The following is a 110000-nucleotide window of genomic DNA, read 5'->3' on the forward strand; positions in this document are numbered from 1 at the left end:
TTCACTACGTATCTATCGTTGGTTCATCTTTTCTGGCATTATATCCTGACACTTAGATGCATTGCAGTGAGACGCATTAACAGGTATAAAGGGAGAGAGATATTTGCTTTACTTGTGCTCGAAGTGAAGAGGAAAATAATGAATAAATATAGATGGATAATTCAAACGCGGCTCTCTCTCTCTCTCTCTCTCTCTCTCTCTCTCTTTATTACTGGACATGAGAGGACCTGAAGGGAGCCTCTTACATTTTTCCAGGAAACTATTTTTCTTTTCCTCTTTATTTAACCAGCAAATGAAAAAAGTTCAATGTAATTTTCCCATTAACCTGCAGAGATACTACCGCAATAATTAATAAATGATGGACGACATATTTAGGAAAGACAAAAATATTAATCTAAAAAAAAGAAAACGCCAAATATTTTCGATTTTTCATTGATGATTATTAAAAAATGGCAAAGTTTTAAGTGTCTAAACTCCAAAAACAGCAGCTCTTCATTTTTCCCATTCTTTGTTCTTCCTCCAGTCTCTTTCGTCCACCCTCCTCCTTCCTCTCTTCTCCCTCCTTCTCCATCCTTCCTTCTCCTCCATCCCTCGCTCCTCCAATCTCCTCCTTTATGAACCTTCCTTCGTCCTCCATTATTTTCCTTTCTCCAGTCTCCTCCTCCTCCTTCACAGTCTCATTCCTCCACTCTCGTCATTCCTCTGCTCCTTCACATCCTCCTTCACTCCCCTCAGTCCTCCACTCTCTCCTTCCTCCTCATCTTTCACATCTTCCTCCACATCCCCCTTCTCCTCTTTCCTCCTTCCTGTTAAATCTTGAGACTTTGCTATTCGATAAAAGTGAGTTGGAACCGACCTTAATATTAACCCTTCATTTAACATTATTACCGACCACGATGCTTCCATTCCCTGTTGCCCCTTCAGTGCGAGAGGTTTCTTTTGAAATCAGAAAAAATTATCTAATGTAGCAGGAAGAATATAAAGAAAATTAATGGGATCACATTAGAGGTTTTAGCCTTTTTCAGTACATGGGATTTCTTAGCAGCCTTAATGAAGAGATTGGTGGATGCAATAATAAAATAATAACAATAATAATAATAATAATAATAATAATAATAATGATAAAAATAATAATAGTAATATAAAACAATAATAATAATAATAATAATAATAATGATAAAAATAATAATAGTAATATAACAACAATAATAATAATAATTATAATAATAATAATAATAATAATTATAATAATAATAATAATAATAAAAATAATAATAATATCATCATCATCACCATCGTCACCATCATCATCATCATCATCACAATAGGCAACAGAGTATTGCCTGGGATACTGAATCAAAACCATTCTCACTTACCGTCACATGGATGCATCGATGGTTCATTCTCTATCATTCCTAGTCTCGATATAATCCAACACTTCAGGCAAATCATAATGCACTTGTCTGTACTTCTGTATAACTGTTCAACCAAATCATTTACTATCACTGCCGATTAATAGTTTCCCACACTATTATCCAATTCTTGAAGTCGTCAGTATGTGCCCGAATGAATCCCCACTAACAGAAGAACGAAACATTGCCTTGAAAACTTCCCGTCTGTAAACTAATGCCTCGATCTAATTACTAAAGTCAACTGCTCGTGTTTGCTAAAGCGACATCACTAATCAACTACTGTATGAAGAGAATGTTCCCGTGAATGTTAAATTGATTCTTTATTAATATCCAAACACCGAGATTTCATTTTCTGTCCATCACTACAACAATGCTGAGCGTTTTGTCTATATGGTCAAGATTTTTCTTTCTTTTTTTCTAGTTTCGGCTGAACTCTGTACCGAGCATCTCCACTAAAAAAGTCCACACAGGGAAACTTTCTGCTTCGATACAACGGAGTTACATATTGAGTCCTTACACAAGCAAAGACTACACACAGAATGAATGAGTAAAAGCTGGTTTATTGCTCAGGTTCGAAGCATGGGTCTGAGACACTGTGAGGAGAGAGAATTCGAATGCTGATCTTGCACACTTGGAATAACCGAATCATTTTCTGTTTTGTTGTACCTTAGCAACGTATCACGCTCTTCCACTGGCACATACGACACAAAGAATGACTGCATGAAGACTAGTTAATTGATCAGTTTCGAGGCGTGGTTTCTAAGCATGGTGAGGGAAAATGGCTCGAAACCTGATCTTGTGTACACGAAGACTGAATCCCCATCCCTGCTGGAGCGGGGCATTCTGAATCGAGTTTTCTCAAAGGTATCCACGCAATGACATAATAGTAGTGATGGCAGTAATAGTAGTACCGGTAGTAACAGTAGCAGTAGTAGTAGTAGTTGTAGTAGTAGTGGTAGTAGTTGCAGCAGCAACAGAAGTAATAGCAGTAGTCGCTGTTGTTTTAGTATTTTTTTAATTTTAACTAATCCTTCCTTGCCTTGTGACTTGAGGGAGTAGTGAAGGACAGAAAAAACACTCTTCAGGGATCATTCAAGTGTTTTATTGGCCGCATACAAACCTTAGGACATTATCTACACATACCAAAGAAATCACAGTAAACTACGGATTACATCATTTTCACGCACGCGCGCGCGCACACACACACACACACACACACACACACACACACACACACACACACACACACACACACACACACACACACACACACACACACACAAATAATCTCTCTCTCTCTCTCTCTCTCTCTCTCTCTCTCTCTCTCACTGATGCAGACCATATTTACACGACACAGTGGGCGAAAAAACAACCCACGAGGGAAACAAATTAAAAAAAATTCCATATAGACACTACATTGATGGATCTACAGAAATCTGGCTTCGAGACGACTAAATAATAAAGATAGATCAACACGTCTAGCTTATTTTCATGTATTTCTCCTCTGTGTATACATTAATAAATCTACTTTGACATAGTGTGAGGGGGATGGTTGGTCGTAGGCTATTTTTTCTGCTCATTTTCTGCCCTTATCCTGTAGCCTTGGATTTCACACCAAACTAAGCTTATTTGCTGGTAGTCTGGGGTTTGGCCATGTCGAGGGGATGGAGACTGAGAGACTGACTAGAAAAGTGTATGTGTGATGTGGATAGGAAGAGGATGAGGGGGAGACCCAGGATGAGATGGAGGGATGGAGTGGAGGGGTACAGGGGAGAGGAGGGTGTGAGTATGATTTCCTTTCAGTGAGGGATGGGGTACAAAAGTGGGCAGAAACTATTTCCCACGACTGTATACTGACCTTCCCCCTTGAACTGTATACACACATCTTTACATCGAAGGAGAGGAGCTTTGTTGTCTTTTTCGGTGTATGTTTTTGGTCCTTCTGTAAACATATACTGTACAGGAAAAAATCTGCGAGACATTGTAGAAGACATATGGAGTATAATATGATCCCTTAAAACTGTATTATATATTTATTTATATATATATGTATTATTTATATGTATATGCTTTATTTACAACACCTCCAACACACTTACCATGCTAAACCAACATGCAAAACATGCACTTCCCCTCAGTACTGTACACGTAAGGGATGCCATATACGAGTGACATCAAACCTTTCCTTCGACATTACTAGTGTTCATTTTTCTACTAGTGTTCATTTTTCTTCACACTGAGGCTGGGGTCGTACTTAATCTGCCCTAAAACTTTATTATAAGTTAAAATGAAAATTATATATAGAACACCCGGCTTTACTGGTCCATCTCTTTACCACTCTGAATATATTTTGTGAAGACGTGGGCCCTATACTTCATTTACGCCCCTGAACACACAGCTTTTTTCTTTTTGCTTTCCCCAGACCAATTTTTATTTTTACTCCTAGGAGACTTTTCGAACTCGAGGGGTTAGCTATAGACTATATTAGCCCCATCGCCGTAATTAATCCTTTTTAAGTTTAATAAAACCGTCTATACACAGGAAGAATATAACAAAAATTTCATTGGGCTGATGGACTGAGGATGTGTAAATAGTGAACAAATTGACGCTATATTTGCTATTGCTGTTCAACATTCTCTCTCTCTCTCTCTCTCTCTCTCTCTCTCTCTCTCTCACACACACACACACACACACACACACACACACACACACACAAAGCGCCTGCAACTACCGATGAAGCAAAATTCTGTGTGTGAAAATTTTTACCCGTGTACTGCGTCTCTCTCTTCCTAATTAACGACCATGGAAGCTGCGGGTCAGGGAAGAATGAGGTCGTTTTTTGCCCCTTCCTTCTCATGACCCACTTTTCATTCTACTCAGATTACCGACGGAGGATTTTCTTTGAGAGAGGAAGAGGATTTTTTGAGTGAAGGGTTTTGCCACGTGGAGAGAGTGAGGAGTGAGAGACTGACTAGGAGAGTGCATGTGAGAGAGGGGTAGGGGAAGATATAGGGTGAGATGGAGTATGGGGTGATGAGAATAGAGAATGAGAGACTGACTGGGAGTGCATGTGAGTGAGGCTGAGTGGGACAGGGGGAGTGGGAGATCAAGGATGGGATGAAGGATGGGGTGGAGAAAATGGAGAATAAGAGACTGACTAGGAGTGTGAGTGAGATGGAGGGAGAAAATGGGAGGGGGAGATCGAGGGTGTGGAGGAAAGATGGGATGGAGAGGTATAGAGGGGATGAGAGAGAATGTGATGGAAGGATGGGGTGGAGAGGTACATGCTAGGTGAGTGTGAGTTGGAGAAAGAGCAGCCTGATGGCCAAGAGCAGAATGACACTAAGGCGATATATTTATGGCCACACCTTCCAGGATTTAGGAGTTTGACTATAGATAAATTGATAGATAAACAGATAAATGGATACATAGATAAGTAGGTGGGTAGGTAGGTAAGCAGGTACATAGGTTGATAAGTAGGTAGGTAGGTAGGGAGGAAGAACTTTTAATAGCGAAGGAATTACTGAAGGCTCTATCTAACCCCTCCCTTTTGACACGATCCTCCTAAACTCAACTATAGTTTCTTGAGATACCAATATTAATTTAGAGTAAGTCATCGCACTGAAAGGGTTCAGTACTTTAAATACCAAAGAAGTGTTGTAGATATCTAGATAAATTTTTTTGGAGAGTGAAATAGGAAACTGGGAGCTCGATCTGGCCACTTCAGTCCTACGAAATAATATATACCATTTTATTTTTGCTTCCATGAAACGAGATGTGTATGTCTATCTTCTGTCTGTCTGTCTATCTATCTATCTATCTATCTATCTATGTATCTATAGCATCTGTTTACTTATTTATCTATCACTCCATCCATTCATCCATATATCTACCCATCTCTATCAACATTTCTTTCAACCTAACTAACTATCTATCTATCTATGTATCTATCTGTCTATCCCTCTATCTATCTATCTGTCCATCCATCCATCCATCCAACTATCTACCTGTTTATCTATCTTCATGTTCACGCCATAAGATTTTACCTATTAAGGGACAACTCTGCACAAAGAGAGATTTAAAAAAAATAAAGACTATGAATAAAAAACTGAAGTGAGCAGAATTAACTTTACCTTCCCTTGATGAGGCTCCAACTCACTGCACGACCTTTATTTTTAACAGACAATAAAGCAAAACGGTCAGACGAAAAACTGTAAAAAATAAAGATTGCCTGCAGTGAGAAACAGACCCGTAAAAGAGATTGATGAGCCACGTAGCGAAAAAAACTGAGAGGAAAAAAAGAAAAAAGGTGAGTGAGCCGTAAATTAGACTGATGCGCTGTGGTGTTACTGGTTAGGCTTCAGTTTTACCATTTCTTTCTATATTTTGTCTGCCACACACACACACACACACACACACACACACTCTCTCTCTCTCTCTCTCTCTCTCTCTCTCTCTCTCTCTCACACACACACACACATCCCGTAGCAATCTTGGTTTTATGGTGCTGAGTGGGTGGAAATTATAGGCTGTATTGACAAGTTACATCATTTTAAAACATTTCGAACTTGGGGAATCAAATAAAGTTTTCACCAACCCCTCCATCACCAGAACCCCCCCCCTTTAAAAATGAATAAAAATCGTCTGGTAGGAGAACGAATAAGATGAAAAATATATCCTTCATTAACTCCTTCACTACGAGGCCTCCTATAAAATTAATAAAAATCATCTGGAAAAAACAATTAACAAAAAAAATCCATAAAAAATACCCTTCGTTAATCCTTTTACCACTAAATATCTCACCTAAAAATCAATAAAAACCGTCTGGGAAAAGCAAGTAATTAACGAAAATGTCCATAAATAATAGCCTTCATTAATCCCTTTACTACTAATTATCTCCCATAAAAATAAAAGCCCTCTGGAAAAAACAATTAATTAACGGGAAAAAAAAATAATCTTCATTTATCCCTTTACTACTATCTCTCCTAAACAATCATACACCACGTTTGGAAAAAGCAATTAAATGATGAAAAATAGAGTCTTCATTCACCCCTTCACTGCTAAATATCCTCCCCCAAAATGAATTAAAATCGTCCAAAAAGGGCAAATGAATAATGAAAAAAATATCCTTCATTCAGTCCTTCATCTCAAGAGTTCACACCAGACATTGAATTAAAATAGCTTGATAGTAACTAGTGTATAATAAAAAATATATCCTTCATTAGCCCCTTCACTGCTAATTATCTCCCCTAAAAACGAATTAAAATTGCCTGGAAGCAAAAAAGAATTAAAAAACAAAAACAAAAAAAATGAAATTGACGTCCTCAGGCTGAAGAGTCTGAACATCAACAAATCCTTCTGACTGAGGTACGCACTCCCAGGCTCGTATTCTCGTAGGTTGTGGAAGCTCCCTAACGCCCTTTCCTAACCGATTCATTTTATTTATTACACCACACTATCCTCTTCTGTTATATACAGCCTTCCAATATCGCCATACTCTGCATAACTATCGTAGAAAAGGATACAAACCAGCTGTCCAAAAATAAATCGCTAGGGAAAAGATATTTGGGAGTCTTCTTAACGACGAGAATACGGGTCATAACAAAGATAATTTTAAATGCACAGGATTTGTACAGACTGACTTTTTTCAATTATCCAGCACACGAAATTAATACGTTACCCAGTCGATAATATTTCATCTCACTTTGTTTTTTAGAAAGTCTTTTACCAATTATTTATCACCAGAAATGAATGGTCTGCCCCAGTGGATAGCATTTTATCTCTCTCTTTCTCTCTTTTAGTTTTCCTTTTGTACATGATTATCTGTTGCTTAATCTCCGGTGTGTTTAAAGAGGTGACAACATCCACGGCACACTGTGGGACACTCAACACACGAGAACACTGTGGAATGCAGATATATATAAACATTTCTCCTATGTAAACATTTTCTCCCTCATCCACGTGACAGAGTAAAAATGTACTCAGTTATATTTCCTCCTATAGAAACATTTTCTTTTTCCACGAGACAAGGGTAAAAACGTACTCAGTTTTCTCCTATATACAGTAAACATTTTTATCTTTTTCGCACGTAACACCAAAGTCAAAACGTACTCAGGTCTTTCTTTAAACATTATGAAACATTTTCTCCTTTTTCCACGTGACACCAGAGGAAAAACGTACTAGGTTCTATCTTTAAACAATGAATTCTCTTCTGCTCTGTTTATAAGTGTACTGTCCACGTGAAGCCGGAGATGAAACAGGTAAATTTCCTTAAAAAGCTTTCCCTCTGACGTGGAAATGATTGAAGATTATGTACACAAGCGAATCCGTTAATCAAGTTTTCCATTCCTTCTTGAGATTGAAATAAGCGGTGTAATTTGATTTCCCCAGAGGACAATGGATTAGGCTCAGGTGCTTTCAGTCTTACGTGAAAAAATTATTATGTGTACCAGAAGATTATCCGTTGTTTCTGTTGCGTTTTTGTTGCACATAAAGTTTTTCATTTCTGCGTGCGACTGGAGACACGAGGTAAACTCTTTTATATAGAGAGATGGATAGAAAGACAGAGAAACAGATAGATAAATAGACATGGATAGACAGACAGACAGATAGATAGATAGACAGAGGGATAGACAGACAGACAGACAGATAGATAGGCATTTCCAAAGTGAATTAGGAAAACAACAGTGGATATTCTTCTTGTATAAACTTTTCTTTTTCCTCGTCAGATCAGAAACACAACATTATTATATTTCTCTTTAGGACATTGTATTCCCTGCCCGTTTTTTCTCATTCTTATTTACTGATACGTTTCTTTACTGAGCAGACTACATTGACAAATACACCCATATATATACAGGCTTCTCCTTGGTACACTGATCGTCCGCTGTTACAAATATTACATTTACTAGTAAATATACATACCCTCTTCGTCGTTTCCTTGCACAGCGTTATAAGAGCCATGGAGGCAGTAGTTATATAGCCTCCTAAACTTAAGATGTTTATAAGACTGCTTGTTTTTACTTTTGTCTTTGCTTATACAGCCACCAAAAACTTTATAATCAAATCAGAGTGAATATTAACGTGAAAAAAATGCAAAAAACAAAATAATAATGATACAGTTAAGTTTATGGAGGTCTTCTATTATTATTATTATCGTTATTTTGGATTCTTTATAAAAATGCGACCCCGGCTGGCTAGTTTAAAGAAATCAGATACAATAAAATTTATAACCCATTATGTTAGGTGATTTAATTTTTATTCTTGCGACTACCAGACGATTTTATTCAGTTCATGGCTTTTTTTTCTCGAATAGGAGAGATTAAGTAAAGCTTTCATCAATCCCTTAAGAATAAAGAAACCAAATCCCAAATAGTTTTCTTATCTAACCGCTCTGAGGTAGCAAGAATTAGCACATAATACGTCACTGAACTGAAGGGATTAAACCAGAGATCATGAAAGCTTAAGTAGCTCCCCAATTTCTGGCAAGTCCCCAATTTCCAATCCCAATTTCAGATATCTCCCAAATTTCAAATCAAACTCCAGTTTTAGTTGCTTCCAATCTGTCGTCCCTAATTTTAGAATAATCTCCATTTGCAAAACCCAGTTTCAGCCATGTTCCCAATTAGTCCTATTTCCAGTTTCAGACATGCTCACAATTTCAGTCGTCCCTAATTTCAGACGTCTCCAATTTCAAACCCTATTTAAGTCATGTTACCAATTTCAGGCAAGCTAGCGAATTTCTGTGATAGCCATATACTGTATAGTCCCCCTCATGAAGGTAAACAATTGTGCTGAACGCGTTACGTAAGGTGATATGCAGGCTAAATTTATCCTCCACTGCCTGTAATTGTTCCACACAAGGCCATAGGAATTTAGGGGGTTCCATACAGCTTCATCCTGTGTATGTGTGTGTGTGTGTGTGTGTGTGTGTGTGTGTGTGTGTGTGTGTGTGTGTGTGTGTGTGTGTGTGTGTGTGTGTGTGTGTGTGTGTGTTACCTCTTCACTCTGATGATGAACTTTCTATTTGATGCTTGCCATCTCCAGGCGGCTTCCTTAGCTTAGGGGAGGCTTCCATTTGCGTAGGAGTTAGTCAGGGGTAAATGTACCTTCCCCACTACCGAAAATCTCAAGCTGAATAAAACTGAGAACAGAAAAAGAAATGCGTCACTTGATCCAACGGATTCACTCATAGGTATTTTTCACTATATTCTCGCTAGTGTCAGTTGATTAAATTAGGCTTTAGGGGGATTTCTTGTAGTCAAGGGCTATTGGAGGCTCTGTCTAACCTCTCCAGTTCCGAAAATCTACTCCATGGTAAATAAAATCGTCTGGAGATAGCAAGAATAAAATAAAAAACGGAAAAAAAGAGACAAAAAAGTCGCCATTCCCATTTCAGAAACCACCTGTTGCCCATTTTCTTCGTTGTTTCACGGGGGTCTCCTCGGTTTTCACACTTCACTGTTAAAAGGACCACTGGTACTGTACCTTCCTTATCCTCCTGTCTTCTTTGACCTAGTTTGTTTACAGGGCTTTCTCCTTCTTATTCACTTCTTAATGTCATTCTTATTTCTCTTCTGCCTTTAATTTCTTCATCTGTTTTTCCTACCACTGCTCTGACTTCCATTTTTTTTTTCAACTGTTTTCTTTCCTACCACTCCTCTGATCTTCATTTTTTTCATTTTTTTCCCTACAACTCCCCTGACTCTTTCTGTTTCTTCTTGTTTTTCTGTCACTTCTCTGCCTTTCATTTTTTTCTGTCTGCTTTCCGATCACTCCTCGTCATTGTTTAACTTTTTTTCTGCAATTCCTCTGACTTTCATTTTTTTATCTGCTTTTTTGTCTACAACTTCGCTGACTCATTATTTCCATCTGCCTTTTTTTTCTGACTCTCATCTGACTATCGTTTCCTCATTTCACTTCACACCACCATTTCTATTATTTTTAAGCTTATAAGTATTGCTCATATCGTTTGCTTCCTCTTTTTTACTCACCTTAGTCTGCTTATCTTCGCTCCAAAAGACAGCAAAGAAAATTCAGCAATAACCGTTCACTTGGGAATTTTCCCATATGATTTTTTCCCCTCTTTTTCTTATTTCGTTTCACCAACGGCATCGCTCCACCAAAGAGTCAGCAAATGATGGTTGGTGAGTCTGGGAACTTGGCATTGTCTTTACCAATGCTAGGAAAAGTTTGGAAGAACACTCTGAAACCGAGTTAGCTTATCTATATAGCACTCTCACATCTAAGTCACAATTGAGCAGAAGAATGTTTTAGTTCATAGATAAAAACCTCTGTCACTAAGATTTATATAGATGCTGACACATCAAACAGTGAAACTTTTGTCTTTCCTTCATATCTCATATTAGTATGTCTCAGTTAATTCTGAATCGGAAAATACTAAATGGATTCCCAGCGCCCTTTAATTGAAACTTGTCACTTCATTTCACTACGTCATTGTTTTTGGTACTTCTTCCCCATTTATGTATGCTGGTTTCCATTCATTTTGTAATTTACTGTATATAAATTTCAGGCATTTTTCATAACAATTCCACGGGTCAAACTGCGAGAAATTAACACGATATTCTACCAACTTTACCCACGACACACTCAGCAGCCGACCAGCTGTTTGAAGCACAGACTGGTACCTACCTCACACAGCTGAAATCAAGGTAACCGTGTCGTGAGGCCTTTAAGTATGTGGCGTGAAGATCGGCTTGGGTGTTACCTAGTAGAGGGCCCCTGAAGTGAATCAAGCAGCTGGATAATCTACCACGTGGGGCCCTTAAGTACGTTGTCAGGCTTGAATGAAACATGTAGGGCCCTTAACTGCATCGTGTGAAGACCTTGGACCTGAACAGCGTGGTGATGTGGCCCTTAGTGAGTGCGTGGTGAGGTGGTGACGTGGTCGGACCCAGGAGATCATCTAAGGTGGAGCAACGTGGTGAGCGAGGACAGCAGGAGAACCAGGGCCAGGGAGCACAAGTCCTTGGTCCCTGAGCCGTGTTGCATGGCGGCCGGGTGTTCGCCTGAGGGAGGGGCAGAAGGGGGGAAAAGGGGGTCAGAAAACTGTTAGCAAATAAAAGCTCAAGGATGGTGAAAAATAAGAGCGCAAAATAATTTATACGTGAGAGAATACAATGTTAGTCGCTGATCCGTTTTACAAAGACGTTTTTGCGTAGGAGAGGGTAGGAGGAGGATGGAGGTCAGTGAATCGGAGATATATATAAAAAAAGATAAATAGTGGTGAAAAAAAATAGTGTAGATGATTTACCTGGAAAAAAGCAAAGATCCTTACACTCCCGATCCATTTTGTATAGTCGTTTTCCGCCGGGCAAGAGACAGAATGGGGAATACAGATCGGTGCATGTGCAGTAAATAAAAGATAAAAGTTGGTCAAAAAATAAAAGAGAAAGTGATTTATAAGAAATGGGGCACAAATCCTTCTCTTCCAGTCGTGCTACATAGTCAGTATTAAAGGACGGTCGAGGGATGGGAAGAACAGAGGTTAATACAATGCTGGTTAATAAGAAAATCAAGGATGGTGAAAAATAATAGCCTTGATGAATTTTAAGTGAGGGAACAAAAAATCGTGTTACACAGTCGCCGGATGTTTGCCAGGAAGAGGGGAAGAGTGAGGATGTGTGTGATGTGGAGGGTGACATGGGAAGGGGATGATGGGTGAGGGTGAAATGGGAAGAGGAGTGAGTGTGAGAAGGGGAGGGAATGGGTGAGGTGAAATAGGGAGGGAAACGGTAAGGGTGAAATGGAGAGGGAATGGTTGAGGGTGAAATGGGGAAAGAGTAAGGTGTGGGGGGGGGAAAGAATGAGGGGTCAGAGGAGAGGGGAAAGAAAGAAGGTGAGAGAGAGAGAGAGAGAGAGAGAGAGAGAGGGTGAGAGATAGTAGGAAAGCAAGAAGGTAAGAAACGGAGGGAAAGAGTGTAAGAGGGAGAAAGGGGCGGAAAAAGTGTGAGAGGAAGAAGAAGAGATAGATGGTGAGAGAAGAAGAGAAGGAAAGACGGTGACAGGGAGAGAGAAGGAAAGAGTAGGAGGAAAAGACAAGGAGGAGAGGATTAGAGAGGGGGAAGGAAGCGTGAGAATAAGAGGCGAAGGAAAGAAAAGAAAGCGACAGTGAGTGAGGGGGAAGGAAAGAGGGTGAGGGGAAGAGACAAGGGGAGAGGAAGGGAGAGAAGGGCGAGGGTGAGGGAAAGGGAGAGAGAGGGAGGACAGGGGTCAATACACTCCTGAAAAACAAGAGAGAAAATAAGCAGGTGATTTATAAGTGAACGTGTAAGCAGTGTGTGATTAGGCCTTTAAGCTGTTACAACTAAGTTTTACGCTAGGCCCTTCGTTTTATGAGAATGGATGAATAGCTCAGTTTTAGGGCTTAATTTGCTGACAGGTCGCTGGTCCTGGAAAATTCTAAATAGCAGAAACTAAAGCCTATGTCGAGCAGAGAGAAAGAGTTACGTTATTTGAAGCCCTAATCGTTTACACTGCTTGATATTTTTGATGTCATACTTTTGCCTTCGAATCAGTGGATGAAAGAAAATTGCAAGAGAGAAGTATTTACGGTATTTGAGGCTCGTATGCACTGCTGGGTATTTTTTATGCTTCGCTTTTTACATTAGAATTAGTGGACAGACGAAAAGAGCAAAGAATTTAACTACATGCCCGGCGAAAGAGGTACATACTTTAGGTGAAATTGGTTTGCGATAATTCTGATGGGTTTTGAGAGAGAGAGAGAGAGAGAGAGAGAGAGAGAGAGAGAGAGGCAACTTGTCTGGATAATGCGTAATATAGTTTAGATGAAGCTAATTTGCCATATATATATATGCATTTTTATTTTTTTTCTGACAATAACTTGAAATTTGAGAATGATTATGTGTCTGGCTAAAACGTTATATGATATAGGTAAAACAAAAATCCCTCCCTTTTTTTTAATACTGTGAAAATAAAGCGAGGGTAACACATCTGGCTGAAGAATTGCATGGCTTGGGTTATAAAAATTTGACAGAACATGATACGTCGAAAATTAAAGTAGAGATGACACTTATTAAAACAAATGGTGTAAAGAGCAGCAAATGACATGGGAATTACTTCTGCAACTGTCATTTAGGAGGAGTTATCCCTCTAATTCCAGGGACTTTACTATTACAGCATTATAATAATAATAATAATAATAATTATTATTATTATTATTATTATTATTATCATCACCCCTGCTTCCACTGTTGCTGCTGTTGTTGCTACTGCTTCTGCTACTACTACTACTACTACTACTGTTACTACTACTACTACTATTACTACTACCACTACTACTATTATTAGTATTAAAATCCTGGATAACATTACTGAGAGGCTTTTTGAACTCGAGGCACTAAATAAATCCTTCAGTCACCCCTACATCACAGGAATGAAAACGAGAGCGATAATAGCAAAAATGAAACAGAAAATGCGTCGCCGTTCTGCTGGGGTCGAAAGAGATCATTTGAGAGAGGGAAAGGGGGAAGGGCAGCTTGAAAAGAACGTCCCTGGCTTAATGAACGGCAGGGCAAGAGTGAACGGGTAGTGAGGGTTCATTTGTAATGGAGGTGGGGTGAGGAGGCGGCGGCATGGGTATGTAAGGGAGAGAGTGAGGGAAGGGTGAGAGGGAGAGAGGGAGGGGACTGTGTGAGGGAGAGAGGGAGGGGAGGGTGAGAGGGAGGCGAAGTGGATGAGTGTGTGAGGGAGAGAGGGAGGAGGTGGTGGGAGAGGAAAGGACTAGATGAGGGTGGCAAAGAGAGAACATGAAAAGTGAGGAGTGTAAAAAAAGATGACAGCAAGGGAAGGAGCGAGAGTACAAGGGGGAGGAAAGAGGAATGGTGAGAGGGAGTAGAAATGAGTGCTATTAACTTCTAATAACTGATAATAGTCATGTGATATTACGATAAACACCTTCAATCATTTCTATAGGACGATAAGAGAGACATATCGAAGTAAATGGATAAGTGAAAGCTCCATTTAACCCAGCTTCAAAAAATCCAACTTAAGCTGAAAAAAAAAAAGCTGGATATGAAAAAAAAAAAAAAAAAAAAAAAAAGACTGTCCTATGGTTAAAGGGGTTAAAACTCATGTACCCGATCCCTTCCAAATTAATATGTACTATTTTTTTTTTTTTTTTTTTTTTGGGGGGGGAGTGGGTCTGACTTTGGTGAGGGTGAAATGGAGTGGAAGTGGAGAGGGAAGAGAGGAACGAGTGGATCCAGACTTCATTTTGCTATCATTGGAGAGAGAGAGAGAGAGAGAGAGAGAGAGAGAGAGAGAGAGAGTGAAGTGAAGTGAAAGTGGAGAGAGATGAGAGGAACGAGTGGCTGCAGGCTTCATTTTGCTATCAGTGGAGAGAGAGAGAGAGAGAGAGAGAGACAGACAGACAGACAGACAGACAGAGACAGAGACAGAGACAGAGAGGTGGAGAGAAACTGGGGTTGACAAGCAAGGACAGGAGAGAGGATGGAAAAATGTGTGGAGAGGAGAGAGGATGAAGAAGTATGGAGAGAAGAAAGGAAAGAGGTGTGAATAGAAGAGAGAGATCGAAGTGTAGAGAGAGAGAGAGAGAGAGAGAGAGAGGTGAAAATGAGGACAGAACGATCATTAACAACAGTAACAGAGACCAATGAAGATAACAGTGTGAGGGAGCAATGAGGACCACAGTAACAGAGACCAATGAGGATAACAGTAACAGAGACCAATGAAGATAACAGTAACAGACACCAATGAGGATAACAGTAACAGAGACCAATGAAGATAACAGTAACAGAGACCAATGAAGATAACAGTAACAGAGAGCAATGAGGACAACAGGACCCACCGTTGAGGACGTGCACGAAGACGCTTCCGGTGGCCACGTCGCCGAGGGAGCAGGTGTAGTTGCCGGAGTCGCTGGGGGCGGCGTTGGCGATGAAGAGGGTCGACACGATCACGGAACTGCTCATATCCGTCTTGACACTGTTGGGAGAGGGAGAGAAGAATGAGAAAATAAAAGAGGATGGAACAATGATACGCTGTTGAGAAGGAAAGAATGAAAAAGTAAAGAAAGAAGGAATGAGAAAGTAAAGGAGGAAAGAACAAGTATACTCTGCTGAGGAGGAAAGGAGAAAATAAATAAAGGAGGAAAGAAGGAGAAATTAAAGGAGAAAGGAACAAGGATACGCTGCTGAGGAGGAAGGAAGGAGAAAATAAGGGAGGAAGGAAGAAGGAGCTAAGAAAATGAAGGTAAAAGCTAGGGAAAAATAGGAAGGAGGGGTAAAGAAAGTTGTCTAATTCTTACTAACATCTTGGTCACTGAAGAGGCGTTGGGAATTAACATATTTGGCTCGATTACTGAACTGCGCACGTCCGTCTATGTGGTGGAGAAGGAAGCTGGGAAATAATGTATATGTTTATTTCTGGATATTACATTCAGCTGGCGTGTAAGGCCGTGGTTAGCTCGTAAAAGTAATTTATTTTATCGACTACACAGGGCCATCAAAGCAGGTAATCATTACTGGCTTATTATTTTAGGAGGAGAGGGTCTGGGACTTTCACCTCCCTTTCGAATTAGGTCTTTTAGTTAATTCAAATAGACTTATGTCTATTAATTCCACCGGGGTCGTTAAGTCAGATAATCATTAAGGGACCAGACTGTGAGAAGTGAAAGTTGAACGACCTCATTTCGAGCTAGGTCATATTCTCTTATTCCTTTTGCTCGAAGATACTGCACACATATATCCAACTTGTCTGAGTATTGATGATTTACAAAACAAAAACTGCTTGCATTTCCCCCTTACGTTCAGATTATCTTGAATTACAGAGCAGAATCATTTCTACTCCAATTGGGACTGAAATAGTTGACACATAGATCTAAAAATGAAAAAGAACGCCCCACTTTTTGGTTTAACAATTATGGAAAATTGGCTGGGCTCTGAAATGGCTTCAATGGGATCCAAAGGTCACTGATTGCTCTCTTCATATTTCCAGCAATTATATGAATTTGTATTTTGATTCGCAAGTGAATAACAATTATCATTATTATTATTGTTATGCTTATTATTATTATTATTATTATTATTATTATTATTATTATTTTCACAGGTTCTTCATATTTAAGATAATGAGCTGGATCGTTATTTATGTCCGCAACAACACATCAATCACAATTTTCCACTTCTACAGCTTTTCTTTATTTATGGCAATGAAATTTATGTGGTAGGTGGGGGCGCTCACCATCCACTCACTCAGTGTAGTGCTGCTGTCGGGTGTCTGCCCTTTCCTCTCCTCCATCCTTCTTTCCTTCTGTCCTCTTCTGTCTTTCTTTCCTTCATTCGTTCCTTGTCCTTCTGCCTACGGGTGACATTACAATCCCTCTTCTGTCTTTCTTTCTTTCATTCTTTCCTCTTCCTTCTGCCTGTGGGTGACTCTACACTGAGTGACAAGCCAAATAGTTTCCTGTACCTCAGGAAACCATTTACTACGCTGGGTGGTAACCATATAACCAAACTTTGGCGCCAGGTGGTTTAGTGGGTAATTATTGTGCTCCAATCGGACTGAGCCAGTGAAGGTTTATATCCAAGGGATGGTTGGGGTTGATTGCTCATGCAATGATACTCTGGGATGAGTGAGGCTGGTCACTCTCATCTTAAATGTCGGGGCCAACTGCCTAGCCCCGGGCCCCTACGCTCCTCATGGGGCAATGAAGGATTGGATGATGGATGGATGGATGGATGGATGAAATTGATCAGTTTTTCGTTTATGTTCGTTATCATTCAGCAAATATAGCTCCTGACTGAAGTGTTTCTATAATTATGGCAATAAATTGATTCAGCAATTTTTCCCCAACTATATATAAAACAAATATATTCCGTGATTACTGTGACTTGCATTTATAGCAATAAAATTCTCTCTCTCTCTCTCTCTCTCTCTCTCTCTCTCTCTCTCTCGCGTAACTATAGGCCTATTTCCCATGCCCACAGTCTCTCTATATACAGGATATCACAATGAAATCCATTTATGTTTACTTTTACAGCTGTCCAACAATAATATTTCCGTGTTTATAGTGTGTTTACATTTATGGCAATGGAATGAATCAATTTTCAATGCCCGTAACCCTACAGTAATCACATTTCACGTGTTTACAGCGCGACTATAACCCATTGTCCCGCTGTCGCAATGGTTTATGCAGCTCAGGCGTTTGCCCCATTACACATAAACGCATGACGCCATTTGCTGCTAACAGGGTCATTTTTGCACTGACTGATCCCAAAAAATCCCTTTCACGTCGAGGGATTGCAGCTGTGGACGTAAATGCTGCTATTTCTGACTTCTGGTTCTAGGAAATGTGAGAAATATTCGCTGAGGCAATTCATCTCTTTTTATGATGATGTACTTCCTTTTTTTTTTTTTTTTTTTTTCAATTTTAGTACAAAATTGTGTGTACATAGTTATGATGCAAGAAATATGACTGGCAAAATTACTACTACTATTACTACTACTACTACTTCTACTACTACTACTACCACCGTTGTTGTTGTTGTTGATGCTGCTGCTTGTGCTGGTGCTGTTGCTGTTATTACCACCACCACCACCTACTACTACTACTATACTACTACTACTAACCCACCTGATGCCCCCACGTGAGGTATCGTAGTTGAGCATGTGGTCCCCGTGTCGCCAGAGGATGAAGGTCTGGGCCTGGGGCATCTGGCTGATCGTGCACTTCAGTTCAATGGTGCTGCCTGTCTTGTAGAACTTCTCGTGCACTGAGGCGCCACGCTCGTCTATGATCTCCACAACGGGAGCTGAAGGAGGAGAAGAAATAAAAACATATATATAATTCCGCGGTTTAAAAAAAAAAAAAAAATTGTCACAGAAACCCACCATATCAAATAAAAGTTATAAGGTTAGTGAAATGAGACCCCACGCCTGTCTAAGATTTCCTCCACGGGGGCTAAAAGAGGAGAGGTAATAAGAACATGTATATAATTCCTCTATTGGTAGTAAAGATATGAAAAAAAAAAATAATGGAAAAACAGACTAGGCACACAGAGATCCACACCATATCTATCAAAATTCTTAACTACGAGAATCTCTGTGCAATAATAGGCTTATCTAAGATCACCACGGGGGTTGGAGAAGGGAAATGGAGGGGTAACTCTTCAAATACACTTAGGCTCGAATTCTTGTTGCTTAAGGAGGCTCCCTAACATCTCTTCCTTTGCGATTTATTTTTGGATACAGCTGGTTATTATGTTGTACGTTATCCATGAAGAGTATGATGCTATGAGGAAGGTTTGAATAACACAGAGGAAAATAACAAGACGTAATAAGCAAAATAAATCGCTAAGGAAAAGGTGCTATCGACCTTTCTTAACCTTTTTAGGGATGGGGCAGGACAGAATCAAGAAACAAGGAAAAATAAAGTACAGGTGGGGAGAAATAGGCCAAACAATGACTTATACATCACTCAAGTCCATATAGCACATAAACGTATACAAAATCCATCTTTCGCTAGAGTAAATACAATATCTGAGCCACACTCCATACATCAACACGTCAGACAGTGAGGCGAATTCGCGATGGTGTAAAAGACGCCATAACACCTCTATCTCGCTGGCTTATTTCGCCTATTAAGCCCTATTATTCTTCTGGATGTTGTTGCTGTCTTTTTTATATCAACGTCGTGTGTATCAGTAATAGACAAGAGGAAAATGGGATGTAATGTGGAAAATAAATAAAGACAAGAATAACAACAGAGCCTTCCTAATACCTCTACAAGAGTCTCCCTAAAGCTCAATAGAGTCGTCTGAAGGCAATAAATAAGTAAATAAATAAATAAATAAAATCATTAAAACTTCTTTGTCTGGCGAAGCTTTAGCAACTCATGATCAGGGCTTCCAAGGAGGAAACAAGGGTGATGATGATAAAGATGATGGTGATGGTGATGATGGTGATGATGATGATGATGATGATGATGATGATGATGATGATGATGATGATGATGGTGATGATGATGATGATGATGATGATAATGATAATGATGATGAACATGAGTAGTTAATCCCCCTCAAACTCCAAGGTATACAAAGCTTAATCCCAGTCAATCCCAGGGTCTCATGTAAAAATACTCTCTCAAGTGAAAAGATTTAAGAGAAATGACCGTCTTGTGCTGGAGAGGTTAAAATGAGGACACGAAAATCCAAGGGGTGATGTCATGGTTTTAAGCGGTAATGCATATAGAGAGGGAGCAGGAGACAGGAAGAGGAAATGCAGGAAGATGTAAGAGGGTGGAGTGGGAGAGGAAGTGAGAGGGAGAGAGGAAGGAAAGTGAGTGAATGAGGGAAGGTAAAGTGTGTGGGAGTAAAAGCGAGGGAGAGAGAGGGGGGAGGGAGATTGCGCTGGAGAGAGAATGAGTGGGAAAGGGAGTGAGAGAGGAAATGTGAGTGTGAGCAAAAAAGTCAGAGTGAGAGAGAGGGGGGGGGAAGTGAAAACGAGGGAGGTGAGGTAGTGAAAACAAGGGAGAGTGACAGAAAAAGGGAGTTCGAGAAACAGCGAGTGAGACCAAACGGAAGTGAAAGAACGAGAGAGAGAGAGAGAGAGAGAGAGAGAGAGAGAGAGAGAGAGCAAATCCAACCTGACAGATAGACAGAGGGAGCGAGGCAGACAAGAGGTCTAATGAAGTTTCCCCAAAATATAAATCGTTTGCGGGGACGAGAGAGAGAGAGAGAATGAGAGAGAGAGAGAGAGAGAGACTGTGCTCGTATTTATTGTATGTGAGCTTAGAAGACGAGAGACTTGGAGAGCTCAGGATACGTGAGTTTAGGAGAGCTTAGTACAATTTAGGATATGTGAGATTAGGAGAGTTTCCGAGACGAGAGCTTAAAAGAGCTTTCGAGACATGTGTTTAGGGGATGTGAGTTTAGGAAATGTGAGCTTAGGAGACGTAAGCTGAGGAGACGAGTGCCTGAGAGAAGAGTTTAGGAGACAAGAGCTCGGGAGACGTAGGCTTAGGAAATGTGAGCTTAGGGGGACGAGAACTTAAGAGATGCGAGCTTAGAAGACGAGAGCTTAGGAAAAGAGAGCTCAGACGTGAACTTAGGAGACTTTAGAATGCGAGAACAGGCGAGCTTGGGAGACGTGAGCTTACAAGAGGGCCTAGGAAAGCACAGGAGACTAGAGGTTAGGAGAGCTGATAAAGAGACGCAGATAAGACTAATGAGAAAATAATAACAAAGAAGAGGGCGAATTAAATAGGAATATGGTGAGGAAGGGGAGACTGAAAATGATGATAGTGGCAGCAGATAACTAAGCTGATAAAGGCACAGAGATAAGACCAGTGTAGAGCTGGGGCTGAAAATGATGCGGAAAGATATTATCGGACGCAATGAGAGAGAGAGAGAGAGAGAGAGAGAGAGAGAGAGGGCGGGGGAAAGACAAAAGACATGAAGCGCAAGTTGGATATGAAAACAATGTGATGGAAGGTAAAGAGAAAAAGAAAATGGAAAAGGAAAGGTGGAGGCGAAGGGGGAACTTGGGTAAATCAGAAATTGGAGAGGAGGAGGGAAGGGACATAACAAGGAAGAAAGGGAGGATGAGAAAGGGTACGTTAAGGGGAGGGGAACCATGGTCAGAGGGAACTATAGTAGGTTAAAAGAGAATAGAGAGAAAGGAAGAAGTCTGGGGAAAAGGGGAGAAAGGAAGGGAGGAAAAGGGGGAGAAGGGATGGAAGAAAGATCAGGGAATGCAGGATGGAGAAAAGGAAGGAAGGGAGGAAGGGAGAAAGAGAAAGAAAGAAGTAAAGGGCGTAAAGGAGGAAAAGCAGGAAGAGAAAAGTAGGGTTGAAAATGGAAGATGATGGGATGGCAAAAAGTGAGAACAAGGAGGGAAGGAAGGAAAAGAGAAGGAAGGAAGGAAAAGAGAAGGAAGGAAGGAAGGTGTTGAAGGGAAGGAAGAAAGGGAGAACAAGGAGGGAAGGAAGGAAAGAAGGGGTAGAAGGTAGGGAGAGAAGAGAAGAACAAGGAGGGAAGAAAGTAAGAAGTTGGGAAGGAGGAAAGGGAAGGAAAAGGAGAGCAGGTAAAAATATGGAAAGCTCAGGCTGATGCTGGGGGGACAATGCAAAGTCATAAGGGACGTCCCTACTTTCCACGTATATTTTCCATATTTCCAAGAGTGATTGATGGCTTAAAATCATGTCATACAAAACCACAGATCCTAATTCATCTAACTTTAACACCTTTACTCTTATGAATGACGAATTTTATAGCTCCGTGAATCAGATTATGCATTGTTCGTTTCATTTGTGTTGCCATTTGACGCAGACTTTCCATTCCATGTCTCTAATTATGAAGGATTAATGGGATGGGAAGGATACAAAAACATGGAGAGGAAGAGGAAATTTACTAAAGACTAGAGATTTACAAAGGGAGAAGTGAAAATATAATGAAGATAAGGAAAGCAAATTAGTGGTAATGTTTATAAACTGCAAAGGAAGGGTACAGACAGAGAAACAATAAAAGTAAAAGGAAGAATTATGTGTTTACTGCAAGGAAGCTGTTCTATCTCGATAATGAAAATTATTTCAGCATTACCATAATTAAAACACACACACACACACACACACACACACACAAAGTTTCAGTATTAGCAAACAATTCTTCCACATGGCCAATATTAACGTCACTGGATATCCAATTACACTAATGAAACAAATAAGGGAATGAAACTGCAAATACAAATCGGACAGAAAGACAGATGAAAGAGGAATGAAGAATATATTGAGAGACAGTATGAGAGAAACGAAGAAGGTGGGAGTGATTAATAAATTTATGGAAAAGAGAAAAAGAACAAAACCATGACAAGTAGAAAAGTCAAACAGATATTAAAAAAGAAAAGAATAATAAGAAAGAGGTGCTGAAGAAAATTTAGCGAAAACAGGATGGAAATGTAAGAGAAAAAATAATGGTTGAACATTGACAGAAAATAAAAGAAATAATAGAATAGGAATTTGAGAGACACTGAATGGAAGGCGAATGTAAGAGAGAAAGGAGGAATAAAAGAAAAGCATCAGGAAAAGAGTACTGAAAGAAAAATATGGATAGAAAAGAGCAGAATGTGAAGGAATGCAAAGTCACAGTGAGGATGAAAAAATGCAGTAGGAGTGACAAGGCAGAAAACAAAATTAAAAGAAAAGAAAGAGAGAGGAATGAGCGCTGAGTGAGTGAGAGAGGGAGGGAGGAGGAGGGTAAGGGAAGAGAGGGAGGGAGGAAGCCGGGGGGGTGTAAAAGAAGGAGGGACGGAAAGGGGGAAGAAAGAGGGAGGGAGGGGTGAGAGAGGAAAGGAGGGAGTCGGGAGGAAGGAGAGGAAAAGAGAGCACTGGGGCAGAGAGAGAGAGGTCGATGCAAGGCCAGTAGTTCTAGGTAGGGGAGGGGGGATGGAAGAGGGGATGGAGGGGAGGGGAGGAAAGAGAGAGAGAGAGAGAGAGAGAGAGAGGGATTGGAGGTCACACAGGAGATTGGGGACGGAGATGAGAGGAAAGGGACATAGAGGAAAGTGAGGAGGAGAGGGTAAGGAGGGTAGAAGAAAGGGAGAGATGGAATGGGAAAGGGTGAAAGATGTAAGAGGAGAATGAGGAAGGTGGAGTGAATACAGATGAATTAAGGAAAAGTGGGAAGGTTGTAATGGGTCGGGAGGAAGAGGAATGAGAGAAGGGAAAATGGGAAAATGAACGACGAGAGGAAGAGGGTAGTGGGTAATTAAGGGAAAAGAAGGAAAAAGATTGAAAGGAAACGAGGGTTAGAAGACGAAGGTGGAGAGGGATAGCAGGAAAGGTAGAAGAATGAAAGAAAACAAAGGTGGAAGGTGAATGAGAGAGAAGAATAAGGAAAAGAATATAAATTGGAGGGGAATGGTAGGAAAAAGGGTAGAGAAGAGGAGGAAAACGATGGAAGAAAGTGGAGGGAAGTCTGGGGCGAAAGGGAGAGGAAGAGAGGAAGGTGGGAGAAGAAAGTAAACAAGCAGAAAGCGGTGAAAGGGGGAGGGAGGGGAAACAAGCAATATAAGAGACGAGACTGGGGCAAAGATGAAGAATAGGGGGAAGAGAAAGCAGGAAGAGGTTAAGAATGAGGGGGGGGGGAATGGAAGAAAGATGAAGAAGACGGGAAGTGGAAGGGGAGAAGAGGTTGGAATGAGAGAGAGATGGGAGGAAAATGAAGAAGAGCAAAGGAGGAGAGGCTGAAAGTGCAAGGAGAACAGGAGAAAGTTGAAGAAGAGTGGTAAGAAAATAGAGAGGGATGGGAAGGAGAGAAGGAGGGGAGGGGGTGAGGAGAGGGAGAGTGGGGGGGGGGTCTGATCGAGACAGCTGGGTAGTGAACCAGGCCACTCAGGGTCGCCGCCGCCCTCCACCCCCATCATTCCACCCTTCCTCCCCCTCCGCCCCCCCTCCATCTCAATCATTCCAGTTCAGCCCTGGTCCCGTCTCTCATCTGCGGCTCTTCATCTCTTTAAATCCCTTTGGTAATCCCTCTTGTATGGCTGGAGGGGGGGAGGTGAAGGAGGGATTTTTGATGCCTTATATAATTCTGTAGGATTGTGTGATTCTTTGGTGTTGTATGATTCTGAGGTTGTATGATTTTGAGGTTGTCTGATTCTGAGGTTGTATGATTCTGTGTGGGTTGTATGATTCTGTGTGAGGTTGTTTGATTCTATGGGGTTGAATGATTCTGTGGGGCTGTATGATTCTGTGTGGGTTGTATGATTCTATGGAGTGTGTGATTCTGGAAGGCTTCATGGAAATTGGGCCTGCATGATTCTCGAAGCTGTATAATTTGAGGTGTTTATTACTCTTTGGATGTATGATTCTAAGTGACTGTATGATTCTAAGAGGTTGTATGATTCTAGGCAGGGGATTCTTTCGGCTCTGTGGGGGTTCATTTGTAGCAGTTGCATGATTCTGTGGAGGTTAACTGATCCTTTTTACACGAGAATGTCTTATTTTTTATATTAATCCTCTATTCAGGCGATTATTTTCTTACAAGATTACTAGGCTCAAGATATAGTGTTTACCTGGTAGTCTTCTGTTCCCTGTTCATTTCTGTAACCCTTCTTTAATTTGCTTTAAGGAAAGTAACAGGAGTATGAGAAAAAGGAGAATGGTAGAGACAGGGCTGAGTTATCTCTATGTTTTATGGAGTCTTTAACACTTTCAGGCTCCCATGACCCACTCTCAGCTGAATAAAATCGTCTGGCGTTATCTGCAACAAAACACAACAGCTAAATACCATATAGGGTGGTTTAAGCTTCATCACCACGTCTCCTCACATCTAAATCCTCCTCCTCACGGTATATCCACCTAAATCTTCCTCCTTGATTCCCCTCCTGCTCTTTACTGCTTCCTCCCTTAATCTTGTTTCCTCAGTGTCTCTCCTTCGCCCTCGCTCTTTGTCGTCCTTCACCTGGAGAGCCAAATTGCCCGAGGTAGGGAGGGACTGACATATGCGTGTGCGGGAAGAAGGTAGGGTGCGTCAGAAACTAGATATGTACAGTAGCTTAAGGACATTTACACAGTAGCTGTTCTCTCTCTCTCTCTCTCTCTCTCTCTCTCTCTCTCTCTTTTTAAGATGCCAGCTGACTCTAGTTTGACCCACATTCTCTTCTTTCACAGTCACCTTTACCTGTGATGCTGACGAGTACATGAATCCAGAACACGAGGGTTATAAGAACGATTACCATTTAATTTTTTTGGTGACCTTTATACCTTCCTACTAAGACACAGGAGGCTGAGGATTGTTTTCGTTGAGATGCAAAGAAATTAAGTGCTGAATCGACCCTCCCTCAACACATTATTAACACTGAATTTGTGGTACTTCTTGGAGAACCCTTGGCACACACACACACACACACACACACACACACACACACACACACACACACACACACACACACACACACACACACACATGCTTATTTTGTTTATTTATTTATTTAGGACCTCTCTCGGCTGGGAAGGACCTCTCAGTGAAGTGGTGAACACAATCAATCACTGAAGGGCTTCGTCATGAAAATTCAAAGCACTTGAACCTGGTGATGCAATTTACAGGTTTAAGTTTGTTACCACTAGAAGATCTGTTTTAATACTCTCTGAAGGACCTCTAGCAGTTAAGGGATCAATACAAATCCCCCCCTCTCCCCTAAGCTGAATAAAATCGTCTGGTAGTTGCAAGAAAGGAAATAATAATAGGGCCCTCAGTCTGAAAAAGTGAAATAGATAGCAGAGTAAAAATCTCACAAACCACTCAGCTATTTACATTTTCCTATTTCTATTTTCTCTTGCCTTTTTTCTCTACTTCTGCTATTCACTGACGTAAAAAGTTCGGGAATAATATTACTACGAAGCCCTTGGGATTGTGGCTCAAGAGATCAATCTTAATCCGCTTATAGATTTAATCCTCCACAATATTCAGTTCAGCGCCTCATTAATGGTAATACGTTTGCTTAATGCGCTAGTTACATTCAAATATTTCATCCACAGAATTATTTTGGCAATCCTGGCAGAACTGGGGACAAGATTTCGCCTTATTTTTAACCTCTCTTATTTATTTATTTTTTTTTCTGGTTAATAGACCTAAGCTGGGAGATATGTTTTTTTTTCTGCCATTAGATGGTGTTGCTTGATATGATGCACTTGGCTTGTTGGTGATGCAAACGCCCTGAAATCTGTAGTAGATGCCGTGGAATGGGATAAAGTTTGTCTTTGTACAGTTCCAATCAGTATTTCTTTGACACTTTCAAAAAACTGTGAAAACTCTATGAAATCTTACTAAACCAACCACGAGTCTTCAAGATGGATGGAAGGGTTTTATATTTGGCTCAAATTGATCTGAACCTCCTATCTGCTAGCGGATTACTGACGACACCTGTACCTTAAATTTTAGTATGAAAAATAGGATTTAAAAGAATCATTTCACGCTGCATTATCTCCTTCGAGTCAAGAGGCTATAAAAGTCTTTTGTAGTTAAAAGCCAGCGGCATGGTTCGTCCGGCGGCTTTTTTCTTTCTCTTTTTTTCTTTCCTTTCTTCCCTTCCTGTCTTTTTTCTTTCCTCTCTTCCCCCCCCCTTTTTTTTCTTTCGTCTCTTTTTTCTCTTTCTTTTTTCTTTCCTCTTTTTTCTTTAAAATTTCTCTCATTTCTTTTCTTTTCCTTTTTCCTTCTTTTTTCCTTTCCATTTTTTTTTTGGGGGGGGGTATCTATCTTTTTACCCGAATATCCCTTCAACGTTTCAGCTCAATCCTTGTCCAAGCGTAGTCAGACTGGAGGGACAGTTTGACTAGTGACCAAGGAAACCCATTCGAACCACTTACCAAGGGCTCATTGAATTTCGCTCAGCTACGACTTAATGTTCAAGTTTGGTTCAAGTTTTGTGCTATATAAGGAAAATGAATATAATACGACTTACTACACCGTCATATATTTGTTAGTCTAGCTACAACTTCCCATCTCAAGAGGAATCAATGAATGAGGCTGTTTGTGATATAATTTCTGAATATACTGGAGTCAAGAGCTCGAGTAAATGAAACTGTTGTCAACTTTAACCACACAGCGACGATATATATATTTTTTTCTTTCTTTCAAGTAGATGATTTAATGTAATTTACGGGGGCCTCCAACTGTGAAGGGATTAATGAAGGATATATCTCTCCCCCAGAGTCCAAAAAATCTCGCCTAAACAGAATGAAATCGTTTAGAGATAATAAAAAAACAAGAAATACGTAGTCACAGAGAGCAGACTAAAATATGTTGGTGGTGTAATTGGGTAGGCATAAGAGTGTGATTTTCTCTTAATACTTAGCTCTTAAAAATAGAAGAAAACACCTCAGTTGCTCACCTTCAGCTTTGGATATTGTACGTAATTAATTACCACAAAGCAATATGCCATCCGCAAACAGACCTTGCTGATTTAGAGTTTCCCCATTCGCTTTAATTCCTAAAAGTTTAGCTGCATAGGTGTGTTTATATATCAGAGGCACTGTTTATGTTAGTGTTACGTAGAGGAAGGATGCTTTTATTAGCGTGCTCGTGCATATTCGTCTTCATGTATGTTGTCTTGTATGTGAATGCTGATATATGCTCGGTTTATGTGGATGTAATGGAATGTACATCCAATTGTATAATATATGTGATATGTGCTTTAGGTGTAGCCGGGAGAGGTGTTGTTAGTGATGTGTGATAATAGACGCTTATGGTGAAATACTGTGTGACGGTTATGTGTGTGTGATGAGAGGTTGTGTGATGAGAAGTGGTGTGTTGCGAGTGGTGTGTGCCGAAAAGTGGTGTCTGGTGATGGCTGTTTGGTGCAAGGCAATGTGCGTTATGCTGCCCATTTACTGTTGGGTTGTGGTGGTGAAAGGAGGTGGTATGTTGTGGCAGCAAATGTATGGTGAAGTGGTGTGTGGTGGTGTGTGGTAGGAGATGATGTGAAATGGTGTGTGGTGGGAGCTGGTAAATGTTGTGGGAGGCAAGCAGGTGAAAGGATGTGGTGTGTGGTTAGATGGTGTCTGGTGATGTGGTGTGTGATGAGGTGGTGTGTAGTGAGGTGGAGTGTGGTGAGGCGGTAAATGATGATATGGTGTGTGGTAAGCCTGTGTGTGGTGCTTATATTCATGCCAGTAGGTGCTTAAAAGGCTTTGCTGGTGTTTATGTCCCTTCAGGATAGGACGTGGCGGGGTGTGTGGGAGTGCTTGTCACAAGAGAGACAACAGCATATATCACCTAAGGCAAGCACTTTACACAGAAACGTGTGTGTGTGTGTGTGTGTGTGTGTGTGTGTGTGTGTGTGTGTGTGTGTGTGACCACAGAATGCCAACCTTCAAGCCTCTTGTCTTTGTTTCTAGTGTGTGTGTGGAAGGGGGGGCTATTTGTGTGTATGAATATGTGTTTATATATATATGTGTGTGTATGTATGTATGGATGGATGTGTGCAAGCTGTGTATGTGTCTATGTATACGAGTATGTGTAGGTACTGTACCATCTGCCAGCCCACCTCCACCAATTAACCCTCATCTCCACCAATTAAACCCCGTCCTCACCCCTCCACCACGCGTCCCTCAGTACATCCTCTCCAGCACTACACCGCTCATGTCCACATCTGCTCAGTCTTGCTCACACTTTGACCTTTTCTGTCCCTCACCCTGTGCAATCGTCACTTGTTCCATTGCTTCTTTGGCCTTCCCTTCGCTTTCCTTCTCTTCTCTTTTCTTCTCCTTTCCCCCCTCCTTCTCTCTCTCTCTCTCTCTCTCTCTCTCTCTCTCTCTCTCTCATGCACTCTTCCCCTCCGTCCTTTTCACCCCGTTAGCACCATTTCTCACTCCTTCCATTATGCCTGGCAGTTTACCTCTCGACTCTTCCATTCTTCACTACCACAAACTCCTCCTCAACTTCTCCTTTCCTCCAAGCTGCATTCTCAAGGCTTCCCCCCTCCCCCCCTCCTCTTTCCTCACCCTTATTCTCAGCTCCCTTCCCCTCCTCCCTCCCCCTTAACTTCATATCTTTCGCAATGTGGATGGATGAGCAAGTGGTGGCGGTGAATTGGAAGGAAGTGCAAAATGACGGAAGAGGAGGAGGAGGCATAAGAGAGAGAGAGAGAGAGAGACGAGAGGGGGAGATGAATGACTAAAATCTCTTCCTTACAATCTTGAGGGAAAAGAATCTGAAAATATGAAAGCCTTTGGGAATAAAACACATGAGAACAACAGAACCCCTAGGCAGCACCATCCCTCTTTAATAATTTCCTGATCCCGCCCTTGACCTATGATCTTTTTAGCTCAGATTTTAATAACTTGTTCCTCTAATGACACAGAATCATTCATCCATGTTTGATGCAATTTTAGATAAAAGTTTTTCCATAACGCTGGTAACAGACAAACAGACAGGCAGATTGACAGGCAGACGAAAGGAGCTATAAATATAAACTTAATGACGGAGGTAATTATGCTTCCTTTGCTCCTAAATGAAGGTATTTTTATAATTTATTTTTAATACATCTTTTCTTTGTTTTTTAATCTTACCCACCTCAGTCATTAGTTGGAGGGAATGTTGTAGTGATGGTGATGGTGATGATGATGATGATAAGAGAGAGAGAGAGAGAGAGAGAGAGAGAGAGAGAGAGAGAGAGAGATGGGGAAGGGGATCTGGTGAATGGAGAACTACTACGTATAAAAAAACAAGAGCCAACAACAAAGGCAACGATGATGATTGGAGAGAGCCAACATACAGACAGACATGTATGAGAAACGAGAAAGTGTGAGCAAGACAGAGACAAGAGGCAAAAGCAGAGACGAATAAAAACAGAGAAGGAAAAAGAAACAAGAGACAGAGACGAATTAAAAGCAGGGGAGAGAGAAGGAAGAAAGAGACAGAAAGGCGTGGAAAAAAAAAAAGGAGAAAGAAGCAAGTGAGACAGAGAGGAAAAAAAGAAAAAGAAACAAAAAGACAAGAAAAAAGGGAGAAAAAGAAAACAGCGAGAGGGAGGCGAAGAAAATGGGGTGGCTCGTGAGGGAAAACTTAGCCAAACTTCTCGTGTACACGACGCTCGGAATTCTGATGATGCAAGCGGCCTCGTAAAATTTCATGGTCTCGGCTTTCACGATCAGGCCGAGTTAATCAATAAGGCGAGTTTTATAGCAGAAACAAGTGATGAGGAAGAACGTAAACGATAATGGAGTTTGTTTTCTTGATTATATTAATTTATTATTTTGCGTGATGTGATGATTTTTTAAAGTAGGGATGAGACGATATCTTTAAAAATATGACTAAATTTTTCCTTGCTCTTAACAGCTCTTCTCATTTACCTTAGGAGACATATTTAGAATTTAAGAGTTAGATATAGCCTTCATTAATCCCTTAAATATTACTATATCTCCTAGACTGAGTAAAAATATCTATAGGGATTAAAAGCAAACGAATTTCAAGGCATCACTGTACTAAAAGAGCTAATCGATGAGGTCGGCTTTTACGGACGAAGCAGGTGATGAGGAAAAAGGAAAACTGTTACAAGACTTTTTTTTCCCATTTTTTTAACCTCCTGCGGTACGATAATCTTTTTTCATTTATTTTGGGTACCTCCACCAGATTTTTTTTTGGGGGGGTGGGGGAAATATTTAAAATTTGAGAGACTTCACATATCCCTAATAACCTCTTCATCATTATTGGTCTTTCACATTAACTTAGCCCTGATTTTCGTCTTTGTGCAGCTCATTTCTCATAGCTTAATTACAGAAAATGATATTAGTACTGTTCTACACCCTGTTCATAACTCTTCTTCGTGATTAGCAGCATAATCTAGTGCCTGTCTATTACTTCAACTCAGCATTCACGATGGAGAGATGACACTTTTAGGCAAAGTTAGAGTAAAAAGACATAGTGGTCCTTCCTAAGCTTAATAAACTTGCCTAGAGATAGTCTTACAAAATCAGGGGAACTATACGGAAAAAGGTAATTACCAAGGATATAAATGTAGGTTTCATGAATTCAGTTTATTTATTTACTTCTTATTTTATTTTATTTTTTATTTTTTGCTTGATGTGATGATTTGTTTGTAATGATGCAGTGATCATCCTTGAAGCAGAGGACCAGACTATCAGTGAAATAAACGTACAGTTCCAGACATTACTATCGTTCCACGCTTACTACCCTAGATTGGTATTTGTATGTCCACCTGGACCGGTGCCCTTCTCTACAATCCCTAGATTGGCATTTGTATGTCCACCTGGACCGGTGCCATATTTATCCCAGAATTCCATGGACAGTGTTGGTGGTCCGTCTGGTCACTCTGGTGTCACTTCTGGCTGTGAGTGAGGTCACGCGCGCCCACTGCCTCAGAGGTTACTACCATGATCCCAGGTGGACCAAGTGATACCATCCATGTTATATAATCTCTCTGAGCTAACTATAGCTAACTATGAGTATAACTAATGTTATACTTGCTATGATCTCAGTCATAATTATCTATTTTTTCATATTTGTATCCGTGCAGCTCATTAAAATTACTGTTTGTATTTTATTTTATTATTTTCCTCAGCCGGTCCAATTGGACCGGTGATATCTTTCATGTATCAACATTCCAGTGATACCAATCTAGGGCCGAACAATCACGAGAAACATCAATAATATTCTGAAAATTCTGTTGGGTTTCGAAGACTTCATCACTAAGTTTCGAGAACATCGCTCACTTTCCCATTATTTACAGCTTCGGCGTGGATCTAATTTTGTCCTCAACTGTGGCTTTTTTTTTTTAAATCGTGCTTTTGTTAACTTGAATGTACTATTTGGATATCTTCACTACCAGACGATACTTTATAAATTATGAGAGATATTATGTCGTGAAAGGGGTAGAAAGAATCTCTATTACCTGTTTCACTTTGATTTTACCTTATATTATTATTATTATTATTATTATTATTATTATTATTACTATTACACGGACAGATGGTTTCATTGAGGAGAGACATCTTGTAGGTAAAAGTCAGTATGGTCGCTTATATGTAGTCCATCTTTCATCCAATCCTTTATTTTCCCATTAGGAGCATAGGGACCCGGGGTTAGGCTACTGAGTTCAGGCATTTACGACGAGAGTGACCGGTCGAACATTCCTGAGCGGCGTTATGTGAGCAAAGAACCTACCAGTACTCTATGCGGTTAGGGCACCTTAGCCCACTAGACCACATTTGTTGGCCATATGGTTACCACCCAACGTAGAATAGTGTCAGGGATTACGGGAAATCATCTGCCATGTACTGTATAGTCACCCGAAAGTAGCACTACATCGAGTGGGTGGATGGATGGCACCCTAGGATATACAGTAGTGCCTGTGTTTAAAACCAGCTACGCTATAGGACCCCACAGTTGTTTAAGTGTCACACGTTTAGCTGCCGTCCGCCGCACCAAAAACATCAACAAACAAACATCCCCCCCCCCACTAAACAGTCGCTGAAACTTTTTTGCAATTAATTTCAGCAGCGCAGCCATAAACCTTTTGTCAGGGCAGTTTTGTTGGTGGCAGGGCGTCGCGTGGCAAGTGGCAGCCTTTGTGGGGTGGGGGGGTTTGTGTTGTGGGGATGGGGGCCTCGTTAGGGCAAGAGAGGGTGCTGCATTGTGTCTGGGGCGGATAGAACACTTTTCCTTTCCTTGCCATACGTAGCTCCGTTCATTACCAGGGTTTTACTTAGCATTTGCCGCTGCCCCATTGTTGTGTCGTGGGGTGTCAGTCTGTGGGCTCGCGGATGGAAGGGCATTTCCCCCCACTATAATGAGCTGCAACAATAAGAATGGAAAGAAGGGGGACTTTTGCTTGTTAGCCTGTTACTCTGGGTCTTAAATGTGATTCCGTGGGATTTAACTGGCCTCGTTTTGCAGGTACAGTATCATTACAATGGGTTTTAGTTCCTCACACGGGTAATTTATAGGAAAATCTGTTTGCTTTTTCAATCCGCTTACTGCTACTGCTACTTACGTTCACTTACACTCAGCTCAGAAGACACTTTATAAAATGGAGAGAATAGACAGCATCATTATCTCCCTTTTCAGTTATTTATTATTACAATTTACAAACAGTTTTACTCTGCTTTGGAGAGACTTCACAAAATGGAGAGGTCAAATATAGCCTTCATCATCCCCGCTTACTTCTTTCGCCTTAACTTGGCCCAGGTTCATATTTTGCCGCTTAGTTCACGTAGCTCTGTGGTGAAAAAAAAAAAAAAAAAAGAAAAAAAAAAAAGACAATATTACGGCTGTACGTCCTTTCCACCGCACATTTTCGTGATTAGGACCATATTTTAATCTGCTGTTACACCTCAGCACTCAAGAGGGAGAGATGGTAGTTTTAGGCCAAGTTAGGGTCTCCTAAACTGAAAGAAAAAAAAATCGCCCAACAGCAGCAAGAATACAATGAAAATGTCGTCACCGAATCCAAAGAGTACTTCGAGTGTTTACATTTTCAAACTGGCGCTGACGGGGAGCCTTCATGTGGTGGGGCTGTGCATCCTGGGTGGAGCAGTTGAAGTGCCCGCCTGGACGCCAAACCTTCTCATATTTCCCCAGACCTCGCTGTGGGAAAGACCCTGATCTGACCCTGGTGAGGTTCTGTCTACCACAAAGGGCTCCGGATCCCTACACGGTGTATGTACTTAACTGTACCTGTAGGACTGCCCCACAGAAGCAGTTGTTGGTCTGTGGTTGACGGGACTGCTCTGCCAGACAGACAGGAGTTAAGCGACAACGACAACAACAACAACAACAACAACAACAATAACATTCTGAAACTACATTTATGCCTCTCTTCACATGTTGCATTAGCACTTCGTAATAATACAAGAGCAGATCCATTACCAAACAGTGAATCACTCCATAACGCTGCCCCGTAAATTACCATCGCCATAACTTACGAGTCAAGAGCCTAATAATCCTTTGCTATTAACCTGCGTGTCAGCCGTGTTTGAAAGCTGACATTGCCGTGAAAGCGAGCAGTTATGTAGGGCGAATTGCCTATAATCTATGGTACTTTTTAGCTGAGTGAGAGGACAGGTGCTTTTCTCTTTTTCACGCTTTCTTCTGCAGCAGAGGCAACATTATTATCCATCCTTTTGTCCATCTATCTGTCGATCTATCTATCTACTTATCTATTTATCTATATGTCTATATATTTATCTGTCTGTCTATCATTCAATCCTATTAGTCCTATCAGGAACGTAGGCTACCGAGTTCTGATTTTTAAAGCAACAGTGACCCCTAAGATTTAATCCTTAAGAGTCTCCTCCGGTTGAAGCACCCTAGGCTATTAGATCATCAAGCGCTACCCAACAGTTTTCTGGGTTGGAGGATACCATGTGGCTTGCCTCTCAGTGTCGGTAATGTTCAGGTGGTGGTCTGCCAATGAGAAGTAGCAGAAGAATACACAAGTATTGTCTGTCGACTACATGAGGATCAATATGTCGATTATGCTAACCAGTACACCACCGGTTTGATCTCTGGTTTTTCAAACTGTGTGCTGGACCGTCGTCTGTTTTATTAGCCTATAATTCTTCTTCTTCTTCTTCATTATTATTATTATTATTATTATTATTATTATTATTATCCTTAAGAACTCCACATTCTGTGGAGTTCCTATTGATATTGATGTTATTTCTATTTTTTTTTTTTTTTTTGGGGGGGAGAGCAAGAAGACTGGCATTCCAGGAGTGATGTACTTTGGTTGCAGGCTTCTTTTAGCACAAAAATTTCTTTCCCAGCACTAGCGGCGCACTAGCGCCCTCTATGTTATTTTTCTTTTTCTTTTTGCTCTCCTGCGCAGCAAAACCTACAGAATCGATTGCTTTGCAAATGTTCCAGTATGCAGTCGTCAACATATACTAGTGCACCTGGGTATTAATAATGAGATCCAACAAATACCTTTTGAGATATTGAGGAAAACTAAAATGGCCGCCTCATTCCTGAAAGTTCTAAATCGAAAAATATTTGGCTGATTTTGACCAAACTAGGTGGAAATGTAGTGGGTAATGAGTGAACATTATTTGCATAGTATGAATGACCTTGACCTTGATCTCAAGGTCAAAGGTCAAAATCCATTAAAATTTCTGAGTCATGTTAAAAGTCCCTTAATATTTGGTCTACAATGGTAACAACAGTATTTTTATCTGGAATGCGGACTTCTTTGAATATTGCTTGAGCAAATTCAGAATTTTAGTTATTATTATTGTTATTAGTAGTAGTGCTAGTAGCAGTAGCAATAGTAGTAGTGGTAGTAGTATCATCAGCATCACACCATGAACTCAATCTCGCGGTCCCCCACTTTCGGCCTAAATGTTCTAACCACCACACCCCCCAATAACCAGGAGCCATTAGCATCTGGTAGGGTGAGCACATTAAAGCGGAGCACCACGGCCATAACACCACCACCACCACCACTCACCCACTTCTCACTGTGGCCTGGGTGGGTGTGGATGCAGGGAAGCTCTTCTACTGACCTAATACATCATCGTAAGACCTTTTTTTTTATTATTATCACTGTTTTTGTCTTTATTATTATTATTATTATTATTATCATCATCATCATCATCATCATTAGTGGTAGGTGGTGGCGACCATCAACCACTCACTTATTGTTGTGCTGCCTACTTCTTCCTTAGCCTTTATCATTCTTTTTCTGTGCCTGCTCTCCTCTCTTCCTATTTCTCCCATCTTTCTCGTCACTTCTTATTGCTTTTCATTCCTTTATAGGTGGTTTTATATTGAGTGACAAACCAAATGGTTTCCAGTAAGCCAAGAAACCATTTACCACGCTGGGTGGTAACCATGTAACCAAACCATACGTGCCCCCTACGTGTCAACAAGTGGGTTGGTGAAGGGTTAGTGCCCCTCCCCGTAAAACAGATAACTCAAAGTCAAATGGCTACCCCTTACGGGATTATGGCATCTGGCAATAGATAGATCATCATCATCACTGTCATTTCTATCATCTTCATCACCATCATCACTATTACTATTATTGTTATTATCGCTATTATCATCAACACTACTACTAATACTAATACAACTATCATCGACGATGACATTGATGTTGGTAATTATCTAGCTAATGATGATGACGATGATGATCATGACTTCACCACGACGATGATGATGATGACGATGACGATGATGATGATGTTAACGATGACGACAGCAGTGGTATGATGTCCAATCCCAGAATTTAAAAAAAAAAAAAAAGTAAAGTAAAGAAAACTCTCGCTTGATCGAATTTAACCCTTTCCTGCTAAACAGAGGGGGCGACGTAAGAGGGGCGGCGGTGGTGGCAGCTAACGTAAAGCCTTTTAGCCAAATGAATTCTGGCTCTCACCCCGGCTATCGAAAAACGCTCAACTCAGTTAGTGGGGTAATTGTTTGACCTGTCTTTCAGTCCTCTTCCTCTCTCCTCGCCGTTCCATCTCCTTTCCCTTCTCGTGTTTGGACTTTCCTCTCCTCCTCTTGGTTCGACTTTCTTCTCCCCTCCTCTCTCCTCCTCTTCCTTCTTCTCTTGCTTAGATTTTCTCTCCTGTCTTCTCCTCTCCTCAACACCTCTTCCGTCTTCTTCTTCTTCGACTTCTCTCTTTTCCTCTCCTTTCCTTCTCTCATTTAATGAACTTTCTTCTCCTCTCGTCTCCTCTTCTTTACCTTTTTCTTCCTTGGACTTTCTCACCTCTCCTCCCCTCCTCTTTCTTTCTCTCTCCTTGCTTGGACATTCTCTCTCTCTCTCTCTCTCTCTCTCTCTCTCTCTCTCTCTCTCTCTCTCTCTTGTTGCTTTCTTTTACTATAATACATAATTTTACGCTTCTTACTTCATATTTTCTCACTTTCCCGTAGCATTCCTTCAGTCTATTGCATAATTCCATATTCCTCATTGTATCGTTTACTTCCTCTTTTTCCATCCTTACTTCCTCATACTTTACCACATAAATATTCTTGCTTCCCTTCCTTCTCTCCCCTTTCACTGTCTTTCCCTCCACCTTTCCTTCTCCCTCCATTCCCCAATCCTTCTCCCTCCATCCTCTCACTCTCTCCCTCCATTCCCCTCACTTTCTCCCTCCATTTCCCCTTCCTTATCCTCCATTACCTCACCTTCTCCCTCCACTCCCCTCTCATTCTCCTTCCATTCCCCTTCCCTTCTTCGTCCATTCCCTTGTTCTTCTCCTTCCATTCCCCCCCCTCTCCCTCCATTCCCCTCACCTTCTCCCTCCATTCCCCTCTCCTTCTCCCTGCTCTCCCTCCTTGTTCTCAGTATTTCTTCATCATTAACACCGATTTATTGAACATCGTGCTTTCCCAGAATCCTTGGCATCATGTATAAATTTCTCTTCATTCGGGAGTAAAAATGGCTGCTGGAGAATTTTTTTGTTTTTATTCATTGTTTTAATTTTGGATACGGTGCTTAGGATCTCTGTATCTGTCTGTTTGTTTGTTTGTGTATCTCTGTCTATTATCTGTCTATCTGTCTATCTTTTTTTATTTATTCATCCATTACTTTCTCTCTCTCTTTCTCTCTCTCTCTCTCTCTCTCTCTCTCTCTCTCTCTCTCTCTCTCTCTCTCTCTCTCTCTCTCTCTTTCTATCTATGTATCTGTCTATTTTCTGTCTATCTATCTGTTTGTCTATCTGTTCATCTATCTATCGACCTATTATTTCTTGCTGCTATCAGACGATTTCCTTGAGTTTAGGGAAGGCCTCTAGTACTGAAGGGCCGTAATAAATCCCCATCTTGCCCTCCATTCGAAGAGTCTACCATACACTGAGGAAAAGCGTCTGGAAGGCAGGAAGAAAACACCAAGAAAACAAAAGACAACGCCACTGGAAAGCAAAGGGATCTCGTCCGCTAGACCACCAGGCTCCCTCCTATTTTCCCACATTTTCAGTAATTTTCCAAGGCCCGGTTTCTTCCAGTAATTTTGTGGTATTTTTTCTTGTAGTGATTTTCGTCTCGTATTTTTCTAGTAATTTTCTACTAGTAATTTTCTTCTAGTATTTTCTTCTAGTAATTCCCTCGAAGTAATTTCTTCAAGTAATTTTCCTCTAGTAATTTTCTTCTGGTAATTTCTTCTAATAATTTCTTCTAATAATTTTCTTCTAGAAGTTTTCCAAGATCCTTTTTCTTCTAATAATTTTCTTCTAGTAATTTTCCAAAGACTTTTTCTAGTAATTTTCGAAGGTCCTATTTCCTCTAGTAATTTTCCAAGGTCCTGTTTCTTCCAGTAATTTTTTTTCTAGTAATTTTCCAAGGTCCTTTTCTTCTAGTAATGTTCCTTAGTAATTTTCCAAGATCCTTTTTCTTCAAGTAATTTTATTCTAATAATTTTCCAAGGTCCTTTTTTTTCTTCTACTAATTGTCTTCTAGTAATTTTCCGAGGTCCTTTTTCTTCTAGTAATTTTCTTCTATTAATTTTCCAAGGTCCCTTTCTTCTATTAATTTTCCAAGGCCCTTTTTCTTGCCCGGGTCATTTATAATAATCAGACTCCCATCCCTTTTTAACGCAGGAAGGGGCAGGCCGTTGTATGAGTCGGGGGGAAAAAAAAAAAAAAAAAAAAAAAAAAAAAAAAAAGAGGACGGAACATCTGGCTGAATACTAAGTACCGCATTCTCCTCCTTAAGGAAGCTCCCTGACACCATTTCCTTAGCGATTTATTTTGCCCATTACACCATACCCCTTTTTCTGTGTCACATAAATCCTCCCAACGTCGACAAACTCTGCATACATAACACACAAAAGGATCTTAACCACCCATATCCGAAAATAAACCGCTAAGGAAGAGGTGTTAGGGAGCTTCATTACCAGTCGAGAATGTGGGCTTAAGAGGCGGCTTAAGTTGAGAGATGGTACTGTACTTAACCCCTTCAGCCCCAAGACGTCATTTTGATTCCAACTCTTGCTAATTTTTGACAAGTATTTTCAGTTTCGTACAGGTTTCTTTTTTCCTTTTTTTTTTTTTTTTAGTGGCACGGGTTAGAAACTTCAAAAAAAAAAAAAACTTCAAAGCTACACGTGTGTCTTAAACTCAAGAAAATCGTCTGGTGGCAGCGAGGGAAGAAAATAAAAAAAAATAATTCATCGGTCTGAGAGAAGGTAAACAAGAAAGACTGTCAGAGAAGATATTTTGCTCTACGAATACCCATAATAAAGGAATAAAAAAACAAATAGATAGATAGATAGATAGACAGATAGACAGATTGATAGATATATAAACGAGTGGAGGGTTGGCATGAATATAAAGAAAATATCACGGTACAGAAGAACTTAAAAAATAATTCCATGGAAACTTTAATGACCTAATACTAACAATGATATGGACGTCTCCTTAATGAGGGAGCTCAGGGAATGGAAAGGGTGAAGAGGGGACGCACACACACACACACACACACACACACACACACACACACACACACACACACACACAGAAAGAGAGAGAGAGAGAGACTAGAGAACTCCAAACACCAGAGTTATTGATTCCCCAGTCGGTGTGGCTCTGTAAGGAGGGAAGGAGGGAGCGTGAGGGAGAGAGGGAAGGAAAGGGAGGGAAGGAGGGAGGGAAAGAGTGAAGGAATGTGAGGGAGGGAGAGGAAAGGAGAAAGAGAGGGAGGAAGAGAGAGATAGAGGGAAGGAAAATGAGGGAGAGAGAGAGAGAGAGAGAGAGAGAGAGAGAGAGAGAAACCGGTGGAAGTAGCAGGAGGGAAATAAAAGAAAATGGAAGAAAGGAAATAGAAGCCAAAGACTACATGTTGGTGGAGGAGAGAAAAGAGAGGAAATGGAGGGAGGGGCGTGGAGAGGGAGAATTAAGAGAAAAGAAGAGGGAAAAATAAGAGAGGAAAATAGTATAGGAAAAAAAGGGAAGGTGACTGGAGGAGGAGATAATGGGGGAGGGGAAGGAAGAGGAAAAAAAAAAAAAAAAGAAAGGCGATGGAGGAGAAGAAAAAAAAAAAGAAAAGAAAGGCGATATGAAGGTGCACCGAGAGAGAGAGAGAGAGAGAGAGAGAGAGAGAGAGAGAGAGAGAGAGAGAGAGAGAGAGACCGATGGAAGTAGAAGACGAGAAAGAAAATCCAAAACGGAAAAGAAATACGATTTAAAGACGAAGTGTTTGTGAAAAAGAGAAAAAGGAGGAAATGGAGGTAGAGAAGTGGAGAGGGACAGAGAAAATACGAAGAAAAAAAGGAAGGGGAAAAAACTGCATGAATTTGGTGAAAAGAGAGAGAAAAAAGAAAGACGGACGGAGGAAGAAGGAAATACAACTACTTGAAAAGAAGATAAGGAGAGAGAGAGAGAGAGAGAGAGAGAGAGAGAGAGAGAGAGAGAGAGAGAAATGCATAAAAAGACTATGCTCGGGGGAGGAGAGGTCGAGATGGATGAGGGGAGAGGGAAAGAGAGAAGAAAAAAAAAAAAAAGAGATTTAATGAGGATGAAGAGGGAGGGAGGAAAGAGGGGAGAGAGGAGAGAGAGGGAAAGTGCAAGAGGGAAAAGGAGAGAGAGAAAGAGAGAGAGAAAAAAGGAAAATGCAAAAGAGAAAGGGATTACATGAGAATGGATTGAAAGAGAGAGAGAGAGAGAGAGAAGGGGGAGAGGGGGAGCAGACTGGCTGGAATCCAAGTGAGAGGGGCGTCTGGGAAAATACACCTTACGTTGTGAGGAACTAAGAAGGAAAATAGACCTTACATTATGAGGAAAAAAGCGGGCTAAATGCGCATTAAGGTATGAGAGAGAAAATTTCCTTAACAGCGAAGAAATTTAGAAAATAATCCTTACATAATAAGAAAAATAAGGACGAAAATGAACCTGACATTTAAGGGAGATTGGGGCGAAAATGTGCCCTACTTTATGAGGAAACAAGAATTTAAATCTAACCTTACGTAATAGGGAAGCAAGCTCGTTACAGTCCTAACATTATGAGAAAATAAGGAGGAACATTCCCATCAAATTTTAGGAAGAAATAGGAAAAACAGTCCAAATACCATCATAAAATGTGGAAGAAAATACTCGTAATCTTTTCACTTTGATATTCTCTACTTTAATTCATTCTATCTGTAGGCAATTTAACACAGGGAGTCCTTTCAAACAGAAGTGGTTCGATAAAGCCTTCATGAACCCCATATGTACCTGCTGACTCTCACCCAAGCTGAAAAATATAGTGTGGGTGTAGGAAAAACTAAGAATATCTATATCGTGTTGAAGGGATTGGCAGTATAAGGAAATAGTGGGGAAAACAGTGCTAACATCATGAGGAAGTAAGAGCTGGGTTGTAAGGGTGACCTACTAGAAGATTATAATATGCCTAGGGAAGACCTCTCCTATACTCTTTTCAGTCTAACTTGGTCTAAAATTGTTCTCTCTCGTCCCTTCCCTCCCCCCTCCTCTCTCTCTCTCTCTCTCTCTCTCTCTCTCTCTCTCTCTTTCCACCCTCCTTCCCCAGAGGGCTTACACACTGTCTGAGGTAATTTAGGAGTGGGCTGAAGAGGAGAGGAAAGGGAGAGAGAGAGAGAGAGAGAGAGAGAGAGAGAGAGAGAGATTAATTGGGTAGAGAAAGAGGTAATGGGTGGAGCTAATTAGGTAGATATAGAAGTAAAGAGGTGGGGAGTGTTAAGGTGTGAGAGGTAAGGGGGATGAGGGAGTTAGGCTGAGAGAGGAAAGGGAGATGGAGAGCAAGGATGAGAGAGGTAAGGGAGGAAGGGAGGGCTTGAGTTGAGACAGGGAAGAGAGATATTTGGGTAGAAAAAGAGGTAAAGGAAAGGTTGAACTAGGTCGAGAGAGAGAGAGATGGAGAGTGAGGCTGAGAGAGGTGGAGGGGGAAGGGGGGCTTAACTGAACAGATACAAGGGTGAAACAAAGTGTGTCCACCAGTCTGGCCAGCATGAGAAATTTACACTGGTTCCTCCACTTATAACTTGGTTTCAAGAAAATGCATGATAAGGAAAAGAAGAAAGAGGCTACGTAACATCTCTTCCTTCGCGATTTATTTTGCACATGTCACCTTAACATTCCCTTGTATGCTATATAAGTCCTTTCAATATCAGAATAGAGTAGTTCACACCAATCACGTAAATGAAGATACTGAGGTGTAATATGCACAAATCGCTGAGGTAAAGGTGCCACGAGCTCTAAAATTCACTAAGACACAAAGGTATATATGGATACTTGGGCGTTTCCTCTCTTATGAGCGCGCTTACTTTCTCAGCGGGACTCATTCTTTCTCCGGCAAAGGATGGCCGCACAACTAACTACAAAAGGGAAGCAGAGAGGGCGATATAAGAACAGGTAAATTTCCCAGACTCTCTTCCCAGCAAATTACCCCAAAACTGTGAAAGGGAAGGTGTACCCTCCCCCTACACCACCCCCACCAACTCCCCTCTCCCTCACACTACCCCCATCATCGCACCTCCCCCACCTTAAAAAAAAAAAAAAAAAAAATATCGCACCTCTTACCGCACAGAAGCTTAAACAAATTTTCTTCAGCTCTAAGAGAGACATTAGGTTATGAAGGGGCTGATGGAGTCTGTTCCTAACCCCGTTCACTCAAACTGTCACTCCATGGCTTTATAAGGTTATATGTTGGTAGCAAGATATTAATAAAAAATATCCTCCTGATTCCAGCGGTTAACTCTCTAAAACATGCATGAAGCACTGTGATAAATAGATTTCCCCGTGATGCAAGCATAAAAATCACCCTTTGCATTTTTTCACTGCTGGAAATTACATTAAACAGCGTAATACGTGATTCTCTGTTATAGAGTCGGGGGTACCGGCTGATAGAACCATCAGTGAAAGAGACTTTGTTCGTATTCATATTCAGTAAACTCCAGGAATGCGATATTTTATTGGGTGTACAGTACAAGAAAGGGCAAAATGTTCATCTGAAATTTTGATAGAACATCACAGTTGAGTCGTAACACCTGAGACATGCATTAGTCGAGTTAAGAGCCTGTCTTGTAGTTCATAATCTCTAGGTAAAAAAGACAAAGAAAGTATGAAAAAATAAATAAATAAAAGGAATCGTTCTCTGACTCAACAGGGGTTGTTGATAGCCCCTTAACACCATCTTGAACGCGGGTGCAGACTTAATGAAACCCTGCAAAACTAATCAAGAGTAATTAATTGGGTCGCGATATTCTCATTAGTTCAAAGCCACACAAGTGTTCAAGAAATATCAGCCAGGCATATAGAGCAAGGAAATTAACTATGTGTAGTGAACATCGAGGAAAAGTCGGTCCTTTGAGATACCCAATAATGGTGTTGTGGCTTAGATTATACTTCGTCAGGTTTAAATAAGAAAAAAACACTATAATGATTAGCGATTCCCTTATTACTCAAGAATCTAAACTTACAATTTGGACAGCATTGCAGACCGAATAATGGAAATTTTTTATTTAGCTTGTCTTAATGTAATGGGCATATTTTTTATTCTACAGTTGATCTCACTTTTTGGTAACTGAATCATCGCTCTTGCTGAAGGTCGGTAAATCTTTTCTAGGGAGCTCAACAGATTCCACCCTGCAAAAACCCCTTGCCTGTGAAGTACAACATAATATATATATATATATATATATATATATATATATATATATATATATATATATATATATATATATATATATATTCCGGCTAAATTTATGATTCTTTTTAGCCAATATAAGCCAAACGCAGCAAAGAGGCTAAATAAAAAGAAATTCTTTTACAGCCTGATAAAAAAGGAAGAGATTTGTACAGCATTTTTCCTATTAACCCCCGACAATTAAACTCATAACAATCCGTCACAGCATTTTTTTTTTTGTTCCTGCTAAAATTGGGCGCTTCTTTTCAGCCAACAGAAACCAAATGCAGCAATGAAGTTAAAAAATAATAGTAGCTTCGTTTTAGAGTCTGGCCAGAAATGAAGAGATCTGTACAGGGTTTTTTTTTCCAGCAAACATCCAACGACTCAGGATCCGCCACAGCCAAAGTGTAAATGACTACGAGAGAACTTTAAGCACAAGTTACGTAGGGCTTCAAGTATTTATGGACCCTTTGGTGGTGCGAGGATATGTTAACTTCCAAACTAGGTTCTTAGCTTCCATTTCCTGGCCAATTAAACTCGTCGACATGGTGCCTTTTCTCCCTCTTTATTTAGTTACTGTCACTGCCAGACATTACACTCAGCTTAGGAAGTTAAAAATTATACTACTAAGCTTGATAAAGCTGACTTGTAGATAGGCAGAATATTAGAAAAGTTATTTAAAAAAAAAAAAAGCATTTTCCTGTCAGTTAAGCTTCTCGAAAAAGTTGTGTGTGTGTGTGTGTGTGTGTGTGTGTGTGTGTGTGTGTGTGTGTGTGTGTGTGTGTGTGTGTGTGTGTGTGTGTGTGTGTTGCTAATTCTCCGACCAGACATTTAGCTCAAGATTTCGCCTTATTAGTGGAGAGATTACTTAAAGCTGAGTCTTGCTACTCCATTTTAAAGCCTTTCTCCTACGCTTAATTAAATTGCCAGGAGAGACCAAGACTATACTCCAGGAAATATAAAACTTAAGAACTTCATTTCCGGGGCAATTAAAATCCTTGAATCTGAGACCTTTTTTATATATTTTATTTTTTGCTCCTTCCTGAAATCCTAGCTAACTTGAGAGCCGTAGGTGTGAAGAGATTAATGAGGTGTACGTGTAGCCTCTCGAGTAAAAAAAAAAAAAAAAGAAATTCCTTGGATATAAAAATAGGTAATGATAATAAAAATAAAAATAATCTTGACACTGGACCACAGTATAGTTATTTTTGCTGTTTTCTTCCTGCTATAAGATGATTAATTTACTAGACTCAGTTTATTTTTGTTTATCTATTTTTATTTATTTATTTATTTTTGAACAGGTGAGGTCAGGTGTGGGCTTCATTACCCCTTTCACTTCAAGGGCGATCTTGTAAGCTTAAAAATCTAGTAATAACGAAAACAAAATGAAAAAATACTTAAAATTAAGAGGTTAGAAGTAAAAGAAAATATAAATTGAAAAAGAATCCTCCATTTCCTAGGCAATTAAACCCTCTGCCAGTCTCCCAGTAGATGGCCGGGTCCCGAGGAGGAGGAAGAAAAAAATAGGGCTGTTACGTCCGATTAGGTAGCACATTTTTCAGGTCTAACTCAGGTCACCCTCCCCGAAAAAACGCTTGAGCACACACACACACACACACACACACACACAACACACACACACACACACACACACACACACACACACACACACACACACACACACACACACACACACACACACACGCACGAGTCCCCTTTACTTTTTCAGATCGAAGTTTTTTTTTTCCTTCCAATTTCCAATTTAATTTTGGAGATACCCTGTGTAATGACGGGATTAAAAACTCTCTCCATTAACCCCTTCACAGCCTAATTTTATGTAGTGTACTGTGGTGTGGCCTCCGTAAAGTCTGTAAAGTCTACGGGAGTGAAGTATCAATCGTCCAAAAATCACTAGTGTGAGACAGACGGACAGAGCCCCTCAAGAAGATGCTTTGTGTCTAAATTATGTCCTCAGGCTGTAGAGATTAAATTAAGACTCGAGCTCCTGCGGCGCTCTCTTAACTAAATAAAATCGTCTGAAGTTAGCTGAGATATGGAGTTGTTTTGACCATGAGAGTGGTAATGGTATCAGTATTAACATTCTCAGGCTTCAGTTCTCACTCTCAGCTGAATAGAATCGTCCGGAGTTAGCTAAATAAAGTGTTGGAGAAGAGGTGATCATATTAGAAGAAGCGAGCATATTAGCTAAATAAAGTACCAAAAAGGCGAGCTTGTTAGGTAAATAAAGTACTGAAGAGGCGAGCATGTTAGCTAAATAAAAAATGATAGAGGTTAGACGATCATGTTAGCTAAATAAAGGACTGAAGTAGCAATCATGTTAGATAACGAATTAGAGCAGAGGCGAGCATGTTAGCTAAATAGAGGAATAGAGCAGAGACGAGCACGCGAGGATTAACCAGGTGCATATTATCTTTAACCTATACCCCGTGTTGTGCTGGGACTGCCAATAAATCCATAGTCTTTATGTTATATCCAGTGGTTAAAGCAGGCTGGCTCATAACACAGCTGACTCGCAGCATCCCACCCTCCTTCCCTCGTAGTGCCCTTGTCCCCCTCCTGGTATCCTTCTCCTTCCTTGTACTTTATCTCTCCCTGTCTCTCCTAGTACCCTCTCCTCTCCTTTCCTCCTCTCTATCCTTCCTAGTACCCTACCCTCTCCTTTCTACCTACTATTTTGCCCACGTCTCACCCATCCATCACTATTACCAGTTACCTTTTTTTCGCTCCCTCCTAGTATCTTACCCTCTCCTTCTCTCTTCGTATCCAGCTCCCTCCTTCTCTCCTGATATCCCCTTTCTTCCCACCTAGTATCCTGCCAGTTCCTTTCCTCCTCTTCCCTTGTATCATGTCCGTTCCTTCCCTCCTCATCTCTCTAGCATCCTGTCCGTTCTTTCCCTCCTCTCTCGTATGCTGTCCTTTCCTTCCTTCCTCCTTCCTAGTATCTTATCCCAGCCTCACCATCTCTTCACAACTGTTGTCCTTCGCCTCACTCAACTTACGCCTCTCCTTAGACAACAATCTTCTCTTATTCTTCCAAAGTCCAGTGCCCCAGTTCCTTAACATTAATAGGCAGGACGATAACAAACTTTAATTTCAGGTATTACCACATATTAAGCGCATGTAAATAGCCTAATGCTGGTAATTAGAAAGAAAAAAAAACTCTCTCTCTCTCTCTCTCTCTATCTATCTATCTATCTATCTATCTATCTCTCTCTCTCTCTCCCTCCCTCTCTCTCTCTCTCTCTCTCTCTCTGAGTATCTATCCACTTATTCATCTATTTTTATCTTTCCATCTGTCCCATAATCCATCCATCTATCAGTCAGTCACTCAGTCTATCTATTTATCCATCTATCTATCCATTTATGTGTCTGTCAACCCTACCCATCACGACACTAATACTGGTTCCTTATAACTGCCTCTTCCAACGCCCCCCCACACTTCAGCCCTCCCAACATTACCAACTCCCGCCAACAACATGCCTCTTACTGTGCTCTCCTTGGTCAGCCCTTCCCTCAAGTGAGCGTTCGCTAATGCTACGACTCTTAGACACGAGAAACACCGCAGAAACGCCCTCCTCCTACTCCTCCTCCTTCTCCTGCTCCTGCACCTCCTTCTCCTCCTCCTCCTCCTCCTCCTCCTTCTCCCTCCTTCCTTCCTTCCTTCCTTCCTTCCTTCAAGTCATTATGATCTAACTGTGCTCACTCCTAGCAGGTATACTCTTTTCCTACGCACTTGACTTAAAATTGCCTTTTTTCCATCTTCAATGGTCAGCTGTAACATGTTGCTGAGCTGAATATGATGCTAGTCACGAAGAAGTGTCATGGACTTAGGCCAGTAGGCTTTTCTTTCTTATTCTGCCTCTGAGTATAGAGGAATAAAGTGGGAAAAAGACAAAAATTTTTGCCAAGTTTAGGTGAAAATACTATACTCGCTTTTCCCTTCTTCCACCTAGACTTACGGCCATGTATGTAGCCCATCTTACGAGTTGTCTTTTTTTTGTTTTTTCCTGCCGTCTCCAGATAATGTTATATTTGTGGTAGCCTCTTCGAAACTTCATGAACGTCTTTTCAACTTTCCTCTATCTCCCCCCTAGAAATAAAAGAAATAAAAATAATATAAAAAAATAAAAATGTAGAATGACTGATTGCGGGAAAAAGGGCCACGTCAACATTCAGTTCGCCAAGCTCACGTCCGCAAGAGTCTGGGGTCACGAGAACAACAACGACGCTAAATGGAACACCTTTCCGCCTCGCCTTTCCCTCCTCCACTTTCCACCTACCCTCTCCCTCCTTTACTCCCCACCTCGCCTTTCCCTCCTGCACTCCACGCGTCTCCGGGATAAACCCACGCCAACACATCACCTTCAGCCGCTAGGAGCGAGGAGGCCTTGACGTGAGAAGCAGCAGATGTGGGAGCTAATGTGGGGAGAGGGGAGCGTCTGGGAGTTGTGCTGCAGAGGCGACGAGCAGACTTGATAATAATTTAGTTACTGTGGCTGTTTACGTGAACATGCCCTGAAATCGCCATCTATCATAAATACTGAATTAAGAGGGAACAGCAAAGGTGACGCGCAGAAATGGTAATAAATTAAGGTTACTATGACTGGGTATGCTTTTCCACTTTCGCCATCATTAATGCTGAGCTGAGGGGAATATCTGATGACTATGTAGCAGAGATGACGCCCAGAAATGGTAATAAATTAAGGTTATAGTGACTGACTATGCCAAGTTTACACTAAATTGACCTCAAATGGTCATCTGTCGTAAATCCTGAGACAGAGGAAGATATAGTTGTTTTGGGGACGAGGTGACGCAAGGATACGTAATAACATAAGTTTACTATGACTGAAAATGTAGTGCCCCCCTTTACTTGGCTTAATGCTGCCTTTTCCCTGCTTTAAATGCCGAGGTTTAACTAGAGATTATCACTAAAATACGGTTCTAGCCACGAAATAGTGCTGTGGAAAGGATGTGGAGCCTTGCACTGTGTTATTTTGCCATTGAGCTGTATGGTAAATTACAGCGTGAAAAGAAATTTCCTCACAGTTGAAGGTAGACAAATTACAGGAAAGTATGTGAGATTGTACATATGCAGATTATGGTGATATCAGAATGATTTAAGTCACGCAGAAAAGGAGGGCAAGGTCTAATCAAAACAAATCGCTTAAGTACAGCTGTTTGGGAGCTTCCTTAACCGACAAGAATACGGGCCAAGGGACTCGAGTATGACTGAAAGGAAAGGTGACAGTCTTAACGTGAGAAACAGCAGGTGACGGAATTATTGCTGGGGAAGGAAAGGTCTGTGTAACGTGAGGCTGAAGAGACGCGCAGAACAAATTTTACTATATATCTACTGTGAGTTATATATGCCTTCTGTAATTACTTATAATGTGTTTGTCCTCCAGTCTTTTATAACTAATTCTCAGCCAAATCAAATCGCATGGCTCTGCTTGGAATAATACATCAGTTACCCACACAATGACAGCGCTAACTAATCCATCAAATCCGGCACTAAATATTGTAAATCCTGCTCCTTTACCTAAAACAACAATAATAATCCCCCTTAACAAGAAAACGCGTCTATATTGCCTGAAAATCCGAGAGAAAATTATCAGTAATCAAAACAAAGCTAATCCCCACCAGCGATTTTCTGTCTTTTTTCTTTCGCATTTTTTTTTAAGCTTTAAAATAATCGAGGGAGGGAAACTCTTGTGTGTGTGTGTGTGTGTGTGTGTGTGTGTGTGTGTGTGTGTGTGTGTGTGTGTGTGTACGTCAATGATCTCCGTCACGCCAAGCTATTGAGGGATTATGAAGCGGATTTTCGTCAGCGCTGGATGATTTTCTTTGTTTTCATCTCTTTCGTTGGTCTTGTTTCTTTTCTTTACTACGCATTTCTCTCTCTCTCTCTCTCTCTCTCTCTCTCTCTCTCTCTCTCTCTCTTTTCCCATGCATTTTAGTAGCGGAAAAAAAAAATCGAGACAGGAGAATTTAGCCCGAAAAATCTAACCACACACAGACAGAAAAAAAAAATGGCCGTGGTGGAGTACTAGAAACCCCGAAGCGTAATTATTGAATGGGGAGCAAGAGTTGAGAGAGCGAGAGAGAGAGAGCGAGAGCGAGAGAGAGAGAGAGAGAGAGAGAGAGAGAGAGAGAGAGAGAGAATCACGCCCAAAAATACGACCCCAGAGAAAATCGCCAAAGACCAAGAGACGTATGTAAAATGGCGAAAATAAATAAATAAATAAATATAAAAATAAAAAAGCCTCCATACTCTTGTGATCCATAGTTTCCTAATTTGCTTTACTGATGTTTGCTTTATTTTGGTAAGGTAAATATTGCTCTCCTACAGCGTAATTCAGGTTATATAAATGGACCTCTTTATTTTTCTTTACTAGATATAGGAAGCGTGAATAAAAATAAGTTACAGGAGGTTGTTTTATAATTTTGTTCACGACTTCACACTGTATGGACGGGAAATGTAAAGGTGTGTGTGTGTGTGTGTGTGTGTGTGTGTGTGCGTGTGTGTGCGCTGTACAATTAAAAAAGTGTAGCGTTCCAGGTCACGTCGCAAAATTTTAACAAGCCATACTTTATGAAACACACACACACACACACACACACACACACATATAAACTGAGAAATAGTAAGAGCTGCGGAGCATATGTAAAAATCCTGAATATAAAAGGAACTTCCCATTTAAAAAATCACACACACACATGTACGCACGCACGCGCACGCGCGCGCCAGTGGTAGAAAGAGCATGGGAAGAAAAAAGAAAAGAAAAACACGCACGAGGTTAAATTACAAAAAACTAGAAATGAACGAGATCGTTAATTTTAGATTTTTTTAAATCTTCACTCAGATTATGAAGGCAAATAAAATATATACACAAATTCACACACACACACACACACACACACACACACACACACACACACACACACACACATACACACAGAAAACAACAGAAACACCAAAAACTGAAAAAGAAAGTAAGCACGCGATACTCTCATATACCTAAATCTCACCAAAACAAAAACGAAAACTGGGATATGGGATTACCTAACTTACCCACGATGTTGAGCCTGACTGGGAGGACCTTGGGAGGGTGGGTGGAGATCTGTGGAAGAAATGATAAACCCTCTTAGTACGTCTGTGAGAGAAGGAAGTTTTCGTTGTAGCTTTGAACTGACAGAGAAATTATGGGTAGATGTAAAGTAAGTCGCCTGTTTAGATATGGAGAGTTGTGGAAGTACTGATAATTGATTTTAACATATTTTTACGGTTAATGAGTCTCCTTGGTCGTGCAGGACTGGAAGAACTGTTGTTGCTTGGTTGTAGAGTGAGAAAGGTGTTGGAGAGGGACACCTTCCTAAGTTGGCACCCTATAATCTTTTGGCTCCACTGCCCTATTATTATCAACTAATTCCCTGTCCCCCCAAACGAGGATAGTGGACTGTAAGAGGGGCATAACTCAGTCTACACTTCACTGGGTTCATATTATGAGTGAAGATTAAGTTTTTCACAGGCAATCGTTGGCCGCGTCTCCACCAAATACTTACTGGTATAGGCTTCTTCTTCTTCTTTTTTTTTTTATCACTATAACTCTTAGAACTTCACGCCTGCACTCGCTCACATCCATTGGGCCACCTGTATGGATTTTCGTGAGGGGACTACTTCTTTTATCTAATCCCCGTCAGCAAGCATATGGTGTGAACGCGGCTTTAAACAGAAAATAAGGCCAAGAAACTAAGATAATGTACCTGGCATTCGTAGTTCCCCTGGTCCCTTCGCTGTGTGTACTTGATCTGCAGCTTCCAGTTGTTAGGGTGCTCGAAGTTCAGCGAGAATCTGGGAATGGAATAAAGTAGGGAATGAGACGATGAAGGAATGGAGATGTAGAGATAAATGAACGCAGGTAACACGAGCGTCTTTCTGTGAGTAGGAGAAAATGATGAGAGGGACAGGGACATAGAGGCACAGAAAAATAAACAGACAGACCTATAGAGACAAGGAGATAGACAGATGAATAGACAGACAGATAAATAGATAGACAGAAAGAGAGTAAAGTAAGAAAAACGTCTATTGGATATAAGAGGTAAATGTCTATGCAGTCAAGTCTGGAAATAGAAAAAATAAAGAGATGACAGAAATACCTAGCGGCAACAGAAGAGGAACAGAAAAAGTTGGGAAAGCTAATTAATAGCGCAAAAAGAGTTGGAATATTAAAGAAAAGAGGGAGTGAACACAACAGATGAACAAAGGAAATAGGGAAAGCTATTCTATAACAAATCAAGCTGGAATATTGAAGAAAAAAGTAGCAAAAAAACAGAGAAAACAGGGAAAGCTAAATTATAACAAAGCCAGCTGGAATATTGAAGAAGAACGTAACAGATAAACAGAGACAACGGGGAAAGCTAAAATATAATGAAGAAGCTGGGATATTGAATGAGAAGCTAACAGATAAAGAGAGATAATGGGAAAAGCTAAAAATATCACAGAAAGAGTTAGAATATTGAAGGTTCGAGCAAGATTAGAGGTAAGCAATGATAGGCCTGTCAGTCTGAGAGATTTAGTAACGTATTAACCTATCGCTATCATGACCTTGGGATTGAATTTCGAAAGGGAGGGATTAAGGAAGGAAGATGTGGTTTATAGGAGAGAGATATAGAGACAGAGAGACAGATTGACTAATTGATTGTTGGTTGATTGATAAGTAGATAGACAGATTCACACAGAGATAGAAAGAGACAAAGGAAGGGATAGAAATATTGAAGTGAGAGAGAGAGAGAAAGAGATAGATAGATAGATAGAGAGAGAGAGAGAGAGAGAGAGAGAGAGAGAGAGATGGGAGATTAGAACTGGGAGGCAACAGAACAGACGAAGGGAGTAAAACCACAGGAACATTACAAAAACCTCAAATTGATCTGAACTATAGAAGAGCAGGGATAAAAATAAAGGTCATATGTGACTGGCTAGATAAATGGCCAGATAGGATAGAAACAGAAAGAGTTGGCCTAACAGTGTGTGGGTTATGGAGTGGAATTTTGAGGGAAAGAAATTGAAAAAGGGAAAATTTATTAGGCAAATTATAGGAGGGATCATATAAAAGGGCTTCAAAAAATATGAGACACAGCCTGGGAGAGATAAACACAAATTATTCTCCAGTAAATATGAGAGATAAGGTAACAGAGATAACGAAAAAATAGTCCATATCAGTGATAAGATATGACATATAACGTAAAATAGTTCACAGCCTTTACGAAAGATTCCATGGGAGAGATAACACAAAATAACCTAAAATAAACACATAATAACACAAGAGATAAAAAAAATGACACCACAGATACGAGCGATAGCATGGAAGAGATACCATAATAAAGTTTCCATTCATTTCAAAAGATTACATAGGAAAGTCAGCCCAAAATAATTATGATAGCAGGGGAGAGAATGCATATGTTGCTATTCAGAAAACTGGACATATTGAGTGCGGTTTGGAAATTTTCATACCATTCCTTTCTCTCTCTCTCTCTCTCTCTCTCTCTCTCTCTCTCTCTCTCAAAATCCAACAAGCCACCACCACCACCAAATCCTAAACGCGGCCTCTAAAAAATTAACCCTGTTTTTGCTCGCTCCACCCTGAATCACGGCCGCCATCAACAACGCAGCCAAACTTCTGCAATATTTATGGCTCACCCGATGAAAGCTAAATCACCCAAATCCGGATAATTTAGCTCGCATTATTAAAGCTGGATATTTTAACTGGCCTGCACGCGTCAGGTCGGCTGAACCTTGTCTTTATTTTATATTTTAGTTTATTTTCTTTGTTTATTTTAGTTCTTTTTTTAATCTTCTCTCTCTCTCTCTCTCTCTCTCTCTCTCTCTCTCTCTCTTTTATATTGTGTGTGTGTGTGTGTGTGTGTGTGTGTGTGTGTGTGTGTGAGAGAGAGAGAGAGAGAGAGAGAGAGAGAGAGAGAGAGAGTAGGCGACTCAACTCGCCTACTATTTTTCCTCCACTTTCTGTCTCTCCCCAAAGACGGCAAAGTCCTGAGGTTGTATGCATGAAGGATCTTAACTCAGCTACTTCTGCTATTATGGAGTCTGCATAGCAGGCAGTTGTTACCATGAGTCAATTTGTTTTGTCCTATTTCTCACTTAAATACTCCTTCTAGTTTGACAGTGAAGTGTTCGGAACTGAATGAGCAATAAACAAAGCAACCATATTCACACCTTTGGCTCAAGAATATTTGTAACACTTTAATATTGACTGACGTTTGGTTGTGATGTGTTTATTAGCTGTACAGGTAAAGCTAAAAGAATAAACATCCTTAAGCACTGCTTAGTAAAAATAAATCTGTGGATACGGCGGCATCCGTGAGGTGTAAATGGGTGTAAATTGCTGTAAATGGCCTTGATGAGGTGGCAGAGTGGTGCAGGGGTAAATAGACCTTATGACATGCGATGACAGGGGTGATTATGGTGCAGCTAATACTCCCCCCTTTGGTCAACGCCTCTTAAACCCTCCTCCTTCTCTTACCTTTTCTTCCGACATCCTCTTTTCTCCCCTCTCATTATCATCGTCTGTTCTATTTCTCATCCCTATACTCTTCCTTTCTTCCTTCCTTTTCTACATCTTTTCTTATCTCCGTATCCCTCCAACTCTCCTCCTCTCTTCCCTCTCTTTTGATATTCTCTTTGCCTTACCTTTCAATTATTTTATTTCTAACCTCTTTCTCTCACTTATTATTATCGTCTGTTCTACTCTTTATTTCTACAGTCCTTCCCTTTTTCCTTCGTCATCTTCATTTTTCTCATTATAGTCTCATCTCCCCAAAGCTCTTTCCTTTCCCTTTCTTCCCGTATTCCCTTTGTTATTCTTTCTTCGTCGCATGCTCTTCTCTTAATCCCGCCAGATCCAGCTCTCTGTCTCTCTGTCTACATATATATATCCCATTGGATCCCAGAGCTCCTGGGAGAGGCATAGTGCAGGGAGGGTACTAAGCGCACCTCCCTTCGCCTATCGGCTCATAGTCGCGAAGCTCATAGGTTCCTATCCGAGGGTTCCCTACTTTATCAACTTTTGAAAATTTCCAGTTCTGTCCTATATTGAGGACACTGGGCTCCAATGGTATATATCTACAGTATATATATATATATATATATATATATATATATATATATATATATATATATATATATATATATATATATATATATATATATGACGGTCTTCCTTCTCACCTTGCCTTCGTCCATCTTCACTTCTTCCCTTACTGTCAACCCAGTCTTTCATAATACCCTCAGTGTCTTCTACTCCTTCTTTTTTTCCCCTCTACTTTCCTCTTTTCTCATCATCGTCTACTATTTACCTCTTCACAGCTCTTTTCCTATTTTCCTCTTTCCTCTCTTCTCTCACTCCGTCGTCGTCATGATTCTTCCACTTTTTTCTTCCTTTTCTCCCTTTCTCTTTTCTCCTCTCATCGACACCCTCTCCTATCATTATCCCTCCTCTGCCTAACATTTCTCTCTTCTTCTTCCTCCTTTCTCTCTTGTAAGTTAACCGCCTCATCTGCTCATTACCCTCTAGTCCTCTCCTCCTTCACCACCATCATCATTTTCCCCCATCATCATCTCCTCTCATTATCTTTTCTATGCCGTACAACTTTTTCTTTATTTCGCCTCTTGTGCATTTACTACCCCATCCCCCGATTTGTTCCTTGTCTTGAAATACGCTAGGATGAAGGTGTGAAGGCTTGTGTGATGAAAGGCAGAATGTCCGGTTTTTATGTAATCACCCACACAGGCAGTAAATGATCACAGGCTTATCTCAAACACATACTAGAAGACTGCACACAAATACATTTACTTTCGATGGAGAAGCTGAATATTAAACCTGCATGTATAATCCTCACCCTTGCCCTGGAAACATAGAACCGAGGAAAAACAGAGCCAGGAAAATGTGGATGAGAGTATGCTCTAAGGCTGTATCTGTTGCATTATAATTTTCAGGAGTAAATCATTTTCTACAGGCTCTCACGAACCGGGAATGATTGTGCTGTAATTATCACACACTCCCAGGCACGATTTTGCAAGCGTCAATGATTGGTTGAAAAATAACAGTGTTTGATATTAGTGGAGTGAGCTTAACTGGCTCAGAGAGAGAGAGAGAGAGAGAATAATTATCTCACCTGGCGTCGTTGCTGTAGGTATGTAGTCCCCAAGTAAGCAGCTTGATCTCATCCCCGTCACGTCGCACCCAAGACACCTGCGCTCACACCGGCACCCACACCGGTGCACACGGCAACACACACGTCGAGAAAAGAACGAGAAAATAACCAGATTAATTTTAAAAGATATATAAATATTAATATAAATAAACCAGAAAAAAGAAAAGGAATGAAAGCCATCTAGAAAGAGAAATTATTTAACTCCGTAATAAAGAAATTGAATGAAAAATCAACATATTTTTAAATACATAAGAGTTTTAACGCGGTATTACTTCGAAGAATTAATCAGGTAATATGACAACACTCTTTTATATTTCCACTACCTCCTACTCCTCCTCCTCCTACCTCTTCTGCTCCTGCTCCTCTTCCTCCTCCCGCTCCTCTTCCTCCTCCTCTTCCTCCTCCTCCTCCTCCTCCTCTTCCTCTTGCTTCTCCTCTTCTTCATCAAAAGTATCATCACCATCATCATCATAAATATCATCACCACTATCATCATCATTATTACCCTAGCCATAAAGACAGTATGCACGTCTCATCACGTACAATAGTAGTTTCTAAATGTACACCTGCAGGTCACTCTAGCTCGTTCAAATAAATAATCTTCACAAAAAAAAAAAAAAATCCTCCTCTGGTTAGTAATTACATTGTTGATATTAATGCAGTAAAGATAATGTTAAAGTTGTTCAAGGTCTTCGAAGTTAGTTTCTCATAATACGTTTTTTTTTTCCCAACCACCACATCATTATATATCTAATTCTGATAAGGCTTAATAAAAATAACACTAGACGACAGTATATTCTTTCCCAGTCATTCATTATATTTGAGGTATAATGGGGTATAACGTTACGTCTTTTGTTAAGTCTGAATATTGAAACAAGAAATCAGACACACACACACACACACACACACACACACACACACACACACATAAACACCCCTCTCCCCCTCAGACACACACACACACACACACACACACACATAAACACCCCCTTCACCCCCCACACACACAAACACCCCCCTTCACCCCCCCAACACACTCAGTCCTTCACTTCCTCCCCCCCCTCTCTCTCTCTCTCTCTCTTACCGTCTTGTCTCTCAGTCTGTTGATGCGGCAGTTGAGGTAGGCTGTGGAACCAAGCTGTGCGGTGATATTGGTAGTATTCTCGTAGTCCTGGAAGTAGGGGAGGAGGTCGTGCTGGTCCCCGTGCACTGCGTGGTCGTACCTGTAGGGATGGAAAAAAGTCGCAGTTCGATTACCTTAACCTTTTAGCTGTGAATTACCTACATTGCATTCAAGGTCGACTGAGGTTAGATGGACTTACTCTGGTTAAAGAACACCTCTCTCTCTTTTTGTCATTGACGAAACGCATTTTCACACACACACACACACACACACACACACACACACACACACACACACTGTAGAATATAAAAAGCTCTAGAACTCTCATAGCCAGGATTTTATCTCAAGAGTTCTAATAATCATCGTCAAAAATGTGGGGTCTGCATCCCACTTTGCCATTTCAGATTTAAGCATACGATCCTAAGAGTCAAAAGAACGTGTCACATGTGAGTATAAATTATAGTCAAAAATTTTGGCTACATCTCCGTCAACTGAATAGAGTCGAAACACCGAAATTAACATCCCAGTTCCGCAGATGTTGAATGATTTTTTTTTTTTTTATAGAAAAGGAAAGACGGGAACTACATGCACGGTTCCCTGGTTTTGTTCCCTCCTCATCGACGATTATTACTGAACATCCTCCTTTGAGGCTTCAGAGTAAATCTACACCATAATGAAAGTATAACATATAGGAGATACTTGATAATGTGTATTGAATGATGGCAAAACAGTGACAGTTATGTAATAATTTTGAATTTCATATCCTCTTTTTTCGCAAAATTCTAAACTATCAGCTATTGTGATGAGTATTACACGAAACTAGGTCAAACGAATGCTTAACTCGTCGGAAATACTCAGCAATATTTTTTTTTTTTTTTTTTTACAGTAGCAGAAGTGACATTTGCACAATCAAAGCCTACGTTATATCCCCACCACATCAAGATATGCACTTTCATTTCCATTTGCGTTGTTACGTTAGCACGTTCAAGTTTCAAATGAAAGTGGGAGACGTTAAGTGTTCGGTAATATTCTGCTACTACTACTGCTGCTGCTACTACTACTACTACTACTACTACTGCTTTTTCTTCTTCTTCTTCTTCTGCAAATGGTAGCACTCCTGACATTTACATAATCAGCGTCAAGGTTATATCCTCAATTCGTCGACAACTTCTGCACTTTCATCTTCAGTTGGGTTATCAGAAGCGTAATTCTAACTAACTTTGGCTCACACACTCTTCCTCTTCTCTTCGTCGGAACTACCAGTTTCATTTTAAGTTCTCAAGCAGTGGCCTGTCCTCGTCCTTGCCCTCGTCCTCGTCCTTTTACTGACTGCCCAATAAGTCCTCCCTCCTCCCCCCGACCTCACACCAGCTCCGTCCTGCTCTTACACCAGTTCCCTTCCTGTACATACACCACCCCCTTGCCCTCACATTACTCTCTTACCCTTATATTTGCTTCTTGCCCTTGCATCACCTTAGTTCTTACACCAGCCCCCTGCCTTCACATCACTCCTATGTCCCTATACCAACCCTCACATCAGTTTCTTGACGTCACACCACCCCTGACCTCATACCAGCCTCCTACACCATCTCCTTCCATAAATTCACACCAGCCACCAGGTCCCTACCTCTCATCACCCCGCACACCAGATGTCTTCCCTCACACCACCCAAGCCCTCAAACCCACTTACACCCCAGACCTCTTCTAATACCACTCAAGTAAAACCACTCTCACACCAGACCCCTTCCCCTTCTCATACCACTCAAGTCAGGCCAAGTTCACATCCCCACTTCGCCCCAGCCACCGATAAAATTCACCTGAGGGGGTCGGCGCCCCCTCCTAAGCCCTTCTTTTTAAAAATTCATGCATAGCAAATTTTATAACACGGCTTTCTGAAGAATGAACCCTGGCGTAAAATCTTAATGAGCTAATTGAAAGCGGGGTGGCGGGGGGAGAGAGAGAGAGAGAGAGAGAGAGAGAGAGAGAAGGAGGGAGGGAAGTTTACCCAAAATACTATGAACGCAAAGCTTAAACCAAATGAAAATGCACAGGTGTGTGTGTGTGTGTGTGTGTGTGTGTGTGTGTGTGTGTGTGTGTGTGTGTGTGTGTGTGTGTGTGTGTGTTTTTGAGAGAGAGAGAGAGAGAGAGAGAGAGAGAGAGAAGGCGGGAAGGAAGTTTACCAAAAGTGCTATGAACGCAAAGCTTAAACGAAATGAAAATGCAAAGGCGTGTGTGTGTGTGTGTGTGTGTGTGTGTGTGTGTGTGTGTGTGTGTGTGTGTGTGTGTGTGTGTGTGAGAGAGATAGATAGATAGAGAGAGAGAGAGAGAGAGAGAGAGAGAGAGAGAGAGAGAGAGAGGGAGGAAGGCGGGGTGGAAGGGAGGAAGAGCAGAGAAGTGACATGGAAAACGTGGAGAGGAAATCTAAAAAGTATTTATTCAAGAGGGGAAGGAATGAAGGAAGTTGGAGGGGGAGAGAGAAAGAGGGGAAAAGCAGTCAGAGAGAGAGAGACACGTTAACTGAAAAGAGGAAAGGAAAATATTTATAGACTGGGGGATGAAAGTGGAGAGAGAGAGAGAGAGAGAGAGAGAGAGAGAGAGAGAGAGAGAGAGAGAGAGAGAGTTTACTAGTAGTGCCATGAAGGTAAAGCTTAGGTGGGATTAAAAGACAAATCTCTCTCTCTCTCTCTCTCTCTCTCTCTCTCTCTCACACACACACACACACACACACACACACACACACACACACACACACACACACACACAGGCCATTCAGAATTAGGTAGCATAAAAGAGGCATGGAAATGACCTCTTACCTTCCACTCATCTTCTACCCTGCCATTCCTTCTTCTGTTATGTCAGTGGACTTTGTGGGAGAAGCCAAGGATTCCAGTGGCTTCGATGACGAGAGAATGAACGTGTATTTATGGGGGTGGAGTGAGATTCATTTGATTTTAGAATAATTTACACTAATAATCAGGAGGGTGGAGAGCCATTTATTAGTTTTTTTTTTTTAATAGTTTACACCAACACTGAAGGAGGTGCTTAGACATTCACCTGCCTTGAGAATAATAATACCAATATTCAAGGGGACTGGTAGACGTTCGCTAGATTATTAAATTACATAACAATGAGGGGTCTTTCCAGTGTTAAATAAAATCGTGTCTTGACAGCAGCAATAAGTAAATAAATAAATAAATAAAAGATGTTCTCGCAGCAAAAGGGATTAAACTTGGGAGGCATAATATACATTCCCGGATACCTCTCTATTCCAAACTTATTTTCGTGCGACAAAGAGTTATCGAGAGTTTGTGAATCTACTCCACACTCGTGCTATCAGATCATAACTTCCACTGCTCTCACTTATCGCACGGTGCAGGGGGAAGTTACTGCAGGACCGAGAAGCAAGGAAGGAGGGAAGGAAGGAAGGAAGAAAAGAAGGACGGACACACACACACACACACACACACACACACACACACACACACACACACACACACACACACACACACACACACACACACACACACACACACACACACGTTTTTTTCACTACAATACTAACACTGTTGGGTCATGCCCCTTTCAGTTTACTTCTAACGTATTATACACTCCTAACAATCTTATAAAAATATCAGTGACATGATTTTTTTATTCTTGAGGCCATGGGACGTTGCTATCCACCTTCATCTCTTAAATCTCACATTGATAACTATTTGTTTGTTTTTTTCGTATATCCTTGTAGCTACCAGAAGATTATTATTCAGAACAGGAGATCCCCTTGACGGTGAAGGGGTCGCTGAAGTCTGTATCTATTCCCTGCAGTTCTAACACTCCACCCTTAGCTCCATGATAACAGGAGACAGCAAGATTAAAATAAAAGATGTCCTAGGCTTTCATGGGTAATGGTCTTCTACGTTTAATCAAGTTAATTATTATTCATCTTTGTTCGATGTGTTTCTCGTGAGCCATTCTCCTCCACCGTGTCACACTGCAGCTCATCCACCCCTAGTTGTGCCTCTTTAATATACTCATGACACACCAAACATTCCTAGCAATCTCTACTTTCTCGTACGTCTCACTGATTATATTAATGCAACTTTACCTGTTTTGTACGCCTCACAAATCGAAAGTTCTCCATCCTTGCATTATTTTATTCTCGCCCAATTTCTTTTTAAGTTCCTTGACATAAACGTAGCCTTCCACACTTTGCTCGTTCCCTTTTAGCGGACTCTTTGACACCGCTCGTTCTATACAATCCATACTACCTTTAACGTCTCATAACCTCTATTTCCGCTCACCTTGCATTGCTTATTCTCGTTTTATTTATTGCCACACTTCTTCTAAATATATACCACCTCGCTTCTTGGTCTGTCCTTTTCTTTTTGGTATGTCTAAAATATCAGACATTCCTCACGCTCTGAGTTATTATGTCCAGCCAAATCCATTAGAAGTTATTCTTGCATTTCTTGTATCTTTCTAGTTTTTGCTATGTTCTTTGTCGTAACATAACTCCTCAATCTTCAACCCTGCCCCTTTTTAGTCTCTCCTCGATGCTGTGCATTCTTGCATTCTATGCTATCCTGTACTTCCAATAAAGCTTAGTATATCTCATCCCTGCATATCTTTATCCCGAGAGCAATTGCTGTTTCTTGTCTTAATAGCCTATTGCACCTGAGTCCTCAGTTCTGCCATATTTAGTCTCTCCTCGATGCAGTGCAGTCTCCACAAAAGATGCTCATTATACCTCTCCCAAAGTCACGTTACTTTTACCCTTGTATTATTAGTTATGTAGTACAGTATTTACTGTCATGTTTCTAGTCATATAGCCTAGTAATCCCCCAGTACATGATCTTTTTGCCTTCGGTTTACCATTGACATGCCACACACTCATACCAGCCTCCCATGTCTTCAAAATTTATTACTATTCATCCCTGCTTCACAATCTTCAGACGAGTAATGTTCCCTGTCGTATTACACCACTTAAGTCCTTGGTGTCTCTTTAATGTACTCTTGACATATTTCATTCTCCCTTCAACCTCTAATGTTTTATTCGTCCCCACAAGTCCATTTATTTTTACCCTTGCATTTCTTACTTCTTGAGAGTTACTGCCATGCTCCGTGTCATATTACCACTCCTCAGTCCTCAGCTCTTGCTCTCTTTAGTTGCCCTTTTCATATCATGCACTCCTCAAACTCTGTCATTCGCAACATCCAGGAAAACCATTATATCTCACTCTTACTTTAAATATCCAAGTGCATTTAAAACAATTCTCCTTGTCATTTTATAACCCTTCCCTCCCTGATCTTTCCTTGTTCAATTCCCCCCATATTTCTCCCAAACTCCACACACTGTTCTATCTTATATCTCCCAGTAAGTATAGTGATGACAGTCCTTGCTTTACTTACTTCTCACGAGTTATTGCAATATTCCTTATAATAAATGTAGCTCTCCACTTCTTGCCCCTTTCACTTTTTAGCTTCCACTTGACAATACACATTCTTTACAAACTCCACTATATTGTACCTCTGTCTGAATGTATTGCTGTTCAGTCTTTTATTATTTGCTATTCGTGTGTCACCGTAATGTTCCTTGTCGTAAATAGCCATCTCTCTCTCCTTAATCTTGCTTTCTTTAATCTCTTATAATGTGAACGGACTCATGCAGCTGACTGTACGTTCTAGAAGTACTCCCATCAACCCCTTCAGTTCAATGACATATTATATTATTGCTACCTTCAGACGATTTTCTTCAGCATAGGACAGACTTCTCAGACTTGATCAGTAAATAAAATCTTTAGTATTACCTTTAAAGCTAGATTCTTCCGTAAATTGAATCAAGTCGCCTGGTGGTAGCTAGAATATGACACAAATTTAAGTCGCGGGTTAAAAGGGGTTAAGGGAGAAGGTTGTAGTTAGGTGTGGAGGTGATAAAGTACGGGCAAACGCGAGGGGGGACATGGCTGGATCCCTGCCTAATGTTCACATCCATCATTCTTATTGTCATCCTTTTGCGTTTTTTACTCCCATCCGGATTTTACAGTGTTCCAGTTTCTTTTCTCCTCCTCCTCCTCCTCCTCCTCCTCCTCCTCCTTCTCTCTCTCTCTCTCTCTCTCTCTCTCTTCTCTCAGCATCATTTCTGCATAAATTCTTCACATTCCGTGTTTTGACGCATGTTTCTTGGCTGTTTCCTGGTTTTTATTTCGCATGAATCTTTCTCACAGATATTATTTTACGTTTTCAACCTCTCCGATTTTTACCGGGTGTCAAATTTTATCGTGATCCAATTTTTTCATTCCTTTCATAGTTTTTATTTTAAACACACTGGCCTGCATTCGAATTCCTTCATCCTGGAATTTCCCTTTTCATTTTTCGCGTATTCCATCGAGTTTTATATGGAGCTTTTCCTTGTTTTACTTTTTTGTTATGATTTCCTTCTTCTTCCTGTAATTTCCTTCGTTTCTGCCTTCTTCTGTCCTCTGCATGTCCCCCTTTCTCTGTCTTCTGTATTTCATATTTTGCGTATAACCTCGCTTCTGTTTTGAGTATCCTACGTCTTTAGCTTTACCTTTCGCTTTCTATTGTCTGTTTCGCACCCATCTATCTATCTATCTATCAATCAGTCTATCTATACACATATTTAATTTGCATATCCCAGTTCCTTTCTGGCGTTTTCCTTATTTCCTGTGGTGTGGACTAAATCTTTTCTTCAATTTTATACAGCCTGACATTTCTCTTCTTCGTTTCCCAGGGTTTCTATCTGACATTCCCTGTTTCTTATCTTGCAAAATTTTTCAAGTTCTCTGACTGACATTCTCTGATTTCAACCTTACATATTTCTCGGGTTTCTATCTGACATTCTTAGTTTTCAGCCTTGCATATTTCCTAGATCCTCTCTTACTTGCTGTTTCTCTAGTCTTTAGTGCATTCGTTAAAGTCTGCCGGAGTGAAGCATCTCGTTAAAATATAAATAGATAGATAGATAATTAGATAGATAGACAGACTAGTAAGATAGTGAGATACGAACAAAGCTGCTCCTCAAGATGCTCCTAGATCGATGAAGTAAGTAAAAAAAGGTCTAGTTATAATAAGAACTTTATCCGGGTCAGCAGCTTGGCCCTCACCCGTGGACCACTGGCTCTTGTCTCTCAACCTCTGGCCAATGAGGCGTGCAGTGGGAAGGAGGGGAGGGGGTAGGAAAGAGTCAGTAGGGGGGGAGAAGTTGGGGGGGGGGAGGAAGAAGCTGGTGGGAATGGTGTGTTGAGGAGAGGCTAGTGAGAGGAAAGATGGGGAAAGGAGAGGAAAGGAAGCGTGGGGAAGGGAGTGGAGGGGAGAACAGGGGAGGGGAGAAGAGAAGAGAGGTGGAGAGAGTAGAGCGGAGGGGCGATAAGAGGAGAAGAGAGGAAAGAAAAGCAAAGGACCAGAAAAGGAGGAGAGGGGAGGGAAGGGGGGGAGACAGATGGAGGGAAATGGATGGGGAGTGGAGAGGGGAAAGAGGAAGGAAACTGCTGGGGAAAGCTGACATGGGAGAACAGTAGTAGCGGAGGGGCTGGAAGGACGGACGGAAGCATAGGGGAAATTGACTTATGGGAGAGAAGAGAGAGAAAGGAAGGAAAGATGAGAGAAGAGAGGAGGAGAGAAAAAGAGAGGTGAGAAAGGGAGTGGAGGAAGAGGAGCGAAGGCTGCTTGAAGGAAACTGGTGAGGAAGGAAAGAAGAGAGGTGAAACGAAGAGAGAAGAAACGAAGAGAAGAGAATAGGAAAAGGGGGAGTGCAGGAGAGGAGGAGAAGAGCGAAGAAAATGCTAAAAGTAAAGAAGAGAAGAGTAGAGGAGGAAAAAGAGATGCAACAAAGCTTTATATCAATGAGAAAAAGTCTTAAGCTCTGAAAGGAAGGGCGGAAGGAAAACTATACTTTTTTGTTTTTCTAGCCTTAAGACACCATTTATATTTCATCCTTGCTGCTATCACTCATTTTCATCCAGCTTAAGAAATATTATTCGAGCTGAAGGTGTAAAATATGTCCTCCATTAGCCTCTTCATTAACACGGAGTCTCCTAAACTGAGAAAAATTGCATGGCGATAGGGAGACTAAAATAAAAGGAAGGACTTGCGTTGAAAGGAAATACCGAACGTGATTGGAGTTAAAAGGAAGGGGAAATGGAGAAACGGAGAGGAGGGAGGATGAAAGATAGGAATAAGGGTAGAAAGGAAAGGGAGAAGCAAAGATGAGAAATGTAGGAGAATTATGCAAGAACAAATGGTAAACGAAAATGAAAGGGAAGAAAAGGGGAAAGAGAAATGGTGACAGGTCGGCAGGGAGGAAAAGAAAGCAGAGAGTAGCGGCTCTATAGGGAACTGAGAAAGAGAGAAGAGAGGGTTTGAAACGGAAATGAGGAAGGAAAACAATAAATTAAAGTTAGAATTACAATGGAGGGAGAAAATGAAGGAGTAAAAGGAAGAGAGAATCGGAAAACGGGAGAGCAGAATGGCAAAAGAGAATGGGGGGAGGAGAGGGAAAAAGTGTGGTGATTAGGAAGAATAGGTGAACACATCAAGAAAAAACACAGGCAGGGAGAACAGGCAGGAACTGGAGGTAGAAGAGACAGGGAGAAAGAGTAGAAAAGGTCTAAAGGGAATGGGGGGAGGAAAAACATTAATCCGAAAAGCGCTATGTTAAAGGAAAGTCTTAAAGCGATATATAATGGGAAAAGAGGAAGGAGAGACTAGAAAGAAAAGGGAAAACCACAGAAAAGCATATGATAAAAAGCGACTACGAGTGAGAGATGGGATGAATCGGAAAGTGAAAAAAGAGAAAGGGGAGAAGGAGGATAAGGCAGAGAGGAGAGCCAGTGAGAAAGAGCAGTGAGAGTCTGAACCGAAAGAGAGGAGAGGAAAATATCAACGAAAGGGGAGAAGGAGGACGAGAATAAGGCAGAGGAGAAACAGTGAGAAAGCGCAGTGAGAGTCTGAATGGAACGGGAGGAGGCCAAAAACATTAATCCAAGACCACTGGAGAGGAACACCATCTCCATCTTGCCCAACGCACATACATTTTCCGCCCCCTGCCTCTGCTTCTTCGCCCCTTCAGCTTGTTTACATAATTACCGCCAGGGTTGCATTTTCTGTACACACCAGTCACGCCCTATTACCCTAGGTGGTTTTTAAAGGTATCGCTGGAAAGTGAGCTGTATCAGAGGTAATCATGATAGGTGAGTTAAAGTTAGATGAAGCTATAACTACTGGGGGTCCTTCCTAAATTACCTAATCCCGTGCTATCGTAAATAAAATATATATACAGTAGATATCATTTTAAACAGGGCATTAACCTAACCCCAGCCACCTTTTACTGCAGCTGTCTTCTGTTTCACCGTCTGTGTCTCGTATTTATTATTATTATTTGCTATCATTATCTTCCGTTTCACCGTCCTTCCCCTGTATCTCTCCTGTCTTCCAGCTAATCCTCTATCCCTTACCTGTCCTCTGTGACGGTGCTGTAGGACCAAAGGGAGGCCAAGGAAGCTCGTGTGGCATCCGAAGCAGACTGTCCGGACTCTATCCCGCCATACTTCATCTCCTCAGAGTCCACGCCTTCCTTCCGAACCCCTGCAAGGAAGAAGGAGAAAAGTCATGGGATGCTTACGATAACGGGATGTGTAGAAAGGAAGTGTATGGAGTGAAGTGGAAAGAAGAAGGAGTTATATGGTGTGTACAATATTGAAATCGTAGAAAAAGGGAGTGTGGAGTGACATGGAAGGAAGGAATGGAGTTATAGTATGTGTAAAACAACAGGATGAGACAAAGGGGGTGTGTGGAGTAACATGGAAAGAAGTCAGGGATGTGTATAACGATGGGATGGTAGAAAGGGAGTGTGTGGAGTTACGTGAACAGACAACCCAATGGGGAAATTCGGAAGTGTTACAGAAAGGGAGTGTTTGGAGATACGTGGAGAGACATAAAGCTCTAGAGTGTTGTAAAAAGGGAGTGTATGGAGTTACGTGGAGAGAAAGACAGGCCAACGAAGAAGTTTACAGTGTTTTAGAAAGGGAGCGTTTGGAGTTACGTGTAGGAACAGACTAATGAACGAGGAAGAACTGGAATATAGTGGTGTTGATGTGGGTGTGCTGGAAAGGGTAGGAAGAAGCACCCTGATGAGTAAGTTAAGGAACTTTTTATCTCCTTCCATGCTTCGCTTTCTCACACCGAATTACTTTATCCATTCAGGTTGTTCTTGGCCTACTGTGGTGTTTATGTGCATGTGCTGGAAAGTAATAGGAGTACTGGCTGATGATAATTTTGGCCATATATATATATATATATATATATATATATATATATATATATATATAGCGAATGTGCAATGAAAATGACTAAGCGGGTGAATGTGAATGTGTTCGAGGGAGAGAGGGGGAGGGGAAGATTAAGTATGAGGTGGAAAGACAGAGAGATGAGTGAATGACTATTGCGTGGGATGGAGGGAAGGCAGCCTGACGGGGATGATTGGGCAACGAGGAGGCACTTTGTATGTACCCACCCCTGACAGGATTAAGGTGTCCGGTTATGGAATGAGAGGGGTATGATCACTGAAATGTGCAGAAGAATGTAATGTGAAAGAAAGAGATATAACAACAGAGGAGTGTGGGAGAATGAAATGTGTACCCGTAAAATGGAATGAGTAACAGAATGCAGTGTGTAGAACGGGGTGTGTGCAAGAATGGGGTGTGTAGAGAAGTCAAGACAGAAAATATATGGTTAAGCGAGACTTTGTGTGTGTGTGTGTGTGTGTGTGTGTGTGTGTGTGTGTGTGAGAGAGAGAGAGAGAGAGGAGAGAAAATACTATTGGGCCTCGCTTTGTGTGCGGGTGAGATACGGGTTCCTGAAGGTTTGTTTGCGTGTGTGGCCAAAACTGCAGTATCAGGGAGTATCAGAGAGTATCAGAGAGTATTAGGGAGTATATGGGAGAATCAGGGAGTATCAGGGAGTATTAGGGAGTATCAGGGAGTGTCAGGGAGTATTAGGGAGTATCAGGAATTATCAAAAAGTATTAAGGAGCATCAGAGAGTATTAGAGAGTATCAGAGACTATTTGGGAGTATCAGGGAGTATTAAGGAGTATCAGGGAGGATTAGGGAGTATCAGAGAGTATCAGAAAGTGTTAGGGAGTATCAGAGAGTATCAGGGATTATCAGAAAGTGTTAGGGAGTATCAGAGAGTATTAGGAAAATCATTAACTCCTTCAGTACGAAAACTGCATGAGTCGTCGGTGGCTGAAGGAATAAAAATTGAGACTTATAAGAATAAAATCCCCCCTCTCTCTCTCTCTCTCTCTCTCTCTCTCTCTCTCTCCTTGATGCTATTATTCCATCGGGCCGCTTTGGTTCATGGAAGATATTCACTTCAAAATCATGTGGATCTTATGGGTGAAATTATTTCTTACACACACACACACACACACACACACACACACACACACACACACACACACATATTCAATTGCAGTTGTACCCACTCAGATACAGGCATCACTGTCTTTCTCCCCCCCCCCTCTCTCTCTCTCTCTCTCTATCTGTGTGTGTGTGTGTGTGTGTGTGTGTGTGTGTGTGTGTGTGTACGTATGTGGCCTGCTTTTGACCATTCCTCTCAGTGTAGCCGTGCCAGCGTTGCCTTAAGAGGATTTTATTGAGATATTGCGTCTTTCTAAGCTGGTGAAATAAGCTTTTACTGAGCTTAAGCTTGCTGTGTGTCGCTAATGTGATGGCTTGGGGTTTGTGTATTCCCTGACACACAGAAATATAATGATTCTGACTCCTCTCTTCTCTTCTGACCTCTCGAAACTCCTCTCTTCGCTCTCTACTGTGCACTTTCCTCTTCTGTTATCTTCTTTTATGTATTTTTCTCCTCTCCCACCTCATCTCTCTCTACTCTGCTTTTTCCCGTCTCTGCTCCTCCTCCTCTTCTCCTCTCTCCTACTATTCTATTCTCTCTTTTTTTTCTCTGCAAACTCTCTTTCTCCTTCTACTCTGCGTTCTCTTCTCTTCCCTTCTTTTCTCCTCCCCATTCCTTTACTCCCTCCCCTCCTGCTTTCTTTTCTCAACATTTCTCCTCTTTCTACATACCCCTGCTTTTCCATTCTCATCTCTTCTCTCTTCTTTTCACTCTTCACCTCTCTCTCTCTCTCTCTCTCTCTCTCTCTCCCTGTGTTACCTGATTTCTGGCCTGTTTCTTTCATCTAAAAATTAATTCAGAGTTTTATAGGATTGTCTTTTCATTAGGTATGATAATAAAGACTTGTATGAATAATTCTTTCTTTCAGTTTTAATTACTATGAATGATTATATGTAAAATTTCACAGGTATTTTTCGTGTGTGCATTAGTTCTTCTATATGTTATTATGATGATGATGATGATGATGATGATGATGATGATTATACAATTATTGTTATTATTGTTATTATGGTTCTTACAGACTGTTTAGAAAGATTTGGTTACAATAAATCTAAACAACTATAAAGAGTTTTTAGTCAATCATTAGAGCTACCAATAAATATGTGAATATATAAATAGATAATTAAATAAACAAGGATAATTTTTCAGCCGTACATGAGCATTTTTTTTTCTTTTTTTTTTTGGGGGGGGGGAAGGGGGGAATGTGTTAAAAAAAAATGAGGAATTCTGGTGTGTGGATTTGTTCCCATTTCTGATCACGAAAAAAAAATGAAACACACGTCACCCCAAACCTGAATTTCCTAATGCCTTTGAAGTGGGTTGCATAATATCAAAGTTCACTGACATTTTGCTGTGTGTGTGTGTGTGTGTGTGTGTGTGTGTGTGTGTGTGTGTGTGTGTGTGTGCAAAACAGCCAGTCACTCAATAACTGATTAAAAATTGCTTGACCTGAATTTGCCCGAGTTAAATGTATGAAAACATTCAGAAAAAGTTGGATTTCAATTTGTTCCGTGTTCCCAAAGGCAATAGTGGTGGTGGTGGTGGTAGTGGTAGTGGTAATGGTTGTGGTAGTGGTTGTACTGGTGACACTGGTGATAGTTGTGGCGGTGACAGTGTTAGTGGTAATAGTCGTGGTAGCTGTGAGGGTGGTACTAGTGATGGTGATGATGGTGGTGGTGGTGGTGGTAGTGGTGGTGCAAGTATTGGAAACCCAGGTCCTGCGCCACACACAAGCATGAAATATATTGAAAGAGGTTCTAGTAAACCTTGCCTCTTTGTGCCTCTCTGCCGTACCCAACCTCACGCCTGTCATGTTCCACTCCTGACCCACCCACACACACACTCATATTTACTGCTTTCTCATCACTCATATTATTTTCCGCTCCTCACACACACACACACACACACACACACACACACACGTATATATAGTATTGCTTTCTCCGCACTCTCACAATGTTCCACTCCTGACCCACACACAAACATGTTTATAATTTTCTCCTGTTTTCTCTTTCATTTTTCCATTTTCTGTATTCTAAACTGCCTTCTTTGCCCACACATATACTGTAAATATATACTGTTTGCTTCCTTTTTCACTTTTCTTTACCTAATTCTCAAAAGTACTTATTGCTTCCTTATTTTCATCATTATCTTGTTTTTCGTCCTTCGTTTTATGTTGTTGTTTTTTTCACTTTTATGTCGCATCTCTCAAAGGGTAACACTAAGATCTCATTGTGACTGTGTGTGTGTGTGTGTGTGTGTGTGTGTGTGTGTGTGTGTGTGTGTGTGTGTGTGTGTGTGTGTGTGTGTGTGTGTGTGTGTGTGTGTGTTAGTCCTCTCCTGGTTGTATCTGTGGATTTATTGTAAGTGCTAATGGATGGGCAATTATGCGACGTAGACCAGAACAGATTAGGGCTCTATCCTCGTGCTCCATCTCCTCATTATCATCATCATCATCATCAATCGTCGTGTCGTCGCCGTCGCCATGTGTTATTGTTGTCATTATTTTGTTGGTCATATACTGTTCTCTTTTTCTTTGTTTTTCCGTTCTGTTATTGGTTACAGTTCGTTGCATTTTTTCCTGAGCGATTTGTTTCCCACACTACACCTTTTACGTACACCAGTCAGGTAACCTTTAATTTTCCGAGTAAAGGTACCATTGGTTCCTACACCCCTCGAGAGACAGCAGAGGAGTGGATGTTGTTAATGATTCTATACAGCTTAACCAAACCTTTAATGGTGTACAGTAAGGAGGCCTTCATGTGGTGGCACCGATATACTGAAATTATGCGACTCCAATGCTCGGTTATACAAACGTTCATCAACTCCCTTCCTCTCCCCCAAAAGGATGATGGTGGACTGCAGAAGGAGGGCAACTCTGTCCTGCAGTCCTCTGGGTTTGCATTTCAGTTGAACGTAAGGCAGGAACTTCTCTACTGCTACTACTGTAATCATAATCCTCCTCAAGAAAGTGACGTGTGTGTGTGTGTGTGTGTGTGTGTGTGTGTGTGTGTGTGTGTGTGTGTGTGTGTGTGTGTGTGTGTGTGTGTGTGTGTGTGTGTGTGTGTGACTTTCCTAAATTTTAAGGCAATCATCAAATACACTTTGTTCACATTAGCTTGGCCTAAAATTCCTATCTCTCCCTTTTGAACGCTGAGCCGCTATAAGAGATATGCACTAGAATTTGATGCTAGTCACGAAGAATTCTATAGAGAGGATGTAGACTCGCAGTATTATTTTTTACGCCACTGAGCTTCTCTAAATAATCTACAAAAGGACGAAAATCTGGGCCAAGTTAAAGTGAATGATCTATAGCAAGAAAGACAGTGAAGGTTGCATTTAACCCCACCAAGTCTAAAAATCCTAAGCAAAATAAGACCGCCTGACTGAACCGAGTAAAAAAATATAGAAAGACGACCTAGGGCTAAAGGGAGCAATCGGCCCTCAGTTATTCTCTGTCATTTTCTAAAGTTATTCTCTCTTTTAATATTACGTTCTGATAAATACATTGCAATATCCCCGTACTGGAAATGGCGGTGAAAGCGAGAGTAGGACATTGAGGGAGAGACTAGTCTGCTGAAGTGGGAGTGGGAGGGAGTGGGGAGGAGGGTACTGACAGAAGGGGGCGGGAGTGAATTATGGCTGGTTGAGTGTATGAGGCGGGGGAGGGAGGGCACTGAGGGAGAGTTAGAATTACCGCCTCTGTTGGCAAGTGAACAGGCAATCTCATCTCCCCTCCTCTCCTCCCCCCTGTCCCCTGCCTCTCTCCAGTTCCCTCACCCCCCATCCCTCGCATCTCTCTCTTCTCTTTACTTCTTTCCATTATCTCTCATCACCCCTCTTCTCTCTTCATTCCCATCATCTCTCTTAGTCTCCCACTACTCTCTTCACTCTCATCACCTATCTATTCTCACATTCCACTTCTCCTTTCACTTCTTCTCCCTCAAATCCCTCTACTTCCTTCACCTCTCCCGCCTCAACTCATCTTTTCACTTCACTTTTCTGCCTTGCCCCTCTCCACTTCACCCTCTCTCTTCCTTCATCTTTTGCCCTTTCATTTCCCTCATATTATTTCCCCTCCCCTCCTCTCCTCTCACCTGTCCCTTGTAACCTCCCTTTCCCTCACATTTCTCCCCTCACCTCTCTCCTTTGCACCTCGTCCTCCCTCCTCTCCTCTCCCATATCTCTCTCTCTCCATTCCCCTCGCTTCTCTTCACTCGTCACTGTCCTCTCCTCATCTCTCCCCTGCTTCCCTCCCTTCCTCTCCTTTTCTCTCCCCATACCTCTCTCTCCCATACCTCCCTCCCGTCCCATCGCTTCTCTTTCTTCATCTGTCTCCACTGCACCCTCTCCTCCCCTTCACCCTTCCCTACCTTCACGCTCTCCTCTCTCCATCTCTCCCTCGATTCTCTCCCTTCTTTTCCTATCCTCTCTCCATACCTCTCCCCCATATCTCCCTCCTGTCTCCTCGTTTCTCTTCACTCACCCCTCTGCTCTGCACCCTCTCCTCCATTTCACCCTTCCCTACCCTCACCCACTCCTCTCTCCATCTCCCCTCTCGTCTCCCTCACTCCCTACGGTGCTGGGGAAGGAAGCTGATTGGTGGGGAGGAGTACATGAATCTCTGAACTTAATCCTTTGAAGGCACTCAGGGGACGCAGTGGAGGGGCCTGATCTGTGCCTGGCGCTCGACCACCCAGAGCCGTGCGTCATGCAAGGCTGGGCACCACACCACCTCGCTCACGGCACAAGGGGGATTGAATGCTCCATTGACCCAGGACAGGATTACACGCAAAGCGTATACTGTCCCCCGGAATTGATCATACCTGCGTGTGTTCCCGTATGCCATTCAAGAAAGTGGCTCCTCTATCACCATACTCTATTCCCCTTTGGCACTAAGATTATAGGGCCTGTAGCTTCACCATATAATTATCCCCTTTTGATCTTACCTTCGCAGTATAATTATTCCCTTTAGCACTGAAGACTGTATCCCCTCTATAACTTCACCGAGTAATTTTCCCTTTAGGCACCGCAAATTATAGAGCTTCTGCCTTCACCTTATAAATTAATCCCTATGGACATTGAAGATAGCAGTGCATCAATCTTCAATTTACAATTTACGTGTTAGAACTTAATATTGTTTTCCATGTTACTAGTAGGGTCAGTGCAATTGTGAAGCTCTGATTCGATGATGTGGTACTCGATAGCAGATATTTTTTTTTAAGTTGTTTTTGCGCAAAAACCAGTGGTATATTGTACAGAAGTATGAGTGTGCGTGTGTGCTTGCTTGTCTGTCTCTCTGTCTGTCTGTCTGTCTGTCTGTCTGTCTCTCTCTCTCTCTCTCTCTCTCTCTCTCTCTTCAAGGCCCAAGGTCGTCTCTCATTCAGCTCTTTTCGCTCCAAAATCAAGTTAGTTTTGGCGGATTTATTTTCCCTCTTTCACCCACTTCCTTGATCCCAGTCCTGAGGAAGTGCAAAAGAAAATCAGATTCCTTTGTGACCTTCTTCATACGCCACATCCGCCTCTAAAAATAAAAAAAGGAAGATAGAAACAAACAAAGGCTCTTATCCACCAGCCACTTGAACACATAGAGGAAGAAAAAAGGATAGTAAGCAAAGAAGGCGCGAGCACACACACACACACACACACACACACACACACACACAGAAAGAGAGAGAGAGAGAGAGAGAATTGTGTTTACCGGGGACGGCCGTGGGCATGAGTCACCCAAGGAGTTACGCTCACTTTATGAAACTTTCGTACAATGGAGCTGGGCCAGGTCTGGGGGGGGGGGGTGGAGAAAGAGGAAAGAAGGAAGGAAGGAATGAGAGAGAGGAGGAAGGATGGAAGGAATGAGGAAGAGGGAGAAAGAGGATAAGGGTGAGGAAGTGGAAAGAATGAGGACGAGAAGGATGGAAGGACTGAATGAACAAGATGAAGGAATGAGGACGAAGGGGGAAAGAAGGAATGAGGAAGAGAGGGGAGTGAGCGAGCAAGAGGAAGGAATGAGGAAGAGGAGGAAGGAAGGAGTGAATAAGAAGAGGAAAGATAAGATGAGGAAGAGGAGGAAGGAAGGGGTGAGGAAGAGGAGGAAGGAAGAGGTGAGGAAGAGGAGGAAGGAAGGAGTTAGGAAGAGACGGAATGATTGAGGATGAGGAAGAAAGGAGTGAGGAAGGGGAAGAGAGAAGGATTCAGGTCGCGGAGAAAGTACGGCGTGAGGAAGACAAGGAAAAAACGAAGAGGAGGAGGAAGAAGAATGCAGTGAAGGGAGAAGGAACTGGGATCTGAAGACATGAGGAGGAGGACTGAACAGGAGAAGGGCAGACAGAATGGGGATGAAGCCAGTCAGCGAAATATGGCAGAAGCTAGGGGTTAGTAAGGAGCCAAAAGATTATATGAATGGGGAAAAGATGGGGAGTGTGGGTGGGGAATGAGGCAGACGAACATTATGAAGGCTGTAGGAAAAGAGAAGGCAGAAGGGAGGAATAGGGAAAAGGGAAAGGAAGGAATATCACTGAGTCGAAATAACTTACCAAGCAAAGCTCAAGGACAAATGAGTCAAGAAAATAAGGAAAATACTTAAGAAAAATATATGAATAGAGGAAAATAGAGAAGGAGAAATGAACAGTCACACGACAAAGAGGAAGGAAGGAAGGAACACCAAGGAAATGAAAATGAAAACGGGAACACACAGACGAGGGAAGGAAGAAGGGGGAATGGATGAACTGATTAAGGAACAAAGGACAGCAAGAACCCACAGACAATACTGCAGATGATAGGCAAAGGCACTGTTTGAGGAGGGAAATGGAAAGAAATGAAAACGGAAACACGAGAACATTGGAGAAAAAGAAAATGAATGATACTAAGAGAAGGGAAACAGAAAATAAAAAAAAATAAAACCAAGTAAAGTTGAAACGAAGGGAGACAGGATATGAAGGAATGAATACAAGAGAAAGGAGCATGGAAACTCAGACCCTCAAACAGGAAGGAGGAAATGAAAGGTGGATGAATGAAGGCCTGGAGAAAAGAGAAGAAAATCAAATCAGAAGGAGGATGAACTGAATGGAAGCAGAATTAAACGAGAAAAAAAAAAAAGACAAGAAAATGCAACACGAAACCCACGAACCCGGGGGAACAAGGAGATATCAGAAGAATGATGGAAGGTGAACAGACGTGTGGCAAGTTGCATATATGAAGAAACCAAGAATAACGTCGAAAAAAAGAGGGGGGGGGGGAATATGAAGGAAGAAGGAATACAGAGTGAAAGAATACAGTGATTTAAGCGTACGAACATGGAGAATGGAAAATGGACGAAAGGAGGAAGAAACGAGCAACCGAAACCAAATGAAAGAAGGAACGAAAACCAACGGAGGAGGTGGAAGGAACAAAGAAATATAAAGTGAAAGAATGCACAGATTTAAGCTTACGAACACAGAGAAATGGAAAATGGACGAGAGATGGAGGAAACAAGAAACAAAAAAAAAAAATGGAAGAAGGAACGGAAACCAACGGAGGGAAAGAAAAGAACAAAAAAAATCGCCCGAGAAGGAAGGGGGAATACCCATGAAAGAAAAATCTCTATCCAAACACACGAACAAGAGAGGAGGAAAGGGAAACGAGTAAAAATAAAAAGTATTAACGAGCATACTGGAATAATATGGAAAGCTGAATTTGAGAAGCCCCCCTCCAAAAAAATGGATAAATTGAAAAAAAAAAAAAAAAACTACAGGCTACAATGAGCGAGAGAATAACCGCACGAGAGGAAGGGAAGCGCTAATAAATCACGAGGTAAAATGGATAAAAGGAGAAGTAAAGAGGACCAGGCAGGACAGAAAATGTCATAAAACTGAAGCATAAAAAAAAAAAAAAATAGAATGATGAAAGAATGGAAAGGGAATTTGAAGTGCGAAGGAACAGGAAGGAAAGGGAAAGGGATAATGAAACACCTAATGGGAAAGGGGAAAAGGGATGAGTGGAAGAAACAAGAGACGGGAAAGATAAGCAGCCTAGAGTGAAGAAAACAGAAAGGGTATGTGGAAAAGGAAGACACGCTAGGGGTACGAAAGCATATATTCAAACCCCCAAATAAGACAGTAAAGGAAAAGTGGATGAAAGAAATAAGGGCGAACATTAATCAAGGATGATCATGGATGAGTAAAGAGAGAGAAAAAAAGATGATAGAAGCAGAAGAAAAATAAGATGAAGGAAGGAAACATTAAAGAAATCACGACAAACTCAAAAGAACGAAGAGGGAAAAGGCATGGGAAAAATGGATGAAAGAAGGAGAATGGGGAAGGAATAGAGGAAGAATTTGGTGAGGAGAGCAAAAGGAAGGGATGAGAGAGAGAAAGGGGAGAGGAAAGGCGTTGGAGGGAACACGAAGAGGCAGAATAAATAAGAAATTTTAAGAAAAGAGGGAAAGTCGTGAACAAGAAGGAAGAGGAGGAGGAGAAGGAGGATAACAATGAAGGTGAGAGAGAGAGAGAGAGAGAGAGAGAGAGAGAGAGAGAGAGAGAGAGAGAGAGAGAGAGAGAGAAATGAGATGCAATTTTTCTTCCTAGAGGCGAAATCGTTAAAATACCACATCAAACACTGAAGAAAGGGAAAGGTATTCAGAAATAATTAACGCTAGAGGCAAGCAAACTAAAACGAAAGAAAACAGACAGGGAGAGAGCGAAATGAGAGCTAGTGTGTGTGTGTGTGTGTGTGTGTGTGTGTGTGTGTGTGTGTGTGTGTGTGTGTGTGTGTGTGTGTGTGTGTGTGTGTGTGTGTGTATTTTTTTTCATTCTTGTGAACATAGTAAAGTCAAAGTACCATATCAAACATTTACTTGTGCTCTCTCTCTCTCTCTCTCTCTCTCTCTCTCTCTCTCACACACACACACACACACACACACACATTTATAATCATATTCATTAAATTCTCCCATCCTGTTTGCCGTTCCCTTAGATAGTACAAATGCATAAAAAAAAATAATAATAATAAAGTTTTTGACTTGCATTAATTTTATCTCATCCTAGTCCTGGGCACTTTAATTCCTTCACATTTATTAATAAGGAACGTTGAGGAAAAAAAAATGAAAGGAAAATTACAAATACACGTACTCTAAAATCTACCGAAATGATGAAGCTGTCAGTGAAGCCATACTATACTCATTTTTTTAAAATCGAGGAGAAGATGCACTTGACAGGTTGGTAATGATCGTCTGGATGCAACATTACTTCAAATCTCTTTACTCGTTAGCATTATTAAGTGACAACATATAACTCAGGGGGAAATTTGGGTTAGTAAATGTTATTCGGACACCGTTGCATTCAGACAATCATCACCAACCTCTCAAGTGCATCTTCGCCTCAATTTAAAAAAAAAAAAAAAAAAAAAAATGAGTGAAGTCAGGTGCAGCCATACTAGGAAGGGTCTGTTAGGGTCATAGGTAAAGTGTTTCTCTTTCATAACGCCTAGCATGGATGGAGAAGTATGGTCTCAATCCCTCCATCCAACCCCCCCCCCACAAAAAAAAAAGGTCCTAAGAATTTATAACTCTTAGTCCTCAGTAACATGGAATGAAAAAGATTGAACGAATCAGTAATTGTCAAATAGGTTGGGAGAGTTGTGGTTTTCATGTATTGGTTTGGAGTCACGGATGTCTGAAAAGTAGAGCCCCAGATGTGTAAAAGATAGAGCCCCAGATGTGTAAAAGTAGAGCCCCAGATGTGTAAAAGGTAGAGCCCCAGGTGTGTAAAAGTAGAGCCCCAGATGTGTAAAAAGTTGGGCCCCTGATGTGTAAAAGGTAGAGCCCCAGATGTGTAAAAGGTAGAGTCCCAGATGTGTAAAAAGTAGAGCCCCAGATGTGTAAAAGGTAGAACCCCAGATGTGTAAAAGGTAGAGCCCCAGGTGTGTAAAAGGTAGAGCCCCAAGTGTGTAAATGGTAGAGCCCCAGATGTGTAAAAGAAGCCTCAGGTGTGTAAAAAATAGAGCCCTAGATTACCTTGGGGGACGGTGAGGGCAAGGCCGGTCAGGGGAGCCAGGAAGATTAGCAGCCTCAACATGGTGACGTCAGCTCTACATCCTGCAAAAATAAAATCACTAGAGTTAGCAGACAGATTGATAATAGCTAGATAAACAGATAAACAAATATGCAGATAGATAGATGTGCTCCGTAAAAATATTTACAAATTACCATGGTATATTTCAATTTACTCCTTTCCTAAAAAAAAAAAAATAATAAATAAAAAATATAGCGACTCTCCCGAAAAGCAATCTTATTACTTTCCTCCACTTCCCAGATCAACACGAGAAGCTAAAACCGGTCGAGAGGGGGGGAAAGAGGGGGGAGAGGAGGGGAAACAAAGGGAAATTATTTAGGGCGAAGCATCTGCCCTGATTGGAAAACTTGTTGGATAAATTGTTGCAAAGTTCTTCGTTCGTAATTTTGGGAGTTTGAGACAGCCAGAGTTATCCCGGATGGTTTTCTTTAATTACTGGTGGGGAAGGGAATAACTGTTTACCTCAGATGGACTCCCAAGCGGGGGACTCGTGGGACAGACGAAATTGACTTTAGAACTTCTGTATTTTGTGTTTTTGTAGGCTAGGATGGAAGAGTGATGAGTCTTCCTAGGTGGTTTGCTATTTGAAAAAAAATGACGGATAGATAGATGGGGAGAGAGAGAGAGAGAGAGAGAGAGAGAGAGAGAGAGAGAGAGACAGAGACAGAGAGAGAGAGACAGAGACAGAGACAGAGACAGAGACAGAGACAGAGAGAATATTCCTTAGTACCTTATTCTCTCTGGGGAAAAAATCTAAGCATCTTCCTTTTCTTAAAAACAAAAAAAATCTTTAGTACCCAGCTCTTCCTACAGTAAAAAAAAAAAAAAAATCCTGAGCACCTCCTACTTCTTTATAAATATAGATAGATAGATAGATATATATGTAGATAGATAGATAGATATAGATATAGATATATATAGATATATATACACGAGAAATATAGACGAGAAAAGAAAAAAACAAACAGAAAACTTCCTTAGCGCCCTCCTCTAATCAGAAAAAAAAAAAAAATTCAAGAGGAAATAATCTTTTCAGTCCGCGCTCTCATGGCTCCAACCAACATTTTGTAAAAACTAAGAGATTAAAAGGAGGATATAGGAAGAATGAATGAAGAAAATGTCACAGATTGAAGTGTTAAAATACTATAACTAACAAAACACGCCGTCGGTTTAACAAATATTAAAAAAAAACACCATCGGCTTAGGAAATATAATAAAACACGTCATCACTTTAACAAATAAAACAAAAAACGTCATCGGTTTAACAAATATTTTAAAAAAACACGTCATCGGCTTAGGAAATATAACAAAACACGTTATCGGTTTAACACATATAACAAAACACGTCATCAGGTAAAAAAAAGAAAATATGCCTATAAATAACACGCCAAAACTGTGGTTGCGTGGGTCTGGGGGCTTTAGGAGGATAAATGTCCGTGGGTGATTGATTTGGTTGATTGATTGATTAAGCCAGCACTACGGAAAAACAGGAAAAAGGTCTTGTCTATCCCCCACTAGGATTATTTAGGACCTTTAGATTACACCCTGATTAATGGGGCACCTGTGTCCTGTTTTGTAAAGGATGGTTGCTAATTGTGATGGTAAATAACTCTCCATTAAAGTTAACTATTTTTAGAGATCATATTGATATGGACACACAAACATACATTCACACAAAACACACACACACACACACACACACACACACACACATACAACAGGTATTCCACGCTGTTTAATAACTCCTCTTATCTTCCAGCAAATTAACGCTTCTTGAAACCTTCGTGTCGTCCCACAATAGATCTGTTTTAAGTTATGGTTTCATTATACTGTTACGTTCTATAAACAACAGGTTACGTGGACCTCTATTCCCCGTACTAAACCAACAGCTGATAAGTAATAAGTGGCTGATGAGAATGTTAATGTGAAGATGGGATTCACACAAACGATTTTATTCATCTGAGAGTGAGTTATAGGTCCCTGAAAGTTGCTGCGATTTAATATAAAGATGGGATTGAGACAGACGATTTATTCAGCTAAGAGTGAGTTACAGGAGCCAGAGAGTGTTAATTAAGAGTGATGAGAGACAACCAAATCAGGGATATTAACCACCATGACATTACTCATCATGATAATATCCCCCAGACAGGAACAATTAGGTGATTACAGCAAATGTATTAAGTCAGGGTCATCGCCTGGAGGAGGAGGAGAAGCGGAAGGGGCAGGAGCAGGAGCAGGGGGATGAAGAGAAGGAGAAGGAGAAGAAGGAGACTTATATGAAGGGAGCTTTAGGTTAAATATAGACATCACGAGAGAGAAATTGGGAAAAAAAATTCACATAAAAAGATTAGTTGGAAGTGTCAATAATGAAGACAGATTTCAGCCGTTTCAGTGTTCGTGTTTCTTATTCGCCAGTGTCTGCACGTGATCCTCTCTATCTGGCTCCTTTATCTAAATACATCCACTAAATTACTTAATTGGGCGTCTATTGCCTACTTGATTTGGACTTACAGAGAGCTCAGAGTTGATTACATGCCACTGCTTATCTATCTGCCTGTCTATCTATGTGTACTTGATTACCTATACATTTTTCTATTTGTCTTTATACATTTTTATCGCACATGTATACACGTATTAATCATTATGTATCTACCTCATTACCAGAAGAATTCATGTTTGGTTGCGAGGACCGTGGCAAATACTCTCACTTCCCAGCCACAGAGTTCCCGGTGAGATGTAATTTATGTACCACCTAATTCATTATATTCGGTGGAGCCCTAAGTATATACAGGTATCTATAAGATACCTCATGATCCACCCGTCTAAGAAGGTGCCTCCTATCTCTACAAGACGTTCCCCTACCTGCCTCCCGGGTACACGCCAGGTAGCAGTGGGATCCTCTCTCTCCCTCACTCTACCGACACTAGGGAGGGAGGTAAAGGGTAAAGAGGACCTAAAGAGCAAAATGGAAGGTGAGAGTGAGAGAAGAGTGAGGGAGAGAGACAATAACAAGTGGATTGATGGGGATAAAGTGGATGTAAGGGAAGAGGTGGAGGAGGGAAAGAAGGGTCAAAGTGGAAGCAGAGTGAGGGAGGGAGAGAAACACGTGGAATGACGGGGATAAAGTGGATTTAAAGGGTGAAGTGGAGCGTGAAGGAAGGGTAGGGTGCAAGGGTGAGAGCAGAGAGGCAAATGATGGCCATAACGCAGAGATTAAGCTGGGGGTGCGGAAGGAGAGGTGAGATGAGGGGAGGATGGAGATTAACCTATGCTGTTCTTTGGTCTTTATTTATTCTTACTGCAACCAGGCCACTTTATTCAGTAGGGTGAAGTCTTTATTGCCTCATTCCTACGTGTGTCAGGGGAATTTATCAAGCTAAGGATATCGCTATATTAATAAAGGAGTTAATAAAGTCTCAGTATAGCGCATTTACTCTTATTCTGTTAAGGCTCCCTTGAGGTTACTATTATCGTTTGGAAATATAGGAGGAGAAATATACAATTAATCATATTCAAATATGTAAAACAGTGCAACACGTGACGTCTATTCGATCTTTTTTTCCCTGTCTCTAAACTGTTTTTTATGCTTTGGAAGGCTTCAGTTATATCTGAAAATGGTTCATTCAACTGTGAATTTAAAGACAGTCTCAACGAACTCTTTCAGTACAATAAGCTTATCATTAAATACGATTATTTAACCCAATGAAAGAGAGATTTTCCGAAGTAGGAGGATTCATTTAACTTTCCCTGACCTCTTCACCACCATACATGTCCCCAACAATGAATACAATCGTCTGGAGGGAGCTAGAATAAAACAGGAAATACGTCACCAATTTAGAGAGATTAAAACGAGAAGTCTTTCCTGAAATAAACCTTTTGGAGGCTTTATGAGAACTCTCTCAGATTACTCTGGCTTAGTTTATTTCAGACGATTTTATTCAAATGAGGGAGATATACTGTTGCAGAAAGGTTACAAATGGTTCATGAATGACGTGGCCGAGAATACAGAAGTATCAATTGTAATCCAGCAAATTCTAAAGGGGTTTATTCAGCTTAAAGAAACACACCACAACGGAAAGGTTAAACTCTCTCTCTCTCTCTCTCTCTCTCTCTCTCTCTTAGAAGAGTCCATCAGAGGGTCCGATAATGATTTTACTGAAGGAACTTTTCTAACCAGAGTGACTAACAGCCTTCATTATAACCTTCACACTTGAGGGTTTTCCTAAGATTAACAAAATCGTCTTGAGGTATGAAAAACAACTCACTAGAATGCTTTACAGGTCTCAAGATACCAACTCCCTCATAACCAGGAGCGTTGCAGTAAGCTGAAAGAAATCGTCCTAGTGCTTGGGGGGGTTGCTGACTCCACGCATGTCTGACTATGCTTTGACTCTGTCCTCTAATACATATAAAACCCTAGAGGCGGGATTTTCTTTTCTCTGTTATCTTATTCTTTTTCTTTGCACGTCGGTCTTAGTATTTGTTTAACACCAAAAGCATGAGCGATATGAATTTAACTGCCCTTTGTTCTTGGTTTGCATTTCTCGTTCTTTCGTGAGAGAGAGAGAGAGAGATCCAGACAAGCTCTCTCCCTCTTGACCTCTGCTTCACCCAGCGGAAAGGGACTGAATAATTCCTAGCCTCTATGCATGGAGCTGGCAGTGTGTTTCTCCTGACCTTAATTATCATGGTTTATTTATGCCTGTTTTGAGAGAGAGAGAGAGAGAGAGAGAGAGAGAGAGAGAGAGAGAGAGAGAGAAAGAAAGAGAGAGAGAGAGAGAGAGTAGTAGTAGTAGTAGTAGTAGTAGTATTTACAGTTTTTTTTTAATACTGTCTTTATAATATTACTGTAATTTAGAATCACTGCACTTACTGACATGTGCGGGGAATAGTAGGAGAGGTAATTATTCATATTCATCCCTCTTAAAAGCTACACCAACCCAACTGTTACATGGCCAAAGAGAAAGTATTGCAGCTTAGCCGTGTGCTTCATGTAGTTTTTCTGCGATATATCTGTTTTATGTGAACAGATATTCTCTCTCTTTCAGTTTCTCCCAGTCGCTTTCACTGTCTGACTTTTCTTTCCTCCCCTTCTCTCCTCTCTCTCTCTCTCTCTCTCTCTCTCTCTCTCTCTCTCTCTTTATTCCCAATGTCTCTGTCTCTCTTCCTCTTATTTATTTCGTCTGTCTATCAATTTATCTACTTTTCTACCCCTAGCCATCAAGGTAGACACTACATATAAACGAGACAGGAGAAGCAGAACATAAATATTTCTAAAACATTAAGTGGAAGACCGTGAGCACTTGGGAAGGATATGCATACTTGATTTACAATATGAATAAATGAAAGCAAACCAAAGGGAACACAAGCACTATATTCACTGCATTCCAAGCACTTATGCCAACACAGAGAAGCAGACGAAATGCATGGTTACAGCTTACAAGAGATGTGATTCTTGCATTCTTACTTGGGGAGACTTATCAGTACTATTGTCATTGTCGTCACTATCATCACCATTATCATCATCATCATCATCATCATCATCAGTATAGTGATGGACCGTTGTCTGTGTTTAAAAGGGTTTATCCAGCTACTTCTCCTAGACACGTGGACCGATTTTTAAGAAACTTTCCAAAAACAGTCCCAAGGGCCCCAGAGTTTGCAAAAACTTTTTATTTATTTATTTTTTTTTTTTTTGGTTTCAAAGTATCGAAAAATATTTTATATGTGAAATGATTGTAGTTTCCTCACACTTGTTTTACTGTAACGGAGCCAAAGGAGCTGTCTATTTTCTTCGAGCCTTACCACATACTAGTTTATACACACAGGACAATAATATATTTTCACAGTGAGTGACGAACCATGCGAGCTTAAGCCGCCGTAGGTAGCCATAATACGAATCATTAGTATCATTGTATCATCATCAACAGAATTGTCAAAACCATCATCATCATCATCGTCATTATCATCATCATCACCCTAACCTCTCTACCATTACTATGCATGGGGTGGGTAGAGTGCAGAACGGGGAGAGCTAAAACTAGGGATGCAACCGTAACAGTATCCAGCTAAAATGTGCCCCACCTCCATCCATCCATCATTCACCGGAGGGAATAATATCAATAAATTAGGACAAAATGATACAGAGGGGACTAATGGAGAGGGGAGAATGAGAGAGGATAACAAATGGCTTACAGGTAGGAGAGAGAGTGAAAAGAGAGGATAGGTAAGGGATAGGCAATGTACTCTTCCATCCCTGCTCTCGTTCTCACACCAGCCAACTCACTGCTGTCTAGTGGCATGGAGTAAAGGACAGGCTGTCGAAATATTTAGTTATAATCAAGGTACAAAAAATTCTTCCACTACTACCAGTTTAGGGGGATCATATATTATAATCCGTATTCTCGTCGGGTAAGGAGGTTCCCTAACACCTCTTCCTTAACGGTTTATTTTCAAAACTACCCACTAATATCCTCTTATTTGCTTCTTATGTCTTTTTTTAATATTGACAGAGATCGCATGAATAACACACAAGAATACAGTGACGGAGCAGAATCAGAAATAAACCGGTAAGGAAGTGGTGTTAAGCTTCCTGATTGCACGAGAACACCATTCAATATCTAGCGCAAACTCCCACTAAAAGCAACAGCTGCAGAATAGGGTCAATCATTCAGTAAACTGTATCACTATTAAAACCATTTGGTATGCAAAGGATGATGGAGTGTAATATGAAAATAAATCGCAAAGGAAGAGGGGATATGAAACCTCCTCTGTCACCAAAAATATGGGCTTCAGTTCGAGGGGGGAAGTTCCTTATTGAAATGTTTGAGTAAGTTTAACAATTTTAAGATATCACCACTAATTGCCTAAGTCTTTTTAAAGTTCAGTGACATTATATTTGTTTATTTATTTATTAGTGAAACTCTCTAATCACATTTGTAATATCAATTTCACTAAAATCTGTGACATCTCTTCCGTTTATTCTTGCAATTTGGTATACATGATGGGAGAATTTACGAACTAGGGGAGCTAAATAGACCCTTCGTTACCTCCCTTTATTACATCGTTACTTTATTGCAAGTCTCTTCATTAAATAAACTCTCGTGGTAGTAGCCTAAAATGAAAAAGGCGTCGTTGTACTGAAGGGGTTAAGCGTTGCGTGCTAGTCTATTATGATTTGGTGTTCGAACGCGATAAAAACGTGTCGACTGGAACGAAAAAATGCCATATTTTTTGTTGGGACTCTCCATTTCCAGCTCAAGCACTCTTTATCAGCGAAAACGTACCGTGCGTGGTGCTTGGGAAAATACACTTTGCTTCTGACATATGGCTGTTGGTACATTTTTTTCAACTTTATATTTTTTGTCAGCTATCCTCTACATTATTTTTTTTACTTTCCTCTATATATTCCCAGCTTTTCTCTATATTCTTTCAGCTTTCCTTTAAACTTTTGCAGCTTTCCTCTACATTTCTCAGCTTTTATCAAATATTTTCAGCTTTCATCTTAATTTTTTCAGCTTTCCTCTACATTTCCCAGCTTTTCTCAACATTTTTTCAGCTTTTTTCTATCTTTTTTTTTTTGTTTAGCTTTCCTATACATTTTTTGTTTAGCTTTCCTCTACATTTTTTGAACTTTTCTCTACATTTTTTTTTTCAGCTTTCCTCACCATGAAAAAGAGAGACCTTCCTCCTTCATAAAAAAAAAAAAAAAATACGGCTGTCAAACGATGATGCGACTTATTTATATTATTATGTTATTTTTGTATTATCATTTTTTGTTATTGATTCCTTGTCTGGGGATTACCCACGGTACAATTTATTTCGGCCAACGACACGTGATTTACTGCACTCAAATTACCTGTGAAAGGAAAAAAAAAAAAAATGACGCCAGGGAAGCTCCTACCCCCATGAGAATATGACCTCATGACCTGACTCGACCTAAATCCTTCATAACCTCCCCCGCCACATCCCGCATCCAAAATTCCCCATTCTAGCCCTCCTCCCTTCTCCCCCTCTCTAAATCCTAAAATAATCCATTATAACCCCTCCCTCTTTACCCTGCTACATCTCCCCACCCAAACCTCCTCCACCATTCTCCCCCTTCCCACCCATCCCCCCATACCCTCCTTCATCTCCCCACCCAAAACTCCTCCACCGTTTTCCCCCTGCCTAGCCATCCCCCATCCCTTATTCCACCCCCGCGCCCCCCACCCACCCCCCACAGGCTCATCAGGACTTCAATTCAGCCCCTTCATTTCTTGGCACACCTCACGCCTCCACCTCACATCCTCACACACAGACATTCCGCGCCCGCCTTTCGTCTTCATATTTTCTCAATTTACCCTTACTCCGGCTGGGTCTATTCGCTTTCAGGCCCTCCCGTGCACACCTACATGCCTACTTACCTAACTGCCTACTTCCCTGCATACCTACTTACCTACCTACCTATTAAACTATCTATTCGCCCACTTACATACCCATCTGTTTACCCAGCACCCTATCCACCACCCATCCACCTACCTGCCTACTACCAACTTTCTCTCTCTCTCTCTCTCTCTCTCTCTCTCTCTCTCTCTCTCTCGGCAGCCATAATGCAAGACGTGGGAAGGGCACAACACACCCACAAACAGACCCAGACAGTAATAATTCCAGATCACCAAAAAATTTAAGAACTTTTTTTATTTGGCGTCTCACATGGATATTTTCTTGTTACTCATCTTCTTCTCTGGTATATTTTTGGATCAAGTCATTTTCACGTCTAAACCGGCCTGCCTTCAGTCCCTCACATCTCTAGGTTTAAATACTCCTGGAGTGTCCCATCACTCCCCGCAACCCTTCCTATAGCCATTTCACGTTAACTTGGCCCAGATTTTCGACGTTTTGCGGTTTAATTCACGTAGGACATTGGCAGAAAAAGACAGTACTAAGGCTTTACGTCCATTCCATACCACTTTTTTTTAAACTGGCAGTATCTTCTTGTATTAATCTGTTTTTATACCTCAGTACTGAAGATAGACAGATGGCAATTTTAGGCCAAGTTAGAGTAAAAGGAGTACAGTATGGTGAATCCAGCGTAGGGTGTCTTTCTCATCGAATCCTTCCTTCTCCCACCCAATCCTCTCACCCTAACCCACTATTTTTTTTTTTTTTTTTTTTTTGTCTTCTCCCCCTCCAAATTTTTTACTTCTTTAGTTCCCCTCCCAGCTCCCCACGCCGCTGCTCATGCAAGAACCATCACACAGAATGCATTACTTCTTTCCCCCTCCCCACGGCCCTCCACCCACCACCACTACAGTCACCCACCTCGCAAAGCCAATATTCCAATGGGACTGATTTGGGATACACGCTTTTAAAGCATAGTCTAAATCTGTCTATACTAATCTAAATGTACTTGGAGATTCTTAGCTAACTGAAAAGACCTAATCTGAAAAAATCGTGAATTAATTATCTTACAAATTGCTTTTATAGGACGAACCCTCTGAATTAAAGTGAAAAATTACCTACGACATAATTTAGTGAAACATAAATTACTCGCTCATTGCAGTTGCCTCATTATTATCTCTTATATTCTATTTTGGCAACCATTAGTTGAGATAACTGCACTTAACCCTCTGAAAATGATGGCTCTTTTTTATTTATTTATGTTCATTCAGGGTAATCCGACTGAGTTTAGATTAAGCTCCTAGTACTGAAAGAGTTAATGGAAGTAATATCTAAACCTTCTGGCACGGAAAGTGTTCCTAAGTTGAATATGGCCTTCTGAAAGCAGTAAGAAAGAAAATCCCCCAAGAATACTAATATGCCATCTACGCTTCCTTACTACAACTACTACTACTACTACTACTACTACTGGAGCTCCACTGCTCCCTACCCTACCTTAACCCTCCCAAGCCCTGTCTCCTTCATACAAATGATTCTCACGCCCTGCACGCACGGGGGTGTTGTTGCCAAATGACCCGACCCGCTTCACGACGTCTTGCAGGAGCTGGATTTTCATATTTCATGTCGCCAGGTACAGACAAGGGCTCAAGTGTGCCTAACATTTCACCTCTTTTACTTCTCACTTTCTTTCCACTGTCTAATATTTCTAAGCTGAGGGAGAGGCTTGGTATGCTTCTCTGCCTAATATTGTACCTCTTTTGCTTTTCACCTTGCTCTGCTGGCTAATATTCCCAAGCTGAGAAAGAGGCTTGGTATGTTTCTTTGCCTTTTATTTCATCTCTTCAACTTCTCATTTCCTTCTGCTGGCTTTTATTCCTAAACTGAAAGAGAAGCTTGGTATATTTATCTTCGTATTATTTCACCTCCTTTACTTTTCACTTTCCTCTGCTGGCTAATATTCTTAAGCTGAGGGATAGGCCTCTACCTACCTATCTATCTATCTCTCCGTCAGTCTTTAACAGTTTTGTTCTCTCTTTCTCTCTCTCTCTAATGTTCTATTGTGAGACGATCAGTGGTACGAATATATCCACTCAGGCTCCTATGACTCACTCTCAGATGCAGGAAATCGTCAGGCATTAGGAGGAAAACAACTGACAATATTAAAAAACGAAAGAAATTACGTGCAACCCAATTTTTATCATCGCGGATCCGTTTTCTTTAATGGTTAGAGATGGCAGAAAACGAAGAGCGCTGTCAGAATGCATTATTTTACACACACACACACACACACACACACACACTCGTATTTATTTATCTATTTCATTTTACACGAAGCGGTGTTTATGTTGCGAGATGTGCTATTTCTTTGAGAGGCTTCAGAAAGATTTATTCCATTAAGTAAGGTAAAAAATAGATTTCCTTTGATGCGATAAAGATAGAACGATTTACAATATTAAGAATGGTAAAAAACTTCAATTGAATGCAGAGTTATTTATAGATTTAAGACAGGTAAAAATATACTTGACTTTTGTGAGAGATTAATCGCATTACTACCTTTCAGGACGAGAATGGGTGATGAAGCGGGGCTCCTTCACGTGGTGGCGGTTCTCCTCCTTGTTTAATACTTGCAATCGTCCCTCAACTCCCCCCATATCCACCGAAAGGAGAATGGTGAACTCCACGAGAAAGACAGCTCCACTACAGACTCCAGTTGGTTCACGCTTATTACATATAAAAAACGATAAAAATTCCCACTCTGTACACATCTCAGGTGGATATTGTTGGGAGTAATAAAAAAAAGACGCCAAGGAATAGCATAATTGTCCCTGTGAAAAGATGTAGCGAGTTTTATCAGATATATATAGAGACAGAGAAGACGCATGACAAAACACTGCATCCCCCTCCATGCCGCGTAACTCTATAAATTCTACAAGAACTGAGCAAACGCAAAAAAATCTAAATATCGTGTCCAAACAAGATTTCAGTAACAACGCTTATTAATCCTAAAACCAAACGCGTCCGGTTGCCAAATAACAGCGACGATTAGAACCACTTCTTCCTCCCCCTCATCCTTCTCCTCTATCTCTTCCGGGTAAAGGCCACTCCGGACACGGACTTAGGAGAGGATAAACACCAGCTCCTTGCAAATTACAGGTAGAGGATATGAAGAGAAATAAAATAAATGTGTCTAAGAATATCCCCGGACAAAAAATAAAAAAAAATTACGTCAGGGAAATTAGAGAGAGAGAGAGAGAGAGAGAGAGAGAGAGATTGCAAATTGCAGGTTGAGGATATAAAGAGAAATAAAAGAATCTAAGAATATCCCCCAACCAAAAATAAATTAATAAATACTTCTGGGAGAGAGAGAGAGAGAGAGAGAGAGAGAGAGAGAGAGAGAGAGGATGATGGAGGGTGTGATGGGAAGGGATGGGTTGGGCACTAGTGCAGAAATACTGTATGTTTTGTTGTCAGAAACCCCAAACAGCTTTCACACACACACACACACACACACACACACACACACACACACACACATAAACTCTCCCTCCCTCCCTCTCTCTCTCTCTCTCTCTCTCTCTCTCTCTCTCTCTCCTTTTTCACCCTTTCATCACCTCCCTGCTCTTTTTTTTCGTCCCTCATTCACATGACCAATTTTCGTCAACATCTTTCTCACGCCCCCTCTCTATTTTTCATCCCTCCCACACACCCTGCCACTTTTGTTCGCCACACACACACACACACACACACACACAGTCCTTCACCCCTCTCTCTCTCTCTCTCTCTCTCTCTCTCTCTCTCTCTCTCTCTCTCACTTTCCGTGTACCACCCACACTCCACTTATTTCTGGAAACAGGAAAAAATATATATATAGGTACTGACTTGTTTCAACCACTCCCCCTCGCACACACACACACACACACACACACACACACACACACACACACACACACAAAATCCCCTCTCACCTGTTTTTTTTCCATATCGCCCCTTTTCTTTATTTTTCCCAAACAAAACAAAAATTTCTCGCACAAATTGAGTATTTCTGGACGGACGAAATGGAGTTACATAGTCGCTGAAGGGGAGAAAAAACAGTGAAGCCCAATATAAATGCCTGAACGCGAAATAAAGCCAAGAATCTACTGAATTTGGCGTTTGGCGAGGGTAAACGATTTATAATAGGAGTGAGAATCTCGGAACTGTATGAGTGTGGGATGTTTTGTGTGAGTGAGTGTGTTGGAGTGAGTTAGTGATGGAGTTTGGTTTGGCTTTATATGCAGGCTCCTCTCTCTCTCTCTCTCTCTCTCTCTCTCTCTCTCTCTCTCATGTAAAAAAAGGGCAGGTGAAAAAATAAAATACCCAGAAATCACAAGAAAGGAAAAAGAATAAGAGAAAATACGGAAAAAAAAAATCACAAAGACAGAAAGGAAAGGACGAAGCAGAAAAAGAAAAATGTAGTCAAAAGGATATAATAAAAAACATGGACGAAAATTTATAAGAAAAAGGGAATGAGAAGCACAACACACACACAAAAAGGCAGAGATATAAATGAGAACTGAGAAGAGAATTCTATAAGGAAAATAATACCCGCAACATACAAACGTAATTATTAAGCAAGAGAAAATGGCGAATGAGAGGAAGAAGAAAGGAATAAACAGGCTGAATGAAAGAAAAACGGAGATAATTGTTTTAAAAGCTGAAGTTATAAAACACACACACACACACACACACACACACACACACACACCAAAAGAATACAGAAGAACAGAAAGAAACATTATAAAAGACACAATGATGAAAAATTATACAACTAAAGACGAATGAGATGAAAAAGTTACAAGTGGCTGGGGAGTATGAAAGATGAAATCAGAATAAAGTAAATAAATAGACTGTGCGAGAAAAAATAATGTAAAAAAATAAATAAATAAAAAGATCGAACTTATAAAGGATAAAGTGAACGAAAAGAAGAGAAAAAATCGCAAGTGACCCAAAAATCAATAAAAATAAAATGACAGAAAAGGAGACAGAGAAAACGGATGATAATGATATAATTAAAAAAGAAAAACAAGAACGGAATAAGTGATAAAGAAAACTGCCAAAAAAAAGGCGTCAGAGAAATATTAAATGCAAAATACAGTAGTCACAAAATTTGGAAATAAACGTTATGGAAGAGACATGTGTGAGAAAAATGATTAGAGAAACAGATAAAAAGAAAAGATAAAAGAGAAAGACAGTAAAAATGAAGCAATTAAGGGAACAAAAGACTGCAAACAGGTCAGAACGAAGCAGCCAAAAAATAAATAAAAGAGGATGAACTTGAGCAAATAAAACATAAAAATAAATAATGAAAGAAATGAGGACAGAGAGAAGCAGTAACATTAAAGAACAGGAGCAATCACACACATACACACACACACACACGCACGCACACACACACACACACACACACACACACACACACACACACACACACACACACACACACACACACATACACACACACTGCACAGTAAAAGATTTTAATTAGATATTGAACAAGCGGAAGGGGAAAAAAAATGAAAACGATAATTACGATTAGCATGAAAGACAGACAAGAAGAAGGGGAAACTCTTAAAAATAATGACCACGCGATAATGAAGACTTAATAAGAGGGGAAGGAGTCTTTCTTGAAGCGAATGGAATCGTTTGACGAGTGGGAGTATATGATAAAAACGAAAGTAATGGAAAAAATATGGTTATTGGGTTATAAATGTGGAGAGAATGGAGAATGAGAGACTGACTACGAGAGTGTATGTGAGTGAGGAGGAGAAGGGGAAGACCGATGATGAAATGCAGGTTTGGTGGAGAGGTATATGACGAAGCTAATGGGAAAAATGTAGTAAATTAGATATAAATATTTTTATGTGAGTCTGGAGGATGGAGAACGAGAGACTGATTAGGTGTGTGTATGTGGGCGACGAAAAGGAGGGAAGAAGGAGGAGAAGACAGAGAATGAGATGGAGGGACAGGGTCGAGAGGTATATGACGAAGCTAATCGAAAGAATATGATTAACCGAGATATAAATATTTTTCCGTGGGTGGAGAGATCAGAGGCTGTCTTGAGCTGGATGGTATCGGCTGACTTTCTGATTGTGCCAATAACAACGCCGACAATCAGTGCCAAACAATAGTGCAGTTCCAACCAAGAGTACCACCAAACTGTGTCATTTAAGGGCCCAACAATACAAACCAACAATATCACTACTACCAATCAGCAGTGTCAGCTATAGGTGCCAACGCTCTCAAGTATCAGTGTCAAACAATAGCGACAACATTGCCAACCAAAAATACTAACAGTGCCAACTATCACTGCCAACCACCAGTGCCAACCAGAAACAACATTCATGCCAACAGTTAGCACCAGCCATTTGTGCCATCCAACAGTGCCAGTCATGTGAGTCATCCAACACTGCCGACCTACAGTGCCACCCACCTTACAGTCAAGCTTGGCCAGGTCTGCTTGAAGGTGACTAAGACCACTTATTCTTAAAGCACGGACTAAAGCTGGATTGACTCCTTCACTGCGAGACCTCTATCCTAATATTTAACTGAAGGAATATGTATGTTACTGGCCTGCAAAATATACTGACATCTTGAAGTAACATCTCGAAATTGTTAACATAATTTTTATCATTTGCACTCCCTTCGGCATTCAGGGATTCGACCATAGGCAAATAGAAAGCCATATAATCATTTCCTTTATCTACATCGATGACATACAGTATACAACTTTATTTCAAGAAAAGCTGGATCACTTAGAAAGTTCCAGTCAAGTTCAAAGACTTTTTGCAATCAATTCACATCTGTAACGGTCCTCCAATCTTGCCACACGGTAGTAACATCCATTGTGTTTGCGTAAATGGGTCTGGTCACCGTAAATAAAAAAAAAATATATATGTTGGCGACTTTTGTTTGATTTATTAAAAAAAGACAAATCGCTCCAGGCAATGAACGACTGGTAATTATTTTCTCCCGAAAAGTATAACAAGAATTCGTTAAAGTTAAAAAGTAAAAAGAAAACAGAGAAAAAAGCCAGACCAAACGTATAGCACCGGAATCAAGAAAACCGACACCACTACCTGGGAAAGACTGATCCTGCCACGAAACCGAGATCGGTGTATGACGTGGCTCCCTCACCGTCGCCATAATACCAATGACCAGTTTTACGAGAACGGAATTCTGTCTCAAACAAGGCAACACGTCCCCACCCCCAGTACTTTATGGTTGGCCCTCCACGACGCACCCGCAAAGCTTCTAAGATCCCTGGTAGTAAAGCTTCTAAGATCCCTGGTTGACATATCTGGAGAGACAGCATCGTACCCAGGTGAAGCCGAGCCTGAGACGGTGGCGTGGGGTGAGGAAATTGGATGAAACTAAACCTAATGTGAACACACTCTCTCTGCCTCAAAGGATTCTCTCTTTCTCCCTCTCTCTGTCTCTGTCTTCCCCCCCCCTCTCTCTCTCTCTCTCTGTCGGATACTGAGTTGTAACACCATATTATCACTTGCATAAGACACTAGTGATGAAGCAGTAATAAAATGCTCTGGAAAAGATGTATAGCCATAGCACTGTGTTTTTCTGCCACTGAGGTACGTAAAACAAGCTGCAAAACAACGAAGATCTGGGCCAGGTTAAGATGAAAAGAGTATACTATCACAGAAATCAATAAAAGGTGGTTCGGGCAATAAGCCAGGATATCTCAGAGTCTTCACCAAGAGAGGGGAAATTTGTGGGAATACTTGAGGTCCTTTACCGTGAGAGGATTCTGATGCCGACTATTCATCCCAAATGTACAGTTATGGTAATTTCTAAGCTGTGTGTATTGCGGATTAATTATGAAGTCTTGTGAGTGTAATTAGGAAAAGGTTTAGGTGGGTATGTGGGGATGCATTTGCAGTGGCTCTTCCTATAAAAGGCTCTATACAGTTTATATAAGGTATTTTTCTGTAACAGTTTTTGTGAGCTGCTTTCTGAGATAATTTATTTTTTCCCCATTTTCGTTGTAGTTTGGTTCTTATGTATTTTGTAGCAATATAAATGAAGATTTTAAAAAAGTACAAATGAATAATACAGAACTTAAGCTTACGGAAGTTTGGGAATATAATCTTTCGAGTTATTCTCTTACGGAAGTTTGGGAATATAATCTTTCGAGTTATTCTCTGTTTTAATGGAGCACTGAAGACTCAAAATAAGAGATGATCATGTTCTCTATCTCGTATTCTGCACTCAGCCTTACTATCGTCTTTATTTTTATCTTCATTAATTACCACTCCGTTTCTCCTAGTTACTACTCCCTGTATTACTCTCTAAATTACTCTTCTCTTTATTACCAAGCGTCTGAAGAAGGGTAGTACATGAGTTTACTTCCTTCCACTCACATTAGACTTCAGTTACCTTTCTTGTTACGTCGTACCTGTCTCCTGTGAACGAAACTCTTTGTAGTTGAAGAAATTGTCGTGAGATTCGCATAAAATTAATAAGACATCACAGGAGCGAAGGGATATTAAGGAGAAAGAATAGCCTGGACCACTGCTAGATAAATCCTCAGTGGCAGAAAAAAAGAAAGAGAGAGAGAGAGAGAGAGAGAGAGAGAGAGAGAGAGAGAGAGAACGTACATAGTCAAAAAGTACCAGCATCAAATATTCCTGAGAGTTAGGATAGACTTATGTATACTGAATATACGGTTCTCTTTACAGCAAAATATTAGTTTCCTCAAATCTTCCTGTATTATACAAACCATAGTAGTCGCTTTGTATGCAGTCCCCCAGTTGAACTGCAGGTTGAAATGGAACTAAGCGGCATTCATTTGTACATAAAAGAGTATTCTGACAAGAACATTACCGCAGTCTTACACTTCTAGGTCCAAATCTTCGCCTAAAATACAACCCACACGAGTCGTCTTTACAGCCAGATCCCCAATTTTCGCCGCCTAGTGAGACGACATTAACAGGCGTTCCTGTGTATGTAGTAAAGACGCATACTGTGGAGAAACCCCTCTAAAATATTGAGTAAGTGGGGTGATGGAGTCGAGGCGGTATTTTCAGAGGTTTTGGGTTAGGCAATATTGGAAAAAGGAGTGCTTCATGTTTGCCTTCCTGTCTGGCCTTTTATATGTGGTTTGGCCTTTTTTATATCGTGACGGCGTTATTAGATTTATATTACATACACAAATACACAAAACAAACACACACACATATTCTCTGTCTCTATCTCTCTGTCTTTGTCTCTGTCTCTGTCTGTCTGTCTGTCTGTCTGTCTGTCTCTGTCTCTGTTTCTGTCTCTCTCTCTCTCTCTCTCTCTCTCTCTCTCTCTCTCTCTCGTTCCGGTTGGCTTCGTCACATTCAGCGTTAGACAGAGAGAGGGCGACGTTTGCACTGGTCTGTGCAATGGCTCGTCTCTGTCTGTGTCGAATTTTGTGTGTGTGTGTGTGTGTGTGTGTGTGTGTGTGTGTGTGTGTGTGTGTGTGTGTGTGTAGAGAGAGAGAGAGAGAGAGAGAGAGAGAGAGAGAGAGAGAGAGAGAGAAAGAGAGAGAGAGGAGAACATCACAGTAAGGGAATTCGTAAAACCCATATCTGACATCTGTATTTCTAGAAGTTAGTATAAACTAGAAAAAAATCCCTTAAAATAGCAAGGAAAAAAAAAAGGGCTAAATAAATCGTGCTCAGACTTCAGTACAAATCAATAAGGCTCTAAATCACCATGCTTTGGGTTCAGCTCTTGACTCTAATAAATTCTCTCTCTTTATTACTCTCGCATGCTTCAAAGGAATTTCTCTCTCTCTCTCTCTCTCTCTCTCTCTCTCTCTAACTATACGATTTTTACTCTAACCTGTCCTAACCTTGATATCCCCCTTCCCTCTCCCCTCCTCCCGTAGCCAAACCAGAGCGTACTCTATATTAATTTAGAGTTTTGGTAGAAAAAACTATACTCTTTTTACTCTATCTTGGCCTAAAACTGCCATCCCTCCCTCTTGAATGCTGAACTGTAGCGGAAGAACAACACTAAAATACGATGCTAGTCATGTAGAAGTGCTGTGCCAAAGGTGTAGAGTCGTACTGTTGTCTTTTTCCACGACTAATCTGCGTGAAATAACCGGCTAAGGGACGAAAATCTGAGCCAGCTAGAGTAAAAGGAGTATTGTGCCTGAAGAAGCCTTGAACTGGACGACAGGTTACACCTAAGAAAATAAATTCTCTTACCAATGAATGTTTTAATTAACCAATATTTTATCGCAAATGATTTATGGAATTTGGCATCATTACACTCCCTTATCAACTCCTGCATGCCAATTTATATCCACACGTTAATATTCCCCTTCATGTTATTAACGCATTCTGAGATCAGAGGCGGTATTCTCTTTGATTCAGGGAGCTCCCTAACACCTTTTCCTAAGCGATTTATTTTCCTTCTTACACCTCTTCTGTGTTGCAAAAATCCTTCCACTATCACCATACTCTGCATAAATGAACAAAAGAATATTAGCCAGCCATATCAAAAAATAAATCGCTAAGGAAGACGTGTTAGGGAGCTTCCGTATCCATTTGAACTATTTAAAGAAAGATAACAATAAGGCACATCATCATCATCAATAGCAGCAGCAGCACTATCATCATCTTCGTTATCGCCTTCATTCTCCTCCTTCTTCCACTCATCATCGTTGTTGTCCTTATCAACGTCGTCCTCTTCCCTCTCCTTTTCTTCCTCCTTTTCCTCCTCCTCTTCCCCATCACCACCATCATCACCACCACCACCATAAACAACATAGCAATTCCTTACCGTGCTAACATTTGGGAACTCAATAATTCTGGCGATAAAACTGGGACGATTGTGAACGCCAGCAAAAAGTTTAAGGACTAAAGGAGAATAGAAATGAGCCTCTGATGTGCCAGAAATTCTCAGGCGTATTAAAATCTGGCCACATTAACTCTAAAATACGACGCTGCTTTATCTTATCGGCTCCTAAAATTAAATCGCACACTTACAGAAATTAAGACAGCAGTCCGCTTTTTGGCCTGGTCGTCGCTTCTCAGTTTCGGGATAGAGTGAGTGAGGGAGTGAGTGTGTGAGTGTCTAAGTGAGGGTGAGAATGAGTGTGTGAGAGTGATTTAGTACTTGTCTAAGAATGTGTGAAAGTGAGTGACTGTGAGAGTAAGCAATGGTAAGTGCAGTAGTAGTGGTAGTAGTATTATTAAGTAGTAGTATAAGCAAAAGTAAGTAGTAGTAGTGGCAGTAATAGCATTATTAAGTAGTAGTATAAGCAAAACTAAGTAGTAGTAGTGGCAGTAGTTAGTGGTAGCAGTAGTAGTAGTAGCAACAGTAAGTAGTAGTAGTAGTAGTAGCCCCAGGTTCATCTGAAATGTGAACCCGGTGGACTACAGGCTCAAGTTCCCCTCCTCTTGCAGTCAAGCTCCCCTCTTCTAACTGGAGTAAGAGGTGTCTCAGCGTCTCTTCCTTAGCTATTTATTTTGTTCATCTGAGCTTACAGTACCATTTATAGGTCCGTATTCTAACTGGCGTAGAAGGTTTCGCAGCAGTTCTTCTTTAGCGAATTATTTTGTTCATGTGAGCTTACAGTACCAATTATCGGTGTTTTTTCTAACTGGCGTAGGGGGTCGCTGCATGTCTTCTTTAGCGATTTTTTTTTTTTTGCAGTTGAGCTTACGGTTCATTCTTGTGTTAGTTGTAGGCGTGTTGTAGTAACAGCAGTATACTTGTTTTACACTAACTTGGCCTAACTTGGTCATCTTTCCAACTTGAAATGCTGAGCTGCGAAATGGATTAACACTTTACGGTGGTGCTAATCACGAAGAAGTGCGATGGTGAGGATGCAGAGCTGCAGCACTGTCTTTTTCTACGACTGAGTTATGTGAAATTAACTTCAAAAGGACGAAAACCTCGGTCAAGTAAAACAAGTACAGCAGACCCTTATAACACAGGACCATCGTTTATTTGGGTAGTTTTAGTTTATGAGTGGAGTGACAACATCAAAATATCCTCCCCTCCCTCCATTCTGTCTGTCAGCGGGTTGGTTGTGGGGCTGAAGTCAGAGCTGAAGTCAGGGCTGGTCACCCAGGATCAAGCTCAACCAAGACTGACACAGATGAAAATTAAAAGCGTAATTACCGCCGTTGTACCAATAAGAACAATGGAAGGGAGGAATCCGGGGGACTGAAGTGTTATCCACAGACCCCTCCTCATCCTTCGCAACCTACTACGCAACCACCCCCGCTCTGAAGAGGTGGTTGTGGATGATGAGGGCTTGGGCTTGGACGAGGGGTGTCCGCTTTGTACCTTCCAGTTACAGCCGTCACACGTTTCCAGTGGTGGGACGAGGTGTGGGTAATTTAACAGAGGGGCCTGGGTGTTGTGTATATTTGTGTGGGTTTTAGGTGTGGACGGGGAACCAACATACCTAACTACAGGCTTTGTGGGTAGCTGTGGGTTACGGACGGCAGGGCCCACGGCTCGATCTGGGAATGGACGGGGATGAGGTTTAGCTCGGTTCAGCCCAAGTGCAGGCCGTAGCATCTGTACCTCACCTCCCCCGTGCTGAGAGGGTGGCTGAGGGAGCTGGACGGTGCGGCGCTTAGCTCGGTGGACGGAGGCAGGCTTCCACCACCCACTCAACCTCTCACACAGCCCCTGCAGCACAGTCATCGCCCTCTTCGACACTGACCAAGAGAACTCGTTAACTATTTGTCTCAGTGCCCACATTTTGTTTTGCTGAAAAATCTTTCAAATATAACTATCCGTCGAAATACCGAAGCGTGGAGAAATGTTTAAGTTCGAGCAGGTGAAAGAAGATGGTTAGAGGAAGAGTTGTTTATTTTTTTCGTGGTCAAGGATGGCGTTTACCGTGAAAGTCGATGAGCCGTTGATACAAGGTAGGAATGAATCTCCTTGGTTACCAGGCATATTAACCCTCCGGTCTGAATACACCTTGCTATAAATTGGGGAGTTACGGATCTTTGTTAAGTAAAAACCAGCCAAGTGACGGTAAGATTGAGTCTCCTTTGTTACTAAGCGAGGTTTGACAGATCCCTAAACCCTATCCAGCTCTTTTGATAGTGACATGTGTTAAGCATGGAGGGTTGATTTGTCTAGTAACCAAGGAGACTCATCCCTTACTGATCCTAGGCTCATCGATTTCCATGCCACCACAGCACTGTCTGGTATTTAATCTGTGAGAATAGCCCAGTTCCCTCAGATTTAAATTTAAAAAAACTGTTATCAAGGCCATTCTCCATTCTTATTGCGCTTAGGCCCGGGAAATGTAGTTGCCTGGTTATACAAGCGACCTTTATTACCCTCTCTGTTCCCCAGAAGGAGGATGGTGGGCTGCGGAAGAAGGACAGTTTCATTCTGCAGTCCACATGGTTCACATTTCAGATGAACCTAGGGCTACTACTACTACTACTTCTATTACGACTGCGTTACTGATGCAAATTATTTTGATGTTAAAGAGAAATACCATATACAAGAATGCCAGGGTGTAATCATCGTCATCTCATCATCATCATCATCATCATCATCATAACTGTTCTGACCACTCTTTCCCATCTCAGGATGGGATGAGGTAGGGTCTAAAAAACGAGGAAGACGGACGCTTTCATGTGGTAGTACTGACATGGCCGGGGAGTGGAGCTTCCTGGTTGTAAAAACGTTTGTTACATCCCTACCCTCCAAGAGAAGGACGGTATTGCAGGAAAAAAGGTAGCTTCAGCCTACAGTCCACTGGGTTCACATTTCAGATGAGCCTGAGGTTACTATACTACTACTACTACTACTACTACTACTACTACTACTTCTACTACTACTGCTGCTGCTGCTATTAGGCCTATTACTAGTTTTGTTTCTGTTGCTGCTGCTACTAGGCCTACTACTACTACGATTACCACTACTTCCACTACTGCAACTATACTACTACTACTACTATTACTACTACACTACTACAACTACTACTACTACTACTATTTCCAGAGAGTCTTTTTGAACTAGAAGAGTTCGATAAAGCCTTAATTTACTTATTCACAACAAGAGGGTACCACAAAAAATAAAATCGTATTGAGGTGGCAGCTACGAGTATCATCACCATCATCTGACCTTTTTTCCTACCTATGGATGGAGTGAGGCTGGGTACAGAGAGCAACAACAACAACAAAAAACTGACAAAGACAAAACATTTTAATAAACACTAGGGAACATTCAGCACGCAACACCACCACGCCCCCTCCCCCCCCCCACACACACACTCATTTCCCTTTGAACATTCTACGTGGATTATCTTTTCTACTGCAGCCCCTCCTCTCCCCTTCCACATTCTAGACCTATCATCTTGTGGCCTGGGAGGAGGGCAGTGAAATGGCGAGGGATAGGGCGACATGGAGGCGATTTGTTTGTGGCCACCCCTCACGGGATTAAGGCGTCTGGTAATAGATAGACAGATAGATAAACTGCTCGAGGGATAGCAGATGTATGGTGAGCAATTCCCCAAACGAGTCCTTTTATATTTAAAAAAAATTTGGAAGGGGAATGTATGTAAGGTAGAAGAGACTGAATTAGTATACTCATACCATACACGATTTGGTTTTTCCCTTGTGTGTGTGTGTGTGTGTGTGTGTGTGTGTGTGTGTGTGTGTGTGTGTGTGTGTGTGTGTGTGTGTGTGTGTGCGTGTGTGTGTGTGTTTTGCTTAACCCTATGATATATGGTCAAATGTGTAAAAACAGTTATACAACTCCATGCATAAATGTATGTACAGGGATGGATAAATGCATGAACGTATGTATTTATGTATGTATGTATGAATTTATGTGAGTATGTGTGTATGTGAGACTGGGCATATGTGTCTGCAGAAAATTCTTTGTTAACATCTGTGTGAGAACTTATAGATGTGTTGCTGTTTCTTTGTGTTTGAAACCCTGTAGGAGAGCAGGGGTGAGGGGAGAGGCAGTGTGTGTGTGTGTGTGTGTGTGTGTGTGTGTGTGTGTGTGTGTGTGTGTGTGTGTGTGTGTGTGTGTGTGTGTGTGTGTGTGTGTGTGTGTGTGTGTGTGTGTGTGTATGTGTGTGTTTTCTCTAAGTGTAGGGATAGGAGGGAAGCAGAGAAAGTAGAGAGAGAGAGAGTGCTGGAGTGTCGTGATTGCTGGAGGGAAAGCAGGAAGCAGCGTGAGTCAAAGGGAGAGTTTTATGTGTGGGGAAGCATTAGTACTGAGAGGACGCATTTCTTTCAGTTCCATTTTTAGGGTTGCCATTCGTGTATGTTTGCAGGAACGAGAAGAGCAAAACCTAGGAAACTGAAATTTGTGAGACACAGAGGAGATAGGCAGAGATAGATATAGAAAAAAAAGAGATAAACAGACAGGCAGACAGACAGATAGACAGATAGTAAGACAAAGGCATATGGACTGCGAAAGAGAGTGTGACTAACCGACTGATACCTAGAGAGACGTGAAAGAACTCACTCAGTACCCCACATGCATCGTCTTTAAACTCCAAAAATCCCCAAGCCAAAAATAAAAATAGTCAAATAGTAAGAAAAGAAGAGACCCACACGAACAAAATCAACTCTCTCAGCCCCACGTAGGGAAATATAATAACTTTCCAATTAGATAAGCCCTCCAGAATTAAAACGGATTAAAATACTTCGGAGGGTCCACAATATGGCTACAGGTCTCTCGCTAAGCTCTCACGCCCAGCACCTGACTCGATGAGATAATTATGCTCAGCGGGAGTCAGGTGAATTAATTATTGGGGGAGATATTCGGCCGTGGGGAGTGTGGGTGTTAGGATTCTTTTGATTTTGAGAGGCGTGGTGGCGATTTGCATAATTTAGGGAAGAAGCTTTGAGTTTGACGGCGTATCTGATTTGCGTAATTCGATCGGACGCTTTAATTTATGCTGATTAACTTTGGGGTTTGAATGATATTGATGTGATAGGTAAATTATTATTATCATTATTATTATTGTTAATACTCTTATCATAATTATTGTTATTATTATTATTATTATTATTATTGTTGTTAATACTCTTATCATAATAATAATAATAATAATAATAATAATAATTATTATTATTATTATTGTTATTATTATTATTATTATTATTATTATTATTATTACCATCGCCATCATCCCGACTGTATATTTAACTAACAAAAAAATTACAAAGATTAGATACTTCGCCTATCGATTGCACGAGGTTCATTCAGTCTCTCTCTCTCTCTCTCTCTCTCTCTCTCTCTCTCTCTCTCTCTCTCTCTCTCTCTCTCTCTCTCTCTCTCTAAGCCAATATTTTCTTTCCCGATAGGCGGACTGTGGAAGAGGCTGGCTAATGGGGGAGGGGGAGGGGGAAGGGAGAGGGGGAAGGGACAGGGCAGGAGAAGGGGGTTTGGATTCTAAAAACAGGGGATGCGAGCCAAAGGAGATGTGACCATTTATAGAGGTTTCCCTGAGCTGAATGAAATCGTCTACATATACCACGAATACAGTGAAAAAAAAAAAAAATCGTCCATCGCTGTACTAAAAAGATTAATATTTTTCGTTAACATGGACAGCTGTGAGAAAGGTCGCTGGAAAAACAGTGTAAAGTAAATGGGCTTTAGTTAATGGGGAGGCATGCAAGAGTGATTGAGTTTGTGAGATTATGAGGTTTGGAGATGGAAAAAACAATAGATTACACGTAGAACAGAAGTGAATTAAATACGTATGGAGGGAGAGATTTTACTTCCCCTATCCCTTCTTCCTCCCTCCCCATCTTCCCCTCCCAACTTCTCTTTTCTCTACGTCTGCAGTTTTCTTTGACCTTCTTTCTCTTCCTCCATCTGTACCTCCTTATCCCTTAAACTCCTGGCTTTTTTCGCTGTCTCCTCCCTGTCCTTGCATTTTTTACTCCTTCCTCCTTCCTCTCCTTTCTTATCAGTCTCTCTCTTTCCCCTCTTCCTCCCTGCTCCACTATTCTTCCCTCCACATCTCCCTGCTTCCTCAACCTCTCCTCCCATTTCCTTCGTCTTCCTCTCCAGCCTTCGTCGTATAAATACCCTGGCTCTTCTCTCCATCTGTTCTTCTTTCACTTCCATCTCTCTATCTCATCCTCTCTCTCTCTCTCTCTCCAGTGACCATTGTATAACCCTGGCTAGCTTCACTCTGGGTCCTCTCTCCACCTCTTCATTTTTTCTTCCTCCTTCCACCTCTCCCTCGCTTCCTCTACTCTCCATCTCTCCCTTCAGTCTTCTTTTCCTTTTATCTCTCCTTCTATCTCTCCCTCCTTCTCCTCCCCTCTCCCTACCTCCATGACTATTTTCCCGCATCCTCCCCCTCTCTTCATCTCTCCCTCTATCTCCCTCTCTCTCAGCTACTCACTCCATCTCTCCTTATTCCTTCCATCTCTCCCTCTTTCATCCCATCTCTCTAATATTTTCCCTCTTCCATCTCTTTCCTCCTTCCCTCCATTTCCCCCTTCCTTCCCTCCATTTCCTCCCTCCTTCCCTCCATCTCTCTCTCTCTCCCTCCACCAAATCAGTGTAAGTATCCCGCCTCACTCTCGCCTCTCGCCTCGCTGGACCTCTAAACGTCACAGAGAGAGAGAGAGAGAGAGAGAGAGAGAGAGAGAGAGAGAGAGAGAGAGAGAGACTATATACATGAAGGATATGTTTGCGTACATTAGGAAGGTTCTGTGTTTTTGGTGCGTATGTGAGTATATAAGGGCTAGAATGTGTGTGTGTGTGTGTGTGTGTGTGTGTGTGTGTGTGTGTGTGTGTGTGTGTGTGTGTGTGTGTGTGTGTGCTGCATTATCAGTTAGGCCGCCTCTTCCTCCTCCTCCTCCTCCTCCTACTCCTCCTCCTTTCCTTCTTCCTTATCTTCTTCTTTCTATCTTTTTCTTTCTTTAATTCTTTGTTTCTTGTTTCCATCCTTCTTTTTTTTTTTCTTCTTCTTCTTGCTCAGTGAAGACTGAAGAGTTCTGTGGATTTAGGACAGATAGGGCTAATGTGAATCAAATATTTGTTTTGGTTAAAACACTAAGAATGGTTTACAGAGAGAGAGACAGACAGACACAGAGACAGAGACAGACAGACAGAAATGATTACTAATATTTTTTCCTCTTACATTAAAATTCCATTAAAATTTTAATTAGTTGAGAATTACTCATAGGCATGAACCAGAGAAATGGAAACCCCGGGAGGCAAATGTGAGCGCCTGAAAGACGTCAAAAATAAAATGCAAGGACTGAAAATGTAAAAAAAAAAAAAAAAAAAAGGGGGGGGGGAGAAAAATGGACGAAAACTGAAAAAAAAAAAAAATGCAAACTGGAAAATCATGCTTTGAAAACCAGGGGGAAATTCAGGAAAGCTTAGGGAAAAATACATGAATAATGGGGAAGATATGCAAAATAATGAATAATACATGACTAATAGAAGCAAATATGCGAAAACCATGAAAAACGCATGAATAAGGAAAATACGAAAAACGAGAAAAAAATGCAAGAGTGCCAGGACAATACACGAAAGCTAGTGAAACAGGAGAACAGGGAAATATGAGAGAGTCATGCCGAACGCAAAAACTGAAAAGAAATGTGTAGAAATTGGTGAAAATTTAGGAAAACATGGAAAATATATACACAAAAACAGAAAAAAAATGCAAGACAGCTAAGCGAAAAACATCGGAAAACTGACGAAATGCAAGACGACAGGGAAACATGCAAAAAAAAAAAAAAAAGAAAGAAGAAGAAATACACGACAACTGGTGATATGCAAAGAATACTAGAAAGACAGATAGAAAAAAAAATACAGGAAAAATCATGCAAGAAAGGAGGGAAAACATGCAAGAAAACAGAGAAAAATCAAGCAGGGAAATGGGAAAATATCATGCAAGAAAGATAAAACATACAAGAAAACAGGAAACATATGCAAGAAAACAAGCAAAACTAACAAGAAAATAGGAAAAAATAACAGGGAAAAATCAAGGGAAAACAGAAAAAAAACATACAAGAAAACAGGAAACATAGGCAAGAAAACAAGCAAAACTAACAAGAAAATAGGAAAAAATAACAGGGAGAAATCATAAAAAAAACAGAAAAAAATCTTGCAGAAAAACAGGAGAAATATAAAAGAAACCAAGGGAAAAATTCACAAGGGTCGGACGGAAAAGTGAAATTTACTGAGATGGGAAAGAGGAAGGTCCTCTGCCCCAAGAACTTCAATGGAGATAGTGCGTCTTTGCTGGCCTTCTGCATAAAATTGTTTCCACTCATATTTTCCCTATTTTTGTTCATCTGCGGCGTTTATTAGATCATCATAATATCCGCCTCTCCCCCACCTCCCCAACCCCACTGAGGTACGTGAATTCGCTCCAAAAGGTCGAAACTCTAAGCCAAGTTAGGGGGAAAAGAGTACAGGCGCTGTTGTTCCATTATTTCCAAAGCACTGCAGTGAAGTATTCAGGAACAGTCCCGTCCTGGAGTCACCTATAAGAACTTCCCTATCAAAATGCAAGCCATGCCTAAAGGGACTTCCTATTTAGTATACTGATTGCTTTTTCTTTGTCTACCTCTGTGTCATCTTTAAATACCGGTAATACAAAGAGAATCTGTGCACCCCGGAAAGAGCTTAAGAACACGTTTTAACCCTGCAGATGCGAGTGACCTACTTGTCATTTTATTATGACTAGCTTCTGATGATTTTGCAACAAGAGCACTAGCAATATTAGCTAGGAATAAAAAGCTTCCTATATCAGTGCAACTTCTGGAAGGACGATTTCATTTAGTTCAAAGAAAATCGCTGCATCGAAAGGGTTCAATTAAATGGGGACAAAATCAAGTTGTACAGAAAATAATTTAAGCTAAAGGATCATCTGCAGTGAAAGAATAAACTAAAGGGCATGGAAATCACAGCAACCAATGGGATTTATTTAGTGAGAGATTAATCAAAAGGGCATAGAAAATAACTGCAGCGGAAGGGTTTTGTTTAGTTAAGAAAGATTGACAGGGTATAGAAAATAACTGCAGCGGAAGGGTTTTGTTTAGTTAAGAAAGATTGACGGGGTATAGAACAGCACTGCAGCCAAAAGAGTCTGTGTAGAGAATAAATGCCCAAGGGGTCTTATTCAGCGAAGAAAAAAGTGAAGAAAAAACCAGCGTAGTCTATCCTCGTTTGTAGCTACTTGGGTTCCTAGGAGTGCCTCTATTTCCTCCCGCAAGGCCGAGTCTGACCGTCAGTTTCTCGACCTCTTAAGCTCCCCCTTGACCCTTCACTCCGTATCTCTTTCCCCCTTGAGGCCCTTCCTCCCTTCCTCTTGCCTTCGCCCGACACAGTGATCTTAGCCTCGATTCTCCTTCTTTACAAAAACTCTTCCTCTTACCCTCCTCTTCAAAGTGCTGGCATTCTTCACCGCTGGGTTCTCTCCTCTTATTTTTTTCCGTTTTACTTTTTTTTTTTTTTTTTTTTGAGGGAGGGGAGGAGTTCAAGATAGATACGCTTCATATCTCCTGTCAAGGGGCTTCTCCAGCTGGTCAGACAGGCAACCAGTCTCTTTTATAAACAGTCCATCAGCGACTGACCACCACAAAGACTGGTCATTAAATCTTGGTCAATCGTTATTTGTGGGACTTTCTTTTTAATTCTTCTGCTTTACTTGGTAGTTTTCGATGATAATAATAATAATAATAATAATAATAATAATAATAATAAAATAAAAATAATAATAATAATAATAATAATAATAATAATCTATCTATCTATCTACTGCCAGACGCCATAATCCCGTAAGGGGTGGCCATTGACTTTGAGTTATTTGTTTAACGGGGAGGGGCACTAATAATAATAATAATAATAATAATAATAATAATAATAAAAAAACCAATAATGATAATAATAATAATAATAATAATAATAATAATAATAATAATAATAATAATGACAGAACTTCTACAATACTCTCACAGACAGGATAATATCACACTTCAGACTTACGATATTGACGAAAGTACTGTGATTGTAATAAAAATACAGTAAGCTAGAAAAATGTCTTTCCCTCAAATCTGTGAATATTTTAAAGAACAGTCGAATCACAGAAGAGAAACATTACCATACTTTAAAGAACAGTCGAATAAAAAAAGAGAAACATTGCCTAAGTCTTTAAGTAATTTTAGTTGTGAATGAACCACTTGACGACGATAACGCTTTTTATTTTATTTTTGCCATCTTAAGACGATTTTATTCCGCTTAGGTAAGACTTTTACTACTGAAGGAGACAATGAGTTCTATGTCCAACCTCTATAGTTAGAAAAATCTCTGCTAAGCCGCATAAAATCGGCTGTAGAAAGTAAGTATATAATGTTAAACGACGTCAAATAACAAGTAGTGTGCTTTTTTCGTAGAGTGTGCATTAGATCAGAAAATTATCCATACCTACTGTATGTATCAAAGGAATCATATCTACTGGCTGCTTGCTTCATTTTCAAAAGTAAATACAGCATTTACTAGTACTGAATGGATTCTGCATATACTATCATGTAAAACTGCCTCTCTGTGACTATGAATGCTGTATATCATGTAAAACTGCCTCTCTGTGACTTCCTGATGAAAAATGTAATCGACAATCTATATACACTACACAAAAAAAATTACTGAGGGATAAGTTCAAGCGTTTCACCCCCAAAAGAATACCGAGGGATATTTTCAAACATTTTGCCCCAAAAATACTGAGGAATATATTCAAACGTTTCACCCCAAGAAAATTACTGAGGAATATTTTCAAACGTTTCACCTAAAAAAGAAAATACTGACGGATATTTTCAACGTTTCACCCCCCACAATACTGAGGGATATTTGCAAACGTTTCACCCCAAAAATTACTGAGGGATATTTATAAACGTTTCACCCATTGCTGCAATATGTACACGCAGAAGTAAAGAAACGTTTTTTGGCCGAGTGAAAATATAGCCGGTCCTACAGCGCTGTCGTATTCAAGGCCCCCAAACCAAGAGCAACTCACAGCCAGACGAAACGCACAAACACAGAAAGAATTTTTGCAGTGGCTGGCCATGGTTTCCAAGACTACACTCTTGCCAGCAACAGTTCTGACTAGCTCTGGTTCTTTCCACTGACTCTGACCGCTGTTCTGACTTTATCTGATTCTCTCCATTGACTCTAAGCGCTGTTCTGACTCGTTCTGACTCATTACTGGCTCTAAACACTAACCTGACTTTCTCTAACTCATTCTAATGCCTCTAAAAAACGTTTCTCAGCCGCTCTGTCATTCGCCGATGACTCTCACCATCGTTCTGACTCAGCGTTGACTCACCAGTGACTGACATACCACAACCCTAAGTCACAGTTGACAATGGCGTCAGTCTTAGAAGTTGGAGTCTCGTCTTACTCCCCCATGTGATATATCAGACTTTCCACTCCTCCTTTTACGTACTGATTCATTCATAATCAGGTATTTTATCATTTATTCAGAACAAGTTAATTTCCTCTTTTTTTTTTTTTTCTTGGGGGGGGGCATTCTCTATTATAAATCATAGGCTTTTCATTAAGTAACATCTTGTATATACATTCCTGCCTTCTATCGGTTTTTCACCATTAGAAAAAAAAAAAAAAGAGAGGGAGAAAATAAAAACTCAGTGTTAAAATCCTCTTCAACTGAGCCGACGTATGTTACTTCCTCTCTCTCTCTTTCTCTCTCTCTCTCTCTCTCTCTCTCTCTCTCTCTCTCTCTCTCTCTCTCTCTCTCCTGTGCAGCTCACCACCACCACCACCACCACCACCACCATCTGTGCGCGCTACAAAAATCACACAATACTCTTTGTAAAAACTCAGGTGAGTGTTGCAGTCGAATCCCACACGGTAGACACGAACGAAAGCTCTTGTTTGATGGCAAATATATTCATAAATGTTCCATGTGTTAAAGACCTGCGCTATCTCTCAGCTGCAAAAAATAGCTGTTCAACCCAAGAAAAAAAAAATGTAGAATACGAATATGGGTTTTCATCCACGTTTGTTTTTTCCCTTCCTCCTCTCTCTCTCTCTCTCTCTCTCTCTCTCTCTCTCACACACACACACACACACACTCACACACACACACACACACACACACACCGTATGTAATCAACTATGCAAATTATGACTCGATCGGGAGGGGGCATAATGTATCTGAAAGCGACACTTGTCAGTCATGAATTAAAGAACAGTAAAATGACCCTACCGTTGTTAACAAGATG

General features: G+C 40.9%; 1 protein-coding gene across 1 annotated transcript; it reads right to left on the reverse strand.

The window, feature by feature from the left end:
- Nucleotides 1-11333: 11333 nt before the first annotated feature.
- LOC145394644 (uncharacterized) lies at nucleotides 11334-78382 on the reverse strand. The gene is made up of 9 exons (XM_080268425.1): nucleotides 78312-78382; nucleotides 66356-66485; nucleotides 56847-56985; nucleotides 55724-55800; nucleotides 51299-51386; nucleotides 50607-50655; nucleotides 18049-18226; nucleotides 15262-15398; nucleotides 11334-11440 (listed from the first exon to the last, which is right to left on the reverse strand). The coding sequence occupies exons 1-9, from the start codon at nucleotides 78370-78372 to the stop codon at nucleotides 11334-11336; spliced, it is 966 nt and encodes a 321-aa protein (XP_080124551.1). The 5' UTR covers nucleotides 78373-78382.
- Nucleotides 78383-110000: the final 31618 nt, after the last annotated feature.

This window comes from Coenobita brevimanus, chromosome 28 (assembly GCF_032717465.1).
Source record: "Coenobita brevimanus isolate Jiangsu-jjx chromosome 28, ASM3271746v2, whole genome shotgun sequence".
In the NCBI taxonomy this organism is placed as follows: domain Eukaryota; kingdom Metazoa; phylum Arthropoda; class Malacostraca; order Decapoda; family Coenobitidae; genus Coenobita; species Coenobita brevimanus.

Coding starts and splice junctions, on each gene's coding strand:
- LOC145394644 (XM_080268425.1), bottom strand. CDS start 78,372: ATGTTGAGGCTGCTAATCTTCCTGGCTCCCCTGACCGGCCTTGCCCTC. Junction 66,486..78,311: donor TGCCCTCACCGTCCCCCAAG/GTAATCTAGGGC, acceptor TCTTCCTTGCAG/GGGTTCGGAAGGAAGGCGTG. Junction 11,441..15,261: donor CTTCGTGCACGTCCTCAACG/GTGGGTCCTGTT, acceptor CCCCTCCCTCAG/GCGAACACCCGGCCGCCATG.